Raw genomic sequence first — 124,756 nt, forward strand, 5'->3', positions numbered from 1 at the left:
GTGGCCAGTGATTTTTTCACGCGCAAGGTACGGCACGGTACAGTGCACGCGCATTCACGCACGTACACGCTAGAACGTGCCCCGCTGTAGATTCACGAGCCAAGTACCTAAATACTTTGCATAACAGGTTTACAAGTGAGTGTGAAAATGTTTCCTCAGATTCCTCACACCTCACATCTATAGGTTACACGGTAAGCAACACAGCATGTTGGCTTCAGTTGGGCTGCTGCCAGTTTCCTATCTGCACGCAGCAATGCCTCAGCCACCGTCAAAGAAGTGAAAGATACTCGTTCAAAGCAAACTTTTAGTTTCAGCTCTATAATTCATGGCATTCCTTGAATTTGTATTAGTTTAAAGGGACTACACCATGAATTTTAACTTTTTCTTCTTTTTTTTTGTGTTTTTGGTCTCCCCTACATCTTTTCTATCCCCAAAAATACCCCAGTTTGAACACTCAGGCTTTCACAGCAAATCTGGGGTTTTCTGTAAATTGGTCTCAAAACAGGCCAAACTGATTTGGTCCCTGACGTGACGTCACGTCAGGGTACAATCCCTCCCGTTTTTCAGTTCCAGTTTTTCAGTTTTTTTTTTACTTTTTCCACACAGAACCAGGAGATAACATGCATACAAACTGGCTCAATAGCGCCCCGTGCCAAACAGGACAATGTGGTATTGCAGGTGAAAGTGCTTTATAAGCCAGAGAGAAGTTAGTTGGAATGAGTATATCTGAGGCTTGATTTAGGCTCAAACCTTTTGAAAAACGTTTCAGGGACATAAACAATTTGATATTAAATATTATTATTATTTTTTAAATTCATGGTGTAGTCCCTTTAAAAAGACTAAAACTAAGCTAAAAAACATTTCCTATACAAACATGTTTCCTAATTTAAGGTAAAATAAAATGCGTGCGGTGTGCGTGTGCCGTGCGCGCGCGTGTGCGTGTGCGTGACGTCATTAAAACACCGTCCTGCCAGTAAAAAAATCACCATGACACCGCTGGGTATAGACATAGTTGTCTTGGCTTAAATGTTAATGTACAGTAGACTAGATTCAATTCCCATTGCAGTTTGCAGATCCAGTCTAGAGTGGATACAGATTTGCACCTAATATACATATGGGTACGCAGCTCAATGGGTTTCTATTTATTGCTCTGATCTAGTCTAGAGCCGGCCTATACAATCATTTTGCATATACACACTCAACCTTTCGCCCCAGACCGGATCCACAACATGCAATACGAGTTGATCCGTCCTTTTTTCTGCGTGACTTAGCAAGCTAACAAGCTAATGAGGCTATACCGCATAATGCAACATGCCTGCTCATCAAATGCTCCCGCAATGACCCGCATTGAGGATTTACTCCCATGGCAAGCAAAGTCGAGAGACGTTGAGGAGGAAATGCTCTCAGATGTGTTTTGTGCATAGGGCACTGCCATTGTAACCTTTGCTCGTTATTGTGCATGTGTAAGGGAAGCGAGATGGCTCACTACTCCTTAGCTTAGCTACCGTTAGCGCCAGGAAAAAATATATGTTTAAGTGTATTATGATGTATTATCTTGTGTCCTTGCTTACTGTAAATCGCTCTGGATTAAGAGCGTCTGCTAAATGCCTAAATTGTAAATTGTAAGTGGAAAAACACCTGTGATTCTTTGCCAAAAACATCTGCGATTCGTTGCCGATTATTATCAATTAATTAGTTGGCAAATTTAATCGATGTCAATGATTAGTTGTTGCAGCCCTAATATACTTACGTACAGGTAGCGTCTCTTACTTTCACAGTGATGTATTTATGCAGGCATGTTTCATACACGACAAATCACCAGGGGCGAGAGACAGAGAGAGAGAGTGAGAGAGAGATGCATCCTCCTTAACTCTGGAGTGTGAAAAACCTGTGCTATTTTTTCCCCTCCCCTCTCTAAATTGATTAGCGGATCAGTGAAGCTAATTTGGCCCTTGAGGAGCTGTGCTTACACAGAGCGCCTGACATAGACTCCCTAAGAGCCCCCTGGACAAGTCATCCATAAAAGACGCATCACCGCTTTTCCTCGCCATCTTCCTCCATCACCTACCGGCTAGCCAACTTATTCCTTTCACAATCGGCTGTTGCCGGGGCCATAGGCATCTTTCCCAAGTAATTACACAGTAAAATAAAAATATATATTTCACAGATTATGTTTCAAAATGTACTGAAAATGACTAAATAACTATATATATAGTCAGTGCAAATCACCATGTAAACATTTTCTGCATTACGCCCAGATATGGACATGATAAGTGGGTGTAGCCTGGTAAACCCTCCCTCCGGAAATCTCATTTGTAATTTATTTCAGGAGTGAGTCTGGCATGATCGCCCATTCTGCAATTTTGGCTGTGGGCTGGAGTTGGGCGGGAGTAATACCGTTGACTGACAACCCCTTCAGCCAATCAGCAGTATCCCACTTCAGCCAGTGCATTTTTACCACTTCCAGACTAATGTGACGCAACGGGACTTTTGAGACGGCCATGACCAAAATAGGTTGCCTTATTCGGATACATGCGTGTCACTGCCTGCCCCTGCCGGTTCTCTAAAAAAATCTTTTTAAATAGGCTCTGTCATGATTAATTGACCACATATATGAAGTTAAACAACTAAATTTTATCCAAACGATATCTTATAAGTAAATTCCGTGCCTCAAAATAGAAGTTTGAGAGCTTTTTGAAGTTCTAAAACAGCGGAGAAAATAGCGCACAGAAAAGATGGCTGCCGTTCGTGTTTTGTCGGCTGCATTCAGGCTGCACTCGGTGCCATTCGGGCTCACTCGAACTCGCCACCTGATTGGCCAACTTTCGCTGTCAATCACAGAACGATGAGCGACGACGCTGATAGGCTCGGCTTTTTGGTAATGCGCTAGAAACGCCCATACAAGCCTTCAGGCCAGACTCCTTCCTGAAATCAAATGGAAATGAGATTTTCCGGAGGGAGGGTTTACCAGGCTAAAGTGGGTGGGCAGATTATGCCCAATTATGAAAATGCCCGACATCAGCGCAAATCAATGTTGTTATGGTAAATGGTAAATGGTGCATTTATATAGTGCTTTTATCCAAAGCGCTTTACATAGATTGCGCATTACATTCACCCATTCACACACACCGATGGAGGAGGAAAGCATGCAAGGCACCAACCTGCTCATCGGGAGCAATTAGGGGTCCTTGAGGGGTCCTTGAGCCAGCGTCTGGCTCAAGGACAACACTAACTCTGACAACACTAACTCTGGGGGAGGCCGGGATCGAACTGGGAACCTCACGGTTTCCATCCGGCCGCTCTACCGGCCACTCTACACCTGAGCCACTGCCGCCCCATTATGCAATGGATTCTGTTGTGAATGACGTCACATCCCATATATGGAGATCCCTGATGACAGAGAGAGAATGCGGGAGAGAGGTATAGGGATGGTACAGGGAGAAAGGGAGACAGGAAAAAGAGAGAAAGAGAGAGAGAGAGAGGGTTTTTTGTCTCCGCCGTAGGTGGAGAGTATGTTTTCGCTTCGTCCCGCCGTGTGTGAGCAAACATTGTTAGCCAAGCTAACGTTGGTCAAGCTCCACGTGACACGTGTCAATATGTTGACACCAATGCCTTTGATTGGCTAGAGGGACGCATGACGAAATAAAATCCTATAAATAGGTGTGTCACTTCAAAAAGCCGTTTACGTCTTTTGAAGTGAGGTAAGACAGGATCAATCAGTCTTGATTGGAACAGTACCTTCCAGTCCAAATCACCCGTCCGTGCGTGTGTGTCCCTCTGAGAACACCTAACATTGGTCAAGCAAAGGCGCAGAAGGCCAAAGCTAAGAAAGCATACTCATCTACAACAGTAACACAGAAGAGGACTATAGTCTAGAGTTGAATTGATCCCACAACAACAAGGCCGAAGTCTTAATACTGTAACAATTGGCCACCTTGATCAAATACATTATGTAGCACTAGAGAAAACTGACATAGATCAAACACACCAATCAACTGCTGAAACTGTTCAAGACAACAATGAAGATGAAGAAGACAGACAAGTATTTGAACAAACCAGTCAATTACGACCACTCCCATATGACACATTGCTTCAAGAAGAACATTCTTTAGATGCAAACACTACATATTCAGTCGCCCCTGCAGAACACCAAAAACCACGCACATTCTACCAACAGTACCTTGCAGTACAAATCACCCGTCCGTGCGTGTGTGTGTTCCTCTGAGAACACCTAACATTGGTCAGTTTTACGTGACATCACAATATGTAATATAAATATATAAATAGGAGGCTGAGATCACACAATGTAACTAACTCCCATTATGCAAACTAAAGAAGCAGCAAATGAGCATCTGAAACCTGATGAAGACGCAAAGGCGCAGAAGGCCAAAGCTAAGAAACAGAGAGAAGGAATGAAATTAAGAGTATGTTTTCGCTTCGTCCCGCCGTGTGTTAGCATGGCCCCTAGCCAAGCTAACATTGGTCAAGCTCCACGTGACACGTGTCAATATGTTGACACCAATGCCTTTGATTGGCTAGAGGGACGCATGACGAAATAAAATCCTATAAATAGGTGTGTCACTTCAAAAGACCTGACTTTTGAAGTGAGGTAAGACAGGATCAATCAGTCTTGATTGGAACAGTACCTTCCAGTACAAATCACCCGTCCGTGCGTGTGTGTGTCCCTCTTGAGAACACCTAACATTGGTCAAGCAAAGGCGCAGAAGGCCAAAGCTAAGAAAGCATAATCATCTACAACAGTAACACAGAAGAGGACTATAGATTTGAATTGATCCCACAACAAGGCCGAAGTCTTAATACTGTAACAATTGGCCGCCTTGATCAAATACATTATGTAGCACTAGAGAAAACTGACATAGATCAAACACACCAATCAACTGCTGAAACTGTTCAAGACAACAATGAAGATGAAGAAGACAGACAAGTATTTGAACAAACCAGTCAATTACGACCACTCCCATATGACACATTGCTTCAAGAAGAACATTCTTTAGATGCAAACACTACATATTCAGTCGCCCCTGCAGAACACCAAAAACCACGCACATTCTACCAACAGTACCTTGCAGTACAAATCACCCGTCCGTGCGTGTGTGTGTTCCTCTGAGAACACCTAACATTGGTCAGTTTTACGTGACATCACAATATGTAATATAAATATATAAATAGGAGGCTGAGATCACACAATGTAACTAACTCCCATTATGCAAACTAAAGAAGCAGCAAATGAGCATCTGAAACCTGATGAAGACGCAAAGGCGCAGAAGGCCAAAGCTAAGAAACAGAGAGAAGGAATGAAATTAAGAGTATGTTTTCGCTTCGTCCCGCCGTGTGTTAGCATGGCCCCTAGCCAAGCTAACATTGGTCAAGCTCCACGTGACACGTGTCAATATGTTGACACTAATGCCTTTGATTGGCTAGAGGGACGCATGACGAAATAAAATCCTATAAATAGGTGTGTCACTTCAAAAGACCATTTATGACTTTTGAAGTGAGGTAAGACAGGATCAATCAGTCTTGATTGGAACAGTACCTTCCAGTACAAATCACCCGTCCGTGCGTGTGTGTGTCCCTCTTGAGAACACCTAACATTGGTCAAGCAAAGGCGCAGAAGGCCAAAGCTAAGAAAGCATACTCATCTACAACAGTAACACAGAAGAGGACTATAGATTTGAATTGATCCCACAACAAGGCCGAAGTCTTAATACTGTAACAATTGGCCGCCTTGATCAAATACATTATGTAGCACTAGAGAAAACTGACATAGATCAAACACACCAATCAACTGCTGAAACTGTTCAAGACAATGAAGATGAAGAAGACAGACAAGCATTTGAACAAACCAGTCAATTACGACGACTCCCATATGACACATTGCTTCAAGAAGAACATCTTTTAGATGCAGACACTACATATTCAGTCGCCCCTGCAGAACACCAAAAACCACGCGCATTCTACCAAGACGACCCGTTCTACCAAGACGACCCGTGCTATTAAAATAGCACGGGTCTGCTGGCGGAGACTTGTGCTCCGAGGAGCACATTTTCTAGTTTTTTCTTAATTCTTTTTTTTAACAAATCTTTTATTAAAAAACTATTTAAAATCCAGTCATTTTTTCAAGACATCATGTCAATACCAATACTTCAAACAAAAAAAATATTACAAATTAAATTGTCATTTACCACAGAACACAAAGCATCATTATAGCACCACTTTTCAATGAATTCCTCAATGTTGTTCATTCCTTTAACCGAGAGAGAGAGAGAGAGAGAGAGAGAGAGAGAGAGAGAGAGAGAGAGAGAGAGAGAGAGAGAGAGACTAAAGGGAGTAGAGCAAAAACCATGTGGGGCTCACGTCACGGCTAGGTTTGATGGACAGCAAAGACAGACAGAGCCGCAGATACGTAGATAGATGGACAGAGAGATATAGTTCATGGAAAGTCAGACAGACAGGCAGATGGATAATCCAATTATATCCTAGACTATAGAGCGTCGCAGTTCCTGCCCACTTCCTGTTTTTTTTGGTGCCGGAAGAAAAAACTCAATGCATTTTTCCATTGACATTTCCAAAAATATTTATATCTATTAATTTAAGCCTCGAATCAAGCCATCATGACATGACATGAATCATGACCATAAACGTTTGATTCTGTGATTTTTTTTTTGTTGAAAACGGCAAAACAAAGGGTATTTATTAAATATAGTATATCATATAATTAAATATAAAAAAAAAAAAAATCACAGAAAAAAACGTTTTATGGTCATGATTCATGTCATCTCGTGATGGCTTGATTCGAGGCTTAAATTAATAGATATAAATATTTTTGGAAATGTCAATGGAAAAATGCATTGAGTTTTTTCTTCCGGCACCAAAAAAAACAGGAAGTGGGCGGGAACTGCGACGCTCTATAGTGCACATCAACTGACAGCAACATAGTGACACGGCTGACAACAACTCTCTGCAACACCTCCCCAAAAAAATTAAAAGTACACGTGTGAGAAGAAATGAACTAAAGAGGATCTGTTCTGTGAGATACTCATGTATTAATGTCCATGGGGAGGCCGGGTTGAAGCTTCCATTCCTTTTCATTACCCACTGATTTACACACACCTCTCTATATTAGTGGCACAGTGCTCAGGCACAGCAGAGTAACTCACTCCCCAAACAGCAGTGCTTGGGCCTGGCTGGGTCTGGGTCTGGGGCTGTGCTAGGGAGGGATAGAAGGAGGGAGGTGGATGTTATTAAAGAGCAATGTCACACCTCCTGGCTATTGTTGGGAGATCCACAGCACGCCTGTAAAAGTTTGGGGGGTGGGGGGCGATTTGGGGGAGCTTAATGACCCGGGAGCTGCATGATTAATGGAAGGGTTTACACGATATTTCTCCAACTTCGGGGCAGCAGCGTGCCGAGGAAAGCCTGGGCATGTCATCTTTTTAAGAGCCCCCTGCTCAAGGTCGGGCCGAGCCTGGAAGAGAGCCCGCAGAGACGACAGGGCTATTAGTGGAGTTTCTTCCTCCACTCTCTCCATCCCTAGGATTGGTCACACACATTAAAAAAAGACATGGCTTATACGTGCATGCATACACACACATGTAGTTCTCATGGGCATATGCATGCACACACGTGCGCGCACACGCTCACACACACACACACACACACACACACACACACACACACACACACACACACACACACACACACACACACACACACACACACACACGCACACACACACACACGCACACGCACACACACACAGATGTGACCACAGCACAAGTCCACACACCTATACACGCAGCCATATGCCCCAAGCTCACACATGCACACGTAGCATATGTATACCTGCATGCTGACAAACACACAGAGGAATGCATGCATGCATCCACAGACACATGCTTGCACATATAGTCATGTAAAGACATTGACACATAGCCACAGACACACATATAAACACACACAGATATATTACACACCACCAGCACATCCACAGGGGACCACCCCAGCATTGGAAGGGCCTCAGGGACTCCCGTGTGGTGCTTGGAAGGAGGCAGAACTCATGTGCCTTGTTAGGGTGGTTGAGCGCAGCCGCATGATAAAATGCATGTGCGATCAGGTGGAGCAGTATCCAAGATTTTGTATGCTCATTTAGCCTAGCACGATGAAGTGCCCCATATAACATACGCTGCAATGCTCGCGCACGCACACGCGCGCACACACACACACACACACACACACACACACACACACACACACACACACACACACACACACACACACACACACACACACACACACACACACGCTCGCGCGCACAGTCCGCACACACACACACACACACGCACACACACGCACTGTAGCACTCACACAACCACAGGCATACATTTTCCTAGTGTAATTTTCTTGCTCTCTCCCATAATCATTCCATCTTCTACTGACTATAATCCACTGACTGTAATTACCTATAATCAAGTATCATACTGGAAGTACTATTCCGTTCTTCCTCTGTCATTCAGTATGTATATAGCGCTCTGAAGCGGCCTCTCCCGAGCACAGGTCCCATTCTTCCAATTCTCCTATTAAGGGAGGTAGAGAAAACATGACTCATTAGTGAAAGTGTTCAGAGTAATAAAACAAGAAGAAACAAAATGTGAAGTTTCCCCAAACCTTAATGGCAGACTCCTCCGGAGATTCTGTTCATTTCTCTCCTCATGGCCTCTGAGGGATGTCACCTGTTTTGGAAACGCAGTGAAGCAGCCACAATGAGCAAGAAGAGGAGGGAGGGGGAATGATTATGCAAATCCTTCAATAATTACCTGGCAGGTACAGCGAGAGGTCCTCGGCAGGAAAGAAAAATTACAGCCTGGTGTAGCTTGATTGCCTTTAGAGAGGAGAGAGTAATGAAAAATTCACTTGTTTGAGCAAACAAAAATTGCCTGTTTCGTAAAAGCCTTTAGAATTTAAGTCTGTATATACAATAAATATAAAAAAAAAAGAAAACAGCCGAATGAGGGGAGGTATTTTAATGCAATCTGCTTTATTTAGACAGGACAGTGTAAAGAAGAGAGGACACCAAAGCCAGAGCGGGGGTCTCTAGACAAAACTAGTCTGGGGACATGATTATGTGTTTGACTCACTATCAGTGCTCAGCTACCGGCCTTCCCTAAATCAGGTAGATTAAAGATGAATCTAAACCTATACTACATTGACCGCCGGTGTCCCCCGGGGGTTTATATACTAAGTTGGTCCCTTCCTTTTTTCTCCTGTCTACACCAAATCTCTTAGCCCAGACACACACACACACACACACACACACACACACACACACACACACACACACACACACACACACACACACACACACACACACACACACACACACACACACACACACACACACACACACACACCTCTTGTAGATAGAGTAAGACAGGAATACTGTAGATACACACATACACACACCTACCACCAACTCCCAATTCTTCCTCATTTTGAACATATTAAGGTTGTAGCCTGTCTGATTTGACACAACATTTTCAAGGAACAGGAGGATGCACTTCTGATGGGGGACCCCCCGGAACCCCCTCAAGGACCCCTGGAGTTCACCGGACCCCACGTTAAGAACCACTGCACCAAAGCGCACCTCTTAAATTCCCATAATGCTGTGCTCTCCCCACTATTGTCTCACATGCACACGCACACTAGCCCCACATAAATGACCACATCATAAAGCATTGATCATGCCTATCAAAGTCTGAACAATATTGACAAAACATTCTCCTAGGACACGTACAAAGCTTTCCACACTCTTTCTTTTCTGAGCTGCAAATTTGAAAACATGACATTTTTGACTCATGCGTGTGTGTGTGTGGTGTGCGTGTGCGTGTGCGTGTGCGTGTGCGTGTGTGTGTGTGTGTGTGTGTGTGTGTGTGTGTGTGTGTGTGTGTGTGTGTGTGTGAGGACTGTCACTATCTAACCGCCAGGTTAGCCAGAGCTCTGAGGGAAGAGTTCAGCACCACGGCCAGCGCCGGAACCTTTGGCCAGCCTATGAGGGGAGGTATGTGCCAATGTCTGTTCTTAATAACAAGCTTGATATGATGACACCTGCGCTCTGACGAGCAGGCTGGACACAGCTGCACTGAGTTGGTTCTGATCAAGCTTTTGCTATAAAAAGTGTTCATTCTGCCTCCATACAGGCTGGTTCTCAATAGTGGAAGAATATCTGTTGGGCGTGCGTGCGTCATAGCTATAAGCTCAAATAAATATAAATATAAATGTATTGATTTGCAATTTGCATAGTAAGTTATAAGTCAACGTTGGCCAACCACTCATAATGCTTCCAATTGAGAGGAGGCTAAGCCCAGGCCATTTGTCCACAATGTCAAGGATCAATGCATATATAAGTACATCTTCGGCTTGGAGCAATAATCTTAATATTTTAAACCAGAAATTTCGCATATATATTATATATTTTTTTCTTTTTAATACATCACATCAAGTGAAATGAAAGCGCATTCTGTATAACCAAAGGTGGAGCGTGTTTCAATTGCCACATCTTGGTTTTGAAGAGGAATTAAGAAAGCATTACCTTCCCTCTTTTCACCACTGCCCACCTTAACCATTTCAGTTATCAGCTACCCCTGCCATCTGGTACAATATATACTTAGCCTTTATTTGCTCTGGCTGAGGGGGTGATAAAACAGAGGGTAATAAGCTAGTGTGGATTAGACAGCTGCTGTATTTTAGGGATAGTACGCCAGCTGACACAGTCTCACTGAGCTTACAGTGTTAATGTAAAAATTCCACAAGCACATCAAATCATGAGTAAAAAAACAATACAGTAGTCCAAACTTAAAGGAGTAGTTCACCCAAAAAATTACTTATTTTCTATCAATTGCACACCCCATGAAGCCTTGAATTAATGGATTTGTTTTTGTTTTTGTTGCATTCCTAATCTAATAATTTGATTCTCGTCTCCTACCGACTAATGTATCCGGTAGGAGACACAAGTAGATTCTTTGTGTCTCCTACCGGAAATACACACGGTCATCAAATTGTTGGCTTAGAAATGCGACAAAAACAAAAAAAAATCCATGGATTCAAGGCTTCATGGGGCGTGCAATTGATATAAAATAAGTAATTTTTTGGGTGAACTCCTCCTTTAAACAACTCGCCCTACTGTCAGAAATCATACAATTTTCCTGCGTCCACTGAGCAGGCATTTCATGTTTTGTTCGATGGTGTTAACTTCCATTTAATTTCATGTAAGCCTACCTCTGAGAGTATACAAATGTTCATACACTCTCAGAGTCAAATGAACACTTCCATTTTACAGCGTAGGCATGCCCCCCCCAGCTGTTGCAATGTGAATATAAGAGACCTGCAAAATGTACACCGTTTTCTTCAACGAAGTTGAAATGTTTACAACTTTTCAGTGGACAAGAGAGCTTAACATGTGGTGTGTTCTTAACACTGTCGACAGCCTGTCATTTTAATTTTCAGAAATTAGAGAAAATAATCCAACGCTGAGAAGAGAGGTCACTGCGGATACACAGCCGCAATAAAATATCACTCGAAGTGACGACCAACTGCGTTGCCCGTTAGCAACTGTTTGAGAGTGGAGCTAGTCAGACATCAAAGTGAAATATGAACTCTGACACTGCTCAGATCACTTCAGGAGAGAAGTCGTAGGAGATTAAGTAATGTGAGAATCATGTTGTGGGTTTCCTTTCTGTGTGCCACTCAAAATACTGTTTGTTTTGTTTTTAGAGTATTTATCTTTTGCACACACTTATTGTCACCAGAAAGGCGAATTGTGTGAAATGTCCCTTATGCACCCCCAGTAATGAGACTTATTGGTTAAACAGAGTGATGTGACGTTGGAATAAAGCATGTTTGGGGCGCTAGTTCATTGCTCTTGTCTGTTCTTATGAAGAACTCTTCCCCCTGTAAGGCATGTGGGAAAACATATTACAGTAAATATGAGTTCCTTGCACAGAACTAAATGAGTGTACTTCAACCTTCGACCTGGCATCAGATGTAGCTCCTTCACTTCCACAAGTGAGGTCTTCAATGACAACCCTGACGGATGTCAACCGATGTGTTAAACAATCCATTTCTTTTGGTCAACATGAAAGGAAGATGGCCGAAAGCGTTTGTCTGCATTTGTCCTTTTCGTAAGCTGAGCATAAAAATTTGAAGAACAAAAAGGTGAAAGAGGGCAACCACTCATGGGAAAGAAGGTCAGAGAGAGAAAAGACTTGAGACAAGAGATTACCCCGTGCCCCCAAACACACATTTCATTTCTTCTCTTTTAAAGGAGTTCAGCCAAAATCTTACTGTAGGGGTGAGGCTACACAACACAAAACAAAAATACACACTTCTATTAAACTATCTATTAAAGTCACTTTGCCTTGTATTGAGTCTTCAAGTCAAAGTTTATTATAGCCCAATATCACACAACATGTCCCAAAGGGCTGCGCACATAACAAAACATAAAGTAGCATTAGCTAAATAGACTGTAATACAGGCTGTAAAAACAAAGAATATATTCTTTTAAATATTAAAAAAGTGAGATAAAATATGATGCACAATATTCACATAAATCTCTACATAACATAGAACATTTTGAAACATACTATGCATAATACGTAACCATATAATTTGAGTAATTTAAAAGTTATTCAGTACTTGAGCTCAAGTTAATCACCATTCTAAATGTAGACTATTGGCAGCCACGTAGCTGTCTATAGTGTGTCAGTCACATGGTACTACTTAGCCTGGGCAGCATTCCTTTTCGGGTATATGATCCGGTCGGGAGCGGAAGTAAAAAAAAAAAAAGTGGCCGGATGGGCAGAACCGGAAAGACGTCTCACCCCAAAATAGGTCTGTCTTAATAAAATCCTTGATGCGGCATAGTTTAGCTTATTTTTTAAAATGTAAATGTGCGTGCACTATCCGGAGACTATTTAGCGTCTGTATTATCCCACGGGGAAATTCTATTCCATTTAAATAGGGATTGGGGAACCAAAACAAAGCGGCACCGCAAAACCGGATGGGCAGAATCCGGAAAGAGGATTCTTTTTTTTTTTTTTTTTTTAGTAGGCGTGGCCTAGACCGGATCATATGGGTCTTTAGTAACGCAGACCAGGCTTTCCTCCGAGGTGGAAAGACTGGTGATGCGAGGTTAGGTACTACTTGGTTTAAATGGATCCCTATTCCATTTGTAGTTTTGCCAACGTTAATTTGGTGTCTGACGGGTTTCGTAAATTAGATTAGTGCAGACATCTCCGAATTGACAAAATAGTTCAACTATGCACAAATCCATTCCAAAAAATCTCCCCAAAAAGAAAGATTCAAGATTAAAAAGATCAGATTGTGTACCTTTTAGTTGTAGACCACTATCACACCCCTGTAACTTCACGCTATACCAAGTTTCACAGCAGCGAATATACATCATGATTCTAGTCTGAACACAAAGAAGTATGTCTACTTTAATGCAGCACAGCCAGTATAACCATAGCATAAGTATTCAACTCTGCAACTTCAATACATTGTAGTCTACCGCTGGGTGACTTTCACGTCAGGGTGACTTTTCTGAATGTCTGTTTTTCATCCGGAATTATAGGGCCCATTTATGATTTGACGTGAAGCTTCTCTTTTGTCTGTACCAAAAGGTTAAAGAGGGCAACCACTCAGAAGGACAGCTGGAGAGAAAAATGACTTGGAACAGGCGAGAGGTCAACACCTTCCGCCAGCACCCTTCTTTTTAAACAGAGTATAAAGCTCAATGCTTGCTCACTGGCTGTTATAGGGCTTGAACAGAGAAAAGGAGAACAGAAGCCCAAATAAGATTCAATTAACCTCGAATTGAGTTCTCAAGACTTATTTTTCCTAAAAGGAGAAAGGTTATGAAAATATCACTCAGAAGAGACAAGAGGTCAGTTGTTACTGTGCAGTCTGCACATCCCAGGTGTTTGAATGAGCGTGATAGAGGGGGTAAAAGAAACACACATGCTGAGCAAATATTTTTTCAATGAGAGGGAAGGTGAAGTTGACATAATTGAAGTGCAAGTTAAAAAAAAAGAAAGTGTGCTATACATTTTGACCAGAACAAGTCTTATTAATACAGTATGCAGTGGTGTAAAGTAACTAAGTACATTTACTAAAGTACTGTACTTAAGTACAACTTTGAGGTACTTATAAAACATACATTAACCACCTCAGCCCTATTTTATACATACAGTAGGCTATTTGAAAATAGCAGATCTACAAGCTCACAACGCGTCGCATCGCGACGCGTTGTGAGCTTGTAGATCTGCTATTTTCAAACATTTTAGTACTTTTACTTTTGGTACTTTAAGAACATTTTGATACCAATACTTTTGTACTCTGTTACAAGTAAAAGTCCGGAATTAAAAATGTACTTGAGTAAGAGTACTTCTACATTGCAGTATTGATAATTTTAGTGCATTTTAGTAAGTAAAACATTTGAGTACTTTTTCCACCACTGACAGTATGTTGCTGCATCTATAAAGCTATTTTTTAAGACTGTATTTTTATACAGCGATACAGTGAATCAGAAACAGGAGCATGGGGTCAGGGATGACATGGAACACAGGGCCTGAGGCAGGAATCAAACCAGAAATTGACTCATATGGCAGGTAATTATTAATACATTTTGTCTCATCTTCTGTTAAAGGGGAAGAAAACAAGCCATACCTTTTTTTCCCCGACCATATAAAGAACATTAAGAGGTGTCTCAACTGCTGAGTGTAGTCACTGTTGTCAAAGGCATTACCTGTGACATCACAGGCTGCATACTACTCTGTCCAGTGCAGCCAAAATGGATGAAAACTGTTTCAGAACTTCAGCATCATTGAATTGTCAAGCATGAGCTTTATTCAAAGAATGTTATTTGACATCTGCTAATGGGACAACAGAACAATATCACATTTAATGAATAACGCAAGACTAACTGACAAGGTACACCGCTGTACAGGACTAATATAAACAGTGGTGGAAAAAGTACTAAAACATTTTACTTAAGTAAAAGTACAGAAGTATTGGTATCAAAATGTACTTAAAGTAGCAATAATAAAAGTAATACTATGTTTGAAAATAGCAGATCTACAAGCTCACAACGCGACGCGTTGTGAGCTTGTAGATCTGCTATTTTCAAATAGCCTAGGTATAAAATATGGCTAAAGTGGTTCATTTATGTTTTATGATGTAATAATTTAGATCTGCAAAGTAACTAGTAACTAAAGTTTTCAAATAATTGTAGTGGAGTAAAAGTACAATATTTGCCTCTGAGATGTAGTGGAGTAAATGTAAAAGTATAGATAATTGGAAATACTCCAGTAAAGTAAAAGTACCTCAAAATTGTACTTAAGTACAGTACTTGAGTAAATTTACTTAGTAACTTTACACCGCTGCCGACAAGGTACACAGGCATACAGGACTAATATAAATAGTCTGCTTTACAGTATATTGCTTTTATCCAAAAGCACATTTCAGCGGCGAAAGCCACAAGGCACCAACCTGCTTCTAAGGAGCAGTAATATCAGGGGTCTTTGCTCAACAAAAACAAGGAGTTGGCCATCAGAACAGGCAACTTGGCTCAGAGACAGCTGCTCTACCTGAGCCGCTGCCACGAAAGATTAGCTGCATACTCAGCTTATGGGGGATGCTTAAACAGTTCAATATTACATTCAGAACACGGATTCAGATGAAAATGGTAACCATCGCTATACCGAGTGCAGAGTTTAGCCAAGATTTGGTTACAAGTGTAATATTATTTCAATAAACTTGGTCATCTTGGAGCAGCAGTAGCTCAGGGGTAGAGAGGCCATCTGGGAATCGGAAGGTTCCTGGTTCTATCCCTGGGTCCTCCTGGCATTGCGTCAATGTGTCCTTAAGAAAATCACTGAACCTCTAACTGCTCCCGCCGTGTGAATGTGTGGGCACAATCATACGCCCTGATTGTAATGTGCTGTGGATAAAGGCGCTATAGAAATGCGGACCATTTACCTTAGAATAAGAAACGAGTTACAGTAGGAACAGCTGTGCAACGCAAAGCATAGCTGGTGCTGGTAGGATGATGTGGCTGCAGGAACAATGGCAGGTTTTGAAAAGGAAAAGAGCATTCATCCTCCCTGAGGAGGGGTCCTCATCTCCTAACCTACAGAAAGAGGCCGTTCCCATCATGTGAATCAGCCAAGCAAGAGGCTTCTGCTCATTCTAATGCAACAGCGTTCCCACTACCAGAAGCCTCATCTCCTTGGTAGAAAATTACAAAAGCCCAATCAATACGAATGTGCCTCACAAAGTTAAATACCAGCTCATCTGATAATCATCTCTCTCTCTCTCTCTCTCTCTCTCTCTCTCTCTCTCTCTCTCTCTCTCTCTCTCTCTCTCTCTCTCTCTCTCTCTCTCTCTCTCTCTCTCTCTCTCTCTCTCTCTCTCTCTCTCTCTCTCTGTGAGGGTAATAACTAATCAGGTGATACAAATTGCCTTAGAGCTGTGGTGTAGAAAGCTACTCTCTTTTGTTGTTGTTACATGTTCTGAAAATGGAACACTGTCAATACGGAGCTCTCCTCATCGATGTTTGCTTATTTATGTGTTTTTATGTCCACCAGGTCGAAGGCCAGAGACCATAATGGCAAATTGGCTATGCATGGCAATGCACACACACCCTATATATGGATAATATGGCCCAGTTCATTCATCATCTTTTGAGTCTCTCAGAAATGTCATCCAATCGTTGAACATGAGTGTTGTGTTGAAATCGAATGGATATTGATTGCAATCAGTGCACATGCATTGTGAAGCCACCTAGGTGCATCTTAATCCCATCTGTACCAAATCTCTTTGCCCATAATAGCCGATCAACAAGCTTACAACCCATGCATCGCAATGCGACATGTTGTATAATCGTAAATGGTGCATTTATATAGCGCTTTTATCCAAAGCGCTTTACATAGATTGTGCATTACATTCACCCATTCACACACACATACATTCATACACCAATGGCTGAGGAAACCAGGCAAGGCACCAACCTGGTACCTGGATGATCATCGGGAGCAATTAGGGGATCAGCGTCTTGCTCAAGGACACTTCGACACTAACTCTAGGGGAGCGCGGGATCGAACTGAGAACCTCACGGTTGCCATCCGGCCGCTCTACCGGCCACTCTACCCCTGAGCCACTGCCGACATATGAGCATGTACATAGGCTATGTTCAGCTAATGATCCCCTCAGAATATGAATGCTGGGGTTCAAGTGGTTTACTGTATATCATGATCAACAGCATCAAAGACTACACTCGGCCTGGTGAAGATAATTAAGCACTCGAACCCCATACGTTGTTGAGCGGAGTCCCTCAGGGCTACATACTAGTGTCTTTTCTGTTTTCGCTCTACATTAAATGTCTTCACTGAAAATAGCTGCTATTTTACTTTTACACTTCCTAGATATGCGTGTCGATTCAAAAGTACAATATTTGTCTTTGAGATATAGTGGAGTGAAAGCCGAATCAAAAAACACAAATACTCAGGTCAAGTGCATGTACTCTTAAAATTGATTTAACCCATTAAAACCGTGAAAACATCGGTGTCATTTTAGATGTTATACATTGGCTATTCAAAAATAGCAGATCTACAAGCTCACAAAGTGCTGTTGTACATCTGCTATTTTTGAACATTTTAGAAAGACCTTGATAGTGTTTGAAAAACTTTTAATAATTTGAATTTTCTTAACACAAATCTTCTCTTCTGGGGTTTCCTGGCACAAAACATTGTCAGGTGGGGGGGGGGTAGGGTCCACAGCAAAAATACATATATTTTTCTTTTTTTTGGGGGGGGGGGGGGTCCTTGGCATGAAATAGCTTGAGAACTACTGCTTTAGAAGGCATTTGTAGAATCTGCCTCAGGTCTCAATGGGTTAAGTACAGTACTTAAGTAAATGTACTTACGTTACTGTGTGTCCACCACTGGTCCTGTGAGGGGGCAGAGTAGGTTGAGAGAGGTTTAAGGTGCTCCAGGGGACGGCTGGTGGCAGAGTGGAAATACATCAATAAGTGCCCGGGCAGTAAAAAGTCTCCTTGCTGTGAGATTGGCTCTATTGATTTGTTCCCCTCTGAAGATAACATCCATGCTTCAGGGCTTGTTAATAACGTTTGACATCTTTTAAAACGTCACTCATTTACATGAGTCATTCTTTGCCATTCTCACCTCTACTATCTCTGTCTAGAACAAAAATGTTGTTTTTCTGAGGCGTTGCATTATGTTTTTCTTCTCTTTTTTTTTTGTTGCTGTGAATAACACATTTCCAGCATAAAGATGATGTTTGTTTTGCAGTTAAGGAGCTAAAAGCACCTAAGAAAAGGTGCACTGGCCTAAAGGTGTGGGTGGGGGAGCATATATGGATAATTTTTTTGTTTTTGTTGCATTCCTAAGCCAATAATTGGATGACCGGCAACGGTTCCGGTAGGAGACACAAAGAGTCTCCTTTGTGTCTTCTACCGGAACCGCTGCGTACCGGTCCGTTGGTCATCAAATCATTGGCTTAGGAATGCAACAATAACAAAACATATCCATGAATTCAAGTCTCCATGGGGTGACTAATCGATAGAAGAAAAGTACTTTTTTGGGTCAACTATCCCTTTAAAATCTCATTGCAGCTTGTTTCTGCGGTCAGTCTACTGTGTGTTCCCATCCTATGCTAGGTGAAGGTGTTAAGGGAGATTAAATATACAGGGTATTGATTAGGGGAGAGAACCCCCTACGGGATCTGTTCTCTTATCGTCTATATCCGCCTCAATCGATTGACTGTTGCAGGCATAAGATGGTCGACTGGCCCAAAGTCAGCTGCATGTGAGCTTAACCACCTCGGTGTAAACTCACAACACGCTTGTCAATTCTACACCCTTGAACAGAGATGTATACCAATCAGCCATAGTCTTTCTTTTAACCCATTAACACCTGTGGCTGTCTGAAAATGTGTTGTGCCAGAGACCCCCTCCCAGAAGAGATGATTTGTGTTAAAGGATTCAAAATTATTCAAAATCTTTCAAGCTCGCAGCATGGCATGATATGAAGAGACTGTATATCTGCAATTTTTGAGAACCACTGTGTAAACCACTGTTTTGTGAAACACATATTTTGCTATATATATAGCTAAAATCTAAAATGACCAGATGCTTTCCTGGTTTTAATGGGTTAAGTTAATAACCACCATTGGCAATGTAGTTTGAGGCAGTTAGAGCTGCATGTGGAGATTGTGAAGAAGACAACAACCTTGTGAGAGTTATGAATAAACATATTGTCTCATTTTGCCCGGCATTGTCAGAGTTATTGCACTGACAAAGCAACCTGTCATCATCAGCGTGTTCTTATGGTGCCAAAGCACCAGCCGGGCCTCTCCCTTTCTCTCTTTCTTTCTCCCTCTCTCCCTCTCTCCCTCCCCCCTCACTCTCCCTATCCCTCTCTCCCTCGCACAATCTGCCTGCCCGCCACAGACAACTCTAACTTCAGAAAAGGTAATTGCACTGACAATGTGTTGTTTCGCAACGCGTCAATCAGCATGTTCAGCTGTCGGTAATGAGCATTGGCCAGGTTATTGCATGGTTGAAATAGGCTCCCTCTCAGTCTCTCTTTCTCCCTCCTCCCCCCTCTCACTCTCCCTCTCTCCCTCCCCATCCCTCCAGGCTATGGGAATCGGAACATGCGTCTCTGTGCTCTACTGAGTGCACCTTTGTAGTTAGGTAAATGGATCTCTTGGTTTCATTGAGCATTGCCAAAATGAGTCATGGGAAATATCATTTGCAGACTGTGAAACTTCACAGTTCTAGACCATTTCACTGGAATTGTCCTAAGTTATAATTTGGCAAAGATGTCAACTCTCTTACATCATGGACACCCATGTCATTTACACGACAGGTACCAACAGTGACAAACGTGACCACTGTGTCAGTCAGTCCTTGCAGTAAGTAAGCACTCTGGGACATTTCTGGCATTTCTTTGGTTCTCAGTCACTGCACATTTACTGACAAACAAATGGATTACAGTATATGAGTGCTAATGGGGTCCAGGTGCCACTGCCATTTGTAAGAAATCCATTGAACTTTGCTAATGGTATCACTACATCGCTACAAAGTAATACAAATCCTTATCGGAAGCCTGGCTCAATGCAAATCTTTCCTTCAAGCCATGATCGCTAGACTGACAAGTATTTTAAACCTGGGAAGAATTCATAACTGTGGATCCTACTGTATGTGCATTGAAATCACATACAAGTAGACTATTACTTTTTTGGTGCATACAATGCAGACTCACTAAATGTCGGTTTGCAAATCTGTAAGCTGCAAATCCAGCCAACTCTAACATATTTAATATTTACTAGCATTGTTTACCTACAACGGCGATGGAAACTCCAAACAAGCCTGAAACATTGTCCAGTGGTCCACACAAGTACGTGAGAAAGATCGATTTCATTGTTGCATTCTGGAATTTGTCACCTGAAAATCGTAATGCAGTGCAAGCATGACCTAAGTTGCAGCGAGGACTTCTATAGCAGGCAACAGCAGAATGAAGCTGTCTTCTTTGAGTTGTGCTCCCTTCTGCTCTATCATTCATAATATTGAATTCTGTGTGATTATTACCATCACCATGCATAAGAGCACACACTAAAGTATGTTCACCGGGGACACGCATTGGGCCAGGCGTTGTCATTTGCATTTGTGTACTTGTGTGTGGACCATGTTTCAGGCCTTAATCAGCTGTCACCATATGGCCACCCAACCCGATCTCCAGAGATTACCGTAACATTGCACGGAACGAGTGCACTTCATTCCGTGGATAGCCGCCTCGGAACTCCCGAATTGCGTGCATATGGTACGGCGCTCCCTTTGTGACAAAACCATTTCGGAGGCGCGCAGTCACAGGCGAACTGTCACCCCGTGAAGGACCACCGAGGGAGCTAAGGCGACCGAGTTGCCGTCCTGAACGGTGGGACGTTCGCCTGTGCCTACTCAGCGCCGTTTGAGTTATGTACCGATAGGCACAGAATCGTAATTTTTTTTGTGGGGACTGCTCTGCTTCCGGGTTTTTCCGGGTTGCGACTGGTTACGCCCACCGTGGGACTCGCCGTACATATGCACGCAATTCGGGAGTTCCGAGGCGGCTATCCACGGAATGAAGTGCACTCGTTCCGTGCAATGTTACGGTAATCTCTGGAGATCAGGCTGGGCCACCAGTCACTGCATAAGAAGCACCTCACCATACTTTGATGGATATATTTGCTGTAGTTGTAAAGCACTGCATTTCTCTGCAATACATAGCTCATTATTTTAGGTGAGCCTTCTATGTAACAGTATCTACCGCAGCGCTAAAGCGATAAGATCAGCATTCCATCTGGCACATTCAAATGTTTACCCCCTCTAATTCACTTCCCCAGCTTTATCTGAGAAGGTAGATAGGACACCCTTCTGCTGTTTTAATTGAATTTATAATGAATTAACAGAGTGCCCTTAATTAGGGTGATTAACTGCAAACAAAAAAGACAATCAGGCTTGGCTGAAAGACATTGATGTAGTTAATAAATCAAGTCAGCACATTTGACTCTAACTAGAAATACATTTGGTTTAAAAAAGAAACTTATTTTCAGACAGACAACCCTGTTTTGTTTTTTAATTCTTATTTTACTGTTAATGTAAATTGTGTTCTCAAAGTTTGTGTTTTTGTTCACTAGCATTGATCATGCTGTGCTGCATTTTATGATTTGTATTGTGATGTTTTTTGCCTGGACCAAAGAAAGAATTATAGTCTCCAATACGGTGTAGACTAATGGGGCTCCTTAATAAACAATATTCCACACATGCATGCAGACACATACACCAGTCACTGACACATATAGAAATGCTTATCTTATAACTTATCATTTGGTCCATCAGGTGGATGCTTTTATCCAATTCTCCACATTATCACATCAGCATGGACAGACCAGTACCAATCCAACCACTAACCCCTTAGCCATGGCATGCAGTGTTTGTGTCCTGCTCTGTCTGTCTAGCTAAACCACCACAGTCTGTTCGGGTAGAATTTCTCACAAATACTATGGCAAAACAAAGGGGGTGCGGAAAGCCTTTACACCCCATGTATTCACGGATTCCCCTGTGGGGTGTTTATGATAATCTGACAATGCCCTTAACACTGTGCAGGACATCAGCACCCTCTGAATCCAACTGTGAGAGTACTTTTCATGTGCCGTTATTTCCTCAGTCCACTGAAGGTAGATGCTGTGAACCCTATTTTCTACAATCTGTTAGATTGCAGAGCCACTGGGAGGTTACGGTTGGCAGAAGCTGTCCACTTCATTTAATCCTTCCATTTGTTAAGGTTTTTATGAAAGTCATGCACCATCTGCATGTCCAAAACACTTCTGGAATACGGTGGGAGTTTTGCCCATTATGTTTCCTAGAGTTTTGTAGAGAACATGTATGCAGTAACATAAGATCAATGCCACAAGTTGAATGTTGGTAGGTGGGTGTCTGATGTTTGCATCCACTAGTCTTTTATCTGCTGAAAGAGAGCTCAGTCAAAAAACACATGTGCATCACTTCATATGTGCAAATGCGTGCACATACACGTGTACAGAAGACGCCCACAGCAAGATATACAGTACATACATGCCCCTGGTTCACGGCTCATGGCGCATACATACACATATGCACAGATACACATAAAAATGTGTGCAATCTGAAAACATATATGTAAAGCTATGCCAAAAGCCTATCTGAAAATGTCTTGGGACCATTGTCAGAGGAGCAGGCCGATGAATGATGAGAAGCACTGTAAAAACATGAGCTCAGATTTGTTTCAGAGATTAATGTAAAGTTGTTAGCCTTATTAAGGGCATATGAGCTTTATTGATGCATGCAGTGAAGGGTGACAGGAAAGATGTATAGAAAGGGGACATCATGTCACATGCTAGTAGCTCATATGTACGTATACTTCACTCCATTCTGTTTGCGTGTTTGTCAAAATAGTTCAAGAATGGATGGTTAGATTTTCATGAATCTTGGTGGGATTGGTCAGTAGACTGCCCCTAAGAGATTATTATAGGCAGAGATATTGCTATGCCCCTTGCAAGGGTGCCTATCTTTGATCAGAGGTGGGGGAGCAAAGTTTTAGGTTGGAGGTCTGGATGGTGATTACGGCTAGTAGGCTCAAAAAGTGACTTATAGGCCTACAAGCATTTTCAATCTATTCAATCAATTTTCTACTCTTGTTTAATTAGCCGATTAGTAACAGCTGTTTTAGTGTTGCCAAGTTTCGCTGAGGGTGTGTCCGCTCTATGTTGGCTTCCCATTATGAACTTGGGAGGCAGGAAGTCTGTTTATTGTGTTGTTTATGTTGTTGTTCAACTATAGATCTACAAGCTCATACACGATGCTTTTAGATTGGCTATTTTGCTACATGACACCTAAAATGAAGCTTGGTTGGTGGCCATTGAAAACAAAGATTACTGACAATAGTGTTACAAAGGTGTTATATGAATCATATGTTGATGTCAGCACTGTGCTTATGATTGGATTATGGTTACAGTACGATTGTCGTGTGTCAACAAGTCTGATTTCAATCCTGCCCAAAAAAAGACGTAACTAGGTTATTGGTAAAAAACACTTAAGTGGTCTTATTCCACAATTCACACAATTCAGTAAAACATTGTTCCCAGGTGTCAGTGGCCCTGTGTGTGTGTGTGTGTGTGTGTGTGTGTGTGTGTGTGTGTGTGTGTGTGTGTGTGTGTGTGTGTGTGTGTGTGTGTGTGCGTGCGTGCGTGCGTGCGTGCGTGCGTGCGTGCGTGCGTGCGTGCGTGCGTGCGTGCGTGCGAGTGTGCGCGTGCGTGCGTGCGCGTGCGCATGCGTGCGTGCGTGCGTGCGTGCGTGTGTGTGTGTGTGTGTGTGTGTGTGTGTGCATGTGTGCGGGTGCGTGTGCATGTGCATGTGCATGTGTGCGCATGTGCATGTGTGCGCACGTGCATGTGTGTGTGTGCTAATCCTGCAAACTACTAGATGCACCCTGCCAACATTTCAAATGTTTGTGAATTAATTATCACAGAGCAGTCATCCCTCCAGGCTATGGGATGCCTCAGGTCTATGGATCGGAACTTATTAATTACAATACTCCTGTCGCTCAGAGCAAGAGATTGAGTGAGAGGGACAGACAGACAGACAGACAGACAGACAGACAGACAGACAGACAGACAGACAGACAGACAGACAGACAGACAGACAGACAGACAGACAGACACATTTGATTAACTGAATACATAGGACCACAATGGAAACACGCCGTCAGGGTTTTTTGTGTTATCCTTTCAGCATTAATTGCATAATTGTACCTGCAGTGTAGCCAGTGTATTGTTTGCAAGCAAAAATAAACTAATGTGAATCTGATATAAATGCAAGATAAGATCTCTTAAAAATATATATTTTTTAATAGTTTTACAGTAGAGACAGACAGGAAATAGAGAGAGAGAGATGGGGAGAGACATGCAGCAAAGATCGTCAGGAACGGGACTCGAACCCGCGATGCACTGTCAGGCTACTTTGGAGCCTAAATGCCCGGACCACTACGCCAGCAGTCCGGGAAAATAATATAAGTTTAACACGTTTTAAAAGAATAGCTATATATTGCTGACCTATACAGATTTTCCCAACAGGTTATCTCCCTGAATGCTGTGTAGCATTATGTGTTTAGGACCGCGACCCTTAGTGCTGTCATGACAGAGCCCGTGTCTGCCTTCAGACATGTCAGCCTTCATCATCTCACCTTCCCTCACTTCCCATTACACTCCGCTCCCTGTTTCCCAGACACGTGCTCGGTGAGAGGCCAGGTGTGTGAGCGCTGATTTGCTCTTGGAGGTGAACTGGCTGCCCACATCGCTGCTGGGCTGCTGGGTCGCATTAATGACACAGTAGGACTTTGGATCGTAGGAGAACTGCCGCTGCCAAGCGGAAAACAGCAACATTAAAATCAGGTGTTGACAGGTGTCAAGGAGAATCAGTGTTGCACACAGAGAGAGAGAAAAACAACCAACAACAACATGGTTTCCCACACAGAAGGCAGAGAGACAGAGGCTAAATGTCACAATCCCTGAGTTACAGCCTCCCCTGGTAAATTTGGGCTAAAATAACGTGACATTTTTGATAGCCTACAGTAAACCCAACAAATATTTTTGACAGGGCTTTTGTTTCAAAAGTCGATTGAGTAGAGATTTGCCTGTGCTTTGGTGTGCGGTATCGGTATGGGGAGGGGAGGGGAGGGGGGGATAGGCAGCACGCTGGCGGCGCGGCCTAGCACTTCAAACAGCGAGAGAAAACAGCTAACCTTTTCCCCTCCGCCCGACTAACCATCAAATGATTAATCACAACAGTGATGAAAAATACAGTAGTTTGCCGTGTCTCATTAACCGCCGAATGCCCCGTCATAACGAGTAATTAACGCCAACAGCCGCTAGCACTGATTGGCTACCCTACTGGGTCTCCTCTGCCTCGTAGCTCGCTGCCAACGAGCATTTACGCCGTAATGACTCGGCTCCATCAACCATCTTGATGCGTTTGTGACAGCGGCGCCGGTGGCACGCTGAGTGTACTCTCTCCGCGTGCCGTTTGACATTCACTGTTTACAGTGTGCGACACGACGGCCTCTGCTTTGTTCCGTCTGATGGCTGATGTCATATGGCACCACATGGCTTGGCACTCGAGGCAAGACAATGAATACTGTACTGGAAATAATATTAATATTTGCACTGCTTTCAGGGGGGACATGCAGCAGTAACCTACAGTTTGTCTTTTATTACAGGGGAACCCTGCAATTACAATGCCCAACATTCCCCAATGGAACAATGGAGTCTATATTCTTTTGGCTTCCATTGCTCTGCATGTTCCACTTACTTTCAAAAAGCTTCTTTTTTAAATTGTTGAACATAGTGCTTTGGTACATTTTTCTTCTAAGATTAACTGTATGAAACTAGTATCAGAAAAGCATTGGGTGAAGGAAAAAAAGCATTGTAGTGTTGTTGCTTTTTTCTTTCCTTCATAAATCTTGTGTAGTCTGACTTGGAGACACACTTGGGGTCAGGCATGGGTCCAGTACGTCCCATTAACCGTGGACAGTGTATTCCACTGTAGTCCGGGAAGAACTGAGATTTCCTCTGTAATGTTACGACTTGCATCATAGTGGGAAGAATAATAATAGTAACAAAAACACACACACACGAGATACTGTATATTAATCATGTTTAGTATGTTCTCACTTCATAAAGATGGGATTGGGTTCAAAATCAGCAAAGTGGCGCTCAAAAAAAAAAACTGTCCTCTCTGTAAGACAGTTTATCAGATCATCTGTTGTTGTTTAGTCTCTACAAGTCTGTTTATATTACCCTGTGAAGAAACCTGTACTCTGAATGATTATTCAGTTATATCCTGCCTCTACCTGTTCCTGTTACCTACCTGCCCGTTTATAGGCCTACCTATCTAAATTGGATTTTCCCCATAACTGTTTGTTTGCTTGCTCTCTCTCTCTCTCTCTCTCTCTCTCTCTCTCTCTCTCTCTCTCTCTCTCACTCTCTCCTGTGTTTGGATCCAACTTTGCAACCTTGACAACAATGTGCAGGAACTGAACATGACCTGGTGACAGGGTTGCAGAGCCAATGCTGACGAGCTTTACAGAACGTACTGACACACAAGGTTCAGGGATAACAGGATGCTATCACTATAGTATAGTAGTAGTACAATAGTACACAAGGTTAAATACTCTGGAACATAACACATACTGCCCAACAATGAAGATACGATTCAAGAGCTCTAGTGGCACTATGAACGTATACGGACCATGTTGTACAGAGTTACACATTAAAAGCATGCACTCCTAACAACATAGCCTATATTATCCTCCCTAAAAATAATCTAGCGACAAATTATTATAAGGCATTTATAACCTACCCTAGCACCCTTTAAGTTAAGACATGGGAAAACAAATGAGCAATAGCTAATGTAATCGGCTAATCAAAGGCAATCAACCATCCGCTTTAACAACACTCTATATACCCCCACAGCAAACACTGAGTCAATTTGCAAGTGAAGCTAATCTTTTTTCCCATTACACCTTTTTTGCTGAATACAGACGTTTGTGTGTTCCCTCGTACTCTAAGAGGATTAATTGCACATTAACTTCATTTTACACATCAATGTGATTCCACACTTTAACCTTTCTTTCTGCTGAACTGAAAAGTTTTTGTTTTCTCTTGACCTCATTTGCACATTAAAACCTATTTGCGTTACAATTTAAATAATAACAGAAAATAAACAATTGCTGTCCCATCCCGCCCCCGCCTCCCCATGCAGGGGGCTGTGTGTGTCCCCTAGCGACCAGAGCTTGTTATATATACTGTACAGGCAATGGATCAGAGTCCCGTTGGAGAGGCAAACTGACCAGTGTCTGCCCAACATCGACGGGATGACTACTGGCTCAGAACGGTGCTCTTTGCGCAAACAAACTAAACAGACAGAAGCAATGAATAAAGAAGAGGGGGCACATTTGTTCAGACGTAGGAATTAATAGGATTGCCTGCCTCTGTGTGATATGTGCTGATCTGGGAGAGTAGGGTCTTTGTTTGTGTTTGTGTTCTCATTTGCATGTAAATGTTTATTTTCTTCCCCTTCCCCCTGTTTTCCCGAACATCATCTGAGGACATCATTAAATATTGAACGATGGTGACATAAATTAAACATTATCATGTCATGTCGCCGCAATGTGCTAACTTTCTGAGAGAGAGTTTGTACTTTTACTGAACTTATTTATTATTTCCCTGCAGGCCACTCTATTTTGCCACTCGAGGATTGAAGGCTGAGGGTGGGAGGAGCGGCCTAACTTTTCCAGACAGAAATAGACTATTTTACTTCTATATTGCGCTGATCAGAGCAATAGTCACCGAGTTATGGCCATTTGATGTGTTAAACACTGCTGTAACTCTGCAGTAGTGCCCCATTATGTGTGCAATTTAGTTTATAGACTGGTATGTGACTATTATCACACCAGTCCCCTGAACGCTGTTTGTGAGAAGTCTGGTGCCGTTTGGAGCAATGGTGCGCCTACGGCCCCTTAGGGCCCCTGGTGTGCCTATTGCCATGACAGACCCCTGAACAGTGTTTGCGGCAGAAGCAACTGTGCGCCTTGCAAGTCCAAAAAGAGATTAAATTAATACACAGGACCTCAATGGAAACAAGCCCTGGGCTTATTGGGTTATCCTTTGAGCATTCTTTTGTATAAATCTGTGCCACTGTGCCTTTTTTTGCAAACTGTTAATAAAGTACTCAATCAATCAATCAAGCAAGCGGCACTTTTTTTTTAATGAATAAAATGTAATAGTGTCCAATCTGTATGGTATGAGCATGTTTTGTCTCCCTGCTCTTCTATTAAGACATTCAGATCATGTCAAAGGTCATGTCTCACCTAGACACAGGATCTGACACAAATTTTGACCTGAAGGTCAAGATTTAATTTATCCCCTGAGCAAGCAGGCAGGCTCTATTAGCTCAATGGCCAAACACTATTCAGACAGACAGTAGGACAAGTGACAGTTCACATTGTTGGGAAAACAGATAGGGAGACAGAAAAGCTGATAGAGATACAGTAGCAGAGACATACAGTAAAAATGCTGAGAGGGCATAATGTAGTTAAAGACGCCATGGCATGGCCAGAAATCATCATATTTGATTCAGCATTTAACAGAAAGCTAGGGTAGCTTTCACTGATATTGATTGCCGTTTACAGTAGCCAATGGCACACGGTGACAGCCTGTTGTATTATCGATTTGAGGCTGTAGGAACTTGCGCATTTTGAAAATAAAGATTTAAACTACCAGCTGTAGATGTAATATTAATGAATATTGAATGTTGATTAATGCTACATCACCTATTTATCGGCTAAAATGAATAGATGGTTTAGAAACAAGCTGTGGGAGTCCCGCAACGCGGTCTCCATTTCTCCCCCATGCCTGTCTGCTCCCAACGGCCACAGGCGTCTCTTGCTATGCCAAGCTCTGTGCCTGACCACTCGCTCACACCGTCACTGCCCCGAGCAGCTAAATGTAGGCAATATCGATTTTTACCATTTTAATAAATGAGCATAAACAAACTGTTTCACAAGAACAATGTTGGTGTAATTAAGAGATTTGCTAGGGAATATAGATTTTATATATAGATAAAGAAAACAAAACCATGTAGAGTCTATTTCCTGGTTTTAGTGTGCGAGGTACGGGCAGGGAGCTTTCTCTGGAGCGATAGATGGATTGATGTCTCCACAGATAAGAGTTTACAGTATAAATGGCAGGACATAAATATACAAATATTTAATTGGACCACAAATTAAGTATGGATTTTATATATCTTGTCAGTAAACTTGTCAGTTTTAGGTACATTGCTGCAGTGACAACAGTGATCACAGGAGAAATTACCAGAATGTAGAATGTGGGTAGGCTATACGTAGGACTGGTTCTGAACAGAAAATCTTGCTCCTTTTCTGTGATCCACTTTTTCTCAACAGCATTGTTGAGAATGTCAGTTAATTCACGTTTCATGTACTCTACAGGACTGGATGACGTGGTGTATAATATTCAAGATTGTGTACTTGATTGTGGGCTTCACTTCTATATTGATCTCTGCCCCAGATGACCACAGCACCGCCCTCGTCGGATCACTTTATTATGATGTCCTCGTTGTTGGAGGTTTCTCGCAGGGCTGTTTTCTCCTGTTTGGTGAGATTAAAGGTAGATGGACGTTTTACCGTTTGAAGGAGCGACTCTACTTCACTGGACACCTTTTTAGTGAAAGCAATTAGACAGGCATATTGTTGCTTATAAGGCAGAAAGTAGATTTAGGTCTGAACTCCTTTACAGGGCCGACATTAGCACTAGAGTCCTCTGAGGTGCATGAAACAGTGTTTTGAGAATCATGATGATGGAACCAGGCTTTCAAATGTAGATTTCTGTAAAACTTAAATAAGTCTATCTTCGTTTGGAAAGCATTTGCATTAGTTGTAGGTGCGAAGCTAAGACCACGAGATAACAAGGAGATGGATTCTTGTGGGAGAGAGGTACCGGTGATTACAGATTCCCGTCCTGCCTGGTGGTCCGTCTGGTGACTCCTCTTTTTCCTCCCCCGTCTCGTCTTTCTTCTGCCTGAGGTTGCTGGAGAGGCTCTAAAGTTAAGTTATTGTGGTGTTTGTGTTGTGTTTTAATAAGTTTTCAGATTGATTTAAAAAATCAAGTAAAAAAAAAGTCCCTGGGGAAAAGATTGAATTACGAACAAAAATTAAACTGTGATTTATTATCCCTGATGTTTTGTTAAGCTACCGTTGACTTCATTATTCCGGTAAATTCATTAGAGTTTCAGTTAATTTGGACATAATGTAAACAAACATCATTAACACAATAACCGTGACCTCTAAAAAGTAAGCAATTAATGGAAAATGGTCTATGTTTATGTATATGGCCAAAGATGAGTGAGTAGACACTGTCATATTTAGACCGGTATAGCCCTTTAAGTGTTGCGCTGTCAATGGGCACTACATCTTGTTTTTATTCATCTGTATAACTTGCAGAAGAGAGCTTAAGCTTCATCTCCACTGGGGAGACAAGTGTACTATTAATTTAACATGTAACCAAATTCAGTATTCAATGTTCTATACTGGCATAATGACTGATATATCTTTAAGTTGGTGTGTTAAAAAAACAAAATCTTCACTATGCCTCTCATTTAAGATTTCCCAGTACCCACTGGGCCATTGAACTGCTATTCAATGTATTAAGTACACATCCCTGCTGAAAGATGATGAAATGATGAAAGAAGATGTTTAAATTGCTCATATATCACATTCTGCTTCTCTTATGTCCCTCATAACTACTCTCATCCAACAGGCAGCACACACTTTTTTATTTAACCTTTATTTAAACAGTAAAATCACATTGAGACCATTGTCTCTTTTACGAGTGTGCACTGGCCAAGAGAAGAGGCAAATAAATGTTACACAGCTCTGCCAGTAACAACAATACAGGACATAACAATCATCACTCATCACTTGCTGCCATAATGGTACACAAGACATTTCAAGACATTTGAATTTTTAACAGATTTGGTATCTATAGCTGCTTACTGTCCATTCTGTCCTGCTATACCATAATCCCACAGTTCCCACTGGTGGTCTGGCATTACTGAAATAACAGTGCACTGAGTGGTGATGTCACCGCTCATTAGACGCTTGGGTTCAGATTCTCGGGGGCTGAACAGGGATGTATTATCTACCATGGAGGCATTTTCATCCCATTCTGTCCTTCATTTAGACTGCTTTGAAGTTAAATGTTGAAGAGTCTTTTGTGGAGGATGGTGGAGGGAAAGAACTCGTCTTTCATGTGTTAATTTCAAAGGGAGTTTTCTTTTCTTTTTCCTTTTTTCTTTTTTTAATAAAGGGCCAGGGGTTATTGTGTTAGCTTAGCAACTCCTGCGGAGAAGAAGAGGAAAGGGAGTGAGGCTCTCTATATGCTGGAGTCAATGTTAATTTCTCCACGAGTTCCTTTGAGGATGTACCTATCTTGGATGGGGAAGGGAAATGAGGAATAGACTCTAATCCACACAGCTGTGTATTAACATGAAGAATGCCCTTGGAAGGTAAAATTTAGAAAAATACATTTTTTTTGTGTATGGCTCATTTGACTACAAATCAAAGCAAGGGGTATTGACTGATGTATCGTTTGGCTGCCTCACTTTTGTTTCTTTATTCCAAATGGCGCCATCCATCCGTAGCAACAGCGTAGCCAAAACTCCATGGAACTGAATACAGCTGCAGTCAGACTTAATAGCAATAGACATTTCAATCAAAGCACTATATATTGCCTTCATATAACAAAGCACAACCAAGGAATTGTTTCAGTTTGTCAGCAAAAACATGAATGCAGAGCTTTCAATGAGAACAGTAGATACATTACATATTTAAACTAGGCTATTTTCAAAACATTTCTCTCTCCTTTATATGTTTGATTCTACAAAAAGGGGGAAGTTCTCTCTGTCTTCTAAACTTCTCCTTTACAATATGGTTTTCCTCTGTTTTTAACTCTTTATGTGCTAATAAATCAACTCAAACTCCTAAATGGCATAGTCTACGAATACGAGACTATACATTACATTTATATCAAGTATAGTCTATAGCCAGACAACTGGAGATCTCCGCCCACCGATACGTTTGCTGAAATAAAGATGTAGTAGGATTTTACTTGTGGATTTTGCCTTATGCCTTCTTATGTTGATTTTTCTTTTCTTTTTTACCTCATGGATATGTCACCAGCACGTAAGACTCATGTGCTCTAGTGCTGTACCTCATGTAATGCACCTGCTGCTATCTTTTTTAACCTGCACCTTATATGTCTAGACTCTTACCTCATGTGCATACTGTACCTGCTACTTCTTGCACCTTAGGGAGACCGGGGACAAAAGTAACACTTTTTGTATTTGCCTTCATAATTCACAGACTACTTGAAATATCCTAGTCATCTTTTGCTATAAGAAACATATATATGTGCCCTAATTAATAATAACATTTTTAAGCTTTCACTAATAAGGACAAGACTAAAATATTAATTTGAATGCAATGAGTCACAGTGTTACAATTGCCCCCATGACGGGGGCAGTTGTACTAGTGGCTGGGGGCAATTGTAGCACTGTAAAAATAAGTCATATTAATACACTTTATCTCAAATAAAAGCACATCACTAAGTAATATGTATTTTTTACAATTTAACAGTTTTACTTACGAATGTTTTATATACATAATTACAATTATTTTGTATTTGTATTCGAATTATTTAATTTTTCAATTTAGTTTTTTCAAATGTATGTCTATTTTTTATTTAAATGTATTTTTATTTTGAAATGTAGTGACATTTAGTGAAATATGTTCATTTACTAACATAAAAGTATGAAATCCCAGACAAAAAATCGTCTTGCATTGAAAACACATTGTTATAATTGACCCCGGTCACTTTGTTACAATTGCCCCCGATGGGGCAACCATGATAAAATCCCATATTCTAGCTAGAAACACCTCATAGGCTGCTGACGTTAATTTGTTACCAATAACATAGAGATACAATTCGTCCAAGTTTAAATTTGCTGACATCTTATCTTTAGACAGCAGAAGGAAAATACTGTACACTCAAAAATTTACATTTACGCCTCAAAATCAGTTTTTTTTAAAAACTTCTGCTGAGATGAAATGATCATTCTATCCTTCCATAGGCAGAGAGAGCATGTGCAAAAGAAGTCTCACCCCTCTAGCTTATTTCTAATTAGAGTTATTGAGTGTGTTACTTTTGCCCCCTGTTACTTTTGTCCCCGGTCTCCCTATGTCTAACTTCTTGTACATACCTGCTACTTTTTATGCTATATGTATAAATCTTTTGACCTGTTTATTTCTTTAGTTTTTTCCGTGCTCTCCCTCTCTCTGTCCAATCCCCTTTTTTCTGAAAACGCAATGATCAGTGACAAATCAGTGATCAGTCACAAAACTGTAAAACTGTGATGTGATAATTGATTCAAGTTTATTCTGATTCTGAGATGAAGACAGAGAATGTCGTGCTGCCCATGAAGTCCGTCAACTCTGAAACCTACTGTACAAGTGCTTTTCCAGGTAGCTGAAATGAAACCAGCCATCCAGAAACTACTTAAGTCAGTGAAATGTCAAACAGGTTGAATGTCAGAGTGAAATTAGAGGAAGAAGGAAAGGGGGGGACAGAGGAGGATGAGATGGAGGAGATGAGGAAGAAGAGAGGAAGTTAAAGGCATACTAGGTAACGTTTTCAACAAAACTAAAGTTAAATTGTATATCTTTTGTGAGTGGCAAAAGTTTCACAACACCCACTCCATGAATTTCACCCCCGGAAGCCTTTTATTTATATATTTTCTATTGAACGTGGACTGGGGGGACTTTCCCGGGAAAATGACGTTCCTGGCCAACGTCATGACGTCGTGGCCGACGTCCTGGCCGACGTCATGACGTCGGCCAGGAACACCGCAACGGTTTCCTGTTTGGCCAGGAACTACCGCGCTAATAACAAAAAGGAACCTCACGCTGATTTTAAGAGAATGTAGGATTGGAAGATCAAAAAAGAACAGAAAAATAAAGCACAGCTCATGGTAACTAATGCTCCACTGGCTAAGAGAAACGATCCGTAGATAGTATAAAACAATTAAAAGATCGCTTTTTGAAACGCTTCCGGCTTCCGGTGAAAACGAATGGAATTCTGGGTAATCGAGGACTACGGAAATTGTATGCAGTGACGGTAGTGACCAGCAGAGGTTGCTAAAAATTTGTGATTCTGCATTGTACAACTTTAAACTAGTCTTTTGGAGCCCTACCCCTGCCCTTCTTTTTTCCAAGAAGAAGATAGAAGAAGGAAGAAGAAGAAGAAGAAGAAGAAGAAGAAGAAGAAGAAGAAGAAGAAGAAGAAGAAGAAGAAGAAGAAGAAGAAGAAGAAGAAGAAGAAGATAAGCAGTCATAAAGTCAAATGTGAACACTAACTGCTACAGCTAACAGTATTTTGTTCAGTGAGCAAAATGGAAGAGACTCGTAATAAACATTCTATTCTCCAAAATGTCAGACGGGTTGAAGAAGAAGCAGAGGAAATAGAAGTTAAACAGAGAGAAAGTTAAAAGTGTAAGACACAGCAAATACAGTATGACACTGACTTCGACAACTCACCGCAATCCATCCCACTAACTCTCCTTTCCATTAGCGGCATGTCTCCCAGAGTTACCCCATCCTCCTGCTGCATGAGGACTTGACAGGCCTTAGCACAAGGAGCTCAAATTAATCACCCACCACTTAATTTGGATAGGGTGTCATCTCTCACAAACCTGCTTTTTTATTATTTTATTATTGCCCTAACCTCTGACTGCCACATCTTCTGATGGCTGCTCCACTCCAGCAGATAGCCATTCTCTGAGCCTGGGAGGGTCGGGCACATTAATGAGACAGAGGACCCTGTGTTAGCCACAGCTTTTTAATTAGCTGAAGGGGACACTTTAGTTGCCGTTTCACCCATCTCCATGCTGTGGCATTATTTACGGATGCTTCTTATACTAACGGCTGACCACTGTACCGTGCGGATGGCATAAATGATGGGGAGTGGTAATTGGTGCTTCAGAATGGGCATGAAGGTCTGGCATAATGGTGGGTTGGTTCAATTGCCATATTTGGCTGCCTCATACTTTATTTGAGAGAAAAATTGGGTCATGGGTGGTAAATCAATAGCATTTGGTGTTTTCGAGTATGATTGGTTGGTTGGTTGGTTGGTTGGTTGGTTGGATTGATTGATTGATTGATTGATTAATACAAATAACAAGTTCAAACACATATAACTTATACCCAGGATAACACAAACAGTATAATTAAATGCTTATTTCCATTGTGTTCCAGTGCAACCACACTAGGTGGCAAAGCAATATGTTCAGCTGTAATAGGTAGATTCTCCCTGTGGGGCTCCATACATTGTTCATTTAATCTGTCTTTGTCATCTTTCATGCCTGTGTTTTTTTTACCACTCCTATTGTGAACATGTATTTTGCCTTGCATGACATTTCACTGCTTGTACCTGTATGAGTGAGTGACAAATAAACCCCTCTTAATTCTTGAATTGTGAATTATGTCTTGCAGAAGAAAACAACTGAAATGTTGTTTCAGTGCTTCTGGGTGCCACAGGGGGTAAAGTTTCTGTCACAATTGGCTGTGTTTGCAGGTGGGAAGCAGGTTGTAGAGGGTGATCTTTGTCTCTGCACTAGCAACCCCTACAGGTTGGTCGTGGTACCTGTTCAGCAAGGAGCGAAACTGGGAAGGATACCGTGTTCCTCCCCCGAATGTGTCATGCCCTCCCGGTGAAACTCCTCACTGTCAGATCCAACAAAGCGACAGCATGACAACTTCACATGTATCGGAGGAGACACGTGGTTACCTACATCTTCCTCAACTTAGGGATAGCAGTGGGGAAGGGGAATGAAGATAGAGGGGGGAAAAAGAAAAGAAATGCAATTTCAGTGACTTGAGTTTAAAAAACAGCCCATGAATATGTACTAATTGAGGACTTAAGTCTCCAGGCTATTCCTGACCTGGAGATTTACTATTTGGCAGATTGGTGTCTGATATGCAGCGGAGCCTGAGCAATCCCGCGGAGGGCTTTTCGAAAGGCATGACTTCCCTACACATTCCGGCACCGACAGCGCCTAGGGACTGGTCCACTTCCGCACCTCAGCACCACATCTACTTTTTTGTTGGATGGAGAGTCACGTTCCCTGTGTACAAAACATCTGTGTATAGAGACCAATTACACCCCGAAGTGAAAACTTCCTCTGACAGTTCTTCAGCAATGCACTGCGAGAAGGCAAAGAATACACACACAAAAACCCTACCATCCATCATCAATGGGTACAACAGCGAACTTTGAAAATGCATTAGCTCACAGTGTTTGGATAGAAAGCACACTGACAACCACAGAAAGAAAGTTGAACTCAGATTCACTAGCTGCATATATGCTGTATGTATGTATCCTCAAGCTGAAATACACTCCCTTCCCCACAAAGTGAGACCCTGCCCATGGGACTACGGCTGCTTTGAACATTTATACATAATGGAGCTCATATTAATTTTTGTTTTGAACTGGAGGGAAGAGTTTGAATAAGAAGTGCTAATATTTTAATCCCACGTTCCCATGACAGAGACAGATACGCGAAAACACAAACAATCAAGATTGGCTTCCTTTCAGAAAAAAAGGAGAATAGAAAGGATGAAGCAGCAGTGACATGAAGCCCAGTTTATAATCTGACAGCATCGTTCCCTGAAAACAACTTTTTTCTAGCAAGTGAATGGGTCATACGAGTATAAATCAGACAGCAGTTGGGAGCAGTCTTTTCTTTGCCTTAAGTCGCATGCAATAATATGGCGAGTAAATATTTTCAGAGCTGTGAAGATGAAAGTTTGGAAGATAAACAACTTTTCTCTCCCAGTGGGAATGGAAGGCAGAACTGTGCAGTGTTTGGGTATTAGCGAGTAATTCGTTTGTATTTTATCTGTGATGTATTCTTCAGCTCTCTGAGCCTCAAAATGTCATTATTTTCTCTGACACATGTCAATACTTGGCCAGACAATTAATCAATGACTACAGTCCTAGACGAGTTTGTAAAAAAAAAACTACATCACTTTGCACCTTCAATAACATGTCAATTCACTATTGTCAACAATAGGGAGTTTCTGAACAAAGATGGATGATGGATTTTTGCATGAAGAGTGAATTATTTCTCCCACTTCTCTTTACTGCCCTCCAATGTGACATGAAATTACATTGCTTTTTAACCTCGGTTTCATACAGGGAGCAAAAGCCCTTCATTGCACTGCTGCTGACACCTATTCTAGAGGTTTGCAGAGCCGTGCATTCTTTCAGATTAACCTGTCATGTCGGATGTAATTGACGAGATTAAAAAAGAAGATATCTAGGTACATTATTGATTCACATGTGAAAAAAAGGTCACATGTCCCTTCAGGTTATCAGCTCTGTGAGAGACAGCCTGAGAATGGCTATGTTTTTATAAGAGGCTCTGGAGATAAGAGGGAAGGAATAACAGGTTGCGCGTAGTCAATCATCTGGGATATTGAAGGCTTGTACTAAACATGCAGTCTGACGCACTATTACCAACCGTATATTGCAACGCAAACACTGCAGATACATATCTTGGCTAAATAATACCGGTATTATAGCATTACTGAGAAATGTGGCACTGGTTCAGATGTCGGTAAATCAGATTTAACCTTCAACAACCACAATCAAGGTACACTTGAGTAGGATAGGCCTACCTACACTACAGTAGACTGTGGCTACTATCCCCCTATTGCTCCAGTGGTACTTCTCAGTGACCACCAGAAGCAGATACAGTAAATGTAAATGGAATGCATTTATACAGCACTTTTCTCCAAAGTGCTTTACAATGTATTTCACATTCACCCATTCACACACCGACGGCAGAGGAAACCATGCAAGGCACCAACCTCCTCATCGGGAGCAGTTAGGGGTTCAGTGTCTTGCTCAAGGACACTTCGACACATAGCCAGGAGGAGCCGGGAATCGAACCTGGAACCTTCGGATTCCGAGACTGCCGCTCTACCTCCACTGCCGCTTAAAGGAGAATTCCGGACATTTTAAGTGTTATCTTTGATGTCTAGTTACTCACCTACCGACGTTGCTTGTTTCTCAACCTGGCAACACCAAGTTGCCAGGTTCTGGAAAGAAACAAGCAACCAGTGTTAAATCGTTCGCCATTAACGGTAGCCTCTCAGGAACTTTCAGCGCATGTTTGACTATCATGAGACTCTACAATGACTAGTAGTAGAGAAATAATAACATAACATTGCATCGGTTATAATAGACGAATTTCCCTAAGCCACGCGCTCCCATTATGAGGGGGTTTAAAAAATGACGACAGGGGAATCTCTGGAAAAAAAGAACGCCACTTTTTACGTCGGTAGGTGAGTAACGAGACATCAAAGATAACACTTAAAATGTCCGGAATTCTCCTTTAAAGAACGTGAAGCAGGGTGGTATTCTAAAAGAACATGCTATGTGCTCAGTTTCCCTGGATAAATCAACCACATAAACCCTATACTTCGTTGACCGGGGTCCCCCAGCGGTCTGTACTGTACTTGGCCCCCTCCTTTTTGTGCCTCTACACCAAATCTCTTCGCCGGAAATCGCTGATCTACAAGCTCACAACGTGTCACATTGCGACACGCTGTGGGCTTGTTATTCGTCTATTTCCGGCAAATGTTCTCCTATCTTCACAGAATGTTTTGCCTGTTGTGACATTCGGTACGTGGTTACCGCAAAAAAAACATAAAGAAATGTCATACATATTTCTAAGGGAAAGAATGTTTCCTTCAAGTTAAGTTTATTATAGCAGCGCTCAGCAAGAATGACTGAGTGCGACAACAAGCCTCTGTGTCTAATAATCCTGGATCACCCATATTTTAAGCAGCCAACTACTAAGGAGTGCAAGGGTCAGGTCAGAGCCTATCACTCTCAAAATATTCATCCTGGAATATCGATAATGTATGCAAAACGTTCCTTTGGGGTTCTTGGTTGAATTCAAATAGCCCACAGGTTTAAAGGTGAAATTGGTGCAAATAGCCATGTTGTAAAGCAGAGGAGGGAAATCAATAGTGATATGCTACCACTGGAATAATCTATAACATAGCAGAAATGAAAGACAGCATGAAAGACTTCAATGATTCTTATCACCACACATTAAATGCAGTCAATGCACTTCTCATACAATGGGAGAAACATGAAATCATATAGGGACATTAAAGGGAAAGTGTATGGTTTGCTACTGTGCTCATTTGTATTTATGTAAAATGAAAAAGTACTTTAGTGTTTGTTTTGTTTTGTTTTTCTCAGTGATCAGTGAACTATAGCTACTGAATTGAAGTCAACTGAACACATCAAATCAGAATCAACTTTATTGTCACATTACAGGTGTAAATAAGTCTTCTTCTTATTTCGTGTATCATCATCAGATGTCCAGCTTAGTGTCATTCTGCCGCGCCCTCGTCTCAGGTCCCACATCAAAGAGGCCAGCCTCCGAAGGTGGTCTATACAGGGGACAGGTGGTGATTATGTGGTAGGGAGTCTGCTCACGCTCCCCGCACTTCATTTCAAACCTTTATTTATTCTCGAAAGACATTGAGGTTGCCCTCATTTGCAGTGTCGCCGAGATACATCACAGTACAATTTCATTTTCCTATTCACATCAATATTCATATCAAAAACAAGACAAAACAGAAACAAAATAAAACAACCTTTCCCCTATCTTGTGATACAACACAAATTTAAAAGCAGTTGCAGACACTTGCGGGTAGGTCTGCCTATCAAGGATTTAAATTGGCCGTATGTTATGGGAGAACAGATCTTACATTTAAGCTGTAGGTCATTCCAAGCGGTTGGGGCACTAAAACAAAAGGCTGTTTTCCCCAGTTCAGTCTTTACTTTGGGGACCTTTAGCGTGAGCCAGTCACTGGCAGACATGTGCAGACAGATCCCCCACTCATAAATACATTCGTAAATACACTCTGAGAGCACTGGAGCGCAACAGGGGTGCTCTCTGGTCATTCGGAAATTCAGAGAGTTCAGTGGGTTGCTGTTTTTCAGAGAAGAACAGCCTGAAAGTATGTAACTTTGGAGAAATCAGCACAAGCTAGATTTTGAAGGTAAAATACTTTTGGTATTTTTGCTAATGTCCAAGCATGTAACCACACTCCATTTTAATCACATACAATAAAATTAATGTTGCAAAATAAAATCTAGACACTAAAAGCAAATTAACAGCTTGTTACCTGTCCAAATAATATAGAGCATCAAGTGTCTGCCTTGTTTCGTTCTGTTTTTGTTTAGTTTTTTTAAATTATGATGCATGGCTTTTGTCCATTCACAGCATGGCCCAACATCTGCACCATGATGGATGAAGTCATCGTGTGTTCGGAAATACGCTCAGAAAATCTGCTCCGATTTCAGAGTGCTCTTGTTTTTATGTCATGGAGTGTTATGATATCAGTTAATCTTTTGTTTTTTAGAGTAGCCAATTATTCGTTATCCTGTTTTTCTCCCCAATTTAGCGCCTGTTTCCTCCCCACACACATTTCTGTGTTGTCCCTGCATGCTGTTGTGTCCTACTGACTCACCTGCCAGTGAGGAGCCCCCACCGGGAGGACGTAGGGTCTACTCCTCCCGGCCCACGATGGGCAAGACCTGGGCTGTTGGTTGTCTAGGAAGTGACAACCGGAAACGGTTACATTTGGCGGAAGTACCGCCCAAGGAAATGCTTTACAAATCTGTTAACATTCTCCATGAATGAAACGAGTGTTGTGATTGGTCAAAAAATATCGTTTCCGGGGGAAACGCGTACGACGGAAATCCTGCCCACTCAGGACTTCCTAGACACTCGCTGGTTTAGGTCGTGACCAGGCTCTTCTCTTGGCAGATGAGTGAGGCTGGGACCGAGGCTACCTCCCGCCCAACACTCCCTGCTGACAGGTGCCTCCCCCAGCCCGCAGGAGTACGTGCAATGACCAACATCACCCTCCCCAGTCCCCACCCGAGTTCCCTCCCCCGAACACGGATCAATTATGTTCGCATAGATGACCGACAAAGCCGGAATACAAATGTTTGATGACTTTGATCAGAAATATCTGCTGAAATCAGTTTATAGGAAGACATCAAAAAGAATATCCTTCCATCATTCCATCACTAACTTTTTGTGTCATTCACTGACAACACAGATAAGTTGGTACCCAATTTACCCAATTGCAACTATCATGCTGTGATTGTAACTAAGCTGAGCTCCAACTGTGTTTTTTGCAAAGGGTCACACTGACAATTCTTTTGAACATCATGGAGGTCTCTGAAAGTAGGTGATGCTCTCTCTCTCTCTCTCTCTCTCTCTCTCTCTCTCTCTCTCTCTCTCTCTCTCTCTGTGTCACTCTCTCTCTCTGTCTGTGTCTCTCTCTCTCTCTCTCTCTCTCTCTCTCTCTCTCTCTCTCTCTCTCTCTCTCTCTCTCTCTCTCTCTCTCTCTCTCTCTCTCTCTCTCTCTCTCTCTCTCTCTCTCTCTCTCTCTCTCTCCCTCGCTCTGCCTCAGTGAATTACACCATGGGATGTTCAGGCTTTGACACATGTGACAGCTCTACTTGGCATTTTTAAACTGAAGCGAGAACTCATTCATCACACACACACACACACACACACACACACACACACACACACACACACACACACACACACACACACACACACACAGAAAATTTGGCCTCCTTCAAAATCAATAGCATTGTCCCCGTGTTCTCATCAAAAGAAATCACACTATCCTGACAGCGGGCCTCTTGGTATCGAAGCGCTGGTCTTGAAGTGAGACAGCATTGATCGCCACTGTGCTCACTGCATAATTCTCTGCGTCATTCTGCAATGGAGAGATTAGCCTCAGGGGGTAAAAACAGGAGAGGGTGAAAGTTACAAATCATTGCAGTTTTTCTGCAGTTTCCCACGTGAAGTCATCATCAGCAGGTTCAGGCCTCTATCTCCAGCCTCTGCAGAATATCAATATGGATTTAGGAGTCTCCCTGAAGCAGCAAGGTCCTCAGCTAATTAAATCTGTAATCACTTTGTACTGTAACAACGCAAGCATGGGGTGGGAGGGTGTATTTTGGGGGTTGTAGGGGGAGGAGCAGGGGCACACTTTTATCAAACAAAGTTCGCCAATGGGGTCAGAGAGTCCCCATAAAATACAGATATACTGTTGTCCAATCAAATGAAGGTCAATGAATTAAGCCAGGTTATCATGAAGGCAAAGTGGAGAAATGGGTGATACGGTCAAGAGTGGGAGCTTAATAGAGAGTCTAAAGCATAATACTGGTGCATTATACAAATGGCACAGTAATATACAGGTATTTTATTTCATTAGAGTTTGATGCCAGTCGGTCGGAGGTACATGATGTTAATTTATCCATTTGTACACTCTCAGAGTTCAATTGATATTGAGGATTTTATTGTGTACAGAGCTATACAAGTGTCACCTGCTTCCATCTTTCATCTTAAGAGAAGGTATTGTTCTGCCCTCTTGTGGGAATAATATAAATTACACTTATTTCATTGATATACAGTGAAGACAGCCAACAGTTTTCAACTTCGGTGTTCGTGATCCAGTCTATACAGTTGTTAATTTTCTCTTCCATAAAACCAGGAGTACTCAGGGTCAGGACAGGACAGGAATTAAGAAATATTCTTCATATAAAATTACACTCACTTCTGCTCTGGGATACCCTCATAAACTAGTTTATCTGATTAGCCTTATTCAGGATGCTGAAGAAAGTGGATATCAATCTGGGGTATCTAAAAGTGAGTCATGAGATATTCTGCCTGTATCCGGACCTCTGTAATAATGCAAAATGCTAAACTATTTTAAGAGCAAACAGCTAAATATTATATAACACTTGCTTTAGGTTTGATGGAAACTTGGGGATTGATTGCAGTGGTGGTGAAAATAAACACTTTCAACCACTGCTTTAATCTTGATTGACTGTAAACTACCCGAGGGTCCCATTTGGTATCTTCCTCATTTGTATTTTCCCCTTGTTGATAACTGGGTGGAACACATGATTCTTGGCCTTTGACGGATTCAAGTTCAACCCCAAACTTGACAGATGTGATTGAGGTGATAGTGAGTGGACTCTGTGAGAGTTGGAAGACTTTGCAGGTCATTAATAAACCCTTTTCTTAGTTTACAAAATGCTCAGCTCAGCTAGTGATAGGGAAAATGTCACATGGTGGTGGTGGATATTTTATTTTACACTACCCTGTTTGGCAACACATACATTGTCATGTCATTTGTAATCTAACCTGTAACTTTGGCAGCTTTGGTACCATTTGTACCATGGTACCAATGGAGGAGGAAGCTGGGTGCTATCCTGGAGAACCTCTACAATCCCTTCTATGAGGGGATGGGGAACACGTATAACCACATACTCATCCCCCTTGACACACCACAATGCGACTTTGCTTTGTTCTAGTAGCCATCAGGCTCCACACAGGGGTCTGTTTTGTTCTTTTGGGATAACTGACTCCGGCTTTGACTCTGGCACTTTTAGTTCTTTTGGATTACTTCTTGACTCCGGCGCCAACTATAGCACTCTTGACTACTAGGATGTAGTGATGAGTTGTGAGCTTGTAGATCGGCTATTTTCAAATAGCCTAGGTATAAAATAGGGCTAAAGTGGTTAATGTATGTTTTATAATATAATATATTTATATCTGCAAAGTAACTAGTAACTAAAGTTGTCAAATAATTGTAGTGGAGTAAAAGTACAATAAATGCCTCCGAGATGTAGTGGAGTAGAAGTAAAAGTATAGAAAATTGGAAATACTCCAGTAAAGTAAAAGTACCTCAAAATTGTACTTAAGTACAGTGCTTGAGTAAATGTACTTAGTTACTTTACACCACTGGGTCATCCACATCGCCCTCTGTAGTACTCTGCTCTGCGGTCAAGAGCGGTGCAGTTCTCATACCAGGCGGCAATCATGCAGCTTGTCAGGATGCCTTTGATGGTGCTGATGTGCTAACTTCCTGGGGATTCCCCAAGGGCTCATGCTGAATCTTTTCAGCCATCTGAGGCAGTACAAGCTTTGTTGTGCTGTGTGTGGCCCAAGTGAGGTCAATGTCAAACACATTTGGCAATGTGTATGCCAAAGAATTTGCAGTCACCGCCTCTCCTCTCCAATGCTATCAGTGTAGATGGGGATGTGCTCTCTTCTCTGCTTCCTGTAGTCGACGTTGCCCCTTGGCAGGGCCGCAGGAAGGGTGGTGCGAGCGGTGCGGCCGCACCGGGCCCCGCACTTGGGGGGGGCCCGCAAAAAAAAACATTTTTTTTTTAATGAACAGAATCACATTTATTAAGAGTTTTAAAAAGAAATAACCGCAAATAACCACCAAAAACTCGGAAATATCCGCCCAAAACCGCAAAAAAATCGGATGGGCACGCGACTTCGCACAGGGCCCGCATTTCTCCCAGACGGCTCTGCCCCTTGGTCTTGTTGACGTTGAGTGTGTGAGGTTTATGTTTATGTTTATTAAAGGATCCCCATTAGAGACACATGAATGAGCCTCTAGTCTTCCTGGGGTCCTAGTTCTGGTGTAGCATAGCCATACGATCAGAGATCTCTGTGTACCGATTCATATCTGGTGAGGTGACATCTAAATTCAATGTTGCTTAAACTGGGTGGAAACAATTCAGAGACCTAAAGAAAAACTGCATTACAGAACTAATGCAAATACTTTAGGGCCTTCATATTGGGATGGTCATATGATTTGTTTTCAAAGCAGTAAGCAGAAGTTTGCTAGCGGCTTCTCTCGCCACTGTTCTAGAAACTACAATGAATTTAGATGTCACCAGATGTATCACATTATCATAGTGTCTTCTGCAGACCGGTCTGGCCCCAAGCGCTGGGTCGGCGTTTTGCAGAAACCAAAGAGTGGAAGAGACAATCGGTGTCTGTCAATCACATGGGCCCTGAGTGCAGACGCCGATTGGCTCTTCCACTTTTTGGTCGCGTTAATTCACGCGACCGGGATGGTTTGGTTTACCAGGCTAATGTATCAGTACTGTAGGGCAAAGATCTCAGACCGCCTGGCTATGCGAGACTAAGTGCGAGGTCGAAACACACTCCTCCTCCCATTCAACACCCCCTGCTGCAACTGACAGGCACTGTCCCTGCCCGTAGGCCATAGGAGTTATTGGTGCAGCGACAAAGATGTTTTTTTCTTTGAACAGTTAACAGTTTTCTGGGAGCTACATGTGCACTTCATGTACTGTCTGGAACAGAACATTCGCCAGCATTTGCGATAACAGTTTACTATCATGCCCTTGTATTTTGCTCACTGAGAGCCAAATAACAAGTTTCTCTAGATAGAAATTGTAGTTCAGATATTGATTTAAAATAACGATGAGAATTACTTATGGTTCACGTGCTAAAGGATGTTTTAATGATTGACCTACTGTAATAACTAGACGTAAAACCAAAACCAAATGTAGCCCTACAATAGTAATATCCACAAACATGTCTCTTATTGACCTGTCTGTCCAGTATAAAATGCTGGATGAGTGAGAACTTTCTTAAGCTAAATGAGGATAAAACAGAAGTTCTCATAATTGGCTCCAGTGAGCAGAGAGAATCAATAACAAGTAGACTTGGTAACCTGGCTGTAGAAAGTAACACCACAGTAAAGAACCTGGGGGTGATTATCGATTCTGAATTGAATTTCAATACACACATTAATCATGTCACCAAGATTGCTTTCTTTCATCTTAGAAATATTGCACGAATTAGAGATTATCTGTCGTTAGACGATGCAAAAACGCTGATCCACGCTTTTGTTTTCTCTCGGCTTGATTACTGCAACGCACTCTACTCTGGCCTGCCAAAGAAAACAACTGACAGATTACAACTTGTTCAAAATGCGGCAGCCAGAATTTTAACTAAAACCAGGATGAGAGAACATATCACTCCAGTTCTAGCTTCACTACACTGGCTCCCGGTTGTTTTTAGGTTGATTTTAAAATTCTTTTAATAGTTTATAAAGCTCTAAATGGTCTGGCACCTTCCTACCTCTCCGACTGCCTAGAGAGATATGTTCCAAACCGGGCCCTCAGGTCTTCAAGTGCTGACCTGCTCGAGGTGCCTACAATGACATATAAAAAATACGGTGAAGCAGCATTCTGCTTTTACGGACCGACAGTGTGGAATAAACTCCCATTACACTTAAGACAGGCAGCCTCTGTCGATAGCTTTAAAGCACAGCTCAAGACCTATTACTTCACTCTTGCTTTTAGCTGATTCTTTGGTTGATTTTTAATTCCTCACTGTATTCCCTATTTTAATGTTGTTTTATGCCTTTGCTTTTGTTTTGTGTGAGTGGAAGAGAGAGTCACGGTAGTTAAAAGACAAGAGTCTGATAACTCCATCCGGAGGATTTAGTGAATTATCCTCTGGGGCACGTCGACACGTGGTGGACCCTCCAGGGCAGATCCTTTTGTCTATGTTTATTCTATATATCTTGTATAACCCCGATTTCATTCTCAGGGGTGTACGGTGTGTGGTTTGGATGTGATAAGTTAGCAGATCCCCTGGGCTAGTCCACACGTGGTAAACATGGTGAAAATATATTACTAAGGTGTAATATTACTAAGTGAAAATATATTACTAAGGTGTAATATTGACAATTGTGTGAAGATATATTACTAAGGTACACAAGGTACACATGTAATATTGGCAATTGTGTGAAGTGTGGATATTTCTTTAGCTGTGTTGTAGAGGACAGTGGCCACTACATTTAAGTTATATCCATTTGTGTTGTAGTTGTGTAGTGGCGAGGGCCACTGCATTTTACTGCATTTTACTGCTTTTATTTTATTTTATTTTATTTTTAGTCTGATAACTCCATCCGGAGGATTTAGTGAATTATCCTCTGGGGCACGTCGACACGTGGTGGACCCTCCAGGGCAGATCCTTTTGTCTATGTTTATTCTATATATCTTGTATAACCCCGATATCATTCTCAGGGGTGTACGGTGTGTGGTTTGGATGTGATAAGTTAGCAGATCCCCTGGGCTAGTCCACACGTGGTAAACATGGTGAAAATATATTACTAAGGTGTAATATTACTAAGTGAAAATATATTACTAAGGTGTAATATTGACAATTGTGTGAAGATATATTACTAAGGTACACAAGGTACACATGTAATATTGGCAATTGTGTGAAGTGTGGATATTTCTTTAGCTGTGTTGTAGAGGACAGTGGCCACTACATTTAAGTTATATCCATTTGTGTTGTAGTTGTGTAGTGGCGAGGGCCACTGCATTTTACTGCATTTTACTGCTTTTATTTTATTTTATTTTATTTTTGTTTGCTTTATTGTTAAATTGGTTCTAACTGTAATTGTATCCTTGCTCTGTAAAGCACTTTGAGCTGCATTTCATGTCATGAAAGGTGCTATACAAATAAAGTTTATTATTATTATTATTATTATCATTAAAAAGTTGACAAAATTCTTTCCTGCACTGCAGATGAGTTACAGAGTGTCAATCAAATGGAGGAGGAGGAAGTCACTTTTAATCCCCAATAATACTTCTCATTGGGTAATATGGACTAAAGTAAACGCCTGAAAAACATAATGTACGATATTATTGGCCGAGAAGGACATGGCAACAAATGACGTGTCCAGTGCATATTGAGGGTTTTCTACCCCCACAAGGCTGTGGTGCAGCGTTGCCATGTCCGCTTATTATAAGCGACTTTGGGCTTATTTTTCTGTGAAGTTGCTTGTAAATATTTGTAGTTGCAGGTTGCTGTTTCTTGGGCTTGTTTCTAAAGTGTACTTGTTTAATTAGGCTTGCTTCTAAATGATATTATTATTTAAACCAGTGGTTCTCAAATATTTTCATGAAAATGTTTTGTACCCAGGGAGAATTTGTGTGGTTAAAATGTTTAAAAAGTATTCCAAATATTATTGCACGAGTTTTTGAAAATATCCAATTGAAAGCGCTCATGTATAGCCTAGGCGCTTATTCCATTTTCAATTCAATTCAATTCAAAGGGCTTTATTAGCATGTGAAAACATACGGTAACATATTGCCAAAGCAAAAGTGGAACAATTACAATCAAAACAAAATAATGTATGACTGTACAATTGAAAGGGAATAGAAATGATGTGTACACAGAGCTGTTACATTGCAACTGAGGCGAATCCAACTTACAAAACCATATTGTGCATTTGCTGTCAGGAATAGTTGGCCATAGGAAAGGTTAGTTTTTGGTAAACCTTTGCAAGGTTGTGCACAAATAGCAGTTTTTTTTTTCTTCCAAAAGTGTTTAAAGGTATATTGCTATGTTTGTATGTACAGTGTTTCTACATTGCTTATTTCTCGCACAAAATCTGGCAACGCTGGTTGTCCAGCTCTGCACTGTGTGCTAGCTAGTAGCTACTAGTATTAGCTAACGGGTAGGAAGGAAGGGGGCTGGTTGTTGGCAATGGTTCGTCATTTCGCTGCAGAGATACACGGGTCTCTTGGAAATACCACACTAAAACAGCTCGTTTTTCTTCTCCATTCCTTTTATTTCTTCTTTGGTGGCCCCACGACATTACAAAACTGACGTTGCTTTCGTAAAGGTAAAGGCATATATATTTTACATTTCCCTTCTGTCGGTAACCTCACCGTTCCCCCCCCTCTCTTCTCTTCCAAAATGGCTACTAGCAGCTAGCCAAGCATTCTGTACATCGGGACATAGAGGCTAGCATGAGCCCGGGTAGCTTAGCATAGCCTGCCTGCATGCAGCTCACTTGGTTTGCAAGAATAGAGTAGAAAATGGCGTCGTTACTTTTTTTGACTAGCTGATATTATCATGTCCCATAAAATATTTCGCTAAGCATAACGTATGAAGTGACCCCCGGGTACGGTGGGATTTAAATGTGTGCATTTCTTAATGCCGACAACCAGAACCACTCGAGGCTGTGCTAACATGTTAGTCCTGGTTGCAAGTAGCTGTAGATTGTAGAATACAACTCTCGTAGACGTATTTATGATTCTGACGTTTTCAATCTACGAGAGTTGTAGGGTTCACGCCCCATGGACACAGGGACTTTCTGCACTATGCCCCGTAGACACTCCAAACATGTACAAATTGAAAATAAAGGTGCTTACCCCCACGCCCCAAATGTTAACTCTCGCTACGGGCTAGTAGTTTAATGTAATAATCCATATCTTTCAATAAAGAAGTGTTTTAATGCCGTCTGTGGCCGATTCTGTCGGAAGTTCCCAATGGGCGGTAGTGACGCGCGCCATCTGGTGAAACCCGGAATTACACTCGATGTAAACAGGAAGTAAACGAGGGTGAAAAAGTGGCGTTCGGCCACAGACGGCATTAAAACACTTCTTTATTGAAAGATATGGATTATTACATTAAACTACTACCCCGTAGCGAGAGTTAACATTTGGGGCGTGGGGTTAAGCACCGTTATTTTCAATTTGTACATGTTTGGAGTGTCTACGGGGTATAGTGCAGAAAGTCCCTGTGTCCATGGGGGGTGAACCCTACAACTCTCGTAGATTGAAAACGTCAGAATCATAAATACGTCTACGAGAGTTGTATTCTACAGCTAGGTTGCAAGAGCCTTTTGACTGTCAAAAAAAACTAACACTTTATTCAGTTTGACATTTTCCTGGCGAGCTTATTAAATGGTGTTGGCAAAATAGCAACGCTGGTGCTGCTTGCTGTGATCAACGATGAATGCTGACCATGCTCTAGTCTAGCCATGGTTAACAAAGCCTGAATTATACTTCGTTACGCGGTGTGTCGCGCTGCATCGAACATACTAAATAGCCGATCGCCAAGTTCACGATGCGTCGCAGCGTGACGTGTTGCGAGCTTGTAGATCTGCCATTTGAGGTCGGCGACACCGGTGCGCTGACCTTAAAAACGTGACAAGTAAAGTACAGATTACATTTGACGACACTTTTGGGGCGCAATTTATGTTATGCGATTTATACTTGCTTCAAGACATATCATGGATGTATTTTTTTTTTTATCGATTTCGACATTTGCATAGACAGAGATACGAAAGTAAAAGTCAGATCCGATTAAATACATCTATAATAGTCCTGAGCCAAGGCTAGATGGTTTGTGGAACGTGATAAACGGCTTGTTGACTGACTGCCTTGACGTTAGCCAACAGACAGACATGAGCTTTTTAGCCAAGCGGCCCACTTGTGCTTTGTTGTTGCAGACTGACAAAGACAAATTACAGACACCCTCCCATATGACATTATCTGGCTGTGCTTTGTATTGGCTTTACATTATATCAGCTAGTAAGGTGTATGCCAAGCTGCCGGGTCACACATTTTAAAATGCCTTGATTACAAGGTTTGTTTTGTGGTGTTTATTTGACGGTAGCTTTAGCCATGTCTTTGTTATGGAGTTGAAACAAAAATAGGGCTCGCAACTCACTTTTCTGCTCCAAGGTTTTATTCGAACAAACAGCAGATATCTGCTGTTTGTATGAATAAAACCTTGGAGCATAAAAGTGAGTTGCGAGCCCTATTTTTGTTTCAGTATCACTGTTCATACAGTTAAAGCTCAGCACCAAAGAACGGAGGATGTGCGTTATTTGTTCTGAATATTTGTTATGGAGTTGCTCACAAGCTAACCTTATAAATTGCAACCACGTAATCCTCATTTAAAAAAAAAAAAGTGATGTTACAGCAGCCTATTTAATTAATAGAAGCCTGCTCCTATGACGTGTCACTTTAATCTTATGTGTTTTGTTTTTCTCCCCAGCACCGTTTTCCCCCACCCCTCCCTATTCTTCTTATTCTTTTAAAGATTCTTCATTGTCAAGCCGCCAAAGTGGAGAGTGTGATTGCAGAAGGGGGTGCTTCTCGTTTCAGGTAATTACCAAATGTTTTGGAATCGTGAAGTTGGTGTCATGCAAGCACACGTGGGGAATTGTTTTGCCATCATAGCCCCTTGTTAGAGTTTGTGAAGCAGGGACTTGCAGCCTTCAAAACAAAGCAGGATGTGGGGAAAGCTCAAAATGGCTGTCAGTCAGATCTTCTTTGTGTAGCCTTCACAACGGTGGAAAGGAATAAAGAGCCTTGCAAAGCTTCAAACACCAGTTTCTTGTTAGGAGATGTAATATCAGCACTCAAACTGAGCCTTAAATGAATTGTATCACTGTTGTCTGTCTTCATTACATCAAGCATATCAGATGACCAAGGGCAGGACCTCCCCCCATACATAACCATAGTTCCATAGTTCCTGAATATTTATGAGCATGTCAGTAGATTAGGAAGGCCCTCTAATCAAATAGAACAGTATCCACCTAGCAGCCTTGAATTACACCTCATGGCTCTTCGTCCATATTTGAACTTGGTGCTGCCAAGATGAAACTGCTGCCCTGCCCTGTCCTCTCTACCTTTTTATATGGCATGCACCAGAATATTTGTCTCTCCACACAACCCTAAGCTCCCCTCGTAAGATGACATCTATTCCAAACCATTGATCTTAGGGTAAGGGTATCCTGGGATCAATACCATTTTCGGGTTTCTGATCCAGTCTGGACGGAGATAACTTAACAACATCAGCCGGCCGTAACCTCCAAAATTATCCCTCTAGTTTAAAATTGGGTTAAATTGGTATAATCGTTTCGTTTCTTTTGGTATAATCATAATCGTTTGTTTTGTTCATCTTTTATTCGTAGTGCGACTAGCGCGACTAAACTAATTGATTCGCATTATGTGGGGAGCAAAAACAATGTGACGCCAACCGTAAACCCACCACCGGAACGTGATAGTTTTTTTCTTTTTTTATAAACCGGACCACTCGGCTTTCTACCTCCACGGTGGAAAGCCTGGTGACGCGAGATTAGGGTAAGGGTTTTCATCTTGGCATATTCAGTGTGTTTAACTTCATATCAAATTTGTGACTTGCAGTAATTCTATGTACATTATGTCACTCGATACTGATGTCATGCAAGGCCTTGGGGTGATGGGCAACTGTGTAGGCAAACACCACGTTGACTCTGATCTTCATGCATTGGCCATATTTATGTCTAACCTCTGGGTGGCTGTAGAATGTTTGCAGCGTTGTTTTTACATAATGGAGTGTGTATGATGACACCCATGCATGCAAGATGGTGCATGGGTGTCCCTGCCACCACATCATCACTACACCACCAGGCACTATTGATTTCACAAGTATTTGTTCCATTAGCCAGCTGCTAACGGCACTATGTGCGGTATTGAGCATCTCTTCTAAATGTGCACATTGTAATACTGGCAGCTGCAGCTCTGGCCCTCGCAAACAATTGGCAATGAAAATCACTTTGACCGCAAAAAGCAATGTTTATTCATGAAGTCTCTGGGGGCAAACAATAAAGCCGTAACTCCACTCGCTTGGCAAGTTATGAGTTTTTTATATCGTCACATTGAGCTTTATTGTGTTTTCAGGTGAACATTGAATTTATTTCACTGTGTTCCTCATACAGCTTGAATCTCAGCTTAAATCGTTTCACCTGATATTAATAGGTTTTACAACTTCAATGAATATATCAACCCTTTTGCTTATCCCTGGGGCATTACTTATTATGCTTGTAATACGACCGCCATAACTTGTTGATATTAATGTCCATTTCAATATACTTGCTTTTCCAAATGAAATTAGGAACTGTGGATGTATGCAACAGTATGAATGGCTTATCCAGTTAAAAACAAGACTAAGTTAGTTTGTCTGCCTAGTGGCTAATACGATGAATTCAAACTTGTGTGCTTTGCAGTTGCAGGGGTAGCCCTGTTAAGGCCAATTTATACTCCATTCAGAACGGATCCGTATAAATATATTGTGTTCAGAATCGGAACACAAGTGGCATTGCTCACATACTTGCTCCGTACTACTTTGTCTAAATGATATTTCAACCATTTAATCTGCTGTAGAGCAGTATAAAGCAACATTTTCTACCCACACAATGCTACGTACGTCTCTTTGTAGACAAACATGGTGACTGTAGGAAGTGATGTGGATGTATCTTCTGAGAAAGACGCAAAAAGAGTGCCATCTGCCAATGCAGGTGGTATGTTAAACCATTTAAATATAATGTTTTATCTCCCTTCCACCTTATTTCTTCTTCGCTGTGTACTGTTTGATATGTCTGGTAGGGGATTCACTACTGCCTGAGCCCTGACGGTTTCCTGTGATATTACGCCTGTATATTTCGCGTCCGTTAGCTTTCAGACAACGTGCAGAAAGACAGTGTTAACACAGAGTACGGATGGAGAGGTAATCCGAGTAATTGGCCTTGAGGCTGTCAACTTGAATGCAGAGTCAAGCCATTGAGATGTCTCGAAGGCAGTACAGATTCTGTGTTGGAGCATAGGGGAGCCACTACTTGGCATATTATCAATGAGGTGAAGGTGCCGGGCTCTTTGGGGGTGTAATGTAGCAGAAATGAATGATATGTTGCGCAATGTTCCATGTGCTAAGTGTTCCTCTCCACTGTGTTCTTGTTTGTGTCCCCAGTGCTTCTTCGGGGGGAGGAGGTGGTCGGGGTGCACCTCATCACTATCCCAAGACTGTCGGAAACAGGTATGTGTAGTAATAAGACATTTTACCAACAAGGGCATACATTTATTTGGTTTTAAAATCCATTCCTATCCAGGGCATTACTTCAACCCATTAAGACCTGACGCCGATTCTACAAATGCCCTCTAAATCCCAACAGTATTCTGAAAAACAAATGTTTCTATGTCACTGGTGCTCAAACTTTTGCATGTCAAGGACCCCCAAAATGATATGTATTTGGCTGACGACACTCCAAATATGTTGTTCCAACGACCCCCAGAAGCAAAGATTTGAGTTACAAATGTTTGCTTTAAAATAATAGAATATTCAAAGATTTGCACACATTTTCACGATAAAAAAAAAAAAGCAGATCTACAAGCTCGTAGCGCGGCACTCGGTGCCGCGCTATGAGCTTGTATATCTGCTATTTTTTTAATAGCCCAAAGTGTAAAATAATGCTTTTTAGCTCAAATAAAAAAATGACACAGATGCGTTTCAGGTCTTAACACATTGGGTGCCAGCATTTTTTCATAACAACTTACGTTGGGTGCCAGCATTCTCCCCATTGACTGCGTTTTGCTGTTTAAGGCTCTAGACTCCACGAGGAGCAAATCCATGTAAAAAAAAACATCCATTCATGTTGCGCGATGACCCTGGCTACAGCCTGGAACGATAACATTTCACTCGCGAGTTACAATGGGGGGGGATCGCGCATCGCGCATGACCGGTTTTCCCCACCGGAAACAGATTCGGAGATATAGGTGTTTTAAAGAAGGAAATACACAGGAAGGGATGGGAGCCATGTTTTTGTTTCCGGTGATCTATCTGGCCTATCCTTCTCAAGATCACAATGGGTACTCCCAGAGCTGCTCTAGCCCCGCCCGTGTGGAGAAAAACGAAAAAAACAAAAAGACATATTTCACGGTCTGGACCGTGTTCGGCACCGGACCGCTACTCTGCGCAAACACGGTTCAGACCGTGTTTGGCACCCGATGTGTTAATGGGTTAAGCAATTGTGAGTCTGTCCACTTCACAGTTATGCTGCCATTAAAGTGTGCAGTCCACATGGTCTCAAGCAGCCAACACACATGATGAGCAGTAATACTATATGACATCATACCACTGACAGTGGGTCCAATCTTGAGTACACTTCATGTTGACATGAGGTTACTGGCATACATACTGTATACTGGCACCTATTTCAAAGTAAATGCTGCATGAGTAAGCAACGATGTAATTATGTCCGTTATTCTTTGCCTATTATTAAATCTGCATAGCAGTTACAACAGGTACAATTTGCCGTTTTGAGATCAAAACAGGTAACCTCCTATACCATGGAGGTTTTTTATTTTTTAGCAAAGTTTCCTTACAGTACAGCCATATAATGAGATTGGGATATCATTGATCTCAGTTGACATGATCTGGCTAGTTATTTACTGTGTGACATGTGTCTAACTCACAAAACTGCATAGACAATGCGGTTTTGCCATAGAGCATTGGTCAAATAATCCTTTGCCTTTGAGCAAGCGGTCATATTCAGTTGCCCCTCAAAATGCACAAATATGAAGCACAACTGCTGCATCAAGCACGCAGTCGCTCCTTGTGATTTATTACAGGTCGAGCATCATAGATGTTGCTGGTTGTGTATTTACACACCAGATGTCATGATCAGTTTGTAAATGATGTGGTCGTAACTCAAGTCTCCTTCCTGTGTTTTTGGTAGCGAGTTCCTGGGGAAAACCCCAGGGCAAAGCGCTCAGAAATGGGTTCCTTCACGAAGCACTAGACGAGATGTCAACTCCCTCAGCTCCAGCAACTCAACCAACGAAAAAGAGCGACACGATGCCATCTTCAGGAAAGTGAGGGGGTAAGGTCACTCTTTTCTGTCCTAACACTTTAGTGAACAAGTACACTACTCAGTATTGGTGCAATGACTTTAAAAATGTACATGGTAATAGACTATAGTAGGGCTGGGTCGGTTATTTCATAATCATGTGATTGACTGTCAACGACACACATACAAAAAGTCCTTCATAATTGCCTTTTATTAATGTTTTTATCTGTTCATTCACCACTTGTTTTGGTGTCCTGCATATGTTTTACAACAAATGCATGACTTTGACTTAAGTTATGTTATAACTATAGACAATAAGGGAGGTGCTCCGACAGCGAGGTCGCTAGGCGAACAAGTGTCCGTGCAAGTCACCGTTGCTAATCTCAATTTAATGTTGCTCACCAGTTAGCAGGCTATGGTCTTTGCTAATCCCGCCCTGAATAGTAGGCATATGATGTTCAGGATATAGGTATATCCTAAGCCCGGAAATCATTTGCGTCCCAAATGGTAATTTGCTTTTGGAGGAGCAGAGACCCGAGAGAGTGTGAGCTCTCCAAACCGCTTGGTGCGAATAACAGCAAGTGTACATAAACTTGTTAACTTTAGCCTGTTTCATGTCAACTCACCAGAAGTGTTGACTGCCTATCTGTTTTGGTATTGGACGGACCGTCTCCTCGGGCTATGACTACGCTGTCTGGGAGATGGAGTGTAAAATCTGTGCGATGTCAGACTTCAAAGGGATGTTTTAGAGTCGACAACACGTTTGATCTGCTCATATCCTAATAATCTAAACATAACAGTGCGTGCGCGCTTTTATGAATAGTCTGAGATTGAAAGTGTCCCACTTGATTAAACTGTCTGGAAGAGATAACTGAAGCGCATTTATGCGTGTGTATATAAATATATATATATATATATATATATATATATAGATAGATGGATATATCTGTATAGCAGTGCTCAAAGCTGCCAGTGCTGAAGGAACAACTTTGATAATGGTTTGATCTTTATTTACACAATCATGCTGTTTGTTGTGCATAGTGTGGGAGAGAGCATGTCAGAGTTCAAAGGTGGAATATAGCCATGAAAATACTTAACGGAACATCATATCTATCCAGGAGGGGGATTACAGGGATTAACGCAACAAAATAAATCTCATGACTGAACATTTTTGTCAGGCCAAGTCCCATATCTGTGATTTGTAAAATGGCGTGAAAGGAGCCCGTTAGTGTTCTTGTTTCTTAAACGGGGATGAAAGTGGGTCTAAGAGATGTTTGGGAACACCACAGGGTTGAGCCATATAGTTGCTCAATATTCTTTTCATATTTGTACTCATTGACTTGTCAATATAAGAGACGGTACACTAAGAATCATCCCCCACTGTGAGTGAGAACAACAGCCTAATATTATCACCATTACACCTAATATTACCAGCATTTGGGATGATGCATGGTTGTATTCTTATGGATCCAATACAAAGTTGTTTGCCCCCTCGTGTCATGTACAAGAGACTCCCTAACTTATCCTAACATGCTGGTGAGAGTAGACCTTCCTCCTCACCCTCACAATTCCATAGATCGGTCTCTCTCTGGGACCCATGTGGCCATTGCCAACAATCATGAAAATGCTTTTACTCTGCAAAAAACCCCAAGCTTTCAATAATAATGACACTGACCTCCCCATTCACTGTTTCTCCAGCACACTCAACAAGCTCACGCCTGAGAAGTTTGACAAGCTATGCCTTGAGCTCCTGAATGCGGGCGTAGATTCAAAACTCGTCCTCAAAGGAATCATCTTGCTGGTGAGCCTTATCTTGGTTTTTCCTTTTCATACATTATTCTGTAAAGTACATTATTTTTATACTGAATACATTGTTCTAATGTATTCTTTAGTTACTGGAAATGCCCTCAAGTGACTGATACTTAGTCATGCGCCAATGGCTTCTTTAATCCTGCGTGTATCTCCCTAACCCCCTCTCATTCTATCCAGATTGTAGACAAAGCCCTAGAAGAGCCGAAGTATAGCTCGCTCTATGCTCAGCTATGTCTGCGTTTGGCAGAGGACGCACCAAACTTTGATGGCCCGCCAGGAGAGTTTCAAACAACCCAAAAGCAGAGCACAGTAAGTCTGGTTGAAAATGTATGTTTGCCATTAACTATTAAAAACATTGTCCGATTCATGTTACATTTACATAGATCCAGGGGTCAGTGCATAGCCGCACTGTTAATGTAAAAATCGATTACTGATTCATAACGGCTAGTCTTTACACCCCATAACATAGTCTTTCTATTTGCAGACCTTCAGAAGACTTCTGATTTCCAAACTTCAAGATGAATTTGAAAACCGTACCAGAAATGTTGAAAGTGAGTAATCCAGTTTACTATTTATACTTCTTTAATGTAGTGTTTCCCAGCAATGGTTTGTGAGCTTGTAGATCGGCTATTTTCACTATTAAATGGGGCTTAAGTAGTTAATTCATAATGTATTTTTGTTAGTGTGGCTCCCAGGGAGACACCAAATGTATCTTTTGGATCTTGAGCTAAAAAGTTTGGGAACCACTGCTCTAATGGATGTTCCCCTTCAGTCTCTTATTGCCTCTCTCTCTGTCTCCTCTCCAGTCTATGACAAACATGACAACCCTCTTACTTCTGAGGAGGCGGAGCAGCGTTCCATTGCCAAGGCCAAGATGCTTGGCAACATCAAATTCATCGGGGAACTTGGCAAACTCGACCTCATCCATGAATCTATCCTTCATAAGTGCATCAAAACAGTACGTGCTACCTGTTTTTATTAATTGTGTATCACTTTAAAATGTACTATCAAGGGTTGCATAATTAAATGCACAATGTTTGAAATGGTAATATTTACTGATGAAATTTAGACTGCAAGAATATACTGTATTTATAAGGGAACAATCTGATGGGTGGGTCCAGATGTATTGTACCATATACAAGTATGTCGGAGTCATATTATTAAACCAGTCATAAAATAACATTTTGTTTCGGCTTCAGACATAAGTAGCCGTCCCACTTTAACAATGCTAAAATGTCAACGTGTCTTAGGATGTATGGTGTTGTATTTCCAATATTGCAAACCAGGTTGTACCACTAATGCCTCTTCACCTTATCTCCTCTCTGAAGCTTCTGGAAAAGAAGAAGAGAGTCCAGCTCGGGGATATGGGGGAAGATCTGGAATGCCTCTGTCAGATAATGAGAACAGTGGGGCCGAGACTCGACCATGAGAAAGCCAGGGTAAGGTGTTCTGTAGCCTCACACAGATTAAGGTGATCAGATGATAACTAATCAGTAACAATGTTACTGAAGAGTTTGGCTTAAAAGCAACCTTTTCCTTCCTTGCATTAAAGGCTACAGTATAAGGGCCTTAGTTTGGCAGTATGCCACTTAAAAATGTAGATGTCCTGCGACCACAGTGGTCTTGGTGGCCCGCCCACACTGCCCCAGCTGATATAGCCGTTTTCTCCTCTACACAATGTTCTTGTCAATACAGCTTTTACACACCAGTGTCTGTGGTTGAGATTCTAAATTGTTAGTGGACATCAAGTGAAACACTGCGCACACAAACAGTGGTAGGTTTGATTTCAAGCCTGGTATGAACTGCACGGCAGCTTAAAATGTTGTGCCGAAGGCAAGTGACACTGAGAGAGAGCGAGAGAGAAATGGCCGATGGATAGAGATTGCCACTGTCTTAATGTTACCAGCTCAGTGAAATGAAACGCATAGTAATGTGTGGTTGTCACGATATACAGGTAAAAATAGGCACACCCCTATCTGTTAAGTGTGCAGAATCCCATAATTAAAGTAGATAATAATAACTTAGTGGCTTGTTGCACCTTCTGGTCAGTGCCACTTTGGATGACTGCCAACCCTAATGTAAACCCCTATCTACATACTTGTGTGCAGGTAGTGTGAACCTCTCTCATCCTTCATTTAGCCATTTTCATATCCTCTGTCACCTCTCTCTCCCCAGTCTTTAATGGATCAGTACTTTGGCCGTATGCATTCCTTACTGAACAACAAGGAGTTGCCCGCCAGGATCCGCTTCCTGCTGCAGGACACCGTGGAGCTGCGAGAGAACAACTGGATCCCCCGCAAGGCCTTCATCGACAATGGTCCAAAGACGATCATCCAGGTCCGTCAGGATGCCGCAAAAGTGAGTCGCAATGTTAACCCTTAAACCATGAAATGCGCACAGAGCAACTCGGTTGTTGTTTCACCCTCAGAAGTTATAAGGTTGGTGAAGGCGAGCTGCCACTGAAGGTTGCTAAAAGCAAAACCGCTAAGCATTGTGGGAACCCTTCAAAATTCACTGAACATTGTGGTGTTTTTGTACACTGCAGCTCATAGGGAGTTAAAATAAATGTAGCCATGGGCCAATGCTGACTAAGCCTTTAAGAGCAATCATCAATAAAACCATGAAATCTATTCTAAATATACTAGTCAACTGCTGTACAGAAGCCCAATTAAGTGTAATACAGTCAATGAGTGTGCAATAAAACTGATCTTTTGTGTGTGTGTGTGTGTGTGTGTAGGATTTGGGTGTTTTCATCCCAGCAACCATGTCTCAGGGGATGAAAATGGACTTCTTCCTTGAAGGCCCCTTCATGCACAACCGGATCAAACTGGACAGGGAGACTCTCGGGGGATTGGCTGATATGTTTGGACAGATGCCAGGTAAAGCCTCTCCCCCTGTTTCTGCCTTCATCTTGCGCAAATGTTATACCTTCTCATCCTGCAGTCTGAGCCCACCTTTAGTATGTTTAAAACACTTAATCTGTTAACCTGCCCTCTCCAGGGAGTGGCATTGGGACAGGCCCGGGGGTCATTCAGGACAGATACTCGCCCACCATGGGACGCCATCGCACCAACCCGCTCTTCAACGGCCATGGTGGCCACACGACACCTCCACCGCCGACCCAGTTTGATATGGGGGCCAAGCCTTTTGTCAAGACCAACCAGGTAATCATCCTTTTAGGTTTCATTTTTTTGTTGGGTTTAGTAGCTGAGGTTTGCTATTTATGTCTATTTGTTGCGTGGTTAGCCATTCAAAATTATATTTGTCTGTAATAAGGATTTCCAATATCCAATATTATAAAATTATATCCCTGGCTTTTTTTTTAAATAGATTGCTTTCAAACAATTGCATTAACTTTTTTTTTTATTACTTATAATAACCAAAATCTTGATCTGTTGTCATTATGCTCCTCCTCAGGTTCAGAACCAGCATTTCATCAACCAGAATCAGAACCACATAAGTCAGCAGCAGGTCCAGTCCAAGGACATGGCTCCGCGCTTCATCAAGAAAGGACAGATGAATGCAGATGAGGTAAGAAATAACTGCATTTTGTTCCTGGCTCTGGTTACCAACCTAGTGCTGGGCAATATGACTTGAAGTGATCTCACACTATTATGACTACATGCCTATTGGATTTTCTTTTTTCTTTTCCTAAACTTCTTTAACGTTAACAACACAATTCAACAATGTATCAACAATGATATGGCAAATAATAGAAAGATTTAAGAGCAACTAGAAAATAAATAGTTTCTGATCTAATCAGACTACTGATTTGGAATATAAATCAAAATATTATATTCCCTATGTTGTAAAACTTTCACATTGATGCAAATTATCTATTGCCCAGCACTACATGTCTGCCATCTACTTGCACTAGCACAGACTCCATGCCCAGTGATTATAAAAAGACGCGTTATTCTGAGGAGTACAACCAGCTGCCAGTCTTTTCTCTCCCCTGTCCCCTCCATCTTTGGCCTCCTCGCCTCCTTTCTTCCTCCTCTACACTTCTGTTTTTCAAACTGGCATCTGGTCCACTGACTGCGATTATGAGAGATGAGGGCATGGGCACTGACCTACGTTAGAAGGAAATGATGACAAATGCTGTCTTCTCTCGACGCAAGTAAACATATTAATCATTTCGGCAGCACGCCTCCACTGAGGACGCGACTTGTCGGAGAGAAGTTCATTTTTCATCATTTTGCTTCTAGTTTTGTAATTGTTTTTAGATGTGTATTATTTTGGTTTTAACTGATTATGCCTATATACGTGAGATATCTGTGTTAATGATACACATTTGCTGTCGTTGGCCATGATGATACTCTGCCATGGTGGTATAGATCAGCCTGAGGCCCGCCCAGTTCCTCCTCAACAAGAACCAGGCACCCAAGCTCCAGCCCCAGATCCCCACCATGATCCCTCCCAGTGCCCAGCCACCTCGCACCCAGACCCCTCCCCTGGGACAGGTAAGTCCACAAACCGTAGCATAGTGTGCCACTGCATTTGATTTGCCTGTTGTGGTTGTATTTATATTGTCTTTATGTATTTATTTAAACAAAATGCCAGACAATTTGAGGATACTGATCAATTGGTTTGATATTTCTAATTAAATGTATCTAATTGATGACATACCTTTTGACCCCTTCAGTCTCCACAGCTTGGACTGAAGACCAACCCACCACCCATCCAGGAGAAACCTCAGAAGATCAACAAGAAACCACCGCCTGCCAGGGAGGAACTGCTGAAGACAACTGTAAGTAAACTTTATTTTAACCACCATTGATTTCACATGGTTTAAAATAGAGCGGGTTTCACTGCAGAGCAGAATTGACCAGATTCAATTTTAGATTATTGTTTTGTCCAGATGTCCATCCCATTGTTTTCCCACCTCGGCTGTGGTCTTAGTGGTAAAGCAGGAAGCTCCACCATGCGGAGTAGGGTAGTGCTTTGCATCTAGATTTTCAATATGTAAAGAGCTGCCTCAGCCTGTGAGCTCATGATCCGTCCCTGCCAAGCATTAGGCAGTTTTAATTTCAGTGTAGGATATCTCCATTGGTTCCTTTAGTGGCATGACATGGAAATAAAAATTTTTGTTTCTTCTGTTTGTCCATACACTTGTCAAGCTAATCCTAAATGCACCAATACAATGTGCAAGGTAGAGGTATTAACATCAAAACAATATTTTTGGGGTAGGTGATGACAATCATTTCCACCCAAGCAAGATTACTGTTTGCAATTATGAAGACATTCTGCTACTGTTTTTTTTCTCTCAGGAGACCATTATGACGGAGTATCTGAACAGTAAGAACCTGATGGAGGCAGTGAATGGCATCAGAGACATGAAGGCCCCCAAGCATTTCCTGCCGGAGATGCTGAGCAAGATCATGGTGTGTTCCCTTGACCGACCCGACGAGGACAAGGAGCATGCCAGCACCCTCATCCACACACTCCGCACCGAGGCGCTCATCACTGCAGAGAACTTCATGCAGGTATGGCACTACTGATCGCTGCTGTTCATTTACAGAAGGGGAATTTTACTTTAAATGGATATATCTCCAGAAGCTGTCCGTTGTATTGCATAACATAATGTTGCTTAACATATGTATCTTTCCAGGTTGGTGGGTATTTTATGACGTTGTCCTTAGTGGCGGTCTCTTGCACAAACATGAAGGTTGCCTTTGCTTCAGCAATGAGGGACATGGGAATCTACTACACACTAATAAGCTTCACACTGAGCATATTGTCAAGCCATACCTCTGATATGGACCCCTTGTGTGCACCCCCCCCCCCCCAATAGGCTTTCCTCAATGTGCTGGACCAGTGTCCCAAGATCGAGGTGGATGTGCCGCTGGTGAAGTCCTACCTGGCCCAGTTTGCGGCACGGGCCGTCATAGCAGAGCTGGTGAGCATCGCAGAGCTCGCCCACCCACTGGAAAACGGCACGCACTTCCCCCTGTTCCTGCTCTGCCTCCAGCAGACCGCCAAGCTCAAGGACCGTGAGTGGCTCACTGACCTCTTCCAGCAGAGCAAGGTCAACATGCAGAAGATGCTACCCGGTATGTCAATATCTCATCCAACTTATCTGTATTTATTTGGACAACTTGCGACACAAGTTCATTCAAAATACTTAGAAGGATTATTTACGAACTAGAGAGGTGTGTATGCCTGCATATGAGCAGGAAAATCCCCACCCACAGCTGACACGCCCGTCCCTTGTAGGGGCGTTATATTGCCAGCTGGAGGGGCGGGTAATCACACCTCACAACATGCTGTTCTGCTTGGATAGTCTTCCTGATGGCATGCACTTGGGTTTCCTACATCCTACCTCCTCAGAGCAGGCATAAGAGACTGGACACGAGTATCAAAATGGCCGACCGACTTCATCTTCCTCTATGAGTTAGGATGTAGGCAATCTGGGAACCCATTCGGTAAATGTTTTTAGTCTGGGGGGCACCACCTACTTTTTTTTTGTAGAAACAGGAACTCGGTTTGGCTCCTCCCCTTTCTTAGTCCACTTCCTCCCGGGTGCCTCTGTGTTTATTCTCACTATCAACAACACTACATGAATATAGAAGGCCTTGGAGCAACTCGGATGATTGGAGCCTTTTTTATTTTAATAGCAGGTTGCAAAGCACAGAAAAAACACTACATGTTTAGAGCAGTGGTCAGCAGTAGAGCAGTGGTCAGCAGAATCTATCTAGTGAGATTAGGAGATAGGACCGATCAGAATAAGAACCTGAGACGCACCCCAGGAAAGGGGCAGTGCGCTATTGACAAAATAACTTGTTTTAAGTATGATGGACATTGCAACAGGGTCTCTGTGTCTGTTATCTTTCTCTCGCCCTCTCTGACTCTTGCGCACACACATTGTGCCTCTGTGCCATTGCAGAGCCTATCGTTTGAAGTAGATTTTCTTTCTTTTTTTTTGCTGCGTTCGGTTCGTAGTGCCTACTAAACGGAACACCTTGTACCAAACGGTTCAATACCACACAAACACACACATATATAATGTGTATGTAAACCTTCTTTCTATTAGAAATTGACCAAAACAAGGACCGTATGCTGGAGATCCTGGAGGGGAAGGGCTTGAGTTTCCTGTTTCCCCTGCTCAAGTTGGAGAAGGAGTTATTGAAGCAGATCAAGGCAGACCCGTCTCCCCAGTCCATCTACAAGTGGATCAAAGACAACATCTCCCCCAAGCTTCACACCGACAAGGGATTTGTCAACATCCTCATGACCAGGTACCTTTTTCTTTTTTCTTCTTTTTATGGCAGGGCTTGAAATGGCGACCATTTTAGTCACAAATATTCCCAAAATCTGTGTGACCTCAAAATATAATTGGGAGCATTTGTGCGAGTGCAAATAATGATTCTGGTGCGGCCAAAACGGGGCGTTGTGTGAACAAAAACGTGTGCTCAACTGGCGCAGTGGTAAAGTACCTGCCCACCGCCGCAGAGTCTTAAGGGGTTCGCATTCAACCGCGGTGCATCCGGCTTTGTCGAGCATCTAGATACAAACACAATTGGCTGATATTTGTCTCTGCATCACCGCACGTACTCCAGCGGGCTGGGGCAGGACCTGTCGGCAGGGAGTGTTGGGGCGGGAGGCGTTTGACGGAGGCGGCCACTCTTATCCCCTCCGCTGAATTCTCTCGCTCTGTTTCTTTCCCTCCAGTTTCCTCCAGTACATAACCCTGGAGCTGTGTTTGACTGAGAGCGATGACCAGCTGGCAGCACCCTCCAAGGAGCAGCTGGAGCAGGAGAAGCAGCTGCTGCTGTCTTTCAAGCCGGTCATGCAGAAGTTCCTGCACGACCACACCCAGCTGCAGGTCAGCGCGCTCTATGCGCTGCAGGTGCACTGCAATGCCAGCAGCTTCCCCAAAGGTAATGTACAGCACCACACATCTGTGAGTCACTCGTTTCTTCTGAAGATGAAAAAACTCTGAGTCTGTGATTGTTGGATTTGGTTCAATTGTCCCTTTTTGGATCTTAGTAGCAGGTTATGGCCCCAAATGATCTGTGTTAACCCATTCAATCCGGGAACGTGTCTGTCATTTTTAGATTTATTTGGCTATTCAAAAATAGCAGATATACAAGCTCATAGCGCGGCACCAAGTATGAGCTTGCAGATCTGCTATTTTTGGAAAAATTGTGAAAATGTGTGCAAATCTTTGGACATATACTTTTTAAAGTGAACATTTGTAACTCAAATATTTGCTTCTGGGGGGTCCCTGGAACACAATTTCGCTTTGAAAAAAATAGATATTAACTCTTTGACTGCGGACGACGCGATAACGCGTCAAGTGCTACTTTGTCCAGTTGGCCGTCGACGCGCTCGACGCGCTGGACGCGCGTTCATTGTTTAATCTCTGATTGCGCTATGCTGCTTAATATTCAATGTTATTCTCGAGTTCCACTTACTTCACGGACATCTGCATCCGGTTTCATGGCCTGGATTCCGTTTCCGGTTTTTGATTTTTTTCCCCAGTCATTTTCGTCCAAAATAGGTAAATAAACGGGTTTTCACACGGTATAACGGACAAACGGACAGCTTCTCTTCTATAATCTATGGTCTGGGTGACGATCAGTCATCGCCGTCGTATATCACAACGTAATTTTCGCTGATCAAAACAATCTGGGTGACGTCACATCCGTTTTCATGTTTTTCCTTGTCTAATCTATGAAGAAGGGTGAGAGAGACCCAACGACATGATCACGCTGTCATGTGCTGCTCTCTGGTGGCGGATTTGTGCTGGGTCTTTACATTATGTGTCCTTAAATTATTTTCATGAGAAAAATGCAAAATATAAAAAAAAAAAAACACGAAAATTGCTGGCACTGGGGGAGTACTTTATGAAAATACTCTGGCAGTCAAAGAGTTAAAAGATTTTCATGATTTTTCTAAAATAGCAGATCTACAATTTCATTGTATATCTGCTATTTTTGAATAGCCAAATAAATCTTAAAATGACACAGATGTGTTCCCGGTCTTAACACATTCCCTGCCAGAGGGTTTTTTTTATTTTACTTCCCCCAGTGCCAGTGTTTAAATTGTTTTTACACAGGAGCCGAGATACAGGATTTTAAAGTAATAAGTTAACCAAGGAGTGAATGGAGCTAGAAATCTTTGGATCGTGATATCTCTGGTTCTGTGTGGATAAATTGAAGAGAAAAAAAAACGGTTATACTCGTGGATGGATTTTTTTGGCAGTAAACGGGTGTATTTTTCATCAACGGTTATACTCGTGATTGGCAGGTAAAGTGTTAATGGGTTAGTGGATAAAACAAACTACACCATTTCTAAATATTGTCCCTTTAGCTACATTGAGAGACATAGAGCTACATACTGTCTGTATATTGAGATTTTCTGCATCAGTGTTTGTAGCATTCCTGCTGTGGTGGTACCAATACTGAATGGATACCTTCATTTTGGGTGACCTACTCTTTTTTTGGGGGGGGGAATGGCAAAATTGTGTCTTTGATATCCTTGAAATGGTGTCTTGACGTCTGCCTATTTCTGTTCAGGTATGCTCCTGCGCTTCTATGTCCACTTCTACGACATGGAGATCATTGAAGAAGAAGCCTTCCTCTTATGGAAAGAAGACATAACCCAAGAATTCCCTGGAAAAGGAAAAGCTTTGTTCCAGGTAAAGTCCTTAGTTTTCTTATTGTAAAAGGATTTGAAGAACGGACTGTTATTATCTGGCCAACGTTATTGGATGAGGTAGTGAAACTGATTGGCCACAGATACAATGTATAAAAAAATATGATATATGTGTTTTGCTAAATGGTGAAATTGGAACATATAGGTCAGGTACATTTTAAAAAGCTTAGATTCCTGCCCCAGTTAAGGACCAAACCAGTCCCATATGTTTCATTGTCCATTTCCAACATCAGCCACATATTTCATAATTGTAGACTATTTTCCCTAATTCACTGTCATTCATGTTGTGTGGAGGACTTGAAAGTCCCTAGGCATTGGTATTTCACCCTTGTGAAAACTACATTGCTGTTTGCCTCCACAAAACTGTGATGGTTGCAAGGCATTGCTTTTTCACCCTTGTGAAAACGACATTGCTGGCACAAAGGAATGATTGTTTAAAGTACCAAAGAAAGGCACATTATCGGCCTGCAACGACTGGAGGGGTGTTATACTTAAATCTGGATTGGACAGAAAGAAAACATCAGTTCCCAAAGGTGCGTTACACTGGACTCCAGAGGGTGAATGAAAGGGAGGGAGGCCCACAATGACATTGTGCATTGAGTGATAGCTACAACACCACCAACAAAGCTGGGGAATTACTGCATTACTAGCTAAGAAATCAACATTCTTCAGTTATGCATGTTTCCGAGTTCCCTTGTTAATAATTGCTCTAAGTGGAGCTGGCCGCTAACATGCTCTCAGATACACCGGGCTCGGTAAGAAGTGAACCCTCAGGCACTCAGGTAGCGTAGTGGTAAAGTACCATGCCCACCACCGCGGCAGTGGGAGGAATTATTTGGCATAACGACTCAATTATTAATTAACTCTTCCAGTGCCATGCTTATTTATGGAATTTTGGTTCTGAGTAGCCACAACCAAAATTAATTGTAAAAAAAAGTGCTTAGGAGCCGAGATACAGCCTTTTTCAGTAAAAAGTTAAACAAGAAGTGAATGGAGCAGCAAATCTTCAAATCATCATATCTTGGGTTCCGAACATGTTTTAAAAAAAATTAGATTTGTTTTTTTATTTTTTATTTTTTATGACGTCTTTTCGTGACGTCTTAGACGTCATGTGGCACTGAATGAGTTAATTCATTGGCTACTCTGGAGTAAGTTATTCAGGCATTGAAATAAGCTTGTGCCCAGATGTAAAAAAAAAACATTACGGTATATGATATATTATGTTATTTTCTTGTCCATCAGGTGAACCAATGGCTAACGTGGCTAGAAACAGCCGAGGAGGAGGAGTCTGAAGACGAGGCGGACTGAAGAATCGAGCAGGCCGAAACGGGCATCATAGTGTAGAAGAATCCACCTCTTTACATTTGACTACCTAACTATTCCACATGCCCTTTCCCTCATATTAAAACGTAGGCATAAGTTAACCACTACCTTAGCTGCTTGTGTGCGTCTTGTATACGTAAAACCACGTACGTTTAAGGCCTTGGTGTGTTTCTTTTGACCATCCATACATAAAGCCTCCTATATGATAAGCTTAGAAGCAGCATTTACTCTTATTTGCTTAAATGATTTAACTGAGTCTCTGTCCTGATTGGCTCAATGATTCCAAGAGTGGACTGGCTCAAACATATTGGATTTCTTTTGTTTGACTTTTGCTTTGTTTGTTTTTGTAACCATTTTTTCATTGTATGGCTTTTCTTGCCTTTAATTCAATAAGGATTTGGCCCTTGCTAATAGGAAGCGTTTTTTTCTAAGACTAATTATAATGCTATTAAATGCCTGACAATGCTGTTCACCAGTTGTCATCAACGATGTGCTTAGTTTTGGATGCTTGGAAAGTTTTTCATCATATTTACCATATGTGGATTACCTTCAGTACAAGTGCTGCTTCAACACAGCAGTAGCTAAATGAAACCACTGCCAGTGAAATACTTCACAGGGGTTGTAGAAAGTAGGGTTTTGTACTTAAGACAAATTTGATGGCAATATATTTTGGGGAATATTCTACCACAACATCCAAATAATCCTTTGATATGTTCCAAACGTGATAGTTCCACTCAACTGAAAAGTATAAAAAGACATTTCACAAGGAGTTCAGGTGCGTTTGAAAGGTCAACTCATGCTTTGTTAAAATTTTGTAAAGGATAGTTTAAAGTGCTATTCATAGTATCTGTCGCCAATGATGAGCATCTTCCATGTTTGTGGGACCCTCTCCTCCTAAAAATACCCAAGCTGTAGATTTAACCTCCCTTTCTAATGCTGAATGGTTACAAATATTACAATTGGTGTGCTGCCGTAACGTTTCAAAGTTGCCTGTGTTTCTACCTCTTAGTTAGATGGGCTTGTTTTTGTTTTCTTATGTTGGGATGTTATGAAATCTGTTGAGATCCTAGAGCCCAAGCAAATACAGAAGTATTGATTTAATCCTAGCCTGATTACCCAATAAATCTATGAAAGCTGTTTTCCAGACGAAGCTTCATATGGTTTACGTGTTAATACTTAAAGAACTAGAATGGCATGTTTTAATTGGACTGCTCTGTATCCTGTTTGTGTAATGTAACTGTTGGGGGTGGGCTAATATTTGTGTGCTATGTCTTGCTCACAAATATTGAGTTGCAGTAAGAATGTGGTCTGTTTCCAGTTAAAAAAAATGAAACTTAATTTTAGCCTGTCTGAAAATTGGCAACTAGAAATAAAGTAATAATTGAAAATGAACTTTTTCCAACAATTAATTTAGTGCTCACAAGTAAAAGGCAATGGATTTAGATCATGTTGTAAGGTATTCATGAATATTGTACACAGCTATTGCTTTACTGTCAATAAAGTCCAGTACATGAACACCAACACGATGCTTTTTGTCAGTCTGTGATTTTTTGGTGTTTGTTTTTGAGCAGTTATACTACACATTTTGAAAACAACCCGATTTACAAGAAAGTAATTTCTCTTGAAGTTTTGGAATTGGTGATTAATAACTACTGTAGCATTTCTCAGAACATCGCCACGTAGCACACCCATGAATGTCTCACTTACAGTGATACGAGTTGTGATACGAGTTTTGGAGACTTATGTACAGGTACAGAACAATACCTAGATTCATTACATTTATGGGCGGGATGGGGGGGTATTCTATAAATGGCAGCAAAGGTTTGCTTCCACCATGTGCCGTATGTATGTATGCATACAGTATCTTACTCATATCAGGAATATCTGTATTATCTGCTTATATGCTGGTGCATTCCCAAACACAATATTGTGTAAAGTTGGCCAAACAGTAAGCAAATGGGGTTCTTTGTTATGATACTCAAGTTGTAATGTCAAAGCTAAACTGATGAATTGAATACATACACTTTTTGTGTTATCCTTTTACCCTGACTTATTTCTGACTTTAGTCAGACTTTGTCTGACTGTACCTTGTGCTGTTTACATTTCTTACTAATAAAGTATTCAATCAATCAAAAAACTGCTGGCATGTCGGAGTGTGCAACCAGCTATTTTAAATTAGGCTTTGGCACCCACTAGCTTTTTAAGAAATGACGCCAATGTACTGATTCTGAACAATCACACACACATTTGGGGATACCAGTTAAGATTGAAGGATCAAGCACTTTGGTCAAACACGCAACTATGAAGTCATAACCTGAAATGTACATTTGGGTTTTTACTGGTCAAAAACGTTGGTAATATAGTAGGAAGGGTGTTTTGTATGAAACTGTCCACAAATAGGCTGGCTTAGGAGAGGGGTGGTAATGGAGGCAAAGATAAATTGCTATTGATATTGATTTAATCCTAGCCTGATTACCCAATAAATCTATGAAAGCTGTTTTCCAGACGAAGCTTCATATGGTTTACGTGTTAATACTTAAAGAACTAGAATGGCATGTTTTAATTGGACTGCTCTGTATCCTGTTTGTGTAATGTAACTGTTGGGGGTGGGCTAATATTTGTGTGCTATGTCTTGCTCACAAATATTGAGTTGCAGTAAGAATGTGGTCTGTTTCCAGTTAAAAAAAATGAAACTTAATTTTAGCCTGTCTGAAAATTGGCAACTAGAAATAAAGTAATAATTGAAAATGAACTTTTTCCAACAATTAATTTAGTGCTCACAAGTAAAAGGCAATGGATTTAGATCATGTTGTAAGGTATTCATGAATATTGTACACAGCTATTGCTTTACTGTCAATAAAGTCCAGTACATGAACACCAACACGATGCTTTTTGTCAGTCTGTGATTTTTTGGTGTTTGTTTTTGAGCAGTTATACTACACATTTTGAAAACAACCCGATTTACAAGAAAGTAATTTCTCTTGAAGTTTTGGAATTGGTGATTAATAACTACTGTAGCATTTCTCAGAACATCGCCACGTAGCACACCCATGAATGTCTCACTTACAGTGATACGAGTTGTGATACGAGTTTTGGAGACTTATGTACAGGTACAGAACAATACCTAGATTCATTACATTTATGGGCGGGATGGGGGGGTATTCTATAAATGGCAGCAAAGGTTTGCTTCCACCATGTGCCGTATGTATGTATGCATACAGTATCTTACTCATATCAGGAATATCTGTATTATCTGCTTATATGCTGGTGCATTCCCAAACATAATATTGTGTAAAGTTGGCCAAACAGTAAGCAAATGGGGTTCTTTGTTATGATACTCAAGTTGTAATGTCAAAGCTAAACTGATGAATTGAATACATACACTTTTTGTGTTATCCTTTTACCCTGACTTATTTCTGACTTTAGTCAGACTTTGTCTGACTGTACCTTGTGCTGTTTACATTTCTTACTAATAAAGTATTCAATCAATCAAAAAACTGCTGGCATGTCGGAGTGTGCAACCAGCTATTTTAAATTAGGCTTTGGCACCCACTAGCTTTTTAAGAAATGACGCCAATGTACTGATTCTGAACAATCACACACACATTTGGGGATACCAGTTAAGATTGAAGGATCAAGCACTTTGGTCAAACACGCAACTATGAAGTCATAACCTGAAATGTACATTTGGGTTTTTACTGGTCAAAAACGTTGGTAATATAGTAGGAAGGGTGTTTTGTATGAAACTGTCCACAAATAGGCTGGCTTAGGAGAGGGGTGGTAATGGAGGCAAAGATAAATTGCTATTGATATTGATTTAATCCTAGCCTGATTACCCAATAAATCTATGAAAGCTGTTTTCCAGACGAAGCTTCATATGGTTTACGTGTTAATACTTAAAGAACTAGAATGGCATGTTTTAATTGGACTGCTCTGTATCCTGTTTGTGTAATGTAACTGTTGGGGGTGGGCTAATATTTGTGTGCTATGTCTTGCTCACAAATATTGAGTTGCAGTAAGAATGTGGTCTGTTTCCAGTTAAAAAAAATGAAACTTAATTTTAGCCTGTCTGAAAATTGGCAACTAGAAATAAAGTAATAATTGAAAATGAACTTTTTCCAACAATTAATTTAGTGCTCACAAGTAAAAGGCAATGGATTTAGATCATGTTGTAAGGTATTCATGAATATTGTACACAGCTATTGCTTTACTGTCAATAAAGTCCAGTACATGAACACCAACACGATGCTTTTTGTCAGTCTGTGATTTTTTGGTGTTTGTTTTTGAGCAGTTATACTACACATTTTGAAAACAACCCGATTTACAAGAAAGTAATTTCTCTTGAAGTTTTGGAATTGGTGATTAATAACTACTGTAGCATTTCTCAGAACATCGCCACGTAGCACACCCATGAATGTCTCACTTACAGTGATACGAGTTGTGATACGAGTTTTGGAGACTTATGTACAGGTACAGAACAATACCTAGATTCATTACATTTATGGGCGGGATGGGGGGGTATTCTATAAATGGCAGCAAAGGTTTGCTTCCACCATGTGCCGTATGTATGTATGCATACAGTATCTTACTCATATCAGGAATATCTGTATTATCTGCTTATATGCTGGTGCATTCCCAAACATAATATTGTGTAAAGTTGGCCAAACAGTAAGCAAATGGGGTTCTTTGTTATGATACTCAAGTTGTAATGTCAAAGCTAAACTGATGAATTGAATACATACACTTTTTGTGTTATCCTTTTACCCTGACTTATTTCTGACTTTAGTCAGACTTTGTCTGACTGTACCTTGTGCTGTTTACATTTCTTACTAATAAAGTATTCAATCAATCAAAAAACTGCTGGCATGTCGGAGTGTGCAACCAGCTATTTTAAATTAGGCTTTGGCACCCACTAGCTTTTTAAGAAATGACGCCAATGTACTGATTCTGAACAATCACACACACATTTGGGGATACCAGTTAAGATTGAAGGATCAAGCACTTTGGTCAAACACGCAACTATGAAGTCATAACCTGAAATGTACATTTGGGTTTTTACTGGTCAAAAACGTTGGTAATATAGTAGGAAGGGTGTTTTGTATGAAACTGTCCACAAATAGGCTGGCTTAGGAGAGGGGTGGTAATGGAGGCAAAGATAAATTACTATTCTAACTAATATTATATTATGTCAATGTACTGATCTGAAGTTTATGTTAACCTACTGATCTGAAATTGAGGAACCAGCTGTAGCCCCAACTCAGACATTCCACACTTGAGCAGGTCTTAAGAAAAGACTAATCTTGATGGACCCCCATAGGCAAATTCATGTGTCAAAGCGACAGCAGTGTTGAAATTCAGGAAAGGCACAGCACAGTTAAAAGTTAAAAAAAAGTAAATAAATAAGATAAGTTAGGATACTGGCAATAAATATCTGCAATGGGTCTCTGAATTAATATATCCACAGTATATCAACAACAATGAATATATGAATGAATATGTCTCAACAAATTTGTAAAAAGTTTATGCAAATAAATGACATGGGATTAGTGCTTTGTTTCCCCGTGGCCACCAGGGGTCAATGGCACTGTATTTTCTGTATTGACTAATCTAGTCTTCTTCAACCTCTTATCCTGAATCTGGTCACAGTGCAACAGTTCCAGCAGAGAGCTCCAGACTTCCCTTTCCTGGGCAACATTAGCCACTTCATACCGGGGGATTCCGAGGCATTCCAAAGCCAGCATGGAGATATAATCCCCCCAACTCGTCCTTGGTCTGCCCTGGTTTCTCCTCCCAGTGGGATGTGCCCAGAGTGCCTCCCTTGGGAGATGCTCAGGAAGCATCCATACTAATTTAGACGCCCAAACCACCTTAACTGGCGTGAAGCAGCAGTTCTACTCTCCCAAGAGACTGAACTTCTCACCCTATATCTAAGGGAGATGCCAGCCATCCATCTGAGAAAACTAATTTCTTATTATTTTGGTCATGACCCACACTTCATGACAGTAGGTGGGAGTACAAGCGAAGACTGACCGGTAATTTTGAGAGCTTTGCCTTCTGGCTCAGCTCTCTTTACATCACAACAGTGTGGTACAGCACACACACACACACACACACACACACACACACACACACACACACACACACACACACACACACACACACACACACACACACACACACACACACACACACACACACACACACACACACACACACACACACACACACACACACACACACACACAAAACTAAAATATATAATCTATATAGAGATGCTTCTTAAAAATATTGTGGAAACGTTCATTTTCTTCCGTAATATAATTTAAAAAGTGAAACTTTAATATATTATAGATTAATTCTGCATAAAGTGAAATATTTCAAACCGTTTTAGTTTTCTTGATGGTTATGACATATATCTCATGAAAGCTATATATATATAGCAAAATATTAGAATATTACATAAGACCACTCAAAAAGGATTTATAATACAAATAATCTGAAAAGTATGTTGATTTATGCACTTAATACTTGGTCTGGGCTACTTTTGAACAGGTTACTTCATCAATGGGGTGTGGCTTGGAGGTGATCAGCCTGTGGCACTGTTGAGGTGTTATGGAAGCGAACCCTGTTCTACCATGCCGTTGAAGGCACAAGGGGGCGGGACTGGCGGGCTAAGTTAGTGCAGTGAGTGGCAGTTGGGGCAAACGCAGTCCCCACCAATATTATTTACGATTCTGTGCCTATCGGTACATAACTCGGACAGCGCTTAGTCGACTAGCAGACCATCGGCCGGTCGTCGCGGGCACTCGCGCCTGGAGGCGCTCGGGCGCGACTCCTCGGCCTCAAGGTCTGCTGAGTCGGCGCGCCTCCGTCATGGTCCAAAACTATACTTTATCGGCGAAAAAAATAGTCTGCGGTTGTTTGAAAAAGTATTGTCCCAAGCGGGAGGCGAACAGTTTCAATTAGTTTCATCATGTGTCTCGCTAGCCAATCACAGTGCTGAATAGTCAGCCAATAGAGTCAGCCAATCACAGTACAGCTAGGGGTGTACTAATGCTAGGGGTGTACTAATTATGAGCCAATCACAGTACAGCGAAGGGTGTACTAATGAGGTGTCCCAACCCCACTTATAGGGGCGGCTACACCGCCCAAAAATAGAGACGTCTTTGATAACTCAGTGGAATCAACCAAACTAATGTAATGTTGTTGATCACAATTATCATCACCCCTTATTTTTGTAGTTGGTAGATCTACCTCATGCAAATTTGATCTTTCTTTTGATCAGATCATCAGGACAGAACATCATCATGGACCATTCTGCAACATTTTCCTGGAACCTTTCAAGATTGAATACAGTTCCAGTCCTCTTCAATTCAGACCATTCAAATGGATATTAAACTAGAGGACAATATCTGACTCCAAGTCTTAGGAATTAATTATTGGGTGAATACGCAGCCCGGAGAAGATTTATGCCGCCCAGATCAGTCTGCTAACCGGGCGAGAATAGGACCGATCTATGGCTGTGTATTTGGAATACATGAAATGTATTGATCACAGACATTATAGGGTTAGTAGTGGCCTAGTTGCTTCTTTTGGGCTTGTTTTCCTAGACCTGATTGCTTATTTCTCTCACAAAATCTGGCACCACTGCCTCATTTAAGTGCAAGAGAACTGTAGCAGATCAATCAGTCGGACAGATTCTGTGTTTCTGTCCAGATGGAAAACCTGCTCGCTACGAGTGCTGCAAGCCTGACCGGGTCTGACCCCTTGGCACCGCCACCACATTCGATATAGGTCACACTTTTCTGTGCAACACCTTGCTCCCCTCAAACTACGCATGCGCATAATCATGTTTTGAGGAAGAAAAAAAAGGTCACGAACTCTGACCCTCCCATCCAACTGCAGAAAACTACTAAAAACATATATATATATGAATATAAAGAAATCAATGCATAACTAGCAACACAGGTAGAGAGACTAGAGTCCCGGAGGAGACGAGGCTCGTGACAGACAGACAGACCCTACAGCCGCCGGCTGAGAGGACAATGATGTGTAGTGAGGATGCAGCCAGTGTTGCCAATTTTTTGCGAGAGAAATAAGCAACTAGGTCTATGAAAACAAGACCAAAAGAAGCGACATGAGTTTGTTATGTGGGCAATAAATAGTTGGGGCAATAGAGGGGGCTGCATCTCTGAGAAATCTGGAGGGGATATTGTCTTGGCCTTATTTTGTTGTAGGGCACTCCGTTTTTTAAACATCAGTTGTCACTAGCTGTAGAATACAACTCGACGTATTTATGATTCTGACGTTTTAAATCTACGAGTTGTAGGGTTCACCCCCCATGGACATGTACAAATTGAAAATAAGGTGCTTACCACCACGCCCCAAATGTTAACTCTCGCTACGGGGTAGTAGTTTAATGTAATAATCCATATCTTGCCATAAAGAAGTGTTTTAATGCCGTCTGTGGCCGAACGCCATTGTTTCACCCTCGTTAACCTCCTGTTTACATTGAGTGTAATTCCGGGTTTCACCAGATGGGCGCGTCGCTACCGCCCATTGGGAACTTCCGACAGAATCGGCCACAGACGGCATTAAAACACTTCTTTATTGAAAGATATGGATTATTACATTAAACTACTACCCCGTAGCGAGAGTTAACATTTGGGGCGTGGGGGTAAGCACCTTTATTTTCAATTTGTACATGTTTGGAGTGTCTACGGGGTATAGTGCTGAAAGTCCATGTGTCCATGGGGCGTGAACCCTACAACTCTCGTAGATTGAAAACGTCAGAATCATAAATACGTCTACGAGAGTTGTATTCTACAACTAAGTTGTCACTATGGTGAGTTTAAGGTCATCTTCGCGTACACATTTTTGTAGAATGCTTGGATGTGCTTTACCCTTATTTTTAACTCTATGGCTTTACCCCATATAGCCCAGAATGAGAAGGCAGTGTGTTAACTAGCGTGGTTGCTATAGTTGTAAAGAAGTTGTTTAAATGATTTGTCACGCGTTGTGATCTTGTAGATCTGCTAAAAAAATTAAGAAAAAATTGAAAAAGGTGAATTTTTTTAAAAAACATTTTAACAACACAATTCTGGTACACGCCAGCGGTCACAAAATACTATTAGATGGGGGTACGTGGACAAATTAATTTGGGGGGGGGGGGTCTTTGACAGGAAAATATTTGAGAACCATTGGTTTTAAACAACAATAGACAGCAAGCCCAAATAAGCAACTTCACTTAAGAAACAAGCAAAAAAAAGCCGCAACTACACCAATATTTAAAAGCAACTTCACAGAAAAACAAACGCAAAGTCGCTTATAATAAGCCGACATGGCAACACTGGTCTGCAGCAGCCACAGAAAGCAGCCATTAGCTGAACTACAGCTTTAGCAACCTGCTAACCCGCGGAGCTGAAGCAGCCTCGTTTAGAACCACAACAACACCCGTCAAGTAGGTGATAAACAGGCGCCCCCGCGTTGACGTGTTTTTTTTTTTTTTTGCGATAACGCTTGTCCATGTCGTCGCTGGTAGCGTGTTGTTCGGTAATTCCATAAATAAGAGGAAATTACAAACACCCGCGCGGCTACCGCTAACTAGCTTAGCAGCTAGCTAAGCTAACTAACTAACCACCGGGGCTAGCTGCTATGCTAATGCTATAGCGCCACTCCGGTTTATGCCAGTTTTGTGTATTTTAAAACGCGGACGCGTAGATAAACGTAGATATAACGTTGTTCTGGTGGGTTTGTGTGTCTTTTAAAGTCCCAAATGACGCAGTTCTTAGGGGGTTTTAGTGTGCTGTCGCCCCGCCGCCGCCGCCCGTCCCGCTCCCTGCATGATGGCGACGGGCCTCCTTTGAACCCTATGCTTTAACCCTTCAATGTTGACCTTTCACCCAACAGGAAAAGAAATGCTCGCTATCCTTCCGTATCGATTTTTCAAAAATGTCTGTCTGGTTGAAACGTCGTGTTTGTAGTGCTTTTAAAAACCACACGCCGCGGTTCGACCGGTGTCAATACTTTGTATTTAAACAAGGCCATCATCACCGATGGCATATTCGAGCTAGTGCTATAGCTACACTGCCATGTCTTCTCGTTTAGCACTGTTGAGAGTCTACAGATGTAACCAACTGGTCCGTTTTGGTGGTTTGTAGACTGTGGATTTTACTGTGTACGTTTTAGTTAAAGTACAGGCCCAGGGCTACACAGCAACATCCATTATATATGTTATAATTGCCTGCCCTCTGTCTGAGACGGAATGCAGTACTTTGCTGCTCGTTTTACAAAAATACCTATTTATTATTTTATATATATTAAACAAAAGTCCTGCCGAGTCATATGAACTAAGTAAATACCAACACCCGATTTAACCAGCTTTATTTTTACATTAATGATTCATTTATTTATGTCAGGATAGGGCTGCTTCTTCAGATGCAATTTAAGCAATGTAATTTAGACAATAAGTAGCTACTTGCGGTTCTGCTTTAATTGGGAAGCAATCTCAGTTTTATACAATTATTGATAATGAAACTGAGTGACTAATGAATTATATATATATATATATATATATATATATATATATATATATATATATATTATATACACACACACACTCATTTTTCCTTCCTTCCATTACAGTTGCATGTGCCTCATGGGGCATTGATGTGAAGTGCAGTGGAAAGTGATACATATCAGGATGGATGGACAAACTCAAAGGATTCAACTTGTATCAGCAGATGGCGGCCTGGCACTGGGACACAGAATCCAGGTGATTTGACAACCCAATCTTTTCCAACACACTCAAGTATGGAGTGAATTTGCCAATATTCTTTACGCGTGTTTCACAACTCATACGATACGTGTCATGTGCTCCATCTTTCACAAGTCACGTGTTTTGTGCTCTGTGAAACAAAATTCACACGTGTTTTACACCTTGTGAAACAAAAAAAATCTGTTTAACAAATCTCAAGATACAAATTGCAATGTACAGATCTCACACTGTGGGCACACAAGTCGTGTTTTATGCATCACAAAACTATAAATCCTGTCTTACAAATCTCCAAATGCAAACTACAAATATTAAGCTATGGAAACAAAAATCCAAATAAATTTGGCAATGTTTCCCCCTGTAGTCATGGAAGACTGCACCAATGAGAGTTATGGTGCCTACAGCCAATCACAAGAAGAGGATCTGACAATTGGTGAGCAGCATAGCCTTTAGCAGCCAATACACAGAGGAGCATGCATGATGAATCATGGCGAATGCCAGGTGAACTAATATCAAATTAACAAAACATGATTCATGCTGAATATAATGAATAAACTTAAAACATATTTGATTACCGGTAGTCACTTGCATAAGGATAACATTTTAGTGGGTTGGTTGGTTGAGAAAAGTCTAGGACCAATTTTATGCAAAAGTTGCAAAGTTAATATGATTTTATTTTTATGAAAGGTAAACAACAAGTTTAACATTAGAGAGGGAGGTCTTTGTCACTTGAAAATGCTGGGTATGTTGTTACTGATTATAATTCCTCTATCTCATCCTCAGTTTTTAATATACCCGGTTATTACATTGTCTCTTTTATGCACTTCCACATTTTAATGATATTTCCTCTGTTTTGACTGACCTGTTATTATTTTATACTGTTAATAGTCATTTTCATCTGTCTCTCTGCTTGTCAAGAGAGGAGGTGAAATGGGGACAAAACAGGCCAGTTAAGTTACAGAGATAAATAGGTAACATAATTAAAACGTGGAAGTGCGTAAGAGAGACATTATAAAAATCAAAAGGAACTGAATAGAAAAAACTGTGGCTGAGATGGAGGGATTAAAAGCAGTAACATTATTGTTAAGCTTGTTGATTCCATAGAAATAAAATCATTAACTTTAGCTTGAATAAAGTTGGTCCTTGACGAGCTGACAATTCCAACAATTACCCACTAAAAAGTTATCCTTATGCAAGCGACTAATCAAATGTTTTAAGTTTATTCATTATATTCGGCATGAATACATTTTATTAATTTGATATTAGCTAACCTGGTATTCATTCACCATGCTAATCAGCATGCAGTTGTCCTCTACGTTTGGGCTGCTAAAGGTTATTCCTTGCTGCTCACTGATTGTGAGTTCCTCTTCCTGTGGTTGTCCTTAGGTACCTTAACTCTGATCTGTGCATAGAGTACAAGTTTGGATTTTCTTCCATCACTACATGGAAAAATTGTGCCAAAATTATTTGTATTTCTGTGTTTCTACGCTACACAGCTTATGATTTGTCGTCAGCAAATTTGTATTTTGAGATTTGTAAAACCAGATTTGTGATGGATAAAACATTATTTGTGTGTACACAGTTTGAGATTTGAAAGTTGCCAATTTGTAGTTTGAGATTTGTTAAACCGGATTTGTAGCTTTACAATGCCTAAACACGTGTGAATTTTACAGAGCATAAAACACTCACGAGTTATGAAACATGGCGCACAAAACTAAAACGCATGTAAATAATATTGGCACTAAATTTACTCATTACACATGTCGAAATGTGTGTCGACATTGTTTGTTATAAATATTGTCTGAAGAGCTGTACATGATGATCTGCTTTTTCCCCCCCGGCTCATATAGATAGTGACAGATCAGCAAACGGGACAGAAGATCCAGATTGTCACGGCCCTGGAGCCTTCGTCTCCAGGGAAGCAGCAGCAGTACATTCTAACCAACGCTGACTATTCTCCAGGCGGAAAGGTAATCCTGGCGAAGCAGGAGGGCTCACCCAACAAGGTGCTCCTGCACGCACCAGACGGCTCCGGGGTCAGCCAGTTGCTCTTCACATCAACTGAGCTGTCTGGGCAGCAGATCCAGGTACAGGCTGTGGATGCCTGATACATCTTGGATAATGTTGTTTCTCCCAACTCGTTTAGAATGATGAACCAGTGACTGAAAGGTCTCCTGACTCAGGCACTGGTATGTTGACCGTGTACACCATTTGCCCAGAGCCACCTCTTTTAATATTTCTCTTGTCTGATGTTTATTTTTTTCCAGTTTGTGACCGAAGGCTCAGAGCAGTCAGTTGTCAAGCCAGTTGTGGAATACTGTGTGGTGTGTGGTGACAAGGCCTCAGGTAGGAATCGAACACAGTGGGCTATAAAACCATGGCATCATCTTTTAACCCATTGAGACCTGAAGCCAATTCTACAAATGTCTTCTAAATCCCAACAGTTTTCTGAAAAAAACGCATGTTTCTTTATCAGTGGTGCTCAAACTTTTTCATGTCAAGGACCCCCAAAATGATATGTAGTATTTGGCCGCCGACCCATCTAAAAATGTTTTGTTCCAGGGGGACCCCCAGAAGCAAAGAATAGAGTTAAAAATGTTCACTTTAAACAATATATTTTCAAAGATTTGCACACATTTTCACGATTTTTCAAAAATGGCAGATCTACAAATCTATTTTTGAATAGCCAAAGTGTAAAATAATGCTTTTTTAGCTCAAATTTAAAAATGACACAGATGCGTTCCAGGTCTTAATCGGTTAATCAGCACCCGTGCATATTTCAAACCCAACCTTGTTCTCTCCCCCCTCTTTTTTAGGGCGTCATTACGGTGCAGTCAGCTGTGAGGGCTGCAAGGGCTTCTTCAAACGCAGCATCAGGAAGAACCTGGTGTACACGTGCAGGGGCTCCGGAGAGTGTGTCATCAACAAGCACCACCGCAACCGCTGTCAGTACTGCCGGCTGCAGCGCTGCATGGTTCTGGGCATGAAACAGGACTGTGAGTTTCTACTCCTCTGAACTTAGAACAGAAGCCCACTGCACCACCTTTTGGTTGATTTCTACCATTAGAGCATGATGTGGTTATGGTCTAATCTCTTTTATTCTCTCTCTTAGCCGTGCAGTGTGAGAGGAAACCTGTTGAAGTAGCTACTAGGGAGAAGTCTGTCAACTGTGCGGCCTCCACAGAGAAGATCTACATCCGCAAGAATCTGTGTAGCCCTCTGGCTGCAACACCCACATTTGTAACGGACAGGGAAACTGCCAGGTGAAATAATAACCAGGAGCATTATTTGTTACATTTCATATATATAATGTAGCTCTAGATGCTGCACAGTATTGAGAAAAGATTTTTTTTTGTCACGGGTTTACAGAAGTTGAAAAAAAGTGGGTGAAATTCGTTTTGTGCATAGTTCCCATCGTATCATTATTTCCATAGAAAAAAAAGAAAGGGAAGAGATTGGTTGAATATGCTTCTTTCTTTTTTTTGTGACCGAGACTATGTTTTCGCCCCTGTCCGCCCTTGTGTGTGTGTGGGCCGGTGGGTGGGCCGGTTCACGCTTTGGCCTGGCGGAGACCTGTGCGCCGAGGAGCACACATTGTTTTAGAACAGGGGTCTTCAACGTTTTCAGGCCAAGGACCCCCTTGCTGAGAGAGCGAGAGATGAAGCAGGGACCCCCTCTATATTCTATAAAATTGTGTTGCAGATTTTTTTTTCTTTTCACTTGGGCTGCTCTTTTTTTCCCCTCTATACCTCTTTGCCAAAAATAGCCGATCTACAAGCTCACAACGCTTCGCAGCGCGAGGCGTTGTGAGCTTGTAGATCTGCTATTTTTGGCAAAAGTTCTCCTCAGAAAATATCATATCACACAAATATTTGGCGGCCCCCCTGTAGTAACTCTGAGGACCCCCTAGGGGTCCCGGACCCCCTGTTGAAACCCCTGTTTTAGAAGAAAACAGACCTGTTTGAGCATTGGGTTGTTGAATGCTCCAACAACGTTAAGCAATATTGTGTATGAGCTTTGACATCTGTGTTTGCAGGTCAACAAGTCTGCTGGAGTCGAGCATGCTGTTGAATATCCAGCAGCCTTTCTCCAAGATGGAAAACACCATCTTGGTGCCAGCATCTCCTGACACGGTAAGGCAGATGATTGTTAGATACATATTTACTCATCAAATGCATGTTGTTCAAGGGAGGCCAAAACAACCTGGCGAAGAACTGTGACCTCAGAACTGAAAATGGCAAACCTAACATGGGGCGAGGCACAACCAGAGTGTAGAAGAGAGAGTAACGTCACGCTTTGATCTCGCAGCAAAACGGGCTGCTATGGGCTATAGTTCCAAACATTGGAACTATCTCATTGAGATAGACAGAGCACTTCCGCATTTAATTCTTACAATGGGAGTCAACACTAGTGTCATAACTCTCTTATACGGCTCTGGGCACAATATGCTGCACAGGATAGGACCAGATGGAAGCAGATAGTCAACAGCCTTATGTTCCACAGGGAACGAAGAGGATTAAAAGAAAAAAGAAAGTGATTTTTGTCACAATTCAACTTGTACTTCAATAGCTTGTTATTTGCTAGATGGATGATCTTGATTTTTAGAAACAGCCAGTCCTGGAACATCCACATGATCTATTTTGTGTGTTTTGTGGCTGTTTGTTTGTCTTAAGTAACTTGCTCTTAATTACATACTTTTTATAGTAATTTTACAGCTCTCCATTTGTGCAAATGCCACCTTTTTATTCAAATATAAAGTGTCAAAGGCTTTACTGAGTGCAGAGTTCAGTGACCACATCATATGACCAATCTCTTTTTCTATAATGTTTTTGCGCACGAAAATCACCCCCCCTAAACATGACCACAAGTGCAATGCATGGCTAATCCAAATGTACTGTTTGGTCTTGGCTGTTCTGCATTCTCCAGGATGACCCGAGCCAGGGTGATCTGAGCACACTGGCTAACGTAGTGTCGTCCCTGGCCCACCTCAACAAGGCCAGGGAGATCAGCGATGGAGGCAATGACCTAATGGGTGATGATACCCTCAGCAATGGAGACAGCTCAATGACTGACATCCAAGGAGACGAACAAACGGCGACCGATATCACTCGGTAAGCATCTGTCATATGGAATAAAGAGTCTTTGAAACTGACCAGTCGCTATTCCCAAATAAAACTGGATGTGTATTAGCCCATTTAGACCCGGAAAGAATCTGTGTAATGTTTAGATTTCTTTGGGCTATTAAAAAAATAGCAGATGTACAAGCTCTAGCGCGGCACTCGGTGCCGCGCTATGAGCTTGTAGATCTGCTATTTATTTGTTTATGAAAAATCGTGAAAATGCGTGCAAATCTTTTAATATATATATATATATATATATATATATATATATATATATATATATATATATATTTTAAGCGAACATTTGTAAAATATTTTGTTCCAGGGACCCCCCAGAAGCAAAGATTTGAGTTACAATTTGTAACTTAAAAATTATGTTTGCTTAAAAAAAGATATATTCAAAGATTTGCACACCAACTTTTTACTATTTTTCAAAAATGGCAGATCTACAATCTACAAGTTCATAGCACGGCACTCTGTGCCGTGCTATGAACTTGTATATCTGCTATTTTTGAATACAATTAAAAAAATTACAGAGATGCGTCCCCCGGATTGAATCGGTTAGAGAACTATGTGAACTTCAATCAGAAAGAGACCTGCGGTCTTTTCTGTGCATCATAAAGCCGCTAATACAATTTCTTCCAGGGCCATGTGGCTTCTAGCTCCACTCTTCCGGACTTAATTAAATTGGCCTATAGTCCATCAAATTTTACCATCTAAGAGTATTGTCAGTGATGGCTCGGAGCTCTGTCCTGCATTTCCTGTTACATGAGCCACCCCTTTTTGGGAAATGAAAGTCAACATAATCACACAAGCCATCTAAGAAATCTGACCAAACCTTTTATTTTAGCTCCTATGTATATTAACAGAATGCAAACATATGTTTGTTTTCATATAGAGCATTTGATACCCTTGCCAGAGCCCTAAACCCCACAGATGGCTCAGCGGGTGACTCCCTGGAGGCCACCATGCAACTGATGTCAGGTGACCAATCGGGTCCCATGGTGGAGCTGGAAGGACCTCTACTCTCTGACAGCCATGTCCCGTTCAAGGTAAAAACCACAACACCTTTCTCCTTCAAAGTAACAACAGATTTAGTTGTTTGAAGGGAAGCTTTCCTTTGCTGCTGTGGTCTACATTAGTCCTATTCCTGCGACCCTCTTTCTGTTATTTTCTTTTCTTTTTAAAATAAAAATAGTTTTCTTTCTTTCTTTTTTCATCCCAGTACCAGGAGGTAAATTACTTACACCTGGTGTATGCCTAAAAAATACAAAGAACTCGGAAGGCACTCTCGTTAAAAGAATGCCTTTAATCCATATTAGACTTTTAACCCATTAAGACCTGAGGCCGATTCTTACTTATATATCTTTTAAATTCTAACAGTATTCTGAAAAACGTACGTTTCTATGTCAGTGGTGCTAAACTTTGTCATGTCAAGGACCTCCAAAACTATATGAATTTGGCCGTGGACTCCCATCTCAAAATATTTTGTTCCAGGGACCCCCAGAGGCAAAGATTTGAGTTAAAAAATGTCCGCTTTAAAAGAATATATATAAGAATATATATTCAAAGATTTACACACATTTTCAAGATTTTTCAAAAATAGCAGATCTACATAGTGCGGCACCGAGTGTGCCGCACTAAATATCTGCTATTTTTGAATAGCCAAAGTGTAAAATAATGCTTTTTAGCTCAAATCAAAAAGTCACACAGATGCGTTCCAGGTCTTGGGTTAAAAAAACTCTGAATCATTTCAGCATCGAGCCTTAGCCAGGTAGTCAAACAGATCTCATGGAACACCTGGCCCCTTTTTCTAGTGGTATTCAACCCATGGGAATCTTCCATTTGGACAAGGGGTATATTTCAAGTCTCTGATTTGATATTTCCTCGATCCTCGCTTGAACCGGAAGTCCGCTATTTTGAAGGTCGTCCCAAAGCTCTTATTTCTACTCCGAGGAGCGAGGAGCGAGGAGGGATCTCTGGGAAGCCATGAGCGAGGATACAGGAGCGCAGCCTTCCCGCAAGACTTTCAGCTGAACACTATACTGTTAATCACTCCATCCCTACATCTGGCAAATTTGAATGAGATGGCATTGAAGCAGCACACGTGTAAGTTATTTTATTTTATTTTATTTTATGCTTTAACATGTTAAACCAAGAACCAGGGGAACCTAAATGAAATGCCATTAATGCAAGAACATGGGGAACCTAATTTAAATGTATTAAATCCACAACCCGTTTTTGTCATACTAACAGCACCCTCCTAACGTGTGTATAATATTTATTGTGTAGCATTGCCATATTTCTCTGACCTGTGTTAGAAATTACGTTACGACTGTAACATAATTACAAGCATCGATGTGGCGCTCACATTTCAAAAACCAAACTGTCACTGATATTAACCATCCATAATCATTCATGTTATGTGAGTGGAATAATGTGTCACTCATGGCGTGTAGGTTGTCCTTTACTGACGGGTTTGTAATATGTCTAATTTAACAGGGACAGATGAAGACACAGCCAAATTAATTAAATACAGGTCAGAAAAAGACTACCTCTTCGAGGGGAAGAGACACATAGCCAAGAAACCCTGGCGGTGAGTTCACTGTTTTACATCCGTTTTCACAATTATATTTTGCTCCCCAGCACAAGCACCTGTGTGATAGTCAATGCAACATCACACTTCTATTACTCTAATGTCACAGTTATCAACAAGAGATGCCCTTTTACTAATATTGTGCTGAACTATCTTGTGTCTGGGTTTGGGATCATGCTAGGAATGCATTAAGTGGACATGTTTTGTACTCTACAGGAAAATCATAAAGTTGATGGGGATGGAGGGACGACTTGACCCTAAACAAGTCGCAAACAAATGGGGCCGCTTAAAGAGGGACTATGAGGTGAGATCTTTTTGCTTCACTGTTTTTCTAATCGTTGGGGAGCTTTGTATTGTTTTTTTGTTTGATTCTGTAGACAGTTGAGTTTTCATTTCCTAGTTATGTGGATATTATTTTATTATTTTGGTCTTAGAGACCCTGGTGCCTTTTGACTTCCATTTGTGCACTTTTATTTCAGCTTCAACTTATTTCAACCAGATTTGGTTTATATAAAAACATTTCCCTGGTTCCTGCATTATTTGTTACAGTTAAAGGGTTTCAGCAGCCTTTTCTTATCATTTGGATTACATTTTTCAAAGGTTTTGGATAAACTCACGTCCTGTGTTCCCTTAGACATGAACTATAAGTCGTAACAAATTGTCACTGATAAATCCGTTGTTTTATATCTTCCAGGAGCTGCTCGAATGTCTACCGATGGGGACAGATGGGCAGGAGGCCTCATCAGTCACATATTCATGGTTTTCCCTCATGCATGAGGCCTTGGAGAAGCGGCCCATCGAGCCCCCAGTCCTGATGGACTCGTGTGTAGAGGGAAACCATGAGCCAGTGGCTGACGTGGCCTCGAGTGGTCCATCATATCCTGCAGCTGGAGCTACTTGTGGCCAGTCACGTGAAGTGGAAGAGGATTCTGCACAGCCTGGCACAAGCAGCAGCATCATCACACAGGCCACCGTCACTTCTGCCTGTCCCCCACCCACCAAAAGACAATGTACATCCTCTGCCTATCACTCATCAGGGGGCTTAGGCTGTCAACGAGGGTTCTCCAAGCATTCCGGTCCTGAGCCAAGCTCTCCAGCTGTCCCCAGGGGTGCTTTACTGGCCTTTTTAAAGAAGCAGGCAGAAAAAGAGGAAGAACGATTCAACGCATTGCAAGCCAACATAAAAAGATTTTTGAGTTTGTTGGAAGTATTTGTTAGAAAACAATAGGTTTATGATTTATGTATTTTGTTATAAAGCATTTTAAGTTGTGTTAACTCATTGGCCGCCATTATCGCATTAACGCGATCTAATAAATAGCGCGCTTGGCCGCCAGGATCGCGTTAATGCGATCTATGGTCTTTATTGATCTTTATGCTCTGATCACGCTATTCTGTTATGAATCAGGCTAAGTTTCGGGTTCCACTTACTTCAACCACCACTGCATCCGGTTCCATGACTTGGGTTCCGTTTTCGGTTTTACATTTTTCCCCCCAGTCATTTTCGACCATAATAGGGAAACAAACGGGTTTTCACACGCTATGAAAAACGATCGGAGACCTCCCCTCCTATAATCTATGGTCTGGGTGACGAACAGTCATCCCCGTTGTGTATCACAAAGTAATTTTCGCCGATAACAGAATCTGAGACATTTCACTTCCGGTTCATGTGTTTCACTGTGTGAGTGGGTCTGGGAGGGGGCGAGTGTGATCGAGAGGCGATCAAGCTTGGTATGTGCTGCTCTCTAGTGGTGGAACGATCAAAACGATTCAAGTGTCAAGCTAGAGTTTCTAGATGTGAATTAAATAACAAAATAACGAAACAAAAAAACACGAAAATCGCTGGCAAGGGCTGCTATGAACGAGGTTTTAACTCTGGCAGTCAATGAGTTAAACACTTTGTACTTATGTTATAGTAATGTTTTTTAATTAAAAAAAGAAATTCTGAACTAACTGTCTTGAATCTGTTCTTGAAATCCTCTTACTTAAGTGATGTTAGTCACATAATTAACACATCGAGTGCCAGAGTTCTTTTTTTTTAAACTGGGTACATCCAGTGCCAGCGTTTCTTACCGTTTACGCCGATTGTTTTAGAGCTGCAGAAGCCATGGTTTCTCTCCATACATCCATGTTGTAAGGGACAAAGACAGTGTGGATTCAAGTTCAGAGTCTTGGGATGCACCCATAGTATTGTGATCTAGAGAGGGTGTAGACACATACAAGCTCCAGCAGATGGCATCATTTTTGGCTCACAATATTCATCAAAGATAAATAATGCAGCACAGTGACTGACTACAGTGGTTTTGGCCCACAATATTCATTATGCTTGCATGTCTAAACCCTCCCTAAACCACAGGACCATGTCCAAGTGGAAGATTTCTATTGGTGGAATACCACTAGAAAAGAGACCAGGTGTTCAATCTTATCTGTTTTCACACTTTTCCACTGCATGTTAGCGACTCGACACTACTCGCCCTTTCGTGGTTTTTCATCAAGCAAAAGTAATTCCCATCTTTTATGTTTTATGTGAAAAGACGAACAAAGCATCTAAATAACATACACAGAATACAACAAATTAACACATTGGGTGCCAAAACCGTATATATACGGTTTTGCGCATACTAACGCTGAGTGCCAAAACCGTATATATACGGTTTAAAAATAAATAAATAAAAAAATTACTTTTTTTTTTTTTTTTTTTTTTTTTTTTTTTTTCCTTCACAGCAACAGGAAATATCACTCCTACAAGATTTAGACTCCAATCCACCTCCTGGTTAACTTATGACTTCAAAAACCTGTATCTCGGCTCCTGTGCACTTTTTTTTTTTACAATGTTAATTTAACTATTTTCAACTGGCTGCAACTATGGAATGGATTTCCGAATGTTTTAAATTTTTTCCACCCGATTGTACGAGACCTGTATGTGTGTAATGAGGGGATCACCGTGAGGACGGTGATCACTGAAAATATTTTGTGACTACTTGAAAAAGGTTCAAAATGTTTAAAAAGTCCTGGCACTCAAAGTATAATATTTTAATAAACCTCTGGCACCCAATGTGTTAAATACTAATTATAATAATGTGATCAAATAAAATAATAAAGGGGAGTAAAAAGAGTTTTTGTTTTGCTTTACTCAAACGTCAAATCACACATTTCATCCACTTGGAGTACATGTTGTGGAAACATTTTGCATTCATAATCTGATCTGCAAGGCTGAACAGAAATGGACCTGGTTTCTTTCAGATGCATAGATCTTTAGTTGTCCTGAGGGGAGTTTGTCTTGCACATACAAAAGGTCTGCAATAAACCAGTTTTTGTTGACATTCCCTGCTGTGTTCTATGATCTCTCCCTACAGCTTATGATGCCTTTGCCCGTCCCAGAGTACCTCAACGTGAACTACATCTGTGAGTCGGCTTCCCGGCTACTTTTCCTCTCTATGCACTGGGCACGCTCCATACCTGCCTTTCAAGCCTTAGGGTGAGTCTAATTCTCTGTACAGATACTCTTTTAACCAGTTGCTGGGTTATTGTGAATTAGGTTATATTGCAGCCATGTCAGGCTTAATAGTTGCTGTTTACAACTAAGCCCGCTCTATATATATTTTCCAGTGGTCAAGACAATGACATTAATTTAATGAAGGCGTGCTGGAACGAGCTGTTTGCCCTGGGTCTGGCGCAGTGCTCCAACGTCATGAATGTCGGCACAATCCTGGCTGCCATAATCAGCCACCTGCAGACCAGCTTACAGGAAGGTAATGATAATGCAAATTATTGCTGTTCTTTTGGAGATGACCTTTCATGAATGGAATTTAGCTCATACCGTGTAATCTAAATAAAATATTTAATTGTAGAACTAATATGAAATTAACAAAATGATGAGAATGTCATGTCTAAACAGCCATTTAATGAATTTGAGGAATTTCCTCTGTGCACTTTTGCTGGATGCCACACAACTTTGAAATGTATTTTTGTAGTGTTTGAGCTTAAATGTTGTTCTAACTGGCAAATGGCCCATAAAATGGTAAAAATTATACCTTCTGTAAAGTAGAAAGATAATGTGCTTCTGTAAACCCTCCACAGAGAAACTGTCTCCAGAGCGAGTCAAGGTGGTAATGGAGCACATCTGGAGGATGCAGGAGTTCTGCAACAGCCTGTCCAAGCTGTCTCCAGACTCTTACGAGTATGCCTACCTCAAAGCCATAGTCCTCTTCAGTCCTGGTGAGTTAACGGAAAAGCAGATTGAAATTTTTCCCCTTTTTAAAGTGCCCATGTAAACCAGACATTCCTGCAACCTGACGGATGACATAATCGACGGACAAACCCCCCCCATCCCCCCTCCCCTTTTTGGTCTCCCCCTCCGTTCCTTATGCTTACTTAAGGGTCTTACGTCGAGTATGAATAGGCCTTAAGGAACTGATGACCTGAAGCATTTCCAACAGCCGGACAAAAGTACAAAATGCACTCCAGTGCCAAGCAAGCCATTTCCAGCTGAACTCTTGAAGCCTCTTGTGCTTTTTATAGTATGTAGTACTTTCCCCCCCTCCACCCCCCCCCCACCTCTTTCGGTTGTGTAAACCAGAAACTGGCATATTGGAGAACTCATGACTTCCAGCATTTCCAACAGCGGGTAAAAAGTTCCTCTACTCGCATCCTATTTACCACACTTATATGCTTACGCATGCTGTTTGTGTGCCAGATCACCCAGGCATAGACAACACCCACCAGATAGAGAGGTTCCAGGAGAAGGCCTTCATGGAGTTGCAGGACTATGTTACCAGGACCTATCCAGAAGACTCCTATCGGTCAGTATGCTGCTGCTCAAAAGTTATTTTCACAATCCCGGTATCCTGTAAGTGTAGTAACAAAATCACTTCATTCACTTCATCACGTCATTTTTGGGCGGTGAAACCGCCCCTATATGCGAGGTTTGGATATTTGCACACCAAATCCTGCGCTGTGATTGGCCACAAATGTACCCCCCTAACCCTGCACCGTGATTGGCCAATCACAGTCTATTCAGGACTGTGATTGGCTAGGGAAACATGACACATGTGCATAGCCCTATATAAGAAACCATAACTTTAAAAAAAACATAATTTTTTTTTTTTTTAAGTTATGGTTTCTTCCATCACTTCTTCCATCACTGTGATGACCACTGTGACCACACCGCCCACTTCACACTGGGTGTGATTTTTAGATTTCTTTGGGCTATTCAAAAATAGCAGATATACAAGTTCATAGCACGGCACCGAGTGCCGTGCTATGAACTTGTAGATCTGCTATTTGAATACCGTAATTTCCGGACTATAAGCCGCTACTTTTTTCCCATGCTTTGAACCCTGCGGCCTATACAAAGGTGCGGCTAATCTATGGATTTTAACGGCCACTAGGGGACCTTCTAAAATAAATCTATGGATTTCACACCTGCGGCTTTTAGTCCAGTGCGGCTTGTATATGCACACATTTGTTTTTTTTCCCTAAAATTGGCTGGTGCGGCTTATATTCAGGTGCGCCTTATAGTCCGGAAATTACGGTATATATATTTTTTAAGCGAACATTATTTGTAACTCAAATCATTGCTTCTTGGCGGTCCCTGGAACAAAATATTTGACAAATGTTTGCTTAAAAAATATATATATATATTAAAAAAAATTCACACATTTTCACGATTTTTCAAAAACAAAAATAGCCCAAAGAAATCTAAAAATTACAGATTCTTTCCTGGTCTAAATGGGCTAATATTGTAGTTGTGATATATATTTTATACACAATTCTGTTTTCTACTCGTGTAGACTGCAAGTCTGACATCACCTGGAAACCATAGTCTAAGATGTTTATCACCATGTACATTGTGATATGTTACTTTTGTTAACTACTTTGAATAGTTAATGTCATTCCCTCTCTCTTCACTCCGTTTCCTGTGTCCTCACTGTCCTATCTGAATAACAATCATAAGTTAATATGGCTTTCCTTGCCTTTCCTTTGCACCCAGGTTGTCCAAGCTGTTACTTCGTCTTCCCGCCCTCAGGCTGATGAGCGCCGCCGTCACCGAGGAGCTGTTCTTCGCCGGCCTCATCGGCAATGTCCAGATCGACAGCATCATCCCCTACATCCTCAAGATGGAGTCCACAGACTACAACAGCCAGGTGGTCACTGGTGTCTGACGCTCCGCACGACCCCCCCTCCACTCAACCACGGACCACCTTTTTTGGAGTCTACAGGCAAAACAGACAATTATAAGAGTGTTAAACAGGACGGTTGAAGCCCCAACACACTGCGTATGACCTCATTTACGCCATGGCTTCTCTAGATGTGAATGCCACGCCCCCCCCCCCCCACCCCATCACTTAACCCGTTCCTGCTGGAATCCAATGCCTTGTCAATAGACCAGTCCATTTCTTATTGGCCTATAGTGAGCATGGCTCACGCTTTGGCCCCAGTGAGCATGGCTCACACAGAGGACGAGTACAAATAAAAAATGCATCCCAGTGACAAAGCAAGCCTACAGTTTTCCCGCCGATTCAGGAATGAACTCTTGAAGCCTGCATAGTAGATTGTGCTTTTTATTGTACATAGTATTTTAGGTTTCTTGTCCTCCAAGCCCTTCATTTTGTGCAGTTTTTGTTTGCATTTCAAACGAGCGGGGATGTATTTCGTTCAAACTGCTTGCTTTTCCATCTGGTTGAGTATTTGTTTTTTTATTTCCTATGTTTTTGAGCAAAACTTTTTGTCATAATGTGAATTAATCTGTCATGATCCATTGTTATTGTAAAAGGTTATAACCTTTACATCTCATATGTTTGCCAATCCAAAGGATATGGCTAACGTCATGAGTCAAATATTTCACAAAACGTGGAAGTGAAGTAATTATGTATATAGATATGTATATAGAATGATGCTTCATTTATACTTCATTGCGCGCCAGTGTCATGTGCCGAACATAGCAGATCTACGAGCTCTCAAAGCATTACATCGCATTGTGAGCTTGTAGATCAGCTATTTTCGGTGCATGACACTGGCGCACAACTAAATATAGATCATGCTTGAGAAAGATATCATGGGCAATAGTTTCTCATTCACAGACGCAAACTTTTGGACAAATTAATGTAGTTGCTGAATGATTGTCAGTTCATTTGAAAATAAAACGAAGCCTTTCATTTATGAGTTATTTTCACAAATTGACAATGCAGATTTGGATGAGTTTCTCTTTGATTATTTTGCGTTATTATGAAGAAAGAAACCTGACCATTAAACCAAATATGGTATTCACTTAATCTTAAACTGCTTAGAAGTGTCATTGTGTTATTAATAACATTATTAGTCCCATTAGGCTGATCTCTCTACTTAATGTATTTGTCTTATGGAGAGCTGGTGTGGGTTACAAGTGAATTTCATATTTCTTCTAAAATAACAAACTTTTGGCCGAGTGTAGTGTAAGAGAAATTCACCAACAAGCACAAAAACGGTATGAATTAGTGAAAAGGTAAATATTTTCACAAGCCTAGTGCCTATTTTTGGACTGGGTTAACACGCCCCACCCCACCTCCATTCAGGCTGAGTGACATTTAGCTTTTTCTCCCATTTCTGAATGTATTGCTTGCAGGGGAGAAAGGGATAATTGGCACTCAAAAAAGATTAGTACTAAAAGTAAATCCTATTTCTTTTGAGGGGCAAAGTCCTTCTGTGACCAAGACTAAATCTCCTAATCTATAAACAAATTCCTTAGATTCTATGACTGTACATGGTTGAACAAGTAACATCATTTTGTGGGGTGAGCAGAATACATTTGAGCATGACATAGTCTACCTCCAGCCTATAGCAGATGTGCTGATAACTAAAGTTGTGCTGTTGTGTCGGCCAATAATATTTAAATTCACACCAATGACCATCATTATAAGACTTTTTTTTTTAATGTAGGAGCTTCCACACATAAACGTTTATCGAATTAATGTTGACCTCTCAAAATTACGTTGGTCAATAACTTTTTGGGGTGGAAAATATTACATTGAGGGTTGTCATGTTTGAACAGTATTCCATCTTTAGCCCGGGGACGCATCTGTGTCATTTTAGATTTCTTTGAGCTATTAAAAAATAGCAGATATACAAGCTGCCGCGCTATGAGTTTGTAGATCTGCTATTTTTGAAAAATCGTGAAAATTCATGGCAAAATCTTGGATTATATATTTTTTAAAGCAAACATTTGTAAAATATTTAGTTCCAGGAACTGCCAGAAGCAAAGATTTGAGTTACAAATGTCCGCCAAAAAAAAGAAAAACATTCAAATATTTGCACGACTTTTCATGATTCTTCAAAAATAGCTGATCTACAAGCCGCGCTATGAGCTTGTATATCTGCTATTTTTTTAATAGCCAAAGATAGCTAAAAATGACAGATGCGTTCCCGGTCTTAATGGCTTAGCAGCCACGCATTTTTGTACAGTATGCACCCCTCCTGATGACCACAATTCAACTTCAACTCTGTGTATGTATCTGTTGTTGTAGAAGCTACAGATTGCTGGCATGTTCCTTCTGAATTAATAATGCAAAATCTGTACTGTTCACCACTGGCCTCTTGTTGTGTCCGTGTCGGGTATCGTAGAACATAGGATATGTGGATGGGAAGAACTGTGCAAGGGACTAGACTTACAGTTCTGGTTATTGGTAAATCAATTTTTCATCAGGTCTCCGTCAGTAGACAGGGGGCCACAGTGACTGAATTGAATCTCTCGTTTGCTGTAGTTACCTGGTCACGTTGTTGTCCATCTAATTAAAAGGCAGCCATACAGATGAGCATTAAAACTTAATGGGTAGAAAAATATTGGTCCTTGGCATTTTTAGCATCCTTTGTGGGGTGTACTGTGTCTTCATTATCTGATTCTACACAAACCGTGTCGTATTGAATCAGTGGCCTTACTGGCCTGACCCTGCTTTTGAACGACTGGAAATGAATGCACAGTGCATGATGTGACCACATGACTGTCAAGCCACTGAAAAAATGCAGATCTACAAACTCACCCTTAACTAATGATATATTAACTTTGGTTTGACTGATTGAATACTTTATTATACAGAAATGCAAACAGCACAAGGTACAGTCAGACATTTGAGCTAAAAGGATAAGAAAAAAGTCCTGGGGACCATCGTGGCCCTCTGTATTCAATTCACCAACAAAAACAATATCAACAAATATAAAACACTGAATTTGTGGATGATATTGTATTTTGGTGTTATTGTTATGCTATGTTGATGATGGTGAAGTGACGTGACTTTATTAATTAAAGGGAATTCATGATGAATTCATTATAAATTCATGATTGGTACATCAATTACATACATCAATTCATGAATTGATGTATGAGACTATGAGTTAATCATTAATCATCATTAATTAAGTGTTACATTACATGTATGAATGTGCTGGCTATAACAAGTTGTTACTCAAACACTAGTCTCTGTGTTATTCAAGCAACCTGTGATGCAACGTTCTTTGTTTGGTGGCTTAGCCTGGCCAGAAGCAATGATTATGAATGTAAGCAAGGGGCCAGTTGGTCTGTTCCCATGCCTGCTCTTTGGGTTTTAACCATTACCTCTTCGAGTAGCCCTTTATCAGGCAAACAAGGCAGAGGCTGAAAGAGGGAGATAGATACAGCCATGGTGGGATAGCAATGTTGCAGTTTTACTGAGTAGGATACTTTTCACAGTTGAGTTGTTGGATAAATAAAGGTATTGTACAAACATATTATTAGTATTATTAATCAGTGGTGTAAAGTAACTAAGTACATTTACTCAAGTACTGTACAATACATCAGTACAATTTTGAGGAACTTTTTACTTTACTTCATAATTGACAGTTTTCAGTACTTTTACTTCTACTCCACTACATCTCAGAGGCAAATATTGTACTTTTACTCCACTACAATTATTTGAAAACTTTAGTTACTTATTACTTTGCACAGTTTGCAGATATAAATGATTATGTTATAAAACATACATTAACCAGTGCCACTTAAGCCCTATTTTATACATATGCTATCTGAAAATTGCAACTTGTGAGCTTATAGATCAGCTATTATTTTCCAAACATTTTAGTACTTTTACTTTTGGTACTTTAAGTATTTTGATGCCAATACTTTTGTACTTTTATTCAAGTTAAAGTTTTGAACTCAATACTTGTATCAGATATTTTTTCTATATTGTGGTATTGCTACTTTTACTTGAGTAAATCATGTCTGAGTACTTTTTCCACCACTGATTATACAAACATGTTATTATGAATAATATTAGACTTAACCCCACCTCTCTCAGCTGCTAGAGCATAGCGAGATATAGGCGGAGTTAGTTCCACATTTTTCTGGTGTTTTTCTGCTCCACTCCTTTCTGAGTCAAACGTTGGCCGAAGTGGACAGCAGAGCAGTGTGTGTGTGTGTGAGGAGAGGGGGGGGTCGACATGTACTGTCGGCTTCATATGCAGTATGTGAGAGACCACCATTGAACTGAGATCCACTCCGATCACAACAAGTTTTTAACTGTGCACGAGGAATCCAACACGGGATATTATGCCCAGCGCCGACGTGTCTGTGCGAAGTTTATCTGAAGTAGAAAAATACCTCAACGGCCGGATGGTGAGTAACTACAATTCATTATGATTTTAATTTCGGATTAAGAAATTCAAATTTCGAAGGATCGGATCGGCTCCAAACTGTCGCCTAGTTCATCTCCATGTGGGGCAGAACAGCTGCTGCGTCCTATTTTATTTCGTAGCATATGGTACCGGATGATATATTTCACTGCTTAAACAATAGTATCCCCCCATGCTGTGTTTTCAAAGCCATTGAAATGAGTTCAGGGCAAATGTCTGTCTGGTCCCTGATCTGAACACAGTGGCTGTTATTTTATTAACACGTTAATGGTGAAGGCTTTGGGGATGCCTGCCCCAAATTCAGCCGTATTATTAAGGCCAATCTATGTTGTTGTAGAGATGAATACAGTAAAAATATTTGTGAGAAGTAGCCCTGTTTATATGTGTGTGTGCTGCCACTATTGTTTCATTAGTTCTGGTTCCATAGCGTTAGAAGGAGTTCTCCCTTAACGCGGTGTTACTTTTCGGCCGTTCCCCGGCATGCCCGCACACACCCGGTAGCGCAGCCTCTCGTCTGTTGTAAAAAATAAAAAATACGCTTTCGCCACTCAACAAAACAAAGACGGTTTTAAGATGTTGAAAGCCTACTTTCCTTAGTGGGAACACTCGGAGCCCCCCATCTCACGTCTAAAATACACTTTTTGGCCAGAAAAGAAAATATTCTACCGGATGGGGGTGAAATGTAGTTGCTCCGCTGCGCCCCCTACAGATTTTGTCAATGGAATTTTGTTACTGACAAGATCTGTAGGGGATGCAGTGGAGCAACTAAAGATTCTTTTCCATCTGGTGGAATATTTTCTTTTCTGGCCAAAAGTGTATTTTAGACGTGAGGCAGGGGGCTCCAAGTGTCCCCACTAAGGAAAATAGGCTTTCAACATCTTAAAGCCCTCTTTTTTTTGGTGAGAAGCGAAAGTGTATTGTTTTATTTTGACTACAGACGAGAGGCTGCGCTACCGGTTGTGTGCGGGAACGCCGGGGAACGGGCAAAAGAGTAACATAGCGTTAAGGGAGAACTCCCTCTCGCTATGGACCAGAGCTATTGTTTCATATCCTGCACAAAATTACGTGCAAAACCTGGGTATAAGATCATCAGGGCAGACCGCATCGGTGCAGTAGATAATACTGTATATATCGTTTTGTGTATGTGCTACTGCTTCCCCAAAAAAAACACATGCTCATGATGCAATTATACATTAGTGTGGACAGACACTAGTGCCGTAGCCTCTCAGTGTTGACATTATGCTATGTAGCCTAACGTGCAGAACATGTATGAAAATACCCAAGGGCTATTATGATCAAGAAACTGAAACTGTTGAACTCAGGTATCCCAGGCAGGCAACCAGCTAGGTGACACCACAGAGAAGGAATGCTCCCTTAAAGCATGTGTCCTGTTTCCTGTACAACGTGTGTTGTTAGATCTAGGAGAGATCAGACTGTCAGTTTCGTACTGTACTGCAGCAGGTATGTGCTATTGTGCAAACCCTGCCTAATGAATGTAGTGAAGAAGAAGTTGATCCTGTTTTTTTGGCTTAAAGAAGACTGGCCACGAAGGGCTTCGTTGTCTTGCAATCAAGTAGATCATGTATCCTGGAGGGAACTCTGCCAGCATCTCCGCACCGCCTGTACCTCCAAAGGTGTCCCAGCCCCCTCCCTCCCTCCTCCCCAATTTCTTATCAATGCAGTACAGCAGCACTGCAGCTGTCTTAGATCAGCGCTATTCTGATTGTAAAAAACTGACATGAAAGAAGCAGATGTGTCTGTGTGAACACTGCCTCATCACAGCTCTGGCACTTAGCATGCTTCAATGGAGGGTGGCATGTTGTTGATATCCATCTGTCTGGTGTAAAAGAAAAGAAAAAAGAAGAGAAAAAGACGATTTGATTACTTGCTTTTCATTCATGTTATCTTGTCATTTAGATTTTACTCGCATCATCACAGATAGCAAATTGCATAGCCTACGTGTCCGTGGCTCTCTTACCAGAAGCAATGCAGTCAAATCCCCTTCACATTTTGGTCCCACTAATGATCTGCAACCATTTGCATGCATTGTGGTGTGTAATGCACACCCTGCCTCCCAAGTGTGTAAAGTGGCGAAGATGGTGTATTAGACAAGAATAGAATTGTACAAGATTGGAAATGGCTAAACAACCTCCTCCTCGTGGAAGGAAGGGACCGTTGTATCACACCGTTTAATGCGACTCAATGCAACAGAACAACACATCTGGGTGTCCTCTGGGGTGGGTTATTACCTCTGTGCAGTGTAATTATGCTGTCCCTGCTCTCACTGTGAATCAGTCCATTGACAATAGTATTTATCATACTTATCATATTTTATAATTGAATTCCATTCAGTGACTGCCTTTCATAGTCCACCGGGGCCAGGCTGAGGTTGGCTGTTAATGGGCTATTGATTTGGTCGTGGACCAGCTTTTCTGGAGACAATAGACAAAAAGGTCTGACGCAACCACAGGTCACTGAGGAAAGTTCAGACATCAATCTCTGCTTCTGCAAGGTTTTTGTTCCTTCCTTATTTCGACTTGACATTGTTTATTTTATTTAACGTCCAAACAAAGCAGAGGTTCACAATCGAAGCTCGGCAGGCAGCAGGGACAGCTGGAGTGGACGATGCAGATGGCAATGAGGAGGAGGAGGAGGAGGAGGGTTGTGTTCATTTCTGACACTTTTCAAAGATGAGCTCCCTCACCGTCCTCTACTGGCTTGTCCTCCCTCTCTTTCTCTCTCTATAATCTTACACTCTCCCTCTCTTAATTCTTCTCGTCTCGGTGTGGGTTCCTGAGATAGTCTGAATCCATGAGGGTCAGCTGGAGGGAATACAAATAAGCACTGCAGCCTGGCTGGCAGGCATCTTCTCTGTGGCACTGCTGCTAAAGAGATGATTTGTTCCATCTCAATGAGCATGCCAGCGATGTGTGTGTTTGTGCGTGCGACGTGCGTGGCTTCGCATGCACATGCATGTGTTTATATCAGTAGAGAGGGGCACAGAGAGAGAGAGACACTCAGACACACTCTCAGCCATGTGCTGCCCCAGAGAGGTATCGTGACAGAAGCCCATCCCACATTTTGTGATTCTGTTCAATGTGCTGTCCCAGTCTTCACAGAGTACTACTTGGCTTGTGTGTCGATGTTTGATCGGATCAATGATCTCGATGCCAATTCATGACTGGCATCATGGCACTGGAAGAGGGAGAGATCATAGTTTAGACAAAAGCGGAAGTGTGAATTGGAGTGCTGAATTTAGCTGAAATGAAACCACCCCCCAGCCCCAGGGCTTTTTGGGGCTTTTTTGGGTGTATACCAGATTCTAAGCAGCAATAGTCTAGACTCTATATTGTTTTAGATAGCGTAAGATAAAGAGTAGTAAACCCAGTTCTGGATCAACCCACTTTTCCTGCTTTTAGGAGTGTGTAGGGTGGGGTCAGGGAGGGGATTAATAACAAAGGCATTTTCTTAAGCAAACAGGAACGTTTGGTTTTGTCACAGGGAACGAGGGAAGTAATGTTTGAAAGTGCAGACATCAGCAACAGCTTTTCTGGTGAAATATCACCATGGTTTTGGAAAAAATACTCAATTGCGTGTGGGCCATGATCTTCTGAAGTCATTTCATTCATTTATTCGTTTATTTCGAACATATTAAAAATATAAATGAGAAAAAGACAAAGGAGAGAAAAAAGGGAAAGTTTTGATTTAAAAAAAAGAAACAGCGGCAAAGTTATTTTAACATCATCCTTACATTATATTCCATGTTCGAAAAAGGAGTAGGAAGAAGTTTTGTGAAAACTTATGAGGTCCTACCCTTCATTATGTGTCTCAGATATCTCAAAGTGTTTACACACTTTCATTTAAAAACAAAACAAAAACTCTAAAATTCATTCAGTTTGGTTCAGTGCATTATCTTCATCCAGCGGCCTAACTTTGCCCCTTTTATACAAGAAAGCCCAGCTGAGATGTGGATTGAGTGTCACTATCTGTCTCTCACCCCCCCCCCCTAAATAAATGGCTAAAAAGTTAGACAAATGCATCTTTATGCTGCTGAGGTCAGGGCCTATTAAATGGGTCATGGTGTGAAACAGACGCAGGGATTTAAGTAGGGCAGCGTGGGGGCCTGGGGGGGTATAGAGGGGTGAGGTGTGTACAGAGCCCCCAGCCACGAGGACCCCCATACTTCCCTGACTAGAGGACATCAACGGCAATTCCAATATTTTGGGGAACGAGCAATAGACCAATAATTTACCTCTCTCTCTCTCTCTCTCTCTATTCCGATAACCATGATTAATGTAGCAAATTCTGTATCCTAAAAATAATCAGATTCTACTGTCTGACTCGCACACGTCTTTCATTCTAAGCAGGCATGTTTATTGTTTACCTTTTTATTGGCTATCTAAGTGTAGTGCTTGAAATGTTCTTTTTTTTCATCCATTCAAAATCCATGTGAATGTTTTTGTTATCAAATTTACATCATCCTCATCATCATCTTAACCTTTATTTCAACTCGGAGTACAGTTGAGAGGCAGGCCCTCATTTTCAATGTAGCCGAGATCTTTGTCAACATTAACAATGTACATTCATTATCTATTTTTAAACAAACAAAGTTAACAAACTACTTCACACATTAGAAATATATATATAAATCTTCTATATCGCTGTTCTTAGCCAACAATCCAGATATGGTACAAAATGCAAATATAAGCCTGATATATCGGTCAATGTGATATATATCACACTACCTCTATCTCTGATTACAGCGATGGTGATTAGGTGGGTTACTCTCCACCGTGTTGATTGGAGGCTATGATGATTGGGGGGAGTCGTGCTCATTAGATTCAGTTCAGTCCTTGTGGCTCCCTCTCCTATTCTTTTCTCTTTCCTTCTCTCTCTGTCTCTAGAGATACACTCCTGAAAGTGGGTTGAACAGCAACAGGCCTCCATGGGTTGTTTGTGTGACTCATTTATGTAGTTAGCCTCACCTGGAGTTAATTTCAGAACGCCTCATTAATTTCATACGCCATGGTTTTAGCAAGTTTAACATGAATCACTGTCTGAAACAGTGACATGTCCAAGAAAGGTCATCTCACTCACACTGCTGTGTTGACAGACCAGATGTTGATCGTGGATAGTCACACAGTTAAGACAAATGCAACTTTGTGTGTTTTAGATCGAATACGCGCGGGTAGGAGGGGGGGCAACAACTCACCGAAATAATGTTTACAATTTGGTGGTTGCTAGATTCATGCACATAGCCCCGTTACAGGGATTGAACCTGTGACCTTTCATTCACAGGACGATCCCATCTAGCCACTAGAAGACACTGCTGCCACCTGTCCATAAGGAAGAGATCAGCCTAATGAATGACCCTATGGCTGTTAGCCGGCACCCACACAAGGTCTGCTCACATTAGCAGCGTAATCAATATCTACCATGTCTCTGCCAGCTTTCCATTCCCACAGTCATCTTGCAAGTGTCCTTTGGAATCCCCAAAGGACCTTGGGCCCAACTTAAACCTTACTGTCTAAAATAAAATCCTCCGGAGAACACCCTTGTGTGTCTTTAGGACAAGTGGAGTGAGAAATAGGGCAGCCTTAAACAATTGCCCTCATTTAAGCAGAGCTAGTTCAGCCAGAGACTTTTTGCACTAGTTGCTGTGGGTAGCACTCATGATCAACTTTGGCATGGAAATGGCATGACGGTGCATGTCGGCACGTTTTTAGCGTATTGTGATGGCATTCTGGATAACGAGGGAGGGACTCATGTAACATTCTGAATCTCCCCGCTTTCCTGTGTATGGAACATCTGGATTGTGTTATTCTGTTATTTGAGCTGTTCTCATAAATCAGGCCTCATACTGCCAAAGGCCTTACATTTTTATCACAAGTAAAAGCTACAATGCTTCACTTACCAGCCATGCAATGCACGTGAATATCTAGTATGAATGGTTTTGTTATTCTCTCGAAACAACTCATGTCAAGGTCTACCTTGTTGCAGGCAATATCAGGGAATCATCAATGCAGCTGCCAGTCATCTCCACTATTTCATTAAGGCCATAATGTATTTTTCATCTTGACAGCTCAATCAGACCCATCCGGTCTTTTTGAAGATAAGGTGAAACCCAGCACAAGGCGATTCTTAGTTACCACTTTCAATCCAATAAGGTTTACAAGACATTACGTAAGTGCTACAATCCAGTACCGTGACTGTGCTTTCCTCCACCACCACAGTACAATACCCCTGGCCTTCACCATGCCCCCCTCTGTGGCGCTTCAAGCTGCAGAATGAAATCCTAAACATGTCAGAGAGTAGAGGCCATGGTGGGGGACTATCCCGAGCAGTCCCAGCACTGCCAAGACTGTAATGCGGCAGCGTAGCATGTCGTCCCGGCTGCGACTGCGCTGCCAAACAAACAACCTTTTGTGTTTTGTGATTCTGAACTCTAATAGACTTGGTAATCTGAAGCGGGCCTACACACCACCACCAGCCTCCGCTATGCTTCCTCTTTGAGGAAGAAGACATTTAACCCAATAAGACCTGGAACGCATCTGTGTCATTTTTTGATTTGAGCTAAAAAAACATTATTTTACACTTTGGCTATTCAAAAATAGCAGATCTACAAGCTCATAGCGCGGCACCGAGTGCCGCGCTACGAGCTTGTAGATCTACTATTTTTGAAAAATCGTGAAAATATGTGCACATCTTTGAATATATATTCTTTTTAAAGAACATTTTTAACTCAAATCTTTGCTTCTGGAGGTCCCTGGAACAAAATATTTTTAGATGGGGGTCCATGGCCCAATACATATCATTTTGGGGGTCCTTGACATGGAAAAAGTGTGAGAACCACTGACATAGAAACAAGTTTTTCAGATTTAGACAACATTTGTAGAATTGGCTTCAGGGGTCTTAATGGGTTAATTCCTGTCGTGGTTTCTCCTCCTTTGACAAACGGGTTTGACGGAAGGTTTATGGGGTTTTTTAAATTCCTATTGTTTTGTCAGGTGCTAAGCTTTGCACAGCTCACTCCCCGGAGCCTGAATGCAACTGGAGATGAGGCTCCTCAGGCTATACAGTACGTCAGGTCATTGAATCCATATGCAGGAGATTGGTCATCGCTGCATAGTCCCAGCTAGTGTAGAGGCAGCACAAGTGTGAGTTGTTTTCTCGGCACAGAAAGAGTCTTGTGTTCAAGAAGGACACATACGCCAAAGAGGGGGAGAGTGACACTGGGAAAGGGAAGAGAGAGGGAGAAAGAGACATGCTATTCTTCTGGTCATACAACGAACGTGTGTTAGAATAAATAAGGATTATTTGTGCGTGGATGAGTATGCATACTCAGCATCAGTCAAGTAAATAAAGGCGGCTATGTGCTAAGTCAGCCTTTTTTATAATACCTTCACAGCCATACGTTATGAAGGGCTTTACAGTAATAAAACAGCCGAAAGCTCATTGAGAGAACATACGGTGAAAACAAACACCCACAAGTGTCTTTGTATGCATTTAAAATGGCGACATACAGTGTGAAGAAATCCCATTGGGAATCATGCATTCCGGTGAACCACATGCAAGTAATATTAAGTGCAGTGCTCACAGACATGATGGCAGCACATTCTTATAAAGTGTGACTCGCTGACTAATGGCAGTAACTGTGTGTATGACATGTGAGGCAATGTCTAATTCACTCAAAAGCCAGAATATATATATATAGGACCCGCTTTGCTGAGTGTACATTTAGCTCTCATTTTTGTGTCTACTTTATGTTAGTCAGCATCCTGTGTCTACTCCTCATGCTTGATCATCCTGTTTGTGCACTCCGACCGTCACGTCACCCCCCCCACCTGACTTGTCATGTGACAAGGAGTATCTAGGTGGATTAATCTACTGTATATGTAATAGTCCACACTCAAGAAACTTAGCATACCACCGGTATACGTAACCTCCCCACAGCGATGTGGAAATGCTGAGGATTTGCTGATTGCAAAGTAAGCCTTCACTGTAAAATCCCGAGTGTGTTCATTTAACTCTGAGAATGTACAAATGTAACATTTATTTTGAACACTGTCAGAGTTACAAGTAAAGAAAAAGAAGAACACTGAGGATTTTACTGTGTTGGTTGGACCACTGTGATCTGTTTACTGCTCGTACCAGCCACGTTGTATCCATCAAGGAATAGTGTGGCATTCTTCTTGAGCACAGTGTGTCTCATGCTATAACCCTCTCACCTCCTTGGACCGCCATGATCTTTTAATTTCCAGCTACAGTTCTCTTTTGTACCAGTGCCCTAACGCTACTTATTTCTTGTCACAGCAGTTTCTCACTAGAGTTTCCTCTTTTAACTGGCTTGGTACTGCAGTGAGGACTTTAGAGGAGTTGTATTTCCAGATTGAAGCTTAATAGTTCATACTTTACATTAAGTATTGCTGTGATATTGAGCCTTAGAAGAACACAAATGGGACTTTACTGTAAAACCCTATACATAATGTCTGTTGTGGTCATTTATCGGTGACATCAACGCGCATGTTGCACTTCTCTCATACTGTACATAATGGCTGATGTGGAAGTTGCTATACTGTCACAGTATTAGGGACTGGCTTTAAAAGACTTAACATGCAGAAAGAACCCTAGCGTACAGTACACACCCAGCTGGTCATGCTCAAGCGATTGTGGAATATTGAGGAGGAGCTAATGTAATGTGAAGTACATAGATAAGCTCATATAGTATCAGTACGAAATACAGACATATGAAAAAGAAGCTTAGCTTTCCATTAGCACTTGGAATGTGTGCAAAATGGTTTTACTGCTGGCTTGTTACTTTAGTTAGAGAAACTCTCTGACATAATTCAACATTACACATGTATGTCTACTTCTCCTCACTCACAGTTAGGTTTTAAATCTATTTTTAATGTAGCATTTCTGACCTGTGTGTCTCATCTGTATTTGTCCTCTCCCTCCCTGTAGGTGGACCGTAGCAGTGAGGCCAGTGTCCTGAGCAACCCAGCGCTGATGCGTCGGGGTTCCTCCGAGAACAACTTGGACCTGGATCTGACTGACGGCGGTCCAAGTCCAGGGTCGGGCCTGGAGGGGCATCGCAGTCGCTCATGTATGGACAGCCTCCAGCAGAAGATCCTGAAGGTGACGGAACAGCTGAAGATCGAACAGACGGCGCGGGATGAGAACGTGGCAGAGTACCTGAAGCTGATGAGCAGTGCAGATAAGCAGCAGGTGGGGCGCATCAAGCATGTGTTTGAGAAGAAGAACCAGAAGACGGCACAGAACATTGCCCAGATGCAGAAGAAGCTGGAGCAGTACCACCGCAAGATGAAAGACAGCGAAAGCTTCGTCCTGAGCCCCACTCCCTCCTCCTCATCCTCTCGCCACTCGTTCGTCAAGCACAGTACCATGCCCAGGGAGTCTCCCAAGGAGCTGATCGGCTCGGGCAGCGGCAGGCACCCGACGCTGGACAAGATTAAGACCATTGGGCCTGGTGTCTCCCTCTCCCCTCCCTTCTTCTTCAGCAAGCCGCGGGAGTTCGCCAACCTCATCAGGAACAAGTTTGGCAGCGCCGACAATATCGCCCAACTCAAGACCAGCCTGGACAGCACCTGCTCCTTCCCGCCTGACGTTGCGGGGAAGGGGCTCAGCAACAGCACCACCATGATGGCCAAGCCCAAGTACCCCAGCGACGACGAGTGCTCCTCTGAAAGTGCCTCCATATCGGCCGAGAGCAACGGGAACCCCATGGCAGGAGGCGTGGAGCAGAGCCAGGGCCACAGGCACGATGCTGGGGGAGACAGTCACGGCAAATTAGCCCTAAGCCTGGAGGAGGTGAGGGAGATCCGCGAGGCCCAGGGCCAGCTAGAGGAGGACCTAGAGGAGCTGAAGACCCAGTTCAAGAAAGACTACGACGTCCTCAACCAGACAATGCAGGAGGAGCGATTCAGGTCTTTATTTCCATCCAGCTTCTAGTACCTTTAACTGCCATGGGTTTCCGCATGATTATTTTAAGTTGTTTAAAGACATACAATAGCCTTCTCAAACCTTTGAACTAACCAATGAATGGTGCATGAAAAGTAGCATTAGTGTCAGCATTACATACTACATACTGAAAGAACTGGATAGCAGAACATCTTTAGAGTATCTGTTGATAGAGTTTACTGCAGTGCAGAGCAATTCATAATAGTGCTTTAAAGACCAAACACAATCACATGTACTCAATCCAACTAGTGGCGAGCCATGTACTATGGCGCCAGCTCGCTTATCTTGTTGCATAAGTTTCATGAATTTTAATTTCTTAAGTTAAATATCCTCTTTTGTTTCATTCTATGGGATTAACTGAATGTTAGTTGAACTGAATGTATGGGAAGTATTGTTAAAACAATTACTTTTTAGGTTGGAAATGATGTACCCATTTTCTCACAATATGTCACCTAATTACAGTGAACTACCTGAAAGACTACCTTCCAACCCTCTAAATCATTCCACAGTAAACACTGTCACCGCTTTGGGAGAAAGTAGTTGATTGATCACCAAATACAGTACAACAGCCATTGCCAGTGGCTGTCAATCAGCTGTCAGTGACACTAGAAATGAGAAAAGCTGTGAAGACGAAAAGTTTCGTGTAGCTACTGATCCTACAGATAGACTCGACGGCGCTGGTAAACGACACGACTCTTCCGAGTGTTATTTAACCAATCAGTGATTACCTACGCTACGTCATTTGAACCCTCCCATCCAGCCCGGTTCCTCACCTCATAATCAGGCCAGCCTGGAAACTATTTCCAGGCTGATCAGCGTGCTTCAGCGCGGTTACAACCAAACCGGGCTGAGGTAGAAACACCTGCAGAACTGGTTCTCCACCGCATCGAACCGTACCGCGCTCAAAACCCTAATGGGTTTTCAGAATCCTCCCTCAAATTTAGTGCTGTCATTATTAAGTAAAGAAATTCTTAGTCAACTGATTTGTCAAATCCATTTATTTAATCAACAAATGTATATACGGTATGGGGTTGGGAAAACTATTGAAAATTATAGACTGCCAGAATAAATGTATTATATCTAGAGTTTACAAGAGATGTGCATGAAAAAATGCTTAAGACTATGTGGGTACAAGCCCTACAAACTAACTACATTCTAACTATTCATATAATGCAATAATCTGAGAAAAGAGCTCAGGAAAATGATGGAAAGTATCAATTATGGCAAAGTTTATTGGCCTTGTATTTTGATAGAATTGGGGCCTAGCTACATTCAGTATAGGCACTGTGCGATGTGTGCATAACCGTAGTTCCGGGTTTCCTGAAAGTGTCATATCTGTTTCTGGTTTAGTTTCCCATACCTTTGCTTGATTGGCACAGCAGTAGATTAAAAGTGTCATGTTATGTATATTTACGATTAAAATCTGTTGCCGTGCCAATAAAGCAAAGCTATGGGAAACTGAACCAGGACTGGAAACAGGTATTACACTGGCTTATGTGGGTTTTAATGGTGTACTGGAAACAGCCAGTAGAGGGCAACGGATGATAGACAGACATACAGTAAGCAACCCAAGTATTTCTACATGATATCTAATACAGTATGATACAAGGCCCTCCAGGATTGTGATTATGATCTAATAAATAAACCCAAATTCAACCAGTCTACACAATATATGCATTAGCTTACATTTTTCTGCAACCCCTGCAAACTTTTAATAAAACATTGAAATGGACCAATCCAGAGTCATGATTTTAGACCAGTGACATCAAACATCAAGTTTACAGTTTTGCTTAACCAGACCTTTGTGTTTTTCTTGGCAATTCACATGATGGAATGAAATCCATAATTTTACCATCAATTGAAGCTATTACTATGCCAAATTAATACATTACTGTTAACAACTACAACAGTAATGTATTTTTGCTGCTGAATCATGGTTTACAGTGACTGCTGCAATTGTGCCACAATAGTCACACTGTGAAACGAGAAAACAGACAGCACTCAGTAATGTCCTTTGGTTGATTTATTTGCCTCACCCGGGAGTTGTATTAAAACACACTGAAATTTCTCAAAAGATGCTGCACAATCCTGGAGGGAATTTGACATAAGTCTAGCTGATCATATATGGATAAGAACTTTAATTTACCACAAGTACCACCCAGCGCAAAAACAACTATTGAATGCTCTTGTTCATTTTGGGGCCAGTTAACCTTTCACTTAAAGGGATACTTCACTTTCGGGCAGGGGACACATTTAAAAAAAATATTAAAAATAAATGAAAAAAGTTATGGAAAATTCATGGCCCCCTCACACATTAGTAGGACACTGCGTGTCGTGAGGGGGCCATGAATTTTCCATAACTTTTTTCATTTATTTTTAATATTTTTTTTAAATGTGTCCCCGGCCCGAAAGTGAAGTATCCCTTTAATGGCAGATGCCATTGAATGTATCATTGTGACATCTATGGCACGAAAAATAGAACATGACTGAATGCCTGTGATCATTATTATCGACCTCTTTGCAAAGGAGATAAACAACAGTTTTTCTATTGCTCACAAGGTGTGAACGTCTGGAGGACCAGCTGAATGACCTGACAGAGCTTCACCAGAACGAGACGGCTAACCTGAAGCAGGAGTTGGCCAGCATTGAAGAGCGGGTGGCCTACCAGGCCCACGAACGGGCCAGAGACATACAGGTACATAGGAATGCAGGTCCATTCAATTACATAAAAAGAAAATTCATAATGCATGATTCAAGGTGTAGAATAATCTCACGATCAAATTATATCTAGAGCAGTGGTTTTCAACCTGTGGGTCGGGGTCCCCACATGATTTTGGGGGGGTCCCCAGATGACAGTGAAGTGACAATTTAACGACTTTTAAGACCCTTTTAATACCTCAAAAAAGAAAAACGACTTTTATGGCCTTTTTAATACCTCGAAAAAGACCATTACTGCATCAAAAGTAAACGACAAATTATGCTATAAAAACTGGTCAAACATTTTGTGTTTGACAAATCGCCAAATAATATAAGAAAGTATGAAATAATTGGGAAAATAGCCGATCTACAAGCTCACAACGCCTTGCATTGCGAGGCGTTGTGAGCTTGTAGATCTGCTATTTTCACAATCTGTGGAACCGAGTCAAACAAAATGGAATGCCTCAACTTCTACATTCCAAGTGCTTATCAGGGTGGGGGGGGTCCCCAGTTCAAATATGGTTATTCGGGGTGGGGGTGGGGGGGTCACGGCCTCAAAAGGTTGAGAACCACTGATCTAGAGACATAAAGCATGACGTTGATCGCCATCTCTCTGTCTGTCTCCGTCTCATAGGAAGCGCTGGAGTCGTGTCAGACGCGGGTGTCCAAGCTGGAGCTCCAGCAGCAGCAGCAGCAAACGGTGCAGTTGGAGAGCCGCGATGCGCGCGTGCTGCTGGGGAAGAGCATCAACATCATGCTGGCCATCGCCACGGTCATCCTGGTGTGCGTCTCGACAGCGGCCAAGTTCGCCGCGCCGCTCATGAGGAGTCGACACCACGTCGTGGCCACCTTTCTGGGCGTGTGCTTTCTCGCCATATTCTGGAGGAACTGGGAGCATTTGCAGTGCACCGTGGACAGCATGCTTGTGCCGGCCTGATGGCGGACGAACGGAGTCCCTCTGACGCAGAGCTAATCGTCAGTCGTCTCTTTATAGAAGGTCGTCTTTGAAAGGATTGGTTGTACAATCGCCAGAAGACACGTCGGAAGTCGATGGGTTTTTAAAGTCAAACCGTTAATCAACACCTTTTAATTTTAATCAATAGTTTATCTTTTTTTTTTTTTAACAAGGACATGTTTTCACATGTTCATTTTAAGATTTTTTATTAATTGAATACTAATATCAAAAATACATAGTTTTACACAATTTTAGCATGTCCTACATGTGAGCCCCATAGTTAAAAAGAATATCCTACTTGATTAGTAATTTAACGAAGTCAAAATGCACTCATGGCTGTTGATAGTCATACAATACTGTATAATTGTAGACTACATCAGTGACAATTGAAGAAAGATATTCAACAACTGCAGCGTCAGTGACCAGCAGCAGGGGGTTTTACTTGAGCTATGAGCTATGAATATCCCCCTTTAAAATTTTCAGTCTGACTTTTAACATTGATCGAATTTTCACAAGCATGCAAGTGCACAAACACGCGACACAACCTCAAGCTCGATCTCTGGGCCGGTCGCGGAAGGCTAGCGCGTTGATGATTGAGGACATTGGAGAGATGAGAGCATTATTAGAAAGGCGAAGGACATTCTGTAGCCTAAATGTTGTTTGTATCGTCTCACAATGTTAACCTTATTCCTTATTGCCTTGTGTCTGTCCCATAGGGACAGTCATCTCGCAAAAGTTTGTCTTGTTTACCTTGTAAGTGCAATATATGATTTATTTATATATACAGTAGCTATATAGTATATATACAGTGTATATATAATATATACCCTGTATATATACCCCCACACACTGTATATATTCCTGAGACCACTACTTTTAAAAATGTATGATTTAAGTGGGGAATGTTTTGTAAATCTTCCGGGGGGCGGCAGGGGTTGCCAGGGGCAGGTGAAGGAATGACATTAGTGTGGGTGTGAGAAATCCCTAATAATAATAATAACCACTGAGACCACTGTAAGGCTATGGGCCCAAAATTCTGCATTTTTATTTTTTTTGCAAATAGTGAATTGCAATTTGCATGTACAAAATAACATGCACACACACACACACACACACACACACACACACACGCACGCATGTACACGCACGCATGTACATGCTCACAGATGCACACATTCTCAGACATATACAACCAATGCATGCAAACAGGGTTCGAGTTATCTGGGAGCCAGTGAGGGCTGAGCTCCCATAAAGAGGGGTGTGATCTCCCATGAAAGCATACTGTACAATAGCGGGGGTCGTTACATATTGCAAACAACAACTATTTAAATCACAAATAATGCACAAACATACTACACTTTCACAAATACACACAAGTGCACACAAACATGCATGCATACATACATAAGTACCAACAAACACATGCAGACATTAATTTACATACATGCCGTTCCTCAGTTATTTCTATGTGTGTTTTGTCTAGTCTGGTAATCTATTTGTCTGTTAAAAATACTGTGATCGAGAGGAGATTTGTTACACTGTGATGGGAGCGCTCGTTTTCTGTTTTCGTCGTTCGTTTGCTATTCCTGTTGATGAATCAGTCATCAGAAGACTCAGACAGTATCAGAGGACCGAAGTGGTGCTATATGATAGACCAGGAGGTGTTCCTTTGGGACTGGCCAATGTATTCGCTCACGTGTGTCCGATGGACATTGGCTTTTGACGGCGGTTCTCAACTCCTGTCCTGGAGAAATCTAGACCACTGCTGGTTTTCTGTTCTACCAGGAAAATGAACTCTACTCGCCTAGTATCCTAGGTACAACCGAGTCCCTGATTATGTGACAACATCAGTACTCTGGGCCCCCAAAGTTGAGAACTTGGTCTTGGAGCACCTCATATGAAATATGAACCGTGTTTAACATTTTGTCTGCCATAACCCTTGCAGCTTACTTTAGACACTTGCCATTGTCTTTGTGACTGTTTTAAGACTGTTTTAAGACCGTTTGTTCCTGGTTTTGCACATCTGATGAAACGGATGTCTCCACAAAAACCACAGGTCTGGTTTACATGCAGTACTCATTCAACTCCACTGGACAGTGATTGGTTCATTCTTTTACCATGCATCATGTGCCTTTGTCTGACAATTCTGTTTAAATTAAAACAAAACCTTTTTAATCAACTTGCTCACTCGTGTTTTGAATTGAAATCTGAAATGAGTTATTGCTTTATTTAGGGTAGAGGGAGCTAAACTGGTACCCAAAAGGAATTTGGTGATTATAGCAGCCACTGAAATGATGCAGATATAGTCAAAATAGAAGGAAGAGGATTTAATGGGTATAAATGTCTGTAGTAGTGCAAAATGTACATGCTGAGTGTACAAGTTACACACCCTACACAGCAGGGGTGCACAACTTTTTTAATTATTACCTGGAATATTGATCCATGCTTGTCATGACACGACCAATGTAGTATTTGTTCATGATAATTGTTCATTAATTGTTGAACTAACAACCATAGTTTTATTAAATGTCAAAGAAAGGGATGAAGCATTTGTGCACCATAAAAAGGTTAATCCCCTCCACCGTTGTATTCAGGACAAACAAGCAAGCTGTTAGACCAAAAACAAGTTATCTTCAGGGAAACTATTGAAACTAATGTTTGTAGGTACAGTAGGCTACATAAACAAGTGCATGTAACACATGCAGTATATGTTCACAACATACAGTATATTCAGCATATATTTCAGCGTATATTTCAGTAAAAAAAAGTTAAGAAAGAAAGAAATGAATAATACAAATAATTGCAGTAAATAATAAACGGAATAAACGGCAGTAGTATGACAAAGAACATTCACATAATACAGTACATTAGTACAACATTCATTCATCAAGATTTGCTCCGCAAAACAACAGGGTTGTAGTATGTTTGTCAACAAATAGTTGGTCTACAGACCCTTGCATTTGGTTCACTCAGAGTTAAATTAATCGATGAGTAGTTTGGGGTCCCAATGATACAAAAATGTAATCAAATGGGGCCCTGGGGCTCTGTGGCTTAATGTGGTATATCACACTGAGGGTCCTTGAAATGAAAAAGGTTGAGAACCAGTGCAATACATGAATGAATGAATATTATTATGAATAGTCGTTCTACCAACTCCTTACCACCAGAGGGAGATAGATACTACACCATAGACGTGGGAGAGCTGTAACTATGGAGAGAAGAGAACTCAAGCAGAGATGAAACAGGCTTTGGCAGAATTGGCACTTGTTTTAGGTAACATAGCACCTTCCATTCATTGTTCTATGTTAGTATTTACCTGACTTATCCAGTACCATATTACCGAAATATAATTGGCAATGGGCAATACCAAATAACAGGTATATAGATGTGGTAGAGACAGTGAGCTAAGATCCCAAGACCCTCTATAACTCGTTAAGTTGTTCAAGCATGTTCTAAGTTGATTATTCACCTCAATTCGTTCTGTGACTGCTGTCATAATTTATGATTAGATTATAGAGTGCTTGAATGGTATTTTGAAACAATAGAATAACTAGCCCTGAAACATGACTGTCATATGATTACAGTCATGGAACCACTTGTTTTTGGTTTGAGAATATTTCACATTTACTACCGCTACATCTACATAAACGTTCAAATGTCAAGTATAAGTGCTTACCCACAAGCCACTGATGTTACAAGTTAAAGCGTCCTGGTCTAAGTACCTGTATCTTCCGTATTGTTAAATAAAAAGCATTTTAATCGGATCGGTGGCCATTTTCTTCGAATATTCTCCATATGCTTTTAACTACACGCTCCTATCGGTTGGGAGGTGTATTGCACTCTGATACATTATAAAAATAAAAATAAACAATCAAAAATGGCCGCCGATCGGATTAAAATGCTTTTTATTGAATAACACGGAAGATACGGGTACCTAGACCAGACCGCTTTAGCTTGTTACATCAGTGGCTTGGGGGTAAGCACTTTATATTTGAAAACGTTTATGTAAATGACGTAGCGGTTGTAAATGTAAAATATTATCAGACCAGCCAGGAACAAGTGGTTCCATGACGCTTGTGACAGACGAGCGTCATGGAACCATGGCTATAGAATAACATGACTGCGGTGGAGTAGCGCCCTCTACCGTTCTGAAAATAGAATATCTCAAGTATCTCACTCAGTGTCCACGGATCCATAGATGTACAATACAGTCCTGATAGAGTTATGATATATCGAGTACAGTCAGGAGTACACTGTCACTGCTGGACTGTTTGACATCGAGCCCGGCTCTTATATCATGAGGTGGGTAGATGGGTCTGTCTGGGGATTGATAGTGTTCTGTTCTGTTCTGTTCTGTAGCTGTGACAGGGACTGTCTCGTGTCTCCTGCTGGGCTGAAGATTAGGCTAAGGCTTCTTCGTCTAGGGCAGTTGTTCTCAAACTTTTTTGTGTTTGGCCGCGGACCCCCATCTGAAAAGGTTTTGTGTCAGGATCCCCAGAAGAGAAGTCACTTTGAGAACCAATGTTCTAGGGCACTGGATAAGAGATATGCTTGGCTGCACACATAGAGACATATATGTGTATGCCTTACTGCATGGCTGTACTATTCGCACAGGACACATATTTGCATACTCATGTGTAAACAAAAACATATGGACATACATACATACATACAGTAGGCCTACACACTCCTACGGGACAATATGGGTCAGCTAGCACAGCAGTAAGGCTGTATAGTTATGCTGGGTTATGGTGCATGATTGGGGGCTGCCTGCATAACAAACCTGCTGACAGAAACAGAAATCTCTCAGAATGTGGATGAGATATAGAGAGCTTAACTGGGGATCTCTGGCTCCCACGTAATGTTCCTGTGATATATAAGAGTGTGTGTGTGTGTGTGTGTGTGTGTGTGTGTGTGTGTGTGTGTGTGTGTGTGTGTGTGTGTGTGTGTGTGTGGGAGTACTAGCTGTATTTCATGTGTTTGTGGAGCACTAAAGGCCTTTAGGGGGGGAATAGACTAGTGCCTCCCAATATTTATGACTCAGTCTGACTAACACACACACACACACACACACACACACACACACACACACACACACACACACACACACACACACACACACACACACACACACACACACACACACACACACACACACACATGGGTGACTTAAAAAAACTGGGATTATGAGCAATATTTGTGGGTGTATGCAATATTTCCTCACCCTCTCCCTTTTGTCTCCCTGTTACCCAGATGTCCCTGCTGTGCGTATTATATATGTGTTCCATAAAAGTGAGTGTCGCTCGCTTTGATGTGAGGTCTCATCCGGTGTGTTTTTCCATTCATCTCTCCTGGCGGTGCTGGCTCCTGGCTGCTCGGAGACCTATTCAACAGGTCTCTATAATGAGCTGCTAATTATCCCGGGGCCCCTTCAGCTCTCCCATGTGTGTGGGCCTCCCTCTCCTCCAAAAAGCGTTGGTTGGCATGGCGATGATAGGTGAGTGGACCTGCAGGAGTGCTGCAACATGCACCAACACCTTCCAACCACCCTCCTCATTATTATTATTAATATGACACTCCAGTATGGCAGATAATACTGATCAACATATATGTACAGCACAATATCCTTGCTGTCAGGCAGAAATCTTGCATATTTAAACGTTTTCAACGTTTCATGTTTTTTCGTAATTTACTACCCTGCCACTGCAGAAGTAGCAAAAATAGCAGATCAACAAGCTGGTTATCTGAGGTGCCCGGGTGGCGCAGTGGTAAAGTCCCTGCCCACCACCACGGAGATTGTGGGTTCGAATCCACTGTGGTGCAACTGGCTTTGTCGAGCGTCTATACAAGCACAATTGGCCCGTGTTCGGGGGAGGGAAGCCGGACGGGGAGTGTCATTGCACGTACTCCTACGGGCTAGGGCGGCACCTGTCAGCAGGGAGTGTTGGGCGGGAGGAGTAGGATGAAGGCTCTATGTCCTCCTGGTGGGGGCTCCTCACTGGCAGGTGAGTCAGTAGGATAAGACAGCAGTGACAATACAGCAATGTGTGTGGGGAGGAATTAATTGGCATAACGACTAAATTGGGGAGAAAAAGGCGTACAAAATAATTGGCTACTGTAAATTAAAAAAAAGGGAAAAAAACAAGCTGGTTAAGTGTGTCTAGGTTTTATAGATATTGAACCAATAAAAAGTATTAACAAGAGCTTGTGACTGAATAACTACATTGAATCCATTGGAACACAGGTTATCTTTTCCATCTCCTGAAAAGCAACAGTTTTGGCCATAATAAAACATACAATACACACGACAGCGACGATAATTGTATTTCTAGGGTCGAGTATTTTGAACAAACGTGAAACATACATTTTATTAGTTGCTTGCAATGCAAAGTGGCCTATGAACTAAACTAAAGCTTAAATCTCTCACTGGAAATGTAAAATGCAACATTTAAACTGCATGTGAGGATAGAATTAGAGTTATCTTCCGGAGATGTGTGTGTGTGTGTGTGTGTGTGTGTGTGTGTGTGTGTGTGTGTGTGTGTGTGTGTGTGTGTGTGTGTGTGTGTGACTGTGCTGTGAACGTGAGTGTTTACGTCATTCAATGGGAAAGTCGTGACCTCTTCAGCAACTTCCATGCTTATTTAGAATCCTCTGGCAGCACCGGGCCCTTCCTATTTCCTGTCAATGCTGTCATGGCAACAACAGTCCATGTTGCATTTGCCTTGCTACAGCACTATCACATGCACACAGGCACACACACCCACACACACACACACGTGCGTGTGCACGCGCACACACACACACACTGCAATAGAGGTAGAGTGGTTGATTAGGAACACGATTTTTTCCTCCTTTGTCAACAAGAGTGCACTGAGGACGCTAGCGGGAGCCCTCATCCAGTGTCATTTTGACTATGCTCGCGCATGGTTCACGCTTACACCCCCATGTCACTTCAGACCTCTCAAAACAAACTGATAAGACTACTACTAAATCACTAAAACCTCAAACTCACCTAACCCCAGCTCACTTTGCTAGTAGGCTGGGATGGCTGCAAGGTGGAAAGTGGAACAGCGCCCATGTACCTGTCAAATACTTTTCTATAGAGTGAGAGATGCCCATGGGCATAACACCATACATGAGGCGGCCCGGGGGCCACATTCGGCCCCCACCGACACTTAATGCGGCCCGCAGGTTAATATCGGAATACTGATATATTATTGATTTCAGCTGTTACAATTCCAAACATGACCCGCTTTAATTAATTCAGTCTATATTAGTAGCTTAATGACTAGTATTAAAATGCTATTGTCTTTTTTATGTCCAATATATTTGTATTTAAGTTCATAAAGTTAACATAAGTATAACTAAATGCATTTGAAAAAAAGAATGTACATTTTCAGGATTCCAATTAAAAAATAGCAAGAATAGCAGATTTTTGAGCTTGTAGATCGGCTACTTTTGCTACTTTTGCTACTTTTGTGTGACATAGAATGGCAAAGTACGGCATTCATTTACGAAAAAAGTTAAACTACGGAGATAAGAGGTTTCAGCCCGATAGTATATGCAATGTGGCCCTCTGGAGTGAGTGTGGAAATATAGTGGCCCTCTCCATCATCAAAGCTGCCCACCCCTGCACCAGAGGGAGATCCTTTGATCTTGTTCCCCCTGGATTCGGCTCAAACATAGGGAGAAATTCAGGGTTAGGGGGTTAAGTGTCATAAGCACAGGGAAACTTTGACACATATATCTGGGCCTGGGACGCCAACCTGGGACATTCTGTTTCCCAGATGTCCTCAATGTGTGAATGTACTGCACAGTTCTTTGGTTAGAAATGCAGACCATGTAAAAAAAATTACTTCTGCACTTTGCAATTTTTTTTTCAAAATAGCTTTTTTTTTGTAGCTTTGTGAAACTGTCTCTATGCCATGACATTATGTTGGTGTATGTACTGCGCTCACTCAAACAACAAGTCAACTTCCTTTAAATCCCTTGTACAAGTTCCTTGTTCTATTTACACTGAAAGCCAGTGGTGTAAAGTAACTAAGTACATTTACTCAAGTACTGTACAATTTTTAGGTACTTTTACTTTACTGGAGTATTTCCAATTGTCTACTTTTACTTCTACTCCACTACATCTCAGAGGCAAATATTTGTACTTTTACTCCACAACAATTATTTGAAAACATTAGTCGCTAGTTACTTTGCAGATATAAATTATTACATTATAAAACATACATTAACCCCTTTAGCCCTATTTTATACATAGGCTATTTGAAAATAGCCGATCTACAAGCTCTCAACGCGTCGCATCGCGACGCGTTGTGAGCTTGTAGATCTGCTATTTTCAATATTTTTTTTTACTTTAACTTTTGGTACTTAAGTATATTTTGATAGTATTGATACCAATACTTTTTTTACTAAGTACATTTAGAATTCCAGACTTTTACTTAGTAACAGAGTATTTCTACATTGCAGTATTGATACTTTTACTTAAGTAAAACATCTGAGTACTTTTCCCACCACGGCTGAAAACTAACCAAATGTGTGTTTTTATTTAAATTCAGCTCTGTGGGAAACATTCATCATATGCTTCTGGTCTTCATGTGGCAACTCGTTAACCCCAATTCAAAGGCACCTCCAATTTTCTTTAGTTGCCAAGCAACCAATCTAGCTTGAAGGGGTAGGCACTAGGCAGGCAGCCCAGTGGCTGGAAAGTGAATTGTGGGGTTGAGAGGAAGCGCTGTCTTTTATAGTTCACACATTCTGTTACACAGCCGGCTGACACTGACAATGAGACGTTGTCTCTTCTTTGGAGTAATTACACAGCTCGTTGAGTACTCTGTCGTCCACAAACAAGCTACTTGAGCTGAAACGCCACTATACTTCCCCCTCTTGTATGAGGAATAAATTAAGTGGCTTTTACAATGCAATCTGCTGGTTTACATCACTGGATGACACATGCAGAACAACTTGGGGGGGGGGGGGGGGGTTGAACCACTTAAACCACAGCATCCGTATATTCTGGGGAAAACGTTAGCTGGAAATAGCAGTTCGACAAGCTCATAACAGGATGGTCACTCTAACCTCTGTCTAGGCCAGTGCTTCTCAAACCTGTTCATGTCAAGGACCCCCAAATTGACACTTATTAGCCCGCGGACCCCTATTTGAGAAGATATGCCAGGGACCCCCATAAGAAAATAATTTTACAGCTCTAGCAGTGATTCTCAACCACTTTAATTTCAAGGATCCCCAGTTTGACATGCATTAGGCTACGGACCCCCATTTAATGGCATTTCTATCTCTGGGGCCCCAGTTTATATAGTAAAATCAATGTTAATTTAACTCTGAGAGTGTACAAATGGAACCAAATGGACCCGTTAGGGTCCATTTGGTTCCATTTGTACACTCTCTGAGTTACAGACCCATAAGGGTCCATTTGGTTCCTAACTATCTATCATTTAGCTGGGGACCAACTGGAACACCCTCAAGGACCCCTGGGGGTCCCCGGACCCCACTTTGAGAACCACTGGTCTAGGCCACTGACTTTGGGGAACTGGTTTGTAAATCTTACTAAACTAAACTTTTTCTTTCTTTCTTTCATCTTTTCTTCTTTCTTTCGTCTCTTTCCTTATTTGTATTTCCACATGCTATTAACTTGACACCCTTAAATTAAGGTCTATCTGAACATGTGCCTGAGGGTAGGTTAAACAAAGGTCTGAATGAATAAATGAATGAACGAGAGCAGGGATGAATACTAGTAGGTTCTTAAAGAAGCATGTCGTTGCTATCAAGCAGAAACCTCATATCTCCATATTTCAACTGGTTATGTTTTATTTTTTGTAAATTAATTTCCCTACATTGTCACGCTATACAGTAGCACACAAAAGTAGCAAAAATAGCTGATCTGCAAGCTCACGACACGTTGCAATGCATTGTGAGCTTGTAGATCTGCTACGTTTACTATTCTATATTAGAATTGGCTTAACCCATTGAATCCGGGATTGCATGTCTGTCTTTTTAGATTTCTTTGGCTATTCAAAAATAGCAGATATACAAGCTCATGGGCTTGCAGATCTGCTATTTTAGAAAAATCGTGAAAATTGGCTTAAGGGAGGACTGTCTGGCGTCCAGTGGACCACGTTGTCATGCTTATGTCACCATGACTCAGCCATAACCATATAAGTTCCCAATGCAGCTATACACCCAAATATGGAGTGTGTTGTCTAACCTCAATGTGTCGTCATGGCATCAGGCGCAAACAAATCAGTCAGCTCCATATATGGGCACAAAAGGGGGCATGCCCATATATGGGCATATACTGATGACACCAGGGATCTCCTTAAAAAGGACAAGGTATTACAGATCTCCATATATGGGCATATCAGTCGGATTGGCGGTGCGACGCAGGTGTGAGGGCCGCGTAGCAGGCCGAACTCTAGTTTTTGGGAAATGTTTTTTGAAGTGAAAGTGGTTAAATCTGTCTGTGGGTTTTATAAATATTGAACAAATGAAAAGTATTCACAAGTAAACACTTTCGGACATAATGAGGTTTTCACCCGACAGCGACGATGTGATCCCCTTTACTGAAGCAGGTCAGTATATACAAACTGCATGCATTCCAACCATTATCGCGTTTCACGCCACACATTTTTATAGTAAGACACACATGAAGGAGAGAGAAGCCATAATGTAAACACAGTCAATCAAACCAGTGATCCCACTGCAGTTTGCACAATGACTATGGTTGATTATTATCAAGAAACCACAAACGTGAAATACAAATACTCCAGGGTAAAAGAACAGGCGGTTCTTTGTGTGTGTGTGTGTGTGTGTGTGTGTGTGTGTGTGTGTGTGTGTGTGTGTGTGTGTGTGTGTGTGTGTGTGTGTGTGTGTGTGTGTGTGTGTGTGTGTGTGTGTGTGTGTGTGTGTGTGTGTGTGTGTGTGTGTGTGTGTGTGTGTGTGTGTGTGTGTGTGTGTGCGTGCGTGCGTGGTTTGAATGCAAATCAACGTTATAGGCGTACATTCCTTAGATCTTTGGCTATGGGTTCCATGCATACTACTCGTTGAATAATGGACAAAACAAAGACAGCAGTGTGAGTGGGAGAGGGTCTGCCTGTATGACCTACTGTAACAAGTTAGACCGCTCTATGTTCCAGAACAAACAGACACTCCCACTGCATCCAGCCAACATCAGTAACATTCAGATTGAATTTTTTTTTTTTTCTTTGCACTTCACTATTATTTCCATATTCATCAACCGTTTAGAATTAACTTAAATGCAGTGCTGGAAAAAATACTCGAATGTTTTACTTAAGTAAATGTATCAATACTGCAATGTAGAAATACTCCGTTTCAAGTATAAAAGCCCGGAATTATTTTTTTACCTGAGTAAAGGTACAAAAGTATTGGTATAAAAATGTACTTAAAGTACCAAAAGTAGAAAGTATTCATTATGCAGAATGTCCCATTTCACAAGTCTTCAAATCTATAAAATGTATGAAAATAGCAGATCTACAAGCTCACAATGCGTCGCATCGCGAGGCATTGTGAGCTTGTAGATCAGCTATTTTCAAATGGCGTAAATGTATTTAGGGCTGAAGTGGTCAATGTATGTTTTGTAATAATAATCAAGATCTGCAAAGTAACTAGTAACTAAAGTTTTCAAATAATTGTAGTGGAGTCAATGCACAATATTTGCCTCTGAGATGTAGTGTAGTAGAAGTAAAAATACTGAAAACTGGAAATGCTCCAGTGAAGTAAAAATACCTCAAAATTGTACTTAAGTACAGTACTTGAGTAAATGTACTTAGTTACTTTCCACCACTGCTTAAAATGCTGGTGGACTATTATCTCTGTCTTCCTCCACAGCACAGTGTCAGAGACAGGAAGGAGAGGGGATGATGTTCAACCAACGACTCAAACCCAAAACAACAGGTTGAGCCACCAGTTTCCCGGAAATACATTGGTATGGATCCTACTTTACTTTACTTTACTTTACTTTATTGTGGATCCCCATTAGCACTTGCCTAAGGAAGTTCCTTCCTGGGGTCCGTCACTACTACTGTCTCGCATACTGGTCAATGCAGTTTGAAAAGTCAATTCACTGCTTTTCTGCTGTTGACAAGTTAGATAACACTATCTGGAGCTACACGCTAGCCAATCTATTTAAGCCTTTTTATTTAATTATTTTTAATTGAAGTTTCTTATCATTTCAATCATCCAGCCAGTTAAGCCCCACCCTTCTTGTTTTACGAGCAGCCAGAATGATTTGCAGACACCATATGACGTGAGCCAAACAGAATAAACACTTCACACAGAGCTGTCTTCACAGACATACCAGCAGAGTGACACTAACGACAGTCAGCACCATCAATATTTCCACCCACACTGCAAAACAACACATTTCAAAATACCAATTTCAAATTAGCCATATTTGAAAGCATATTTTTTACCCTGGAAATACATTTCACTATTATATTTACCATACATACAATGTGGTAAATATGATTTATTTGCCTTTTTTTAATAGTTTGAAGCATGAAATGCATTTTCTTTCTGCCGTATGGGGACAGAGTTACACTATGAACTCTACTCTCTCTTCTGAGTGTGTGTGTGTGTGTGTGTGTGTGTGTGTGTGTGTGTGTGTGTGTGTGTGTGTGTGTGTGTGTGTGTGTGTGTGTGTGTGTGTGTGTGTGCGTGTGCGCGCATGCGTGTGTTATAACAAGGGGTTGTTGCTTGTTGCTGTCTGTCTATGAGAATGCTCTGTCTCACTTTCACGTGTGGACCCAGACACACAGAGATATAGAGAGATGTAGGCGATAAACATATTTTGCTTTCTCCCTCGCACTACTTCTCCTTTTTCAGTTGGTCTGTGACACACATACACGCGCACACACACACACACACACACACACACACACACACACACACACACACACACACACACACACACACACACACACACACACACACACACACACACACACACACACACACACACACACACATTCTACATTTCCGTTTTCAGGTTGACATGAGAGTGTGTGTGTAGATTTCACTTCCTGCACTGTGACAAGAACATCCTTTGACTTGGGCATGAAGGGGTCAAGCCCTCTCCTCTCCTCCTCTCCTCTCCTCTCCTCTCCTCTCCTCTCCTCTCCTCTCCTCTCCTCTCCTCTCCTCTCCTCTCCTCTCCTCTCCTATCTTGTCCGTCCACAATGACATGCTTCCTGAATGTGTCAGGACACACCTCACATTTTTTGCCTGTTACGTGAGGTTGATACACTGCCAGATGTGATAAAGATGGAGACTGAGAGACAGAGAGAGAGAGAGAGAGACCCACATAGAGATATAGTGGGTGGTGAGATGGAGGGAGAAGACTTTTCAGATGCTGTTTATAGCACATCAGTCACTGTTCTTTCGCACATAAATACTAACAGACAGACTGACTGAGTGACTGAGTGACTGAGTGACTGACTGACTGACTGACTGACTCACTGAGTGACTGACTCACTGAGTGACTGACTCACTGAGTGACTG

At 41.6% G+C, this 124,756-nt stretch overlaps 4 protein-coding genes across 6 annotated transcripts; all 4 read left to right on the top strand.

Annotated features, from left to right (window-relative positions):
- Positions 1–39,088: 39,088 nt before the first annotated feature.
- On the top strand, positions 39,089–69,352 carry eif4g2b (eukaryotic translation initiation factor 4, gamma 2b; the record flags this gene model as incomplete). The annotated part of the gene is made up of 23 exons (XM_080438017.1): positions 39,089–39,178; positions 39,693–39,796; positions 48,809–48,887; positions 51,053–51,162; positions 53,789–53,854; positions 55,554–55,697; positions 57,363–57,465; positions 57,654–57,785; positions 57,961–58,027; positions 58,283–58,434; positions 58,805–58,915; positions 59,652–59,834; positions 60,214–60,355; positions 60,477–60,640; positions 60,894–61,007; positions 61,814–61,939; positions 62,122–62,226; positions 62,747–62,962; positions 63,271–63,529; positions 64,510–64,714; positions 65,148–65,356; positions 66,998–67,119; positions 68,379–69,352. 23 exons carry the CDS (start codon positions 39,089–39,091, stop codon positions 68,442–68,444), a joined length of 3,069 nt encoding a protein of 1,022 aa, XP_080294143.1. The 3' UTR covers positions 68,445–69,352.
- Positions 69,353–77,803: 8,451 nt separating this feature from the next.
- On the top strand, positions 77,804–95,730 carry nr2c1 (nuclear receptor subfamily 2, group C, member 1). 2 transcript variants are annotated; one of them, XM_080437608.1, is made up of 14 exons: positions 77,804–77,919; positions 79,104–79,233; positions 81,084–81,320; positions 81,501–81,579; positions 82,050–82,229; positions 82,346–82,496; positions 83,270–83,366; positions 84,160–84,344; positions 85,252–85,405; positions 90,303–90,424; positions 90,556–90,698; positions 91,027–91,164; positions 91,643–91,748; positions 92,939–95,730. In XM_080437608.1, the coding sequence occupies exons 2-14, from the start codon at positions 79,162–79,164 to the stop codon at positions 93,108–93,110; spliced, it is 1,836 nt and encodes a 611-aa protein (XP_080293734.1). In that variant the 5' UTR covers positions 77,804–77,919; positions 79,104–79,161; the 3' UTR covers positions 93,111–95,730. The 2 variants fall into 2 exon arrangements, with proteins under 2 accessions (XP_080293734.1, XP_080293735.1); XM_080437609.1 differs by having other exon boundaries at positions 81,084–81,203.
- Positions 86,190–88,772, top strand: LOC308091872 (uncharacterized protein). Its single transcript, XM_080437613.1, has 4 exons — positions 86,190–86,462; positions 86,856–86,949; positions 87,166–87,253; positions 87,644–88,772. The coding sequence occupies exons 1-4, from the start codon at positions 86,441–86,443 to the stop codon at positions 88,175–88,177; spliced, it is 738 nt and encodes a 245-aa protein (XP_080293739.1). The 5' UTR covers positions 86,190–86,440; the 3' UTR covers positions 88,178–88,772.
- Positions 95,731–97,339: 1,609 nt separating the features above from the next.
- On the top strand, positions 97,340–113,396 carry LOC308091870 (transmembrane and coiled-coil domain protein 3-like). 2 transcript variants are annotated; one of them, XM_080437611.1, is made up of 5 exons: positions 97,340–97,567; positions 102,883–102,985; positions 106,549–107,531; positions 110,125–110,260; positions 110,897–113,396. In XM_080437611.1, exons 2-5 carry the CDS (start codon positions 102,947–102,949, stop codon positions 111,197–111,199), a joined length of 1,461 nt encoding a protein of 486 aa, XP_080293737.1. In that variant the 5' UTR covers positions 97,340–97,567; positions 102,883–102,946; the 3' UTR covers positions 111,200–113,396. The 2 variants fall into 2 exon arrangements, with proteins under 2 accessions (XP_080293737.1, XP_080293736.1); XM_080437610.1 differs by lacking the exon at positions 102,883–102,985.
- Positions 113,397–124,756: the final 11,360 nt, after the last annotated feature.

This window comes from Gymnoscopelus braueri (assembly GCF_963280865.1).
Source record: "Gymnoscopelus braueri genome assembly, chromosome: 9".
NCBI classification, from domain to species: domain Eukaryota; kingdom Metazoa; phylum Chordata; class Actinopteri; order Myctophiformes; family Myctophidae; genus Gymnoscopelus; species Gymnoscopelus braueri.

Excerpts from the sequence above, each read along its gene's own strand:
- nr2c1 (XM_080437608.1), top strand. The coding sequence starts at position 79,162 with ATGGATGGACAAACTCAAAGGATTCAACTTGTATCAGCAGATGGCGGC. Across the intron at positions 81,321-81,500 it reads TGTCTGGGCAGCAGATCCAG|TTTGTGACCGAAGGCTCAGA; the intron begins GTACAGGCTGTG and ends ATTTTTTTCCAG. Across the intron at positions 84,345-85,251 it reads ACGGCGACCGATATCACTCG|AGCATTTGATACCCTTGCCA; the intron begins GTAAGCATCTGT and ends GTTTTCATATAG.
- LOC308091872 (XM_080437613.1), top strand. The coding sequence starts at position 86,441 with ATGGCATTGAAGCAGCACACGT. Across the intron at positions 86,950-87,165 it reads ATAGCCAAGAAACCCTGGCG|GAAAATCATAAAGTTGATGG; the intron begins GTGAGTTCACTG and ends TGTACTCTACAG. Across the intron at positions 87,254-87,643 it reads GCTTAAAGAGGGACTATGAG|GAGCTGCTCGAATGTCTACC; the intron begins GTGAGATCTTTT and ends TATATCTTCCAG.
- LOC308091870 (XM_080437610.1), top strand. The coding sequence starts at position 97,502 with ATGCCCAGCGCCGACGTGTCTGTGCGAAGTTTATCTGAAGTAGAAAAA. Across the intron at positions 107,532-110,124 it reads ATGCAGGAGGAGCGATTCAG|GTGTGAACGTCTGGAGGACC; the intron begins GTCTTTATTTCC and ends ATTGCTCACAAG. Across the intron at positions 110,261-110,896 it reads AACGGGCCAGAGACATACAG|GAAGCGCTGGAGTCGTGTCA; the intron begins GTACATAGGAAT and ends TCCGTCTCATAG.